At 35.2% G+C, this 144,179-nt stretch overlaps 8 protein-coding genes and 2 long non-coding RNA genes across 10 annotated transcripts; 5 read left to right on the forward strand and 5 right to left on the reverse strand.

Annotated features, from left to right (window-relative positions):
- Nucleotides 1-8,289: 8,289 nt before the first annotated feature.
- LOC145048694 (von willebrand factor A domain protein) lies at nucleotides 8,290-9,510 on the reverse strand. The gene has a single exon (XM_078997281.1). The coding sequence runs from the start codon at nucleotides 9,344-9,346 to the stop codon at nucleotides 8,495-8,497; it is 852 nt and encodes a 283-aa protein (XP_078853407.1). The 5' UTR covers nucleotides 9,347-9,510; the 3' UTR covers nucleotides 8,290-8,494.
- A 4,354-nt stretch (nucleotides 9,511-13,864) lies between these two features.
- LOC145048702 (uncharacterized) lies at nucleotides 13,865-15,347 on the forward strand. Its single transcript, XR_013683016.1, has 3 exons — nucleotides 13,865-14,580; nucleotides 14,693-14,978; nucleotides 15,089-15,347. It is a non-coding gene; the product is annotated as an uncharacterized LOC145048702 (long non-coding RNA).
- A 1,010-nt stretch (nucleotides 15,348-16,357) lies between these two features.
- LOC145048709 (uncharacterized) lies at nucleotides 16,358-17,137 on the forward strand. The gene is made up of 3 exons (XR_013683017.1): nucleotides 16,358-16,476; nucleotides 16,714-16,818; nucleotides 17,053-17,137. It is a non-coding gene; the product is annotated as an uncharacterized LOC145048709 (long non-coding RNA).
- Nucleotides 17,138-46,867: 29,730 nt separating this feature from the next.
- LOC145028696 (mitochondrial pyruvate carrier 1) lies at nucleotides 46,868-49,092 on the reverse strand. The gene is made up of 5 exons (XM_078977459.1): nucleotides 48,959-49,092; nucleotides 47,787-47,906; nucleotides 47,599-47,653; nucleotides 47,375-47,510; nucleotides 46,868-47,142 (listed from the first exon to the last, which is right to left on the reverse strand). Exons 2-5 carry the CDS (start codon nucleotides 47,877-47,879, stop codon nucleotides 47,103-47,105), a joined length of 324 nt encoding a protein of 107 aa, XP_078833585.1. The 5' UTR covers nucleotides 47,880-47,906; nucleotides 48,959-49,092; the 3' UTR covers nucleotides 46,868-47,102.
- A 2,358-nt stretch (nucleotides 49,093-51,450) lies between these two features.
- LOC145028692 (Zn-dependent exopeptidases superfamily protein) lies at nucleotides 51,451-54,181 on the forward strand. Its single transcript, XM_078977455.1, has 10 exons — nucleotides 51,451-51,650; nucleotides 51,855-51,990; nucleotides 52,059-52,137; nucleotides 52,218-52,490; nucleotides 52,571-52,672; nucleotides 52,742-52,897; nucleotides 52,987-53,160; nucleotides 53,248-53,322; nucleotides 53,432-53,572; nucleotides 53,748-54,181. Exons 1-10 carry the CDS (start codon nucleotides 51,572-51,574, stop codon nucleotides 53,967-53,969), a joined length of 1,437 nt encoding a protein of 478 aa, XP_078833581.1. The 5' UTR covers nucleotides 51,451-51,571; the 3' UTR covers nucleotides 53,970-54,181.
- A 25-nt stretch (nucleotides 54,182-54,206) lies between these two features.
- LOC145028686 (nucleolar protein 56-like) lies at nucleotides 54,207-56,912 on the reverse strand. Its single transcript, XM_078977443.1, has 8 exons — nucleotides 56,606-56,912; nucleotides 56,178-56,392; nucleotides 55,910-56,067; nucleotides 55,631-55,818; nucleotides 55,297-55,549; nucleotides 55,067-55,215; nucleotides 54,839-54,973; nucleotides 54,207-54,711 (listed from the first exon to the last, which is right to left on the reverse strand). Exons 1-8 carry the CDS (start codon nucleotides 56,808-56,810, stop codon nucleotides 54,413-54,415), a joined length of 1,602 nt encoding a protein of 533 aa, XP_078833569.1. The 5' UTR covers nucleotides 56,811-56,912; the 3' UTR covers nucleotides 54,207-54,412.
- Nucleotides 56,913-74,811: 17,899 nt separating this feature from the next.
- Nucleotides 74,812-76,680, forward strand: LOC145028704 (elongation factor 1-delta 1-like). Its single transcript, XM_078977469.1, has 8 exons — nucleotides 74,812-74,919; nucleotides 75,316-75,422; nucleotides 75,512-75,628; nucleotides 75,712-75,805; nucleotides 75,883-76,003; nucleotides 76,077-76,190; nucleotides 76,296-76,457; nucleotides 76,532-76,680. Coding segments are annotated over exons 2-8 (693 nt in total). The 5' UTR covers nucleotides 74,812-74,919; nucleotides 75,316-75,339; the 3' UTR covers nucleotides 76,534-76,680.
- Nucleotides 76,681-77,537: 857 nt separating this feature from the next.
- Nucleotides 77,538-78,910, reverse strand: LOC145028709 (large ribosomal subunit protein uL22y-like). Its single transcript, XM_078977473.1, has 7 exons — nucleotides 78,775-78,910; nucleotides 78,651-78,687; nucleotides 78,509-78,549; nucleotides 78,191-78,421; nucleotides 78,001-78,103; nucleotides 77,828-77,895; nucleotides 77,538-77,726 (listed from the first exon to the last, which is right to left on the reverse strand). The coding sequence occupies exons 1-7, from the start codon at nucleotides 78,775-78,777 to the stop codon at nucleotides 77,691-77,693; spliced, it is 519 nt and encodes a 172-aa protein (XP_078833599.1). The 5' UTR covers nucleotides 78,778-78,910; the 3' UTR covers nucleotides 77,538-77,690.
- A 54,365-nt stretch (nucleotides 78,911-133,275) lies between these two features.
- On the forward strand, nucleotides 133,276-136,329 carry LOC145028715 (SWI/SNF complex component SNF12 homolog). The gene is made up of 4 exons (XM_078977477.1): nucleotides 133,276-133,491; nucleotides 133,701-135,352; nucleotides 135,648-135,738; nucleotides 135,839-136,329. The coding sequence occupies exons 2-3, from the start codon at nucleotides 133,773-133,775 to the stop codon at nucleotides 135,709-135,711; spliced, it is 1,644 nt and encodes a 547-aa protein (XP_078833603.1). The 5' UTR covers nucleotides 133,276-133,491; nucleotides 133,701-133,772; the 3' UTR covers nucleotides 135,712-135,738; nucleotides 135,839-136,329.
- Nucleotides 136,330-137,433: 1,104 nt separating this feature from the next.
- On the reverse strand, nucleotides 137,434-142,759 carry LOC145028724 (DNA polymerase I A, chloroplastic/mitochondrial-like). The gene is made up of 11 exons (XM_078977486.1): nucleotides 142,159-142,759; nucleotides 140,777-141,629; nucleotides 140,496-140,687; nucleotides 139,694-140,370; nucleotides 139,154-139,598; nucleotides 138,960-139,055; nucleotides 138,785-138,877; nucleotides 138,500-138,694; nucleotides 138,119-138,424; nucleotides 137,931-138,020; nucleotides 137,434-137,842 (listed from the first exon to the last, which is right to left on the reverse strand). The coding sequence occupies exons 1-11, from the start codon at nucleotides 142,311-142,313 to the stop codon at nucleotides 137,681-137,683; spliced, it is 3,264 nt and encodes a 1,087-aa protein (XP_078833612.1). The 5' UTR covers nucleotides 142,314-142,759; the 3' UTR covers nucleotides 137,434-137,680.
- Nucleotides 142,760-144,179: the final 1,420 nt, after the last annotated feature.

Here is a 144,179-nt window from a genome sequence, read left to right on the forward strand (position 1 = left end):
TCACGTTTTGACGACACATTCATATGTATCAGAAGATCCAAGTTCCAATCACGTACTCAAGGTGTTCAAGTTTTCCACACGCATGCAGAAATCGATCTCGCCACTACTACCCTAGGGGAGTCTTTTCATTTTTCTCCCTTTTAATGCTTTTAAATTATTTTGTGTATACAATGAGGGTATTGTATGAAATAAGTGTGGGGTAGAGGGTCGAAAAAGGAAAATTAAAATTTTTAGAAAATTTATAAATTCAAATTAAAAAAAATTCTAATATATTTGAAATAATAATCTAAAAATTGGATCTAGTGATAATTAAAACTTAAGTTGCTAGTGTTGCGTGAGATGATCCAGTGCGAGCTCAAATGTTTAATTAAGCCAACATATGTTATAGTATATTTGTAGCTTCCCAACTTTTAGTGAAAAGTCATGAGATATGAAAGATAATCTCGTAGTTTGTATGGCATAAATTTTTTTGCAACCTGTACTTGAAATTTATACAGGAGAGCTTATGTAGCCATTGCACTTAGACTAATACCTATAATCAATAAATGTTGAAGTTAAGCTCCATTGTTTAAGCATGTAGGATTTAAGCGAAAAAAGTGAGATTTGTTAGAGAGAGAGAGAGAGAGAGAGAGAGAGAGAGAGAAAGAGAGATTACCAAAGAGTTGTAAGAATTTTGGAGCTTTCAAAGTATGAAGATCCAAAGATCAAAATTCTGAAGAATCAAAAAGTTGAAGATACCAAAAATTTAACAAAAGGTAGTGAATTCAAAGAAATCAAAGAGCAAATATTGAAGAAGTGAAGATTTTCAAAAGCTCCATTGTGGTATCAAACTTGTAATTTTTCTAGATTATGTATGCTTGGGTAGCTTAACCAAAAATACCTTGAAGTTAAGAAAGATTTCTGAGGATGGATTCGAAGGATTGCAGAAACGAGTGTCGTATAAGCTAAGGGTGAAGGTTCATAAGGATTGTGAGTATTTAGGATTGGAAAGTTTTTAGGAACCTTAGACAAAATATGCACATTGAGGTATTGGTATAATGGTTGAGTTCAAAATAGATTGTTTTATGTGATATTGGTGATGAAAGTTTAATTTAAAATTGATTAGTTTTGCTTGGGCACAAGCAAAAGATAAGTGTAGGGTATTTTGATATTGCCATATTTATACATATTTTTTGGCAATATCTTAATACATTTTAAGTAATGTTTTGGTTATTTGCAAATATATGTGGTACTTATTGAATTAAATTGTATTTTGTAGCCAAATGAAACACTCTTGAAAAGTTTGGACCATAATTGCCACAGAGTGGAACTTTGGATGATTGAAGATTAAAAGAAGAAAATTCCAGCGAAAAACCCAACTCATGGCGTGGAAATCAACCTCACAACGTGAGGAGGGTATTTTAGAAGATTAGCATGCGGGAAGTCAGAATCCTTGCCCGATATGGATAACTATTGAGCTCACGACGTGAGACACCAATTCTCACGACATAAGCAACGTCTTTTCCAAAACTATAAATATTCCTTCACTCTTACGATTTGGGGAGGCTTTTGGAGACTTTTGGGAGTAGAGGTATTGTTAGATATCTGATTTAGAGTTCAGAAAAGTTCACAAAACATTCCTTTGAATGAGGATTTTTTTGGAGATTAAGAGATTGAAGAACAATACATCACATCGGTTTGATTTACTTTAATCATGTTGATTTATGTTCAACTAGTGTTATTGTTTCTAGTCATGAGTAGTTGAACTTAATTGTTTTCGTTTAGGTAGATGATACTTTAACTCTATGGCTTAGTTTATTAAATTATGGATTTTATAAGTTAGTTTTGTGCTTGTGTTTGATTATCATTACCTATCATGTTAAACTTGTGGTTTTTTTTTTGCTTAAATTCAAGTTAAGTGTAACTTAGTGATCATTAAATTATATGAACTTGATTACCTAGTGATTTAGTGACCATTAAATTACTAGAGCTAGGATCGACCAAATTTTAAATAAGTGATAAAAGTAACAAATTTAACTGTGTTGGAGAACATAAATTATAATCATAATTGTGTTTGTTTAGATAAATCATACATAGCCCATCTATAATTAATAACTAATTTTGTGTTTTGCTTGTGTATGGCCATACGTAGTTCATGAATTAGTGAAAATATTAGTAAATTTGGACTTAAATTACTAATTACATAATAATTGGTAACCAACTGTAATAATCCATAATTAGTAACTAACCATAAAAAAGAAGTGGATTCGAACTAAACGAAAATGTTTTTAGTATATTGATTAAAATCGTTAGTTATGTGTGTAAGTCTCTCTGAACTTGAAAAATCAGATAAAACCTTTTTGTAACTTATGCTTGGTTTAGGTTAAATTTTAGTAATTATCTTAGTTAATTAAATTAGTTTCCTGAGTTTGAACCCAACTTATTTTTACTATACTATAAACCGAGTAGATACATTGTCTAAAGGTGCAATAGTAGATAAGTAGTTATGATATAAATTTAAAACAAAATATGTACAACAATATCACCCGTCTCTCTCTCTCTCTCTCTCTCTCTCACTCCATTGTTTTGAACAAATCCATATAAACCTCCCAAATCTAAGTACACATCCATCGACACCTTCTACAACCATAAACCACCTTATTTCTCCATTCACCAAAACCAAACACCATTTCCAGTTATACAACCTCCATTCCAGCCACCCCTTCACCAACTCCCTTACTAGCCTTCATCCACCATATCTTCACTCTACTACTTTATTCTCCCATCACAAAACCATCAATGTCCACTATAAACCAAACTTAGCTCCTTTCACAACCTTAGCCAAACACTACCCATACCCATCCTTATACATACTTTTTTTTATCGCCGCCATCATCCACTTGTTACAACCAAAACACCGATTGGTAACTTTCACCATCAACCTCCCAAATCATCCACCAATATATATTCGAAGATTACATGATGGGAGATGTATATTCGAGAGGTAGGTTGGTGAAAACATAGGTAACCCTTGTGTGAGGCAGTGTATCCGATGAAAATACAAGGTAGAGATCGAAAATCAATTTTATGTTTGTTGTAGGGACGTAAGAAAGGATAGCACAAACAACCAAAAGTTTTTAAAAAATTATAGTCTGGAATTTTGTGATATAACTTTTGGTATGGAGACTGATAATTTAGTAAAGGTGTGATGGTACGATTTTGTAAGTATGTGGAGGTTTTGAAAGCATGTTCCCAAAATAGTTGAGGTAAAGAGGATTGAGCTAGAAGAGTGAGGGCCTTTTTCAACGATGACACGATTTTTACGTTCTACAACACCATTTTGCTCTTGTGTATATGGACAAGAAACACAATGTATAATACCAATATTTTGAAGAAAGGTTGACACATTTCGATATTCACCACCCCAATCAGTTTGTAAGCTTTTAATATCACATGAAAATTGATTTTTAATCATTGTTCAGAATTGTAAGAATGTAGAGAAGACTTGAGATTTGTGAGATAAAAAATAAACCCATATAAACTTTGTGCAATCATCAATAAACAAAACAAAATATCGTGATCCATTTAATGAAAAAACAGGGGAAGGACCCCATACATCTGAGTACACAAGTTCAAAAGGTTGAGAAGAGGTGACATGAGATGGTGGTAAGTGAAAATGATGACTTTTACCCAATTGGCAGGAGTCACAGACATTGGGAAATTTATTGGAAGAAGTTGGAAGATGAAATGTTGAAACTAAACGACGTAACACAGGTTCATGTGGATGTGCAAGTCGTCTGTGCCATCCATGAAGAGATGTATGAACACCGGTGAATGCAACTTTATTACGAGGCAGAGGTAACCGATAGAGCCCTTCATTTACATCCCCTCTGAGAAGTATGTGCCCCTGAAACGTCTTAACATTACAATGGTTACGCCAGAATTCATCATAGACATCATTATCTTCATTTAACTTTGAAATACTTAGAAGATTTTTGGTTAGTTTAGGAACAATAAGTACAGTTGGCAATTTAAGATGAGGCAGATAAGATGAACCAACATGAGAAATAGATAACTGATTACTGTTTCCCACTTGGAGCTTGTCATCCCCCTTGTATTCTTCAGCAAGATTGAGTCTTTGAATATCAGGAGACACATGGTCTGTTGCCCCTGTATCAAAATACTAGGCAGGATCAATCAAAATGGAGGGACTATGGAATTGAGCGACATTGGCCTGTCTTTGTTGGTTGCGAGGGTTGGGACACTTGGATGGAAAATCTGTCTGATTTGCCCGCTGCCAACAATCAATGGCTTCGTGACCAGGTTTGGTACACAATTGACACACCGTCCGGCGACGTCTGGTATCGTTGTTTCTAGAAGAGCTTGAGTTTTGCCTTTGAGATGATGACCATTGATTTGATCGATTTACATAGAGAGTAGTAGATATGGGTTGGACTGAGAGAGCAGTAGATGTGGGTTGGATTGAGACTTGTTGAAGATGTTCTTGTTCGATGCGAGCTTCTTCTTGGGGCAGAAGACCAACGAGATCATCAAGTGATACATTTTCACTTTTCATCATAAACGCAGTGTTGAAAGCACCGTAAGATGCATCGAGACCAAAAAGTATAGATGCAATTAAGTCTTCATTATCAACTGGGTAATTATGTGCAACGAGAGAGTCGACAATTGACATTTTGCGGTCAATGTATTCAACCATGGACATGGACCCTTTTGACAGGGTTTGAAGTTGGGCCTTTAGCTGCATGCGAGATGCCCTAGTTTGGGCTTGAAAATTCTTTTCTCTGGCCTGCGAGGCCATTTGGGAGGAGTGACATCGGGTCACAATAGAGAGGGCTCCCTCATAGAGAGTAGATTGGAGCCATAGAAGAACAAAGCGGTCACGTTTCTTCCAGTTGATGAACTCCGGATTAGGAGCAGTGGTAGCAGGGGTAGCCGGAATTGCTGGAGTATCGGCAGTAGCAGGAGTTCCTATGGTGGTTGGAACTTCAAGTTTTTCCTAGGGTGGCTGTGGATCGAGGATAAAGTTAGCAAGGTAAAAGGTTTCAAGAGCAGCGATGATGGTGGTAAACCAAAGAGGATAGTTTTCTCGCTCTAGCTTGATTGCAATTGAGGGAATTTGAAGATTGAAAGTAGAAGCGGTGGTGGTCGCAAGAGTGAGAAGGTGGGGGGTACCGGTGGCCATTTGCTTACAATTTACGAGAGGGAGAAGAAAAAAAATAAGAACTTTATGAGGTACTGAGCTCTGATACCATATAGAGCTTTGATAAACTTATATATATCTGTTTACATTTACATTAGAGGTTATACACAGGAATCAACTGAAACTCAGAGATATACTCCTACTTCTATGGTTTGATTAAGCTGACTTTTGACTCTACTATGAACACGTTTTTAATATTTGCTAATAACCAATCACCACCATAATCACTCTTTCACCCTTTTTTTACCACGACATCAATCACCCATTACCACCATTGCTAATCGCCGTCAGCCTAGTTCACTGCATCTCAGTCCCGCCAAATCATCAGAAGAAACACACCCATGTTCTCGTATTATAGTTGACTTGAGGTCTTTATTCATAACAAAAAAGAAGAAAGGGGAGGGAGAGCTATAATCGAGAAGGAGACACTAGGTGGTGTCGATCGATTGTGAAAAAAATGGATATTATTGATCGATTTTGAGAAGAGAGGTTGCGATTCTTAGTATGGTTGTATATATGGTAGCAACAATAACTCCTTCAACCGAGGATCAATCCCATCCCCTTAGAGTTTGATTTTCTGTGTGGTGAACAAGGAGTATATATTGAAGAAACGATACCTCCAACCTTTATCTACTACATTAGTGAATAAGGAGACATGGGGTGAACTAGGGCAGTAAAGGGAAATAAAAAACCCATCTGTTCCCATCACCTTCTTCATCTTCAGAGTCAAAGATAATCTCCAAACCATCTTACCGATTTCCTTTCTCTGATTCAAAACCCCGACCATTCCCTTACCATCTTCTTTTGAATCAAGAATTGTAGAGATTTGGAGTTTTAGTTACAAGTGTTATCACAAATGTGATGGTAGATGTGATGGTGGCATGATAATCGTCAGAGAAGCAGATGTGAATGGTGACACAATGGTGGTTATCGGGGGTGCAAAGGAGAAACATAGGACAATGACGCTTGTAATGGATCTGGCAAAGAATGTTTGCTAGAAGGAGTTGAGGTTCTTTTTTATATGTAGGTGATTGAGAGAGAGGGAGAGAGAGAGAAAGAGTCCATATTTGTAATAAAAAAATTAAATTATATATAAAAAAACATAAAAACAATATAGAAAGGTATTTTAGTCTTTTTCAAATTTTCAATTAAAATCATATACAAATCCAAAAAAAAAAGTGATTTTAGCCAAATTTTAAAAAAAAAATACATAACAGAAACTATTTTTATAGTTTAGTTAAAATTAACAAATTCTTTTTTGATTGATTTGGAAGAAGGGTAATGGTGAAGGGAATTTAAATAGAATAAACTAGGTGTGAGACCTATGTATTACATGAGTTTAATTAAAAAATATATGAAATTTTAATAATAAGAAAAAATTTGAATTTATAAGAAAAATAAGAAAAATTTTGAATTATTAAAATTAATGAGGCTTTAATGTATTGAATACATTACATATATAAATCTTTTCTAATAAATATCTTACATATATATTACCTTACATATTAAATGTAAAATTTTAATTTAATAAAATAAAATATACAATAAGTGGAAAATAGAAAATCTAAAATTTTTAGAAAATATCATGTGTCCAAATGAAAGAAAAGAGGATATGTGGTAAAAAAAAGCTTCATTTATTAGAGTCTATATATATATATATATATATATATATATATATATATATATATATATATATATATATATATATATATATATATATATATATATATATATAGGTTCAGGTTAATTTGAGACCATTCTAATTTTGTGAGACCGTGAGACCAAATTTAAAAATAATTTTAAAATGCAAAATAAATAGAAAAATCCAAAAATTCTTTTTTTTTTTAAATATTATTTTCAGAACTTGAATTAACTAAAAAAAATATTAAAAAAAAATAAAAAAATTAAAAAAAATTAAAAAAATTCCATTTTTTTCTTTAAAAAATACGTGAAATATTCTAAATAGAATATTACACTGACATATTGTAAAAAATAATTTTAAAATGCAAAATAAATGGAAAAATCTAAAAATTCTTTTTTTAAATATTATTTTCGGAACTTGAATTAAGTAAAAAAAATAAAAAATTCTATTTTTTTTTTGAAAAATACGTGAAATATTCTAAATAGAATATTATACTGTATATATTCTAAAAATAATTTTAAAATGCAAAATAAATGGAAAAATCAAAAAATTCTTTTTTTAAATATTATTTTCGGAACATGAATTAACTAAAAAATATAAAAAAATATTAAAAAAATAAAAAAATGCGTCGTACAGTCTCACAAAATATAGGTGGTCTCAAATGAACCTAACCCTATATATATATATATATATATATATATATATATATATATATATATATATATATATATATATATATATATATATATATAGGGTTAGGTTCATTTGAGACCACCTATATTTTGTGAGACCGTGAGACACATTTTATTATTTTATTTATTTATTTTTTATTTTTTATAGTTAATTTAAGTTCCGAAAATAATATTTAAAAAAAGAATTTTTAGATTTTTCCATTTATTTTGCATTTTAAAATTATTTTTTAAAATATATCAGTGTAATATTCTATTTAGAATATTTCACGTATTTTTCAAAAAAAAAAACGGTTTTTTTTTATTATTTTTTATTTTTTTATATATATTTTTAGTTAATTCAAGTTTCGAATAATATTTAAATTTTTTTTTTTGGATTTTTCTATTTATATTGAATTTTAAAATTATTTTTAGATTTGGTTTCACGTCTCACAAAATTAAAATGATCTCAAATGAACCTGAACATATATATATATATATATATATATATATATATATATATATATATATATATATATATATATATATATATATATCAACAAATCAGTCTTTTTAATTTGAGTATGAAGCAGATCCTCAAGCCAAAGATCATTAATCCAATTTTTTCAAGTTTGGAACCAAAATATTTACAGTTTTATAAAAAAAATATATAACACATAACTTAAACATATGATGATATGATTACGGATCTGATTTTAGAAAAAGATAAAACTTTAGTAATTAACAAGGTGACTGATTTTGTTTCGCAAGGCATTTTTATGACCCAAAGTCTCGTTAAATATCAATATATAACATTCAAATATAAGACCTAAACTCAAAATCATGGCGACCCCATGGTGTTGTCAATTATGATACATAAGATCACTCAAACTTTCTTAATTGAGCGATCATACAAGCGTGACAACGTCCCAAAATCTCGTCGATTATCTAGTAACTATTTTAATTAACCGGACATGTTAATTTTTAACGACCCAAACAAAGTGCAGCTTTAACGTCTAATCTCCATGCATATCCACCACCCATCCTCCACGCGTCACACGGCACCGTTAGGGTTGAAGAATTCGTACCACTCCGGCACGTGACCCTCACACTGCATGTGAACGCCGCCGGGTAAGGGTAACCCATATCCTCCTTCCTTACCAGAACCACCGCCACTTCCTCCCCACCAGCCATCTCCCTATACGCCTTGTTCGTCCACACCACCTTGTCTTCCCCGTCCGATATGAACCCCGGACATGTGTCACTCTCCATCTCCGTCCACCTTACCCACCCCTTGTCTACAAACGTCTCCGCCACCCATTCCACCTTCACGTACGATAGTATCGTTTGCTGTCTCTCCGGCGGTTTTTGATTGCTGTTCTTGAAGCTTAACCAGATCGGGGATGATACCTTCTTGACGGGGAGAATATTATCGAGGTTTTCACTCGACGAAGAGTTGGCCGGCGAGTTCTCCTTCCGATCTGGCGTCTCCGGCATCAACGACAGCGTCACCACCGCGTCACCACCACTGGAAACTGTTTCCCTGGGCTGAAACGATGACGTTGACACCTTTCTTTGTTTAACTTCCTTATTCCTGTTGTTTCCCTTCACCCTAACGTACTTCCTCTTAACCCCGCCACCTTTACCACCGTTCTCCATCGTGGAGTCACCGGAACCCGACCCAGAAGCCACCGGTTTTGGTGCAATTGGTCTGAACTTGAGCATCATCCTGTCCACCATCGATATGTCATACAATCCACCACCAACGTACCTCTCAACACAACCACCACCACCACCACCGCCGAAACCGCCGTGTCTGGCGTACCTCATATCCATATCCACACGTTAATCCAAAATCCTTTCTTTTTGAATATAAATAATCTCGGTGTCGTTTTTTGCTTATAACATAATGAATGATTTTGCGGAGATGGGGGGTACAGTATATAAAGACAATCTCCGGTGACTCGGCCGCGTGTGTGACTGTGTGAGAAAAAGCAACACGTGGGACGACACTGGTTGGAACAGCACAGATAGGTGATTGGGATTTAGTCATTTAGTCATTTAGCCATTTAAATTTTAAGGGAAAGGGAAACGTAACATGAAGTATCTTGTGGGGTCAGTGATCGGATGCAACCAATGAGGAGCCGATACGTGCCTAACTCGGCCATTTGAAACAACCAATGAGGTTCAGGTACGTGCCCAGTTTGGCAATGGAGGAGGGGCACGTAGGGCACTGCTCCCTCGTTTTTCGTGTAGTAAGAACAGGGATTGTAGAGTGGGTGACATGGGTTTAAGTTGGACACGTGGACATCCCTCGACGTATTCAGTTCAAATGTTATTTCTTTTTTGTTTTTAAATTAAAAACATTTCGATTTCGCCGGATTATTGCGACTTTATCACATATTATATACGATTAATTTATATATGATCTACCTAAATCATTTGTTTCAAGTAATTGGTTAATATCTGGTTTAAAATCCTAACCTTCAATTCAACATGAGGTGGCCAGCTGAATTTTATCCCACAACATTAATTAATAGTAGAGTCATACATGTCATTGGATAAAATTCAACAACTCAAATTAATTAAGCATATCTTTCATAGGACAGATTATCGAATACCACAGGTTCAATTCCAAAACCCTTCTTCGAACCAAAATGTTAGGAAGTGTTTGGATTATCGAGACAAAAGTTTTTTTTGAAAAAATTGCAAAAAATCAGGTTTTTGATTTTTTCAGAAAGTGAGTTTTTCTTATATTTAAAATCCAAAAATAACTTCTAAAATGTTTTATCAAACATTTTTTACCTTTTATCTTTTCATAAAAAAAACTTTTGGCATTTCAAAAAATAAAACAAACACCCCCTTAATATTGTGAACCAAAAGGAATAATATTTAGAATTTCACTCAACTTCAAATCCAATCACGACGTGAGAAAGATGTTTGTTTTTTTGTAATGAAAAATATAATCACGCTCACAAATGTGATTAGTACAACAAAAAGAGTTTAAGGATATTTGATAGGAAAAATGGAGGATATCATCTGATAAATTGTTTTATTATTTATATTTGGTCTTTAAAACCTAATTAATTTGCTATTGATTATAGTACATTAAACATTTATTTTATGATTGGATATTTGTGTTAAAAATTTCTTAGTCTTTTTTATCATTCTTTTTATTTATACTATTTATCATAATTTTGAAATAGACACTACTAGAAAAAGGCTTCTTTTTGTCTGACGAATGACGACATACACACTTTTATAACATGCATAAAATTATGTCATAAATTTTATGTCATATATTGTAAAATATCAATGATTTACGACAGACAAAAATGTGTCTCGTAATTTAAAAAGCAAATTAAAATTTTTATCTGTTAATACTATAAGGAAAATTTAGTAATAGCAAACAATAATACAATAATGCTATGTCGACAAGTACATGAGCACTATATAGTATGAAAAAAAATTGAAGCAAGTTTAAAGGATGTGAATTAAATATTAAAATCAATAAACCACTTGGTTAGTGCAAAAAAAACTAACGACATAGTAGGGGAAGAAATCCAAAAAATCGAACTAATTTGAAAAAGTTCCACTTTGGTGTGAGGAAAAAAAACAAAACAACAGAGTGTTTGGAAAAAAAAACATATTTTGGTGAACACTTTAAAAAAAACCCTGAAGAATGACCTGTCTAAGAAAAAAGGTCTAATTATGTTGTTAATAGATATATCAACTATGCCATAAATGAGTATCAATTCCATACAACATCTCGAGATAAGACTAGAACAACTCAATGTGGTGGGGTATTTTTAGTTGCACATGCTATGCAAATTGCTAGTGCAAAAGACACCAATCATGTGTATAGAGTTGTTACTTACTATAGTCGCATAAAAGATTTATGGGATCTTGATTATCGCATGTTTAGGATTCTTGTTTTCATGTGTGATTATGTTGATAGTCATGGAATAAGAAAGGATTCATTTGGATTCACATTAGTTAACTTAGATAGGATTGGTCACCACTCTAGCAAAGCAAGTTTTTTATGAACAAGATCAAAAAGATAAGAATTTGTCTATTGTAGGCTTCACACCACATAGGATGTACAAGTATGGAGCTAATAATGAAAATGATGATATCTTAGAATTCGATGCTACACAAGATTCCTCTTTATTAGATATTGACGAATATTTTCTGTGTACACGGCTCGATGGTGAGGGCATTTTAAGTTAAATTATTTTGTGAAAAATAGTATTGCATAAATGGGCCTAGGCGGCTGATTAATCGACGCCTAGGCGCTAGGCAGACCTTGACTGAAGATGTTTAGAGGTAATCAGCTTGTGTAATCGAAGGGGTCAAATTCGATCAAAGTCGGAGATAATCGGATATAGGCGGAGCTAGACGCTCAACTTGGTCAACTCAGGTCAACGTAATTTAAAAACATTTTAAGGGCAAAATAGTCAAAATATAACAATTAATGCTAGGCATCGTTCCAAATTCTCATTCAATCTTATGTGCAGTTACACCCCGTTCCCAAGTTGTAGCAAAGAAAAGAAGAGAAGATAAAAGAAAGTAAGGAGAGTAAAGAAGAGAAAATAAAGGAAAAGAAATTTGTTTTTTGTGCTCCCGAGTTGGAGAGAAATTGAAGGAAAGTTAAGCATTTTGTTCTTTTTTTCCAAATCCTTCCAAATCAGAAGGAAAGTTAGAAGGGAAAGTGATCCTTCCATTTCCTTCCACTTCTTTCCTTTAATGAAACTCGGGAGCACCAGTTTCTTTTTCTTTCCTCTCACTTCCACCCATTTCCTTTCTTTTCTCTCCTTAAGTTGATCTCGGCCCTCAGGGTGATGGGGATGTCAAGCCCACCAAGCAAATTACACCATTTGATTGCTAAATAAACGTAATATAATGGTAAAAAGGGGTATCGATCCTCGGGGAAATGGTTGTATTCAATCACCAATGCAATTCAATAGAACTAGTGAAATTAAACTAACTAACTACAATTAAAATAAAAGAGGGGGTGTTCGATTACTTGAAAACTAAAATACTTGAATAACTAAAAACCTTGCAATTAAGCAAGTTGATGAGACGCTCAAAGGTTGGGAATAATTGGTTAACTAAGGCAATTCAACACAATGAACATTTGTGTGTTTATCATTAGGATCTAATACAAAGCTTATCCTTCATCCCAAATTGGTTATAGCAATCATGAAGCATGATATGCCAAGATTCCTCATAGGTAGTATGGAGGTTGGGGAAGCTCACAACACACCTTCTTAATTAAGATCAAGGGTCAATTGAAGCAATTAATCCCAAGAAATCAATTAGCCTTAAGAATGAAGGAATCCCTAATTCCTAGAGGATGTCAAATGCTTACACATCCATTAAGGAGATATGATTCATAAGCTAGAGATGATTTCTACCATCATAAAGCCTTTGTTCTAGATAAATTCAATGATCCAATGCAAAATCAATGAAATAAATCAACTATTGCTCAATCAAATACTAAGCTCATGATCAAAGTATCAAATAAGCATAAAAATTGCAAACTAGAATCATAAACATGAAATAAATTGATAATCAACATAAATCCTTCAAAACCCACAAACATTCATTGGTTTTCAGCCAAAGTCAACCAAATAAGAGTATTAGCCACTCATGGCAACAAAGTAACAAGAACAATAATCTAATTGCATAAAGAAACTACCTAAGATTTGGAAAGATGAAAGGAAATGGTTTCTAGCTCCCAAAATCGCCTCTTGCAGGTCTTCAATGGTGGAAAATCGTGAATGAGCTTCTAGATCTGATCCCCAAGGGTTATGGCAAACCAAATGACCAAAATGCCCAAACTGGGCAGTTGCGTGGGTACCCGCACGACGGAAATTCCACCCGCGCAAATGTTGTTGTAATGCTATTGGTCCACCAAGCCACTCCACCCTTCCACTACCAAAGATTCCTTTGGTCCCCCCTCCTTGTCCATGTAATTTGAAATGCACTAATCATCATTTAGCCACCAAATGGATGCTCCAAGCCCAAAATTTGAATTTTATGATCCATCTTCACAAGCCCAAATAATCCAAATCAATAACTTTCAAAGCCCAATTCTTCCTCTTTGATTCCGCCAAGCCCAATAATGCTTCGGGAGCCCACTAAGCCCGTCTCCAATCAACCCGCAACCGCAACAAGCACAGAAAAACCTACAAAATATCTTATGCAACATAACAAGCACCCGGTACGATCCATACTAAAGAAAAATAAATAAAATACAATGCATTAATGATAATAAAAATCTAAAAATCATTTCTTTTCTCTCTTTAAGTTGATCTCGGCCCTCAGGGACGGGGTGTTCAAGAAACATCGCATTCCCTTTCTCGACTTAACGAATGATGTGAACCGGCGACAGTTTCTCGTCGACCTTAGATTCTCTTCCGATCATCGCATCAACAGCTTCCGGTTCGTCGACGGCTTCCAATCTCTCCTTCAATCGACAACAACAACTTCTGGTTTGTTGACAGCTTCTGCAAATGTTAGCCTATTTGATCAATTATTCTGTTCGGTGTTTGTTATTAATATGTTCAGTGTTCTTCGACAGCTTCCAATCTTTCCTTCAATCTATCAATTTGTTCAATTATTATGTTATGATTTTGACTTTTGACATTAGATCGCTAATAGTATTCAGTTAAATTAAAAAATCGAAGAACTTATATAAATCGACATTAGATCACTGACTTTGACTTTCAGTATGCATCTTTTTTTATCAACAAACTTATTTTGACTTTCAATCTGATTTCAACGAGCTGAGTTGATTTCGACTCGCCATTATTTGGTTATGTTCTGATATATCTTTGAGCTGATTTTGAGTCACCATTATTTTGTGTGGTGTTTGTTATCAATATGTGAGCATAAGATTTGAAGTCAGCATCGTTTATTAACATGTGAGTTGTTAAGTTGATTTTATTTTCTCATGGATGGAGGACCCTTTGCTAACATGTGATGTTGGTTGGAATGAAAACGAACAGAACACCCTCTAAAATCGTTTGTTCTTTCTAAATCATTTGTTCTTTTTGCAACATCAGGTAAGCAATGATTTTTTAAAATTGTTTGTTCTTTCTTTAACTTTCTAAAATCATTTGTTGTTTCTTCATATTTTTCTTATTGTTCGTTGGATTTGTGTCTCGGTTGTAACAGGTAGGGTATAAGGGTATTTGGATTCAAGATGTAGGTGGTAATTTTAGGTATGAAACAATCTGCTCACCAATTGTTCGATCAATTTCCTGAGTGAAGGGTATTTGGATTCGGGTAATTTCTTGACCAAAATTATGGTCCGTTGATCATCTGTGAAGTTATCAAGAACCATAGATTAAAGATGTAGGTGGTTTGGTGGTGGTATTTGGTTGTATGTGTATGTAGGAATAGAGGAGGTGGTGGTATTTGGTTGTATGTGTATGTAAGCAAGAACACAGATTGGATTGCAGTTTAGTTCTTCATCCCTCAACTATTGGTTTTATGCGTGTATGTGTATGTAGCAAGAATACATATTGGTTTTGCATATATCTGAAATTGAATATGTTTTTCCATTTTCAGCTCTATTGATCTCTCAAGCATCATAACAGATGTTTTAAGCAGTGAGTTAGGGTTTCTTGCAGCTTGGGCTCCTTCAAGTCCCCAACCTCATGAACTTCCTTTTTAATCTTAGTTTCATGTTATAATGTTATGTTTATTAAAATTTTAATAGTTTTTTTAAATTTATAATGTTATATTTATTAATGCTATTCTTAGGATTGATGTTATACTTATTAAATTTTTAATATTTTTTAAATAATTAATGGGTCCCGATTAATCCATTCACCCCAGTCCACCGACTAGCATACGTCAAGCGATTTCTACAACCTTGGTGAAAAATAATAACACCAATTCCTGGTATGTTTTTATTTTAATTTTTGATTGTGTGATTATTTGTCTTGTATATATTCATTATTTTGTTGTACCTAATTGTTAATTAATCATGTTTACACAAGTTGTTTTTGGTGAACATGGAAGACAAACATTCAGATTTGTCTTCAAATAATGATGATACCTCCAAATTATCAAGAGGGCCTACAATAAAATCAAAATCTAATAAAGGAAAACGTTATTATTACTTACAATAAAAAAGGTGTACCTATTGGAGAGGAAGCAAAAAAATTAGTTACTTTTGAGGGGATGATGGCAAGAACAATGGTGCCTATAACTTATGAGACTTGGCGTCATGTTACCGAAAAAACAAAGGAAGATATATGACAATATGTTTTGGTTAGTTTAAAAAAAGGAAAAAAAATGTTAGTATTTTATGGGATAATATTGTTAAGTTTTCTCTGTTTATGTTTTAGATGAACTTTGTAGTTGACTTAAAGAGTCAGAAGAATACTCTCAAATCGATGGGGTCAAAGTGGAGAAATTTCAAACATTATTTGTTCAAGAATTTTGTAAAGAAACATAAAAATGACCCAAATGCGAAATTACATGATCCTCCATATATGTATAGATTCTTGAAGAAAGCTGACTGTAAACTATTTGTTGCACAAATACTTTCAAAAAAATGGCAGGTTTGTTGAAATATTGTAACACAATCAACAAAATTAATTTTGAAGTTTAAACTTATTCATTTTAATGTTTTTAATGAAAGGAAAATGTGATGGTGGTAAGAAAATCTATGCACATAAAAATTACAATCACCGTTTAAACAGAAAAGGATATGTAGACTCATTGTTGAGATTGTATGTAAAGTTAATTGCATAATTGATTTGTTTATTTCTTTTTTGTTACATTAATGAGAAAAATATTTAATTCACTTTTGTTTTTCTTGAATTTTTAGATGCAAGAAACGGGAAAGTCGTAAGAGGAGATTAATAGATCTTTGTTATGGAAGAGGGCAAGACAAACGAAAAAAAGGATGTTACAACTTAAATGTGCAAACTATTGTTGATAAAATTGTAAGATACATAATTTTGTTTTTTATTACAGAAGTATTTTTTTTGTCCCGAGTGCAGGAAATAACAATGTACTTTGCTATTTCTTGCATTTAAGTTTCCTTTACCATAAATAAGTAGAAAGTAAGCCTCAATTTCTTGTATTTAGGCTTCCTTTACCATAATGTACTTTATAATTTCTTCCATTTAAGCTTCTTTCACAATTATTGTCCTAATTTTATTTGGTTTTTGGGTTTACAGTGGTCACTGGCTGCTAGCAGTATTAGACATGCAAACAACATGTTATTACCTTGATTCGCTAAGGTGCCTTAATGTTGATCCAGACTTAAAGCAGATGATTGAAGCGTAAGTAATATAAATTATTGAAACTTTAAATTATTTTCTTCGATATATTTCATCCATTATTTTAGAGCATTGTCATTGCACACAAGACAAAGTGAATCAAAGAAAAGGTTAAAATCAACTAGATAAATGTTATGGTTAGCACAAACTGCAACTTTAATTTCAATTGGATTTGACTAATATATTATTGTTTTTTACTGATCAATTTATTATATAAGTGTACAATGTCCCTTTCAGCCTGGTTACACGGAATGCGGGTATTATGTTCTTAAGTTCATGAAAGCGGTTGTTGATGAAGGACTTGAAGTGTTAAATAACAATGTAAGTAAATCTATTAGTTACTTGACGGACTAGAAGTGTTGTAGAATATTTACATATATAATTATTTAATAGTTTTTTGCTAATATATTAGTTTTTGTCTTAGTTTTAAGGGAAGAATGAATATATAGACGTCGAGTTTGATAGGGTGCGTGAAGAATGGGCTACTTATGTCATAAATTTTATTTACTAGTGATATGAATTTGACAATTACTTTTTGATGAATTTGGACCATATTTTTGAATTTGACACTATAGTTCGTGTAAGCCTTTTTATATATGTATGATGTTTTATTTTGTGTTATTAGACATTAAATATGTAATTTAGTTTGATTAAGATTTCGTGTGTATATATATATATATATATATATGTGTGTGTGTGTGTGTGTGTGTGTGTGTGTGTTTGTGTGTATAACCACGACATACAAAGTATGTCGTAAAAATATGTCAAAAATTATATTGTACAAAACATATGTCGTAATTTGAAGTCGTAAATGTCTGGCATAATTACAAAAATTTTGCGAATTATGACATACAAAGTAAATCATAAATGTATGTCGAAAACGTATGTCGTGTGTGTATGTCTTAATTGTTGGTCATAAAAGTCTATCGTAAATTTTATGACAGACATTTGTTTGTCATGTATAGGCATTTATGACAGACATTGTATGTTAATGAAAACTTTTTTTTCTAGTAGTGAGAGCAACATGAATAAACGATAATGTCATAGTAATTAATTAATGATTAAGATTTTGTGTGTCGTGCATTGCAGTGAGTCATTATGTTTTGTAAGTTAAATTTTGACAATTGTATCAAGAAAATTTATGTATTGTTGTATTTGTTGGTAGATAAACATACAATATCGGTATAACTAACTAGCTCTAATATATAATCGGATAAACACGTATTATATGTGACTAAATTCATACATGAGAAACATACATAAAAATAAATTAACATGAAATTGTAAATAGCTGAAATTTATAAAGACTCATACATAAAAAGAAGTAAGATTTTTTTGTAAGTTAATGAACGAAAGTTTAAATAATTTAAAACACATTACATGTAACTCGACTCATACGTTGGAGCATAAATAATAGTCTTTTACACAATGTTATAGTCTAATAATAGTCATCATATAATGTTATAGTCTAACTATAGTCTTTTATATAATGTTATAGTCTAACTATAGTCTTTCAGCCACATTGGCATCATACCACGCAATGGACATCTAATGTTACACATAGCATAGTGAAAAGACTCACATGAATCTAAAAGTCTAAGTCTCCCACATAGACTCCTCAAAAGATCCAACTAGCATGAACCACCTAAGTTCACCATACGAAGCATATTAGTAACCATTACTAATAAGATGCCATAACTCACTCAAAAGTTTCAAATTTAACAAGGTTTGACCAAAAGTCAAAATGGTCAAAAAGTCAACATTTAATATATTGCAACCAGCTCCTGGTCGTTTTTCAACCACTAAAGACCAAAATAGTTGCGAAACTAGACCAACCTTCACACCACGACCAAGCATTGGTTGCGTCGCACATTCTGCGCAAAATCACTTATTCCATTAAGTGATAAATCCTTTAATTTAGCAACTATAACCTTCTACACACCATCTTAGGAGGTGTTTAATGGATAAAAATCTTAACTCGATGATCAAGCAAGCCCCTAACATCATTAATACACACCCTAAATCAAACAAAGCCAAAACGGTAAGGACTTTCGTGCATGGATCCAAGAGGGATTGAACATGCACTCTACTCACCTAAATGAGTCTATAAGGCCATCCAAAACAACTACTAAACCTATAGTTTTTCAAACTCTAAGTCATTCAAGCAAAAAGGGACCAAACGTGCTAAAAACATTAGATCTAGAAGCAATAAACATAAAGATCTAAACTTTATAACCTACAAAGGATTTTGAAGTGACAAGAATGTTGAAACTTCATTGGATCTAGCTCCTTATGCACCAACTATACTTGCTTCTTCTTTAAAACTCACCAAAAACACCATAAATGAATGACAGGAGGCTAGGGTTTGAGCTCTAGAGTTTTATGAAGGATAGAGCCTAAATGAATGAGGAAACCTTAGAAGTTAGAGCCTTTAAGTAACGTGCAAAATCTGAGACCTAGGATTTTGAGCTGTTGTGGCTATGCATTAGGACTTATTAAGTTGGCACACTCTACAACGAACACTTGGTCGCGTAGCGAAGACAACCAAAACCCCATTCTTATTCTAATAAAAATAAGTAAATATCATACTAGAAAACAATCATTACACCACTAAAATTACCTTTTAATATATAACTTGTAACTTGCCTTCCGCACATTGCAGTAAGGCCAATCCATTTGATAAGTTGAATTTTAACGATTGTATTTATAAAAGTTATGATGGCCTGGTCCATTCCAATCGTGAGTTCCAGGTTGGGTGCTTTGTGCTTTTTAAGGTGTCATGCTGTAAATGTGTCATCTGGTTTCAAAAGCGGGGGAAAGTTGGGCCCCATGTATATTGGGCCAAACAGAGTGATTGCTTGGGTGGGGAAGGTTGCCTACCATTTAGATCTTCTTGAGGAGTTTAGCCAGATCCACATCACCTTTCATTTTTCTCAATTGAGAAAATGTTTAGCGAATGAGTCTGATGTGGTGCCATAAGACGATATTCAGGTCGATGAGCGCCTAAATTATGTTGAGTGGCCAATTGTTGTCTTACATAAGAAAATAAAGACTTTGCACGACAAGTGAGTTAGTTTGGTTAAGGTGCAGTAGCAGCACCGAAAGGGTTTTGCGTGGACGTGGGAGTCTGAGGAGAAGATACTAGAGCATTATCTTGAGTTATTTACTGCAACGGATTCCGATGACAAAATCTGAGTCAAGTTGTAACAACCAGTTAATTTTGAAGTTAATAAAAGTCAAACTCTTTAAATAAAATTCGAGTTTTATTTATTTTGTTAAGATCATAAGGGTTAAATATGATTTAAATTATATAAACGATGTTTTTATATAAGTAATTTATTGTAAAGAAATAAAATGCACTTAAAAATCAAAACTTTTCTCTTTGGAACCGAAAACCTTCGGACTGCAAACCCCCACCGTAAACAGATTTCGGCCGAAAACTCCCTTCCGACCGAGAACCCTCTCGATATATATGATTTAACTAAAAAACGTAAGTCATTTCTCACTTTTTCAACCGAAAACACACCCATTTTTCTCTCAAGTATCATCCAAGAATTTTCAAATCTTCAAGCAAATTCATTCAAATCTTCATAATTTACACCAAGAACACCATAAACAATTTTCAAATTTTCAAGCTAACTGAAAACCATCTAGACTGAAAACTCACTCGGACTGAGAACCCTTTAAGACCGTGAACTTGGTTCTCGGTTGAGATTTCAGACCCGAAATCAAGGGATTTCGGTGAGGGATATATCGAAAACACTTATCATCACTCCAGAGAATCCTCGGTAATTTTTGTAAGTATTCCTTACATACGTTAAGTGTTGCCTAACACTATAATTAATTATTTGGCTAATTTAAATACAATTACGTGTTTAAATAGTATTAGGATACAGTTATTTCCACATATGCTAGCCCGAGGATCATCTCTGCAGTTTCGCTACCTGAAGACGAACACACACTAGAGGTGAGTTCATACCCCCTACATTTTCACTATTTTTCAATGTTTTTTATGGGGAATACAAATAAAACACAATGACTCTTATGTAAATATTCAAACTATTTCAAACCGTTTCAAACCATTTGCAATTGATTCAAACCAATTTATCGATGCATTTTATAAAAATATATTTATATATATTTTTAACCCCTTTGTAACATGTTGAACAAAAGTGTATTTTTCACAAATCTCTTACCACCATTTTATATACACAGTTAAATTGCAAATATTTTCAATACATTACAGAGCATACATTTAAACTATAATTGGTATAGTTTGTGACCCACTACGCTATTTTACTAAGGTCAATACACAAAACAAGAACATACATTTATACTATAATAGATATAGTTTGGGAAACACTATACTATTTTACAGGTTCAAGAACACTATTCAGAAACAAGAATATTAACTATAATAGGTATAGTTTATGGAATACTACTCTATTTCACTGATTCAAGGATACAATACTAAATAATTATTTAAGTATTAATTATTTTACATTACAAAGTACACTACTATGAGGTGATACATATGGTTTCAAGTACAAGAGAACACTATAACACTACACGTAAACTAGTTAATACATGGTTCTAAGACACTACTTCAATTTTATCCATTAGGGTACATGTCCAAGTCCTATAAATTATAACCAGAGTCTCCTGGAGGGAGAGCGTGACTTTGTGTATAGATCTATACGGGATTGAAAATCTCGCACTTAAACTGTTAGCTATAGTTAGGCCGGCAGGTCTGGGATCACAAATGTCATAACATTCCTACACATGAAGAACGTCATAGAGGCCACTAGTCAGTTTAGCATGGTTATATGAAACTCAGAATAGTATTAACTAAAACATTCGTTACGGGATTAACACTACTTCAAAGTTTTATTTTAAATAATAAAACTACAGTACACTATTTTACACTACAGGTGGTGGATTCCAGACACTTATACAAGAAGGTTTTCATACAAACACTACAACAATACACTACTTTTCTAGTACAAAGTACACTAATACAACATACAATTTCAAGAAACATTCATGATATAGTTTTATTTAATAATAAGACTACAATATACTACTTCAGGATACAGTAACTACATATAAATTGGTCTTAAGGCCTAAGACTACACTTCATTTACTAAAGAAAATATTGGATTTTCTGGAAGTACACTATAACATTTTCAAGGAACAAATACACATCACAAAAACATACTTATGAACTCACCAAATTAAATGTTGATACTCTTTCTAAGCCACTTGTATTCTCAGGGAACCAGTAGATAGATACACTCACAGGTTTGGAGAAGATGGAGCTTTGTAGAGTCACGTCTTTTATACTTTTGTCATACACTTTTGATGTCATACAAACTATGTATTGAACAGATGTAAATACTATACTTTATCAATGTAATGGTTGTGTTTGCTTAGATTACTATTATACAATTGTTGTGATACTCTACATGACGTCCTCCCCCCCCCCCCCCCCCCAAACGTTTCCGCCGTCTTGGTTTGGGGGTGTGACACAAGTGGGGGATAATTGTAACACCTTGGTTCGGGTATGTTTCTTCGTTAATTTTTTTAACTAAATAAAAATGGGTTTTAGGGTTTTTGCTCTACATCATGCATAGGATAAAATTACGACATACATATCTCTACGTTGCACGTAGGTATGTGTTACATCGTGTGTAGCCGCAACTGGCATAAACCCTATATCTTAGGCTTTGGTCCCTATATAAATGAACTAACCCTATAGGTTTGATATCCTTTTATCCTCCTTATCTGAAAACGAAACCCTAACCTCTCATCCCCTCCTCCTACCTTCTTTGTTGGTTTTGATGTCTTGGAAAGCATTTGGTGTGAATATCTAAGAGTTTTGGTGTTCTTAGCTCGAATCCAAGCTTCATCAACCTTCTTGACCCATTTTGGATCTTTTTAAGTCTTCAAGATTGTTACTTGGTGCTCTTAGTTTTGTAGATCTTGGATTTATGCATGTTTTGGTCCCTTTTATCGATTTCAGTTGGATTATGACAGCTACAAGATTAGAGGTTGGATCTTTGGATCTTCTAGACCCGTTATTGTACACAGAGCTAAACTTCATATTTCATTTAGAGCCATACATGGTTTTGGTTGTATTTTTTACCACTCTTGATGTAGCTTTGAGATCTTGTGTTTAGAGTCATGCAAATGAGTAAAGTTACAAACCCGATTCATTAAAATGTTATTTTAATGGTATTTGGAAGTTTAGAACGTTGGACTTAAGGTATTAAGCACTTAATGGAAAGTGTGATGTCAACAGTGCTACATCAAACATATGATTATTCTACGCCACGTGTATCAAGTGGGAATCGCAACCTGGAAACCTCTACGTCGCATGTAGGACAAACCTACATCACACGTAAAACTACACCACATGTAGATTTGTGCTACACCACACATAGCATTACACCACGCGTAGGAAGTTTGACCTAGATCGTTGGTTTTGACTTTTGACCAAGTTTGACTTTTGACCAAGTTTGACTTTTGGTCAAATTTGTTGGAATTAAGCTCTAAGATGAGTTAGAACCACTATATGATTTATAGGTGGTTTGTGGTAGCTGGTTAGACTTCTGGAATACTAAGATTATAATTGTTACTTTAGGTGAGTATTCTTACTATAGTATGTAGGACAGTAAGTGTCAATGTATGCTTACATTCTTGTTGGGATGGGTTCAGATGATTGAAACTAACTTGCTGGGATAGGCTCATTATTTATATTATAAGTGGTATCTTGGGGAACTCGTTAAGCTTTATGCTTACAATTTTAGTTTAAATGTCTCGGGTGCTTCTAGTTGCAAAGGCAGGGGTGCAACGTGATTGCATTACATTTGCTTTTATGTTGTAGAGGTTTCTGCACTCTCGATTTTATTATGACTATGAATCCGATTTTATGTTATTGAAACAATTTGATGCTACTCTTTCAGAATGAGATTTATATGGTTCCTAGTTTAAAAAAATGAATGAAAATTTTGGTTTGAAATTTGGGACGTTACATGCACACTAGATCTTAGAGACTCCCACTTGTGAAAGTGACAAAAAACCAAATATACAAATAATGTCAAACATTTAGCAACATGTCATTTCCCATGGCCACACATGAATGCTTTTCTCCACAAATAAATGACTTGTCAACGTAACCTCTTTTTTTATGATATCATTAAACATGAGTCATGATTAAAACCATTCTTATATAAGTTTAATATATATGTTTCTTGATTTATGGAATTAAGTAAGATCATCATACTTAATTAACCATAATGAACATATCATTTAAGTACGATACACATTCAAAAATATTCAATTCAATAAGGATGCGACTTATGTGATACTTTAAAGAAGTAGATGAACAAATATCTTCTTGACTATATGTATTCTTCATCAAGTCTCACATTACATATGGTATAACGACCTTATTTATAACATTGTTTACATATATCAAGACATAATGCCATAATTACATACACATAGTGAACACAATCTATAAGTAATGTTATTTGTCTCATCTACCTATAAGAATTCTATCAAATCCAAAAGTCTTGCAGCTTTTAGACATCCCATAGGAGATGAAGACAATCAATATTGCTTTGCACATCATTGTCATACATACTTATAAAGCTAGCATTTTTTCTTGAATATCATGCATTTGAAACCCTCATTCTTTTTTCCTTTCACCACATTCATTTGAAACTCCCATGACTTTTCAATTTCCTTATAATAATAATTATAATTTGGTAATTATGTTAAATAAATATCAAATCTAAAGTGTATTCATATATAAACTAAATTTCAAGATTAAAATAATATCTTTAATTCTACTTATAAAATTATGTTTTTAAATTTTAACATATTATACTTAATTTATTAGTTTTAATATATTGTTGGATGTAAACCATTATCATTTTAAAGGTATAATTTTTGAATAATTTGTATAAAATACTTAAATTATTAATTAAAATATAACATTATAGGCTCAACTTAAATATAAATTTTATTTAACTTAAACAACCCAAAAATTATTTTATAAATAGTTAAAAGTGATAAATTGTAGTGTCTTTATAATAATGATTGTAAGTTGGTTAATAAGGTTAAATAAATATCAAACCTAAAGTGTAATCATAAATAGACTAAATTTCAATATAAAAATAATATCTTTACTTCTATTTATAAAGTTATGTCTTTAAATTTTAACATATTATACTTAATTTATTAGATTTAAAATGTTGTTGCATGTAAACTATTATCAGTTTAAAGCTACAATTTTTGAACAATTTTGACAAAATACTTAAATTGTTAATTTAAATATAACATTACAGTGTCAACTTAAATATAAATTTCAGTTCCACTAAAAAAACCAAATAATATTTTGTAAATAGTTAAAAGTGATAAATGCAAAAACTAAATTGTAATATCAGTTTAACTAAAATATTTCCTAAATATATTTATATAATCGTTAAAAAATTTCAAATAAGTAGCTTAAAATAACTTATAATAACAATAGTTAAAATAACTCTATATAAATGATTATATTGTTACCTTTTAACTATTTATAAAACAATCTTTGAGTTGTTTAAGTTAAATAAAATTTATATTTAAGTTGAGTCTATAATGTTATATTTTAATTAATAATTTAACTATTTTATACAAATTATTCAAAAGTTATATCTTTAAAATGATAATGGTTTACATCCAACCATATATTAAAACTAATAAATTAAGTATAATATGTTAAAAGTTAAAAAACATAATTTTATAAGTAAAATTAAAGATATTATTTTAATATTGAAATTTAGTTTATATATGAATACACTTTAGATTTGATATTTATTTAACCTAATTATCAAATTATAATTATTATTATAAGGAAATTGAAAAATCATGGGAGTTTCAAATGAATGTGGTGAAAGGAAAAAAGAATGGGGGTTTCAAATGCATGAGATTCAAGAAAAAAATGCTAGCTTTATAAGTATGTATGATGATAGTTAAAAGTGATAAATTGTAGTGTATTTCTAATAATGATTGTAAGTTGGTTAATAAGGTTAAATAAATATCAAACCTAAAGTGTAATCATAAATAGACTAAATTTCAATTTTAAAATAATATATTTACTTCTATTTATAAAGTTATGTCTTTAAATTTTAACATATTATGCTTAATTTATTAGATTTAAAATGTTGTTGCATGTAAATCATTATCGGTTTAAATCTACAATTTTGGAACAGTTTTGACAAAATACTTAAATTGTTAATTTAAATATAACATTACAGTGTCAACTTAAATATAAATTTCAGCTACATTAAAAAAACCAAATAATATTTATAAATAGTTAAAAGTGATAAATTATACTGTTAAACGCAAAAACTAAATTGTAATATCAGTTTAACTAAAATATTTCCTAAATATATTTATATAATCGTTAAAAAATTTCAAATAAGTAGCTTAAAATAACTTATAATAACAATAGTTAAAAAATAACTTTATATAAATGATTATATTGTTACCTTTAAAATCAAAAAAATAATGTTCACTACTAGAAAACAGGGCTTTAAGGACACGCAATTTATGACACGCACTGATTTAAGATACGTAAAAGTGGGTATCGTTGAAAAAACATCATCTCTAATAAAATTTAAAGGATTTAGGTGATGCATTTTCGCGTGACCTAGAATTACGTGTCGTTTTATAATTTTTTAAGGTGAATGCGCGCCTCCTTTAGTAGCAACGAGCGAGAGATGAAAATTCTAAAAATTAGAAATGGCCGCCTTCCTTTTTCTCCCCGCCTTCCTTTTTGTCCCCCATTTTGTTTCCCTCTTTTCCCTTAAAGCCCTAAGAATGATTCTTTACGCCGCCTCCCTGAAACATCATCAGTGACTCAACCAACATCACCCTCACTTAAGTTTCTAAACCCACGATAGATTAATTTTCTTCCGACTTCTTTCTCCTTTACATTCACAGCCGTCTATTCAACTGAATCTCCATAAAACCCTTAAATACTCTATTAGTGGAAGACGAAGTACTCATTGATTCTTAATTGATCGAAGCAGAAATCAGTTTCTTGGATCTTCATTTTGGCTCAGAATATCTCAGAATCGGTTGTTGGGATCTTCCTCATCCTCTGGTTTCGGTCTCTTCGATTCGTGGTATGTAACTTTTGGTACTCCTTCTTCGATTCATCGTTAATGGTAAAAATCTAACGCCTTCTCAATTTGTGTGAGTTGTGCTGGAGAATGGAGATAAATCACTACTATCGATTCTCAGAATGTTCATAAACACCACGAAACCTAAAACGGCGGTCCCCGGTTTTGCTCGTTTGCCCATCCGTTCATCTGCTGCTACATTACTTCCCTGCTTCCACGCCGGCCACCGCCCGATGGTTTGCTCACTATCACGTACGTTATTTCTTAACTATTTATCATATTTGAAAACATTTTTTACCGTACAAATCAAGTCTGGATATTGAAGATATCATTTATTGTGTGTGCCCCTTCCATCCCGTTTCCATAAATGCAAAATTAAACCCTGTTATATGTGTTGTTGAAGAGTAATCTGGACAGTGAGAAAACCAAAAGACCTGGGATTACTAGCAACCGCTGTTGTCTTCATTGTATGTGCAAAACATGAACAGTCAAAGATTAACAGATGGTATAATATGTAAGTACATGAATAAAAAACAAGGATGGTTTTACAATTAAGGTTTCTGGTTGCTTGTTTCCAATATTCTTTTCAGTATTGTAAGACAACTCCTACTTGGGTTTGATAAACTGTTTTGATTTAAGATGCCATATAAACATGAATTTCATTGTAACAAGTGTTATTAATACAAGGAGCTCATAAGAAACTGATAAAAGATCAGCATGAGTTTGGAGATCCTTCTAAAAGGAGATATGTACTATGGTAATGTCAAGGGAATGATTCCTCATGGTAAGGGTAAATACACATGGTCCGATGGTACAGTTTATGAGGGTAGTTGGAAAAAAGGAAAAATTATTACTAACTTATAGAACTTAAGTCTCATCAAAATAATTTAAACCTCAAAAATGATATATTCTACATAATAAAAACTTTAAGTGTTTAAATAACAATACATATGCACCTACAAACTTTTCCATGTGAATTCAATAAACTTCATAAATAACCAGCATATATATAACTATGTATTGATATAGAATCATCATAATATTGAGATGGGAATTGTTTAAAAATTTCTTAATTACTCGGTTAATTAAATTGATTAACCTGTTATTTAATCACTAGAAGTTGAGCTAAAGCTTGCTCGACAACAGGTTTGCTGCTCACGACTCTTCTCTTTAGTCTTTTGTCATCAGTAGTTCGAATGCATCCTTAAAGCAAAAATACAAGTACAGTCTACATTGCATTGCACAACATAAAAATGTTAACATTTATAGTGTTACCCTTTTTTGGGTTTCAGATTGCTAAGCTGCAAGATGACAATAAAGCATTAGATCGATTGACTAAATCAAAAGAGGCTGCTCTACTTGACGCTGAGAGAACTGTGCAGGTTGCCTTGGGAAAGGCTTCAATGGTTGATGATCTTCAGAATAAGAATCAGGAGTTGATGAAGCAGATAGAAATTTGCCAGGTATGCTACCTCACTTAGGCCTTTAATTGCTCATCCTCATTTTTCCAATATGGCTAAATGCAAGAAATAACTACCAACTTTCAATATGGCTAAATGTAATTGATTAATATTGAGAATTTTATTTATGAACAAAAAGTAAATATTGTTTATATGATAATGTGATTTTCTATAGGTTTTACTCAAGATGCTTCCTAGCTATTACAAACATGTGCATGCGCATGATAACACCTTGATCACCAAATTCTATGGCCTCCATCAGATAACACTAAGAGTTGGCAAGAAGGTATGTCGTATTTATCTACACAAGGGTTGTTTCTTTTTCTTTTCCCCCCATTAAGTCTTGTATGTAAAGTGACTGAGTGAGTAATGATGTATGCCTGAATAAAATGGTGTATACATAAATATTGCTTGTTTTCTACATTGAATAAACATTTACCATTTTACCATTACATTCCAAAAAACAAATTCCACAATTTTCATTTATTTAACAAAAATCATCAATTTTAACGTGAAATGAGTTGGGAGGAAAAACAAAGAATGACAAGTAGGTAAGGGATTAGTGTCTTAATACATTAAGCCATATTTTTTTTGGCTTAACCATGTAAGTCATTAATTTCAAATTTAGTCAAAAAGAAAGAGCCATGTATATAGCTTTCTGGATCAAGTGTTTAGCTCATTAAGATGATTCGGTAAAAAAAAATAACCTCTTTGGTTTCTTAGATTATCGTAATCAATAGAAATCTTTTTTGTTTTAATCTCAAATTTAGGTACAATATAACTTTGTATCTTGAAGATGGAAGTACTGGAATTGGACAGGTAAATTTTATCTTTTCTATTTAAAGTTATTAATTATTTTATTTATTTATTATTCACAATGACAGGTTGTCCGAATGGCAACCTATATTCCCTTTAACTTTGTTACAAAGATGGGTGCGTGCTAATTTGCTATCAGATTTATGTCTTCTCTGGTATGCTATCCAACTTCAGGAAGATCACCTTATCAACCAAGTCTTTTCAAGATTTGGTGAAATACCTCAAGAACATTTTTCCTCTCTAACTTACTTTATTTCCTGCTGTTTTTCTAACGTTTTTAATGTTATGTGTCTGTGTTTGTGTAAAATAACAACACTAGTTGTATAGATTTTCAATAGTTATAGTCTATTATTACCTTATATGAAAATAGTTGTATAGATTATGTGTATGTGTTTGTGTAAAATAACAACACATTTGATGTATTATATTTGTCTAGTATTGGAATGATTATTTGTATGACATTAACTTTTGTGAAATGGATTGTATTTTTTGTATACGGTATTTTATTTTTCTATTATTTGACATGAAATGCAAATTTAATTTATAAATAAGTAAATCTATAAATAAATTTTTTTAAAATAAAAATAAAAATTACGATACGCAAAAATGTGTGTCATCTTCATTTATGACATGGCCTTTCTTGACAGTGACTTTAATCATACGCATTGCGTGTCATAAATGCGCGTCGTCTCTCGTTATGACAGGGCCTTCCTTGACGCGCATTTGCGCGTCGTCTGAGCGTTTTATGACGCACAATGAGCGTCGTAAAAGGCTGTTTTTCTAGTAGTGGTTTGATGTTATAAATAATTATAATGATAGAAATTAAAACATTAAGAAAATAAAATTTAAAAAAATAGTTAAAAATAACAACTAAAAGTAATATTAAACCATATATAATATTTAATTTTATTGATGTGTAACTCGCGAGTAGAAGTCATTCAAATGATTGAGATTATGACATTATAATGTTTATATATTATCATAAAATTCAAAATAAGCAATATATTATATCAAATTAATATACGAATTATTATATCAAATTTAACAACAACGTTAGTGTTATATTTTAAAAAATATATATTTGTAAAGACTTCAACTATATAGGTGTTTCTGTGCATTACAATATCAACTAAAATATAAATTTCAGTTCCATTTAAAAAAACTAAAGAATATTTTGTAAATCGTTAAAAGTGATAAATTGTAGTGATAAAAGCAAAAACTCAATTGTAATTTCAATTTAACTAAAATATTTTTTAAATATATTTTTGTAATCGTTAAAAGTTTCCAAATAAGTAGCTTAAAATAACTTACAATAGTTAAAAACAATAGTTAAAAACAACTATATATAACAATAGTTAAAAACAATGGTTAAAAACAACTCTATATAACAATAGTTAAAAATAAGTAGCTTAAAATAACAATAGTTAAAAACAACTCTATATAAATGATTATATTGTTAGCTTTAAAATAAAAAAACAATGTTTGATGTTTGAGTAAATTACACGAATGGTCCCTATGGTTTAGGGTAATTTACGCGTTTGGTCCCTAACTTATTTTTTTAACTTGGAAGGTCCCTACTGTTTGTTTTTGTTACGTGCTTGGTCCCTGTTTTGTCAAAAAAAAACTATTTTGCCCTTAATTTTTTAATCTATTTAAATAAACACACATCCCCTTCATTTTACCTTACCCACTCCATCATTTTTCTCTATTTAAATAATAGTATTTTTAGCTAATATAGGGACCAAACGTGTAACAAAAGCAAACCGTAGGGACCAAGCGTATAACAAAAACAAACAGTAGGGACTTTCCGAGTTAAAAAAATAAGTTAAGGACCAAATGCGCAAATTACCCTAAACCATAGGGACCATTCGTGTAATTTACTCTTGATGTTTTAAATAATTATAATGATAGAAATTAAAACATTAAGTAAATAAATTTAAAAAAATTAATTAAGAATAAAAACAACTATATATAACATCAAATCATATATTATATTTAATTTTATTCGTGTGTAACTCGCGGGTAGAAGACATTCAAATGATTGAGATTATGAAGTTATAATAAATGTATATATTATAATATAATTCAAAATAATCAATATATTATATCAATTTTGTATATACAAATTATTATATCAAATTTAACAACAACGTTATTGTTATATTTAAAAAATCATATATTTGTAAAGACTTCAACTATATAGGTGTTTCTGCGCAACGTACGGGCATTCGCCTAGTATACTTATAAAGGAAACATTTTTCCTTTCACCACATTCATTTGAAACTCCCATTCATTTTTCCTTTCACCACATTCATTTGAGACTCCCATGAGTTTTCAATTTCTTTCTAATGATGATTATAAGTTTGTTAATAATGTTATATAAATATAAAACCTAAAGTGTAATCATATATAAACTAAATTTCAATATTAAAATAATATATTTTCTTTTACTTATAGAGTTATGTTTTTAACTTTTAACATAGTATACTTAATTTATTAGGTCTAATATGTTAGTGTATGTAAATCATTATCATTTTAAGGCTATAACTTTTAAACAATTTGTATAAAATACTTAAATTGTTAATTTAAATATAACCTTACAGAATCAACTTAAATATAAATTTTGTTCAACTCAAACAACCTAAACAATATTTTGTAAATAGTCAGAAGTGATAAATTATAGTATCTTTCTAATAATGATTATAAGTTGCTTAATAAGGTTAAACATGTATCAAACCTAAAGTGTAATAATAAATAAACTAAAATTTTATATTAAAACAATATTGTTACTTATACTTATAAAGTTATGCTTTTAGCTTTTAACATATTATATTAAATTTATTATATTTAATATGTTGTTGTATGTAAACCATTATCAGTTTAAAACTACAAGTTTTGAACAGTTTGGATAAAATATTTAAATTATTAATTTAAATATAACATTATAGGGTCAACTTCAACATAAATTTTAGGTCCACTTAAAAAACCCAAAGAATATTCTATGAATAGTTAAAAGTGATAAATTGTAGTGCTAAATGCAAAAACTAAATCGTAATATCAATTTAACTAAAATATTTCCTAAAACTATTTTTATAATCATTAAAAGTTTTCAAATAAGTAGCTTAAAATATCTTATAATAACAATAGTTATAAAATAACTCTATATAAATAATTACATTGTTACCTTTAAAATAAATAAAAAAAATATTTGATGTTTTAATAGGTTACAATGATAGAAATTAAAAAGTTAACCAAATAAATTTTTTTAAAAAATTAATTAACAATAACAAAAACTATAAATAACATTAAACCGTACATTATATTTAATTTTATTCATGAGTAACCCGTGGGTAGAGGTCATTCGAAATATTGAGATTATACAGTTTTAATAGATATATATTATCATATAATTCAGAATAATCAATATATTATATCAACTTAGTATACACATTATTATATCAAATCTAACAACATTATTGTTATATTAAAAAAAAAAAAAAAAAAAAACATATATTTGTAAAGATTTCAGCTATACAGATGTTTATGCGCAACGCGTGAGCATTCGTCTAGTACTTCCTGATTGACCCCTTACTGAAGCGAACAATGTTGTAAAACTTGGCCAACTTGGTGATTAAAATGTATAATATAATTAATGATTTATTATTTAACACCCACATACGTGATTACTATATATATATATATATATATATATATATATATATATATATATATATATATATATATATATATATATATATTAAATTTTCAATAATTATTCACAAAGTGATACCATTATGTGTTTTTCAATTTTTATGTATTCACATGTATCTAATTTTATTATATATTTCAATCAACTTATGATTTTGACATATATAGTTTCCCTAAAAATATTTTACATGAATTATTGAATCCGAGTACTCCTCGAGTACTCCTGAATATGTGCTACTCGACGGTCGTCCGAACAGATATCGAGTAGCGAGTTCTACAACCTTAGCTCCTATGGATCATCACGTTCCTTAATACCCTTCCACAACCATCAAATCAGTAACCACGAAAAATGTAAACTACATATAACCTAAACCAAAAACAAGATCCATTAATACAGCGATGAAAAACAGCAACCCACAAAGGATTAATAAAATCACAGCTCACATGCAAGAAACCTCTTCCCCTTCCGATCACACATTTGTCGACAGCAACCAAATTGTACATGTTTTGTTCTCGGAGCATTTTACTTATTTGATTTGTCAACAAAGTAAGTGTAAAATATGATTTTTCTTACTTCATTGATTTATCAACTTATCACAATGGAAATAAATTTTCAAATTTTTAATCCCAAAGATGTAATTATTTAGAAAAACATTGTCAATTATAACTAAACCATGGAAAGTTTTACCTTTAAACCGTAGCGGATCACAACCACCAAAATATATGTATATGGTGTGTTCATACAAGTGAATCTAAATGATTGTTAAACCTTCAACCAGATCAAATAATTGCTCCTTTTTTCTTTCTTTGTTCTTGTCATCAAACTTTAATGAAAGGAAAGGAACCACCGTTTTGGTTTGGAAATGAGGGAGTAGGGTTTTGTCTAATTATTATTTGTATTCATAATCACCTTAACCCCATATTTAAATACTAGATCATTTTTAACGCTCATCCAATAATACAAGTCCAAAAACAAAAATGACATCAAGAAAACTCCTTTTATTAATATTAAATAATCTTTTATTTAAATATTTTGAACACACACATATATATATATATATATATATATATATATATATATAAACTTATTTATTTATTTTTATTTATTTTAAATGGTAAATAATAGAATTTATCTATTATATACTACTTATCATTAATTTTGGATATTTTATAGTTTTTAGTGTATAACCGCATAGTTTCATACATAATCAAGCGTGTAATGGTTTTTGGATAGGATTCATCCAATCCATGACTAGAAGATTTAACATTTTCATGTAAAAAATAAAAGTTATCTTTTTTTTCTTTTTTGTTTTGTGTCTACCGCTATTTGTTGAATGGTTTTTCATTACAATACAAGAATCTTATTTGAAAATGAGCATTGGATTTGACCACCCAATGAACTTGAACAGGGGACAAGCCAAAAATGACACCTCATTTGGGTTTGGAGTTTAAACTTTAAACCCTAAGTTGGCTTAATTATGATAGGTTGAGTAAATGACCTACAAATGACAAAAGATACATGTATATGTGCAAAATTCTCACACTCGCAATAATTACGCTATGATAATTAAATGATCTGAAATTTCAACTATTCTCAATTTGTCAACTAATCAACAAGAGATTTCATGAGTTCTTTATATGATGAATTTTGAAGACTGAGACAATTTAATAAAATGGTCAATCTCGAATAACAATAGTGTTGATCATCACTTACATTCATGTGACATGTGCTCTAAGATCAAGCAAGTCACTAATCAACAAGAGATTTCATGAGTTCTTGTAATGATCTTGATGAACGTTTGACGCAAATATGCCCTTTCTATTTAACAAATATTTAAATATTATAATATCTAATAAAATCTATGTATATAGACATATATAGATTCTCATATCATTATATTGTATGTTTTATCCAAAAAAAACACTGACGTGTATGAAGTTGCTAAAAGGATTACTAAATAAGTAAATATCATGTGCCTATAATCCAAAAGAATTTCTCAAAATCTGACAAGTGTGGTGTACTGGTAGTGTGGTACCACCAAATTCTACTTTTTCTCTCTCACACACATATATATATATATATATATATATATATATATATATATATATATATATATATATATATATATATATATATATATATATATATATATATATATATATATATATATATATATATATATATATATAAAATAAAAGACTATTAATTGTCACATATTAATTATCACATGACTTCTTATGATAGGTTTTTATTATATATATATATATATATATATATATATATATATATATATATATATAAAATAATAATAATAATAATAATAATAATAATAATAATAATAATAATAAAAAAGAGTATACATACCCTATCATAAGAAGAAGCCATGTCACAATTAATAGTCACTTGAACTTTTAAAACCTCCAAATTCTATTTACTCATTTGTTTATTCCCCAAATCACGTCTCCCTTAATCACGCCTCCATCAACTGCAAATTTATCTTTTTTGATTTTGAAAACCAGATGCCTATTTAAATTTAAAATAAACCTTCTATTCCCCTATAATTTTTTCTCCCAAAATCAAAGATAACGTATGATATGGATGTTGCCAAGATTTCAAACCATTTCAAGATTTCACCGTTTAATATGCAACAATTGGACACAACCATGTAGGTTTAATCACACACTCCCTCTTTCTCTTTCTGTACTACAAAATCGTGGTTTTTACTCTTTTTCAATTATTGTTCTTCCCTCACTGATGTCCCCTTTCTCCCTCTCCATGTTGCCCTATGCTTTAGGGTTGATTTGAATTCAGTTCTATGTTTTTTTCTTCTTCAATGATTCAGGTTTTTTATCATCCCTGACACCACCGTTCATCATCTGTTGGATGGTTTAACCGTCGATTTTAGTTTTGGGTGTTCAGAAGATTAACTCTCTTTTTTCATTTGTGATTCTTGCAGATTTATCTACTGTTTCTAGGCATGAGGAAGAAATTCAAGGACATGGCCTCAGGAAGAAAGTGATAGGCATGGATTTGAAAGAGTCTAAGCCTATATTAAGGTATTTTTCAGTCTCTTTTGGATTTTTGAAGATGGGTATATGTATAGAAAATTATTTATTGATTGGGATGAATGGCATTTTCGACTTTCTATCAAGACGAGAAGCAATGGTGTAAGCGTTGGTAATTAGGTTTATTTGGTTAGTTATATTAATAACTATCTGATATTTTTTTTAGAGATAGTGTAACACTCCGACTCTCAGGTATAAACTTTACAGTCTTATATTTTCATTTTGAAAGGTCTACTCGACGAGTTGGATGCCCTGACTCGTCGAGTAGGAACGGATTTGGCCGAGTGTCTTAAGTGACCAACTCGACGAGTTGGAGGATACGACTCGATGAGTTGGAGCTTGAGGATGAAACTCTAATTTTCGGGGTTTAGCATCCTATTTAAAGGGTCATTAGTCTCCCTTACTGCCCCCTTTGAGCTCAGAAACCCTAAATCGTAATTACTTTCCATATTTGTGTGTTATTAAGCTTGGAAGCAAGATCTTCGTGAGAGGAGCTTGAAGATCAAGAAGCTTGGAGCAAGGAAAAGTTGTGGATCCGAATTCTACTCCATTTTAGCATCACTTGAGGGTAACAAGTCATTACCTTGACCTCTTTCTAGCTAGATCTTTTTATGCTTGAGATTGTAACACTCCGAGTTCAGAAGTGCAAGTTCAGGATTCTTAGTGTAAATGAGGAAGGTCGACTCGGCGAGTCGAGTCGCGATTCTGGTCAGGTGTTAAGTGACCGACTCGGCGGATGGACTCGGCGAGTTGGTGCTGAAGGAAGAAAACCCTAATCTGGGGGTTGTGCCCTATATAAAGCACCTTATAACCCACCCCAGCCTCTTTAGCACTCCCCTTGACGTCTAAAAGCTTTCCCCATCGATTTCAAACCCTAATATGAGAGTGAGAAGGATCTAAGTGTGTTTTGGAGCTTGGAGAAGAAGGATACTTGAAGCAAGAGTTGGTGGGATCATAGAGGAGCGAAGTGGATCTGATTTCCTTGCTTGTTGGCATCAGATTGAAGGTAAAAAGATGTTGCCTTGACCTTGTTGTGCTTTAGATTGTTCATGGATGAAGTTTAGGGCCAAATTGTCATATATGAGTCTCTTTTCGAGTATTAGGCTCATATTTGTGGTTGCTACTACAGATCTAGATTGATCTTGACTCATGAACCTGGGAAGTGATATCTTTGGGGCTTGATTGAGAGTGTCCTTCCCTTAAACCTCCATTTAGTTTGATTAGAGCTTGTTGAGCCTTGCGTGCACGTAAAGTTGGAAACTTTACATGTGAATCTGGCGCTAGGAGTCCAGATCTGTGTATTGGAAGCAATGGAATGGTCTGTGATCATCTGAATGAAGATATTACGTATGGACTCGGTGAGTCAGGCTTGATATCAGTCTTGAGTAGCATAGTAACTCGACGAGTCACATGGGTAGACTCGGCGAGTTGTATGGAGATGGACAGGAACTCGACGAGTTGGAAGAATAACTCGGCAAGTCTGTTGAATATTGCTTTGGACTCGGCGAGTCTGGTCGTGGAGTCCTAACGTTTTCTGGTTGAACGGTGAATCGGCGAGTCGAGGGATGACTCGGTGAGTTTGAGCGTGAAGGGATTCAGAGTTGTTGGACTCGACGAGTCTTGGGGCGACTCGGCGAGTTGAGTCGCAATATGGGAGTTTCTGAGTATAGGGACTCGGCGAGTCGATGGGTTGACTCGGCGAGTAGGGTCAACCAGGAAGGTTGACTTTGACTGAGGACTTTGACTTGGACCAAGGGTTGACCAGTTTGACTTCCAAGGGTATGTTGGTAATTAATGGTGTTTATTGGTTTTGGTTATTTGGTAATAATCAGTGGTGGAGTTCGTGTTAGTGGTCGGAGGAGCATGGTCTTATTTCTTCAAGTCGGCAGTTGCAAGTGAGTTATCCTCACTATATTGACAGGGTCTAAGGCACCAAGGTTGGCCCTTTATCGGATGGAAATCCGGGTAGTTGTTATGTTATTAGTTTGCTATATGTTTGCATCTCGGTAGTTAGGATGTTATATGTTAGAGACCTGGTTAAGGTCGGAATCCTGGTATATAGGATGATGTTATGTTAGTGACCGGTTAGGTCGGTATCCTGGATAGAGTGTGCTATGTATGTGATCTGCTAGATCGGTGGATTAGTGAGGAATTGCTATATGATTATATGTTTATGTGCACATGTTTGACTGGGGTTGGGTTGAGGCGGGTCTTGCTTTGTGTTGTAGACCAACATACCCAGGGCGAACCGGATATCCCGAAGGCCTAGTGAGCAGTCCGGATAGACTGTAGGCCCCATGAGGGCGGACCAGACATGCCGAGGCTCGGAGAGTGGACCAGGTCGACTGAAGGTCCGGTGCGGGTGGACCAATCATATTGTAGACTCAGAGAGTGGACCAGGTGGGTTGAAGGCCCAGTGCGGGCAGACCAACCACACTATAGATTCGATGTATATGGCTAGACTCGGAGGGTGGACCAAGTGGACTGAAGGCCCGGTGCGGCGGACCAGTCACGCAGTAGACCCGAAGTGCATGGCTCTTCTGTGTATGATATGATATGTTATGTGTATGGTATTTATGGTTGGTATTTTGGGGGTAACTCACTAAGCTTTCGGGCTTACAGTTTTCAGTGTATGGTTTCAGGTACTTCAGGAGATCGTGGCAACGCGAAGGCGTGATCGTACCGCTCCTCGTGTTTTATGTATTTATGATGTGGTGCTAGGAAATACTCTGATAATAAATGAATTAAAAACCTTTTTGTAATGAATTAATGAATATGGGTTGTTTTTGAAAAGTTTAAATTGGTTGAAATTTTTTAGACGTTACAGAGATAAGGGCCATTTTAGCATGTTGGCGATTCATTTCGGGTATTGGGCCATGATCTGAAGTTGCAACTTCAGATCTCGGTTCATCTTGGTCCTTATAGTCATAAAGCTTCAGCCTTTAGCAAGATAATGCCTTTTCCTCACCTAGAACCTCTCTTTAGCTTGATTTTGGCCGTTAGCACCTTGCATGTACGTAAAGTTTGCAAATTTACGTAGGAAGTATGCCTTAGGAGCATAGATCTGCAATATGGAGCTTTGGGTGGCTTTAAACATCTGAATGGAGAAAGGACTAAAGGGACTCGACGAATTTGAATGGCCAACTCAACGAGTCCGATGAAGATTAGCCTTTGAAGATTTTGCATGAACTCGTCAAGTCAGCAAGACGGCTCGATGAGTTGTTCGGAAACTCGACGAGTCAACTGGGGGTTTCACGACTTCTCGAGTTCTGCAAGGACTCGAAGAGTCAATGGGCTACACTCGACGAGTTGGGTCAGCATGGACTATTGACCTTGGCCGTTGACTTTGACTTTAACCAAGGATTGACCAGTTTAACTTCTGGGGGTATTTTAGTAAATTGGAAATTTATGAAAGGGGTCTTATGGAAAATATAGGTGGTAGAGTTTGTGGATGTGATTCGAGATTTTGAGCATATCACTTTAGTTCGACATTTGCGAGGTGAGTTTTCCTCACTATTAAATCGGGTCATTGTTAGGCCTTAGGCCTTTATGTTGGATTAGTATCTAAGTACATAGCTATATTTGGTATGTACTATACCTGATTGTAGCATGGTTCTTTTGGGTTGCCTTCACCAAAGCAACTGGATTGGAAGATTAAAGGAGAAAGAGGTTATTATGGTTTATTAATATATTATAAGAATAATATATTAAAAGAGAAATCATATTAGTTAATTAATATTGGTCAAGAATTAATAAAGAAATTCATTTTGTGATCAGAAGATATTAATTGAACTAAGGGGACTGGAATTGCAGTTATAAGATAATTATGTTTTGGGTTGTGGATGATCTGGATAAAGGGTTGGACGAGATTAAGGTGGAAGCCCACCTTGAAATCATCCAATGCCTTATTCCAGAAGGTTCCATTAGATTGCTTAAGGCCTAAGCTATCCAATTAGGGTTTTGACTGAAACCCTAGCAGCACACCAATATAAGGACCCCTAGGGCATCCAAAATCGGCTACCACTTGAACCCTAGAGTCCTCAGAGCCGATTTTGAGCCTCCATCATCTCTCTCCAAGATTATCCTTTTTGGATTGGTGTTTGTGATCAATTAGAGGTATTACATTTGTGATACTAGGCTCTTAAAGCTTGAAGATTCTTGCAAAAATCAAAAGGTAATCATCTGAACTTCTTTAGTTATAGATTTCTATTTTTGATATGCTAGAATTAGGTTTTTTAAGCTTTGGATAATCTGCATGTACAATAGAGAAACCTATATCCAAAGCTTTAGGGTTTGCACGTGCACCATAGGATTGTTGTATTGCTCAAAACCCATCACTTTATGGATTTAGGCTACTTTTCGGCTTCGGGTGTTTTTAGGTTTGGGCCATAATTCATTGGGTCAATTAAGGGGAAGGGTAAAATGGTGTTTTACCCTAGGAGTCGGGGTTAGTAAATTAAAGTCCCGATTATGGTTTATGACCTAATTACTGGTTAAGGTTGTAATTTGATGGGTTAGCCTGGGGGTTCTCCATTTTAGTAGCCCGAGCATCTATTTATTTAACAGCGGATTAATTTGAGTTTGTTCACTATAATATAGAACACTAGGGATTATATGTGTTTGTAGTCTTTGTGACTACTGTTGTATGTATGTATGCATGTTGTTGGTTTTTTATATGTATATGGGGTGAAATAGATCCGTACGTTTGAAAAATACCGATTGAGTTGAAATAGACCCACAGGTGAAATAGACCCGGTACAGCCTTGTGCTGACAGTCTGGCATATGAGTTGAAATAGACTCGGGGTGAAATAGACCCGGTACAACCTTGATCTGATGTATATGTATGATATATGTTATTTTAGGGATCTCATTAAGCTTTGTGCTTACGGTTTTTTAATTTGTGTTTCAAGTACTTCCTGTTCAAATGGGAAGAGCTTGGGATTATCACATCGCACACACCTCCGCCTTATTTGACTCTGATGTATTTTGGATGATTGTTGAGATACTTTGATCTCCTTTTTGGATTTTTATAAACATTTTGGTTGATGGTTTTATTATTACAAAAATGAAATGTTTGGTTGTAAATTTTGGGACGTTACAACAGACCATTCAATGATAGAAATTCATCAATAATCATCAGGTTTTTCACAACCACATTGTTCTGGTAATAAAACATGCAAAAACTAGTTGTTCATTGATTTTTTTCATAATTTCTTATCTAAATCAATTGGTTTTTTCATCAATTTTGATTGGATTTGGTGTTATTTGTATTATTCTTGTTTAATTCTTCATGTTTTTCCATTATTAACGAACTTCAATTTTATGCATGCATATTGTTTGATAAAATGCTCCAAAGTGTTTTTTCATATTTTTTATCTTAATATTATGGTTTGTCATTGATTTTGATATGATTTGGTTTAATTTGCATTTGTTGTGTTCACTTCTTTTATTTTTCCACTGTTATTGAACAAGTGTTTGATGAAATGCCTCATAGAATGTTACTATAATCTTTATATGTTATTCAGATGTGAATGTATTTTTTTCTTTATATGGTATAATTACATGTGAATATTACAAAATATTTTTTGATAACATGGTATAAACACATATGAATATAATATGATATTTTTAACATGGTGTAATCACATGTGAATATTACATGATTATTCTCTTTGTATGGTATATGAATGTGTGAAGTTGTATTCACATATGGATATAACATTGTACATTGAGTTTATTTGGTATATTCACATATAAATATCATATTATATGTTTTGTTTATATGTTATATTCATATATAAGGGTGTATTCACATATGAATACCATATAAATTTTGTATCCACATGTCAATATTATATTATACATTGTGTTTATTTGGTATTTTCACATATGAATCTTATATTATATGTTTTGTTTATATGTTATATTCATATATGAAGTTATATTTACATATGAATACCATATAAAAGTTATATTCACAGATGAATATATCATGTAATATTCACATGTGAAAATATAATGTAATATTCACAAATAAATATACCATGTAACATTCACATATTAATATACATGTAATATTAGCATGTGAATATTTTATGGTATATTTCTATATAAATATACCATGTAATAATTCACATGTGAATAAATCACTATTATTATCATTGTGAAATAACAATATACGTCTATTAAGATTTTTATGTGTATTTACATGTTAATCAGGGGGATGGTTATACTTCAAAAAATTAATAACATTTCATCAATGGTTGGTTTATATCCCAAGGGTTAACATTTCATCACCTGTGATAACCGGTCAAGTTTGTTATGGTGAACACAAACAAGTTAAATGATATATTACGTACAAAAAAGGGAAAGTGACCAAATATGAACAAAATCAATAGTTAGTTACCCTTCGAGTCATTTTATCTTTTTTATGTTAATGATGTGAATTTTTCAATTTACTTGAATCTTTGTAAGCAAAGTTCTTTTGGTGATGTGATATATGTGTAAGGAATATTTCTTTAGTAAAATGGAGAAATATATTGACATCTAAAGAGGAAGCGGGACTTGGGGCTTTGGACTTGGGAGTTGGAAGATTTCTTCTGTATAATAGGGTGTTACTTTTACAATGGCATTACATGTTCATAAATGAACCAAGTGTCTTGTGGATGAAAGTTGCTAAGGCAATACATGGAGATAGAGGAGCTTTTTACTCAATTTCAAAATTAAGTTCAAGGTAAATCAAGTCCAAGTAAAGATTTAATTGTCTCATTAATCATGCAATTACAAAACCTTAAATAAATCCAAAGAAACAACCAAAGAAAAAACAACAGTTTAAATACATAAAATAGCTTTCCAAAAGCATCATAAGCATCATCATAGGTATTATAGGCAATAACTAAGCACTATTATCCTCACTTCGTGTATTATTTTAGATTATTTGCCATGTAATATTAATTAGGGAAAATAACTCAAGTATAGGTAGGAGCCAAGAGGGTAACAAACTGCTGATTTCTGTTCATATTTGGTAATTTATTTTTTGTACGCAATATACCATATAACTTGTTGTTTGTGTTCACCATAACATTTTTGACCGGCTATCACATATGAATAAAATCAACAGTTGGTTATCATCCTAAGTCATTTTTCCATTGAAAATACAACGAGTTATATATATATATATATATATATATATATATATATATATATATATATATATATATATATATATATATATATATAGAGAGAGAGAGAGAGAGAGAGAAACAATTAATAATTTATCCTCATGAACACAAATATATTATGTTTTTTTGGCCAAAATCCATAAAATGAAATGTAGTTTGATTTTCTTTGATTTAATCATTGAAAAAAAAATCCAGCTTTTATGCTGGATTTTTTAATAAAATACGGTATGAGAGAAAGGAGGAAAGTTTTTCCCACGCTCCTTTTTCTCATGTCAATCATGCTTCTATGCTGGCCTTTTATTTAATTATATAAGGGTCAAATTCATGGCAATGGTCGGGGCATTTCAACAACAAACTCCTCCGGCGTAATTTCCAATCAAATTTGATGTTTTAAGTTACAAATTTCAAGCATTTTTTTGTTAGTATATGATCTGAAGAAGTGGGGATTTATTTAATGTCTTGATTGCTTGCTTCAGTCTTCAAGATTGTATTTGGGCAAAAAAATTTAAGGCTTGGTGATGCAAACAAGGTGTTTCTTTTTCTGCCCGCCAAGTGTTTGATAAAATGCCTAAATGAGCTTTTCAAGTGTTGCAGCCAATTTTCGACTCAAGCAGATGTAGAGTTTCTATTCGGTGTGGGTTCCATTGTGCACACTCCAACCTTTTGTTGGAGTGTCGCCTTTTCATTTGGGTTAGTGCTTCTATTTTTGGGTCTCACCTTGAGACTTAAATAAACTTTATTTGTTTGTTTACGGCGTCCTCTCATTCCTTTGAGATTGGGGCTTGGTCGTGTCCTTTTCTGGGGTTTCACTGTTGCCCAAATGGTATTGTTGGAAGTAAAGGGATCTCCCGTATGATATCTCATCTTAAGAGCTTGCACCTCCATATAGATGAACGCATAGTTGTGTTACAAGAGGCTGTTACTCCTGACCATGGATTGTTTATGTTTGTGGTAGCAACTTTAAAGGAGTTTGGTCAATGGATATGTGGGAATTGCATGAAGATTCATGCCTTGAGTGGCTTGATTAAGTTTATTGACGGGTTTGATGACATGAGTAAGCATATTGTTGGCATTCCAAAGTCGCTACCCAATGAACCGGAAGCCGACCTCAATGATGGGTTGGTGATGGATGCTCAACTACTTGATCATGTTTTTAAACTACATATCACCACCGTCGAAAGCATCCTTCATAATTGCCGTATGGCTTTCTCCCATGCTTTGAAAGCAATCCTTTCCAAGGTGGTTGTTCATCTTGGATCCGTTGAAGTGTGTGTTGCTTTGTTAATTCTTCCTAGGTGTACTCTTCAGGTGTTCAAGCCCAAGAATAGGCAAGAAAGTAGGTTTGGCAACAAGAAGTCTTTGCAACATCATAATAACTTGAGTGCTTTAGCTACTTGAGGGACTGAAGATGGTATCGCTAAGCTAGTTAAAAACTTAGTTGAAAATGCAAGACTGGAGCAACAAGACAAAAAAGAAGAGTACATTCAGGAGAAAAGAACACCAGGTAACACCAATGTCATATAATGTCTTCGTAAGGTTGTCGATGGACATTTTACAACAGCAGTGAAAGTTTTATGTTCTTCGGGGGTTACTCCATTTGGGGTGATACCACGAAGGCATTGGAGGATAAGCATCCATAAAAGCCACCGCCTTCCATGCCCAACACCATATTTTCAAAACCTCCCCTTGTAGTGGATGATGACAATGTCCTTGGGGGAATTAAATCCTTCCTAAAATGTACCTCGTGTGGGAGGGGCAGGTTGAGAGCTCAACACATTTTAGATGCCCTTTGTGGAGAAGGTTAGGCTATAGCCAAATACCTCCTATGTGTTGTTACATCTGTGGTTAATCTATGGCTAGGGGGAAGATGCCTATCGAGTTTGGCAGAATTTGTTGCCTTTGCTTCTCTCACGCCGCTCTTAAAATTTGACAAGGGAATACAACCTATTATAGTAGGTACTATATAGAGATGTTTGGTTTCTAGGTTGGCTATGAAAGGTGTTTGTAAAGAAATGGCCAAGTATCTTAATGATTTTCAGTTCAGAGTCGAGGTGTTGGGTGGCGCTGAAACCGTATTACATAGCGCCAATAGGTTGTTAAGTGAGTGCCACGACGACGAATCTCTCTCCATGCTTACCATGGACTTCTCTAATGCCTTTAACCTGGTTGACAGATCCGCATTACTTCATGAGGTCAGATTGAGGTTCCCCTCTATATCCTTGTGGGTCGAATTCCTGTATGGCAAAACAGTAAGGTTGTATCTAGGCAACACATATATTCGGTCCACTACTGGGGTTTAGCAAGGAGACCCCTTGGGACCATTTCTCTTTGCCCTTGTATTGCACCCGCTCTTGCATAATATTAGAGACAATTACAAGCTCCTTCTCCAAGAATGGTACCTTGATGATGGCACACTTATCGGATATTCGGAGGAGGTGGCCAAAACATTGGACATCATTACGGTGATTGGCCCAAAATTAGGCTTTCAGCTGAATATCAAGAAAATCGAGCTCTTTTGGCCCTCATGTGATGGTAGGAAGTTACGTGAGGGGCTATTCCCGGCTGGCATCGAGAGGTCGCCTTTGGGGGTGAAACTTCTTGGGGGAGCTGTTAGTAGAGATGCTAGTTTTATTTGTAGCTTAGCCATAAAGAGAGCCAAAACTATTGTGAATTTGATGCACCTTCTTCCACAATTGTAAAGAACTTCTGGGGTTCAAATACAGTCACAATATAGTTAATGATGTTTTGTTTGACGTACTTAAGTGTGTCGGAGTTTTCGCTAAGAAAGAGGCACATGTTAATTTCTTGACTGACTCAACAGAAGGAAGGTCAACCCTCAGACCGGCTGACATTTTGATTTTTGGATAGGTCGGAGGGAAACACGCATGTGTGGACCTTACAGGGGTATCCCCTCTCGTAGGCTTAAGGGCTAGGGGTTTCACAACAGAACAGGCTGCTTTAAATGCAGCTACAGGCAAAGTCATTAAACATGAGAAATCATGCATGGAAAATTAACACATGTTCATACCATTTGCATTTGATACGTTTGGTTTCCTCGCATCGGATGCGGTAAAGCTGCTTAATAGAGTACAACGGATCATGCATAATAATGTTATATCCCTAGATCTTCGTATGTAGTCTTTAAAAAAATTAGTTTTATCATATAAAAAAGCTTAGCGATGCAGCTTGTTGCTCGTTTGACATCTGACTCATTGTACGATGATAATTAAATGAACAATGAACGTTCTATCCTAGCTTTCAAAAAAAAAGTTTAATATGAGTTTTTTTTTTCAAAAAAATGAGAGGTTATTATTCACCTAATGAATTGCAAAAAACAATCCAAAAAATATACTTTTAGTTAAACTTGTTTTTTTCTTAATTCAAAGTTCTAATGGTTAATTCATAAAAAACGTTTTTCTGGTGGCTAAACTAAACAAACTCTAAACTACGATTTCAATAGAATCCAATTTTCTTATAACATCTTATTTTAATTTTCATCATGGTTAAACATTGTCTTTTTAGAAATCTACCACTTAGAGTAAATACTATCGATCAGTGTTGCAATTCAGTGGATTTTCCATAACCGTAGCTTTAATAATTTGCCAAAATACAACCCTTCTTTTAGGAGGGTTTCAAAAACGATAATAAATCAAGAAAATATTGCTTTTTATTCAATCAAACACCCAAGAACAACATAAAGGTCTAAAACAAAAGGCAGTAACAACAATGGTCAAGAACAAGAACAAGGATTCAGATGTCAAGAAAGCTTCGTTTTGATTTAAACAATTACATGAAAGCTTCAAAGAAACAAGCTATATGTATTAAATCCAAAATTATCACACAAAGATAAAGTCCAAAGGATGAAGATAAGAACCGAGTCTCAAGATGATGCAACCTCGTCTTCCTTCTTTTGCAAATACCTTCAAAATTCAACACATAACAAGAAATAAAAGTTGTAAGCAAAAGTTTCACACGAAAAAGGTGTGCCCTGATTTTCTCATATATATATATATATATATATATATATATATATATATATATATATATATATATATATATATATATATATATATATATATATATATATATATATATATATATATATATATTTATTTAACAAAAAAAAAAAGTGTTGCATGGAAAGTATCATACCCTTGACTCTTTGCCCAACGTGAAAATTGATACAATTGAACCGATTCATTTGAGGCATGACATGCTAGAAGTAGATAGTTACGAGGCTGCACCATCCATGCAAACCTCATAAATAATGCAGAGTACACACACATTGCTGCACCAAAAAAATAAGTTGAGGGTGAAATTACCATCTTAACCTTCATAACCACATCTAATTAAATTTAAATGAAAAACCAACCAACCTGCAGTCATGTTGCCAGATATCATCTCTGGAGGTTTCTGCATGTCCACCAACCCCTGCAACATTACCAATCACAATATTCTTTTTATAAAATTATAGTAATATATCAACTTAAAGACAAGACAAATAGCTTTTGTATGACACTGACTGTGACTGTGACTTTGACTGATGTCAGGTAAAAAAGCATACCGCAGCAACAAAACCCCAGTTGGCTACAGGACCCCAGAAATGAGTAGTTTTGGGCCCAACAGGACTGTTTAAAAATGCTCGAAATGCAGCCATATGGTATCTTGTTGGTTAAAAAAATATCTGCAATGGTTGATTTAAAATAAATTATAACAAGTGTAACCCCATGTGATAAAACCAGATATGAGAAACGAACATTAATAACACCATGAAAAGGGAACTTATATCTCATAGGAGATGTAAAAAAGAGACCCAAAAAGCAGAGGATGCATAAAAGGGTATAATGGTCAAAAACAAAACATATGTGCAAACACAATTGTACTTTCTGAATTCATGCTATGATTGCTATCACCGTGACTAAAAATGCAAACATAATTGTTAAAATAGAAAATGGTATCATGTTGGACTCTTGATATACAATTCTTACTATGAGTCACACTATAGTCTACAGGGATGAATCTTCTACATATGTGATCACATATAACTAGTTCAAGTCTTCAAGAAAGAAAATGATGCAGGTATTAGTTTCAAGGTATTAGTTCAATCAGTGCATCTAGATTCCTTTGATCCTTTTTTAAATCTTAACATCTTCAATTGTGAAAAATCATTCTTAATACAATTTCACGGAGAACTTACAATTCATGGCAAGTTTAATTACAGTTTAAGCTTAATAAGACACCTATCCCTATAGCAAAAAAAGGCACATGCAAACTCAACAGTTCTGAGAACAAACATTTGTTAGATTAAAACAGACAACAGCCTCACAATCAGTCAATCTTACAGCATATTATCAGCAGCAACCTTAGAAAACACAAAACCTTACCATTCATATAATCAAGACCAACGATCTAGCCATTACCCACAAAAAAATTGTGTCAAAATAAAAGCACATAGCTAGGACATCTTACTCATCTACACATATTTTCACAGTAACACAACATAAGCCGAATAAAACAACAACTACAACTTAAATCCAACTCAAAAATTTAATATCGATGCATCGTATAGAACAGTATGTGAATGTATCGATAGAAGTAAAATAGCAATAAAGTTAATTATAGCTTGCCCTAATTTCCACAGCAATTGAAAATCGGATAAACAGAATGAAAAAGGAAGATGAATAAAAGCACATGGAGTATTCGATATAGAATGAACGGAGAATCGTAAACCCTTACCGTCGCCGTCGACTAGTGGCAGAATAACTCAACACCCTTTGGGCTTTGGTCGGGGGAGGAGGACTACCAACTCTGGAATATGATTGGGTGGAGCATTTACAACTTTTCTTCAACGGTTCCACCTTTATATGTATGTATACATAAAACCCCCATAAATATTATTTTCTACAAGACTAGTACCTGGGCATTTGGTCAAATACGGGTGGTACCTATAATTTACTCTTGTATTTTATAAAATTAATTTACGCTAGAAAATAACTATTTGCATAATAAATTTTGTTACGTTCGTAAATGTTTTAAAGTATTTTTTTTTAAATCTATTTAGAAAAAAAATTATTTACATAATAAACTTTGATGATTTTTTCTCTATATAAAAACATATTGTAAATGTTTTAAAGTTTTTTGATGTGTTTGTATTCATTTAAAACTATATTTTGTTTTGGTATTATAGTTTTTTTTTTTTTTTTATGTTTATGAATAGATTTAAAATACTAAAACTAATGGTTATGTGTTATTTTAATATATTTGGATTGATCTACAACTTATTTTTATGTGTATTTTTAATGTTTTAACTTGTAAACATTAGACTAATGATTTATATATGTATGTATATGTAATAAAATAGAAAAATAGATGAAAAATATAGAAATCGGTTGACCCAAAGGTCGAACCGGTTAAACCGGTGCCTGGTCACCATAAAGGTCCAACTAAAAAACCGATTTTTTAAAACATTGGTTATGACTTATGATATACAATATAAAGTGTACTTTGTCGCTATTATCTATTAAAAGTATATTGCTATTATAATTGAAAGTTAAAATATATAACCTTATAATCAAGATTTCGTGATGTTGAATGCCATTGCAAAGACTTGAACTTCAACGATTATCTTCTTGCATGCGAAAAGGAGGTTTTGCGGAGCAAAGTCGTAGCTACCTTGCATGAAGGTAGGTCCTACGACATACCTATGTTTTTTAATAATAATACAAGGTATATATGAAAAAAAAATGGGGAACTACCTTATTATTTTTAACCGGCCTACGTTATAATAGCCCAACAAGTCAATCCACTTAAAACTCATTTATAAGGCAATAGTTTAATCCATTTAAAACTAAAAGAAAAAATAATGAAAAAAGGCTCACCAAATGTCACCCAAAGATCGCGATCACTGATCGACATCAAAACACCACATGAATTATCGTTTTATCATGTTGTTGCCGCCCTAATTGATCAATCCCACCATATACCATTTGGCCATGCCACCGACCACTATCATATATTGAAAAAATATTATAGAAGCTAGAAAAGTATCAATAACGATATAACAATAAATATATTTTAAGATATAAGATTTTAAATATTATAGAAGCTAGAAAAGTATCATTAACGATATAACAATAAATATATTTTAAGATATAAGATTTTGTAGGTTTCGATTGTAAGAACTTTATTGTAATGTAACTATTGAACTTATGTTTAAATATTGTAAGGTGTATGATCCGACTTGCCATCACTAGTATTTTTTACTCTTTTATTTTTTTTAGTTTCATTTTCATAAGGAACCACGTGTTATTTGGTTCCGGATTCAACAGAAATACTCCGGGTGTGTTTAGGATTACTTTTTTAAGTTAGAAGTCATTTTGTAAAAAGAACTTTTTCTAGAAGAAAGTATTTAAAATATGTTTGGATTGACTTTTAAGATTTTTAAGAGATAAAAGCCAAAAGTCGCAAAAAGATGGGATTTTATAATTTTTTAAAATGCTTCTTTTTAGTCATGACTAAAAGTTAATTTAAAATGACTTTTCTATTTTGCCACATATCTTTTGGATTTTATTTAACTTTTTAAAAAAATTAAAAGTCCAAAAATTATTTTAAAAGCAAAACCAAACACCCCTTTCAAAACCCTTACCTTTAGCTCTCGGTATGTCACAAGAGAAATACTTCAAAACCCTTATTTTCACGTTTCACCTCTCGGTAAATGTCTTTGGTGACTAGCAACTTTGTTAACCGGCTAAGGAGCATTTAATGAGGTGTTACTAAACTTTTAATGACAAATAAGTAATAAAACAAATGTTGGGAACTAGGTGTTAAATTATGGAACTTTTATAGTTTTATAGCAAAAACTCTTTTAATAATGGGTGCTGCTAATAAGACATCCCTTAGACACCTTTTATAAAACGTCAACCTATAATCAACTACTTGTAATCAGTTTTTTCGGAAAACAATGTAATTTCAACCGATAAAAGTATTTCAAAAATTAAATAAAGTTGTCTAAATAGTAAAATAAAATATCTTTTTAACCAACCCCTTTAATAATATATATATATATATATATATATATATATATATATATATATATATATATATATATATATATATATATATATATATATATATATATATATATATATATATATATATATATATATATATACAACACCCTTGTTTTATACTTTTATTTACATTTTACGGCCTAAGATCAAAACCAAAATTTATCGGTCGAGTGAAAGAAACGTAGAAAACTGAGGTCCGAGTGTTTTGTCAGTTCTGCAAATTGCAAAGATTCCAATTCACCCAGACCGAGGCTCCCAGGAAGACCCTGCGATCAAATCAATGGCAAAGGCAGAAAGCTCAGTCGTCAACGATCTCATCGACTTCTTAAACGCTTCTCCGACAGCCTTCCACGCCGTCGGTAACTTCCTCTCTCTATTTCTTGTTTCATAAACGAGAAAAAAAAAGGGAAAAGAAAAGATAACCAATTGTAACCCCCAATAAAACCCGTATTTATCGATGATTTTCTCTATTTCGAAGTCAATCGTTATCGCTTGAGATGTAGTGAAACTAATTCGATCTTTTATATTGAGAACCGGTGTGTGTTTGTTGTGTTGATCTGTAGACGAAGCGAAGAGGCGACTGAAAGTTGCGGGATATGAGCAAATTTTTGAAAAAGGGGATTGGAATTTACAACCTGGAAAGAAGTATTTCTTCACAAGGAATTACTCCACTATTGTTGCGTTTGCCATTGGAAAGAAGTATGTGTTGATTTTTTTTCATATATGCTGACACTGTGATGGTTATTAATGTTCATCTTGTTGTTTAGATACATTGCTGGAAATGGGTTCCACATAGTTGGTGCTCATACTGACAGTCCTTGTCTTAAATTGAAGCCTGTTTCAAAGGTAACCTTTCTTTGATTTTTACAAAAGTTATGGATCTTCTATGGGGATTGAACTGATATTATCTGATATATCTTAATTAGGTATCAAAAGGTGGTTATTTGGAAATTGGTGTTCAGACTTATGGAGGTGGCTTATGGCATACATGGTTTGATCGTGACTTAACTATTGCTGGAAGAATGATTATCAAAGAAGGAAAAGGCGATTCTGCATCTTACTCACACAAACTTGTCAGAATTGAAGAGCCTATAATGCGAATTCCAACCCTAGCAATTCACTTGGATCGAGGTGTTAATGATGGATTTAAAGTGAATGCACAAACTCATCTTGCTCCTGTGTTAGCAACTGCAGTTAAGGTAATAATATCTTACTACTCTATTTAAATATAACATTAAAATTTCACCTTTCTACCACTAAATCTTGGAGCTTTTGTCAGGCTGAGCTCAATAAAACAGCTGCTGAAAATGGTCCTGATGGGAAGCCTAATGAAAGTCTAAACAGTTCCGGTATCCAGAAGCATCATTCTCTTCTTCTTCAGGTATTTATTTATTTAAATTTGTATCAATCTTTATATATATGTAGTGATTGTTGGTTTTTGTTTTGGTAGATTCTTGCAGATAAGGCAGGGTGTAAACCTGATGAGATTTGTGATTTTGAGTTGCAAGCATGTGACACTCAACCAAGTATAGTTGCTGGTGCAATGAAGGAGTTTGTATTCTCTGGAAGGCTTGACAATCTCTGTATGTCTTTCTGCTCTTTGAAGGTAAGACTAATAGGAGATGTTTCTTTCTGACTTAATCTGGACAGAATGGCTTAAAGGGTTTCTAATTCGGGTATTGGATTGATTTTCAGGCGTTAATAGATGCCACAGTGTCAGAAAAAAGCATTGAAGATGAATCTGGTGTAAGAATGGTGGCATTATTTGATCATGAAGAGGTTGGATCCAGCTCAGCACAAGGAGCTGGATCTCCAGTCATGTTTGATGCTCTCTCTCGCATCACAACCTTCTTTTCCTCAGATTCACAGGTTTCTTTTTAACTTAGTCTGGAAAGAATGACTGAAAGTTTTGTTAGGTTGATTTTTGATACATTGTTTGCATTAAATTTTGTGCAGTTGCTAGAAAAGGCGATTCAGAAAAGTTTCCTGGTTTCTGCAGACATGGCGCATGCCTTGCATCCAAATTATATGGTTAGTGTTTCATTGACTATTTAGTGGAAATTACAAAAGTCGTCCCTGTGGTATGGTGGAAATTACGGATATGGTCCCTAAGAAAATTTTGATTTATGTGGGTGTTCAGGACAAGCATGAAGAGAATCATCAACCTAAGTTGCATGGAGGGCTTGTGATTAAACACAATGCAAACCAACGATATGCAACTAATGCTGTTACTGCATTTATATTCCGGGAAATAGCAGCCAACAAAAACCTTCCTGTTCAGGTTGGTAATTTTTTATGCATTTGTGCTGTTATTATAATTATTGTTATAGTTGAGTGGCTAAATCAATAAAATGGTGAGAGTACAACTGTACAAGTGCTTGTTATGTATTTTGGGCTTTAATTTTGTATTGATAGTGAGCTAATGAAGTAAAGTTGTATGTGTGAATGTAATGCAGGATTTTGTTGTTAGAAATGACATGCCATGCGGGTCAACCATTGGACCCATTTTAGCAAGTGGGACTGGGATTCGTACAGTTGACATTGGGGCCCCACAATTGTCGATGCACAGTATAAGAGAGATGTGTGCAGTTGATGACGTCAACCATTCTTATCACCATTTGAAGGCTTTCTTTGAAGACTTCACTGCTCTTGATGCCAAGATTGCTGTTGACATTTAGGTCCATTTAATAACTGGTTTATGGTTTTAAAAAAAATAAAAAAATAAAAAACCTTGAAGTCTACTTTTTTCAATTCCTGATCTTATGTTACATGCATAAACGGTAGTTTGGTTTTGCACTAGTGTAACATTTGGTTTTAAAGTTGCATAGATTGTTAATGATGAAAACCTTGCTTCAAAGTAGTTATGTTAAGTCATTATTTTTGTAGTTTACTTGACAAAGCCAACCAAATATTCATTAGTAAGCATATAAATCGTTAAGAGATCAAGTCTATAGTATATGTTTACAAAAAGTTGATAGCATACCAAAGATTCACCATAAACCCAAAAATCTCACAAATATAAGTTTCAAAGTTGCAACAAAATTCGATGTGAAGTCACCTAGCTTGTTATTGGCTAGGAAACAACACAATTCAACCCTAAATTCAGATCTACACATCTTCTTCACTCTACAGATGATTTCTTCTTCTTCTTCTTGCCTTCACTAACAGCAGTAGGAGCATCAACTATCTCAACGACTTTGCTCTTCTTTTTCTTTTTCTTCTTTTCAGTTTCTTCACCATTTTCTTTGCCATTGGACTCTAATCTTTCTTCAAGTGATCGCTTCTTTTTCTTCTTTTCAGATTTAGATTCTCCATTTGCAGCAGTATTTTCTTTATCACCATCATCACTAGCCTCATTCTCTTTAGATTTCTTTTTGTTGCTTTTCTTTGATGAAACATTCTCCACCTCCATTTCTGTATCTGAAAACAAATACATCAAACAAAATGGAAATTCATTATAATAGCATAAAACCCTAACCAAAAAGTTTCGACCCCTTTGACTATAAAACCCTAATCAAATATATGAAGTAGTATTTTTCACACTAACCTTGATTTAAATCATTTTCCATAGCAGCTTTCATGACATCAATATTTTTACGAGGAGCAACACCCTTATCATAAAAATCAAGCCGCTCCTCAACTTGTTCACGAAGTTTATCACCAAATGATGTGCTACTTTTCTCTATCAACATCAAGAAAACAAAATTATTAGCCACAAACACATATAAACAAAACAAAACAAAAAAAAAATCTTCTAAAAGAATCCTAAACTCACCTGAAAAACAATCGATTCGAGAAGCAATAGAACACTTGTTTGCTAGATATCGAGCCATTCGACCCTTGTTTTTAGCAGATGCACGTCCAATAAAAGATGAATGAAAAATAAGCCCGTATTTTGGAGTGTTCCCTTTAGTTTTCAAAGCCCTGAAACATTCAAAACTTGATTTAGATTTTAGACTTCGTTTTTTTTGTAAGTAAATAAAAAAAGTGTTAAATAAAAATGACCTGAAAAGGGCCTTTTCAGCACCAAGGATTTGAAGGGTAGATGAAGGACACTTGGCGAGATTTGTGAGGCTACCAGCATGAGATATCAAACGAGCTCCAACAACTTCACCAATTAATGCAGCCAAATTAGGTGCTATATCACTCATTTTAGCAACAAGGTAATCATATAGCTTTTTTCTATACTCAGCAAGCTCCATTACCCTCTGAGCAAACATCTTGACATTGATCAAGTCAACAGGTGACAAATCCTGCCCTGAAAATAACATCAATTACATCAAGAATGAATCTTATTCTTTTGTTGCATAATTATATAATCCTATCCATAATTCCATACCCATTGATGCTTTGGCAGCTTCAACCACTTCCTTTGCTTTATCTTCATCACCAAGTATATCTACTAGACCTGATAATTTATCTTCTGATAACTCTGATTTGTCCTCTATAAATTTTGCAAGTTTAGCATACAGATAGTTGTCATTCACTATCTTGACTAGCTCAGGAAAATGCCATGAGTACCATTCTCTGCATAAAAACAAATGGCAATTACGATGACATTCTAACTTATAACTAAGGGCTAGGAAAAAAAGATTGGATTGGAGTGAGCTGAGCAAACCTGACTCTCATGGAAAACGAATTGACATCTTTATCAAGAGTATCTAGAAGGAAAATTGCTTGAATAACCATATTGTCAACACGGTTAACATTGAACTTGACTTTTGCCCTGCTATAGCTATGGCCGAGACCAAGTTGAGCTTTCTCCAAGTCACCAGGCTGTGTAAGTTTGAGAAAAGCATCAGTCTTTGTGATCATATCATATGTATTTGAAGAAAGCATAGTTAATTTGGACAACAGAAAACTATGTGATTTGATAACAAGCAAACCTTGAGATTGTCGATGAATCTATCAAAATGCAAACGGATGCCTCGAATGAGCTCGAGAACAAACTCGTTGCTTTGGCAGGGTATCTTGGTTTCTTCTTGTATGTGAGACCCAATTTTTGGATCGGCTACTCCTAAGCTGAACTTTGGTTTCTTACCTTCTTTGACTTTAGGAAGGCTGAGCTCCAAGAAGTTTCTCAGTTCTTCTGTCATTTGGCCTAAACAAAAACAAAGAAAAAAACTACTTAAAGAAGTGACCCTCAGATCTCAATGAAGGTGTTGTTATATATATCTCAGTGAAAATGGAAGGAACACGAGAAACTTGCAACTTTCGATTAAATGAAGAATCGCACAGAAATTTCATCAGCCTCCACATGTTAACCGAACGAAATCATTTCAAATAACGAATACCTATGCATTTATGCAAGTACCTTCAGAGACGGCATTGCACTGGTTGAGAGCATCAAGCGCTGATTCAAAAGGATTAAAAGCGGCAATCCTTACAACCTTTCCAAATCGATTAAGATCGACTACTGAATTACGAACAGCCTCTGTGTTTTGCCCAATTTCATCAATACCGTGGGCCAAAAACAGTCCGTATCCAGATGCAGATTCGTAGAGAAGATACAACGCCATTGGAGACGAGAAGCTCTACGTCCGTCAGTGGTAAGGGTTTACAATGAAAATAGGGTTTTTGCCAAGGGGAGCCGTTCGCTTTTTAGGGTTTAAGCCCCGATGTTTCAGGAAAATATTCAGGGATAATGACTATAATAAGGAATTTTCGACTTTTGTCACATTTAGTCACTAAATTTTTTTTCGTTATCTATTTGCCATTGAACTATTGAAACTGTTCATATGTTACCTTATGACCGGTTATTACCGGTCATAAGGGTGAACAAAATCGAAAGTTCGTTTCCCTCTAAAAAGTTCAATGACTGAATGTGAACAAACTTCCTATTGTATTATGTTTTAGCAAATTATTTATTTTTGTTTTATTGTAGCAACATTTGTTGATGAAGAAATCTATGAAATCAAAAAACAAAATGTAACATCCGGATTTCCAGGTATCATAATTTAAGTATTTTTCTTTTGAGTTGAGAAGAGAGACTCGACGAGTTGACGCCTCAACTCGTCGAGTAAGGTCGCGACTGATGACTCGGATTAATGAATGGACTCAACAAGTCGGTGAGGCGACTCGACGAGTCCGCATTGTTGGCAGAAACCCTAAATCTTTGGGCCCGAGCCATATTTAAAGGCACTTATGGCCTTCAATTGCGACTACCTTTCCCATAAGTGAAAACCCTATCGAGCTTGAGTGTGTAGAGTGAAAGGAAGAGCTAGGTTGAGCTTTTTGGTGTGATAGATCTGGACCCTTCTAGGTCCAGATAGTCAAGAATATGAAGCTTTAGTAGAGTAAACCTTGGGGTTCGAAGTTAGGAAGCATTTATGGTATTTTTATGGTATATATAGTTATTTTCATCTTACACGTAGATATGAAGTATTTTATATGAATTACGTGCTATGTGTGCATATTATTTGAATACTTGTTGTCTATGCTGGATGAACGATTTTATACATGTTTTAAAATATTTAAACGGTATATTTATTTTATATCTACAAATATGTTGCAGATGAAACATGGGTAGATGAAATAGTTGGTGTGTGATGAAATAAAATGATGAGAGATAGGTGATGATAGAAAGGTGATGATAATTAGGTAAATAAATGATGATGAATATGTGATATAGGATGAAAGGAGATACCATAACCTTAACCGACAATGTGGCGATGTAGTCATCTACCAGAGTATAGATGGCGACCACGAACTATTCTAGACAACCCAGTGGAAACACCAGCATGCCCATAACATGTAGGTGATGAATTACGAGTTCAGGAGATGTTGTAACTACGTATTCATGTGATGATACTCTAACCCCTTACTATGAATTACGAGTTCAGACGATGTTGTAACTACATATTCGTGGGATGTCACAAATTCCGCATGCCAAACTAATGGTCATAATTCACATCAGTGAGAATGGTTCATTTTTTTGTAAAACCAAAATCAGATTGGAAATTTTGATTTTTTATTTTGGAAAATGTCAAACCATTAGTTTTTTATTTCGGTTTTGGTTTTTTGTTTTTTTTTTTAAATATATTTTCAGGGTTCTGTTTTTTTTTTTTTTTCATAGATTTCTTCATCAACAAATGTTGCTACAATTTAACAAAAATAAATAATTTGCTAAAACATAATACAAGAGAAAGTTTATTCACATTTAGTCATTGAACTTTTTAGAGGGAAACGAACTTTCGATTTTGTTCATATTTAGTCACTAAACTTTTTTTCAATAGTTCAATGACAAATAGATAACGAAAAAAAGTTTAGTGACTAAATGTGACAAAAGTCGAAAGTTCGTTACCCTTTCAAGTCATTATCCCAAATATTTATTCATCCATATTTTATAGGGACTTTCAGATTGTCGAATTGTATTATTGAACGCATGGCCAATGATATAAAAACCATTTTTTAGGGTAAATTATACCAATTGTTTTTCGTGTATACGTCCAATCGCGTGTTTAGTTTCTATTTTCAAAAATTAATTCAAACCGTCTCTCGTTCGATTTAACATTGCACGTTTCATCACTGACAGATAATTTTGTTGCAAACTTAGTCATTGCCATAATTTAAATGACCATTATACCCTTGTGTTTTTATTTTCAATTAATTTTTTTATCTATATTATCATTTCAGTTAAATAATAATAATAAATACCCCATCACCTTCACTTTTCCCAACCCATCCACCTTTCACTGTTACCAATCGGAGAGAAACATAAACACGCACATACAATCACTGGCAATCCTCCGACGAACCTTCCCCGCCATTTCACTATGCTACTGATCGAGAAAAGAAAAAAAAAGACACTGACTCGATGAGGGTAAAGAGGAGACCTACAACTCATTGATGGTATTAGATGGGTGACGAAGTGTTTATCAATTGTGGGTTAACGACGATCGAAAAATAATGAGCAGGAGAAGGAAGAAGGAGTGGTGTCTTTGCCAGAGAAAGAAGAATGAGAAGGAGCACCAATGAGGAATTGAAGTGGAAAGCCTATGACGACTAGGGTTTTACATGGATTTCGGAGTGCATATTTTTCTTCGACCTCCTTCACATCCATGAACATAGGGTTTCACAAACATGATTATCTCCATCGATTAGGGTTTCAAATCGACTGAATATGTCGATCTTCTTCTTCATCTATATGTCGCCATCGATCTCAATCATCTAGGATATTGAGATCGATGATTTCTAACATATGTTTTGATCAATTTCCGATAGATGTGAAGATCGATCCCGTATGAGGGGTAGTTGTTTAAAAAATTTGGAGACGGGGGCGGGAGTGGGGGCAAAGTTAACCTCGTTTTGATGTTGGGGGCGGGGTGGGTAGTACCGTCCTGAAAAACCTATGGGGTCCCCGTTAATATGTTGTATATATTTATAATTCTATATGTATTAATTACATGTTTACACAAATATTGACTTAGGCGGTGTTTGTTTTTTATTAAAAACCTTTTTGTGCTGCGCGGCGCAGCACACACGCAGCACTTTCTATTCCGCAATTGTTTGTATTTTCGCAGACTTCGAAGTTAAAAACATCTTCCCGTCCTTTTCTTGGGACATAACTTGAAAATTACTTCTAACCTCTTCAAACCAACCTAAACCTAAAAAAAAAAAAAAAAAAAAAAAAAAAAAAAAAGCCGACACATTCGCACAGCTTCTCATTCCAAGAAGTCGATCACAACACCTTTCGTCGACCACACTCCTCCTCCTAGCACATCCACCACCAGCGCAGCCCCCTTATGGCAGTCCCTCATCGCAGGTATGGTTTTTTTCTTTTCTTTTCCTTTTTTTCGTTTTTTGCTGCTGAAGGCATCGCATCTGCTTGGGGTTATTCAACATTTCGATTTTGTTGGTGGAATTACTTCATTGTTCAGGCTTGACATTAATTTTTCGATTTTTGTTGTTGAATCTTTGTTCTTGCTTAATCTTGATACTAATATTATCAAATAGTTGATGATGTTGTTTCTATCTTGATAAATGCTAAGTTCTTGCTACAATGTCGTCAATTTGTGCTTAAAATTCACATATTGTTGCTTAATTGTCATGAAATATTGCTAAAATATCATAAAATTATTGTTGAATTGTCATAAATTGTTGCTGAATTGTCATAAATTGTTGTTTAATTGTTATAAATTGTTGTTGAAATGTCATGAAATATTGTTCAAATGTCATAAAATGTTGCTAAAGTGTCATAATTGTTGCTGAAATATGAATAATCTTTGCTGAAGTTGGTTATTTTAATCAATAGAAGTTGTTATGCTGAAAGTTGTTGGTATAAGGTTATATTTGCTAAAGTATGTATTTCATACATTTTTTTATTAGCAATGGCAGATAAACATACATGGATCAATGAGCAAACAAAATTCTTATTAAACACTTGTATTGAAGAATTACAGCTTGTGGGTAGAAAAGGTTTGAGTTTGCACAAACATTCATGGTACAAATTAGGAACAGGCATTAAGGAAAAGTTTGGTGTGGATTTGAGTTGAAGACAATTGAAAAACACCTATAATAACCTTAAAGCCAAATACACGGGATGATTATATTTGAAAAACAAAACCGACAACCTTTACGTCACTACTAGAAAAACAGCCTTTTACGACGCTCATTGCGCGTCGTAAAACGCTCAGACGACGCGCAAATGCGAGTCAAGGAAGGCCCTATCATAAAGAGAGGCGACGCGCTTTTGCGCGTCGTCTATAGACGATGCGCATTTATTACGCACAATTATGACACGCAATGCGTATCAAGGAAGGCCCTGTCATAAAGGAAGACGACGCGCATTTGCGTGTTGTAACCTTACGACACGCGTGTTTATGACACACAATGCGTATCAAGGAAGCCCCTATCAAGAAAGGCCATGTCATAAATGAAGATGACACACATTTTTGCGTATCATAATTTTAAATGTTTAAAAAAAATATTATTTGTAGATTTACTATTTTTCAAATTAAATTTGCTTTTAATATCTCATAACAAACAATAAAATCCCATATACAAAAAATACAATCCATTGCATAAAATTTAATGTCATACAAATAGTCGATCCATGGAAAGATAAAACAAATCAATAGCAATTGTTTTCTCCCTATACATGATTATCACATACTAAATAACCAACTTTATTTCATATTCATACATATGATTACATTATTCATTATATACCATAAGTACCCTCAAGTAATCAATATCTTACAATGTTACTAAAATACCCTTAAGTAATCAATGTCTTATAAACTCAATTATTAAAATCCCATTCAGTGCAATAACTTTATGTCTAGATTACCATTGTTCTTCACATTCAGTAACATCTTCCACACTCCCGGAGCTTTCTTACCAGTGTTGAAGTCTTTAAATGTCTATGTGGTGACAAAAATCAAAGATTAGTAAAATTTGAGTAGAGTTAGATGATAAGATAAAAATAAGTATTGTTGATAACAACCTGCATATGGGTTCTAGCAAGTTCTATAGGATAACAGGTAGTGCAAGCCAATGAGCGTGACAATGATCCAACCAACAAAGGGGCATATAATGTCATGCTTGGAGCATTTTCAGCTGCAAACTCTTCAAACCAATTTCGGAAGATGTCATAGCAAGGAAGATAGATTCCCATCTGTTCAAACAAAATATTAACATTAAGCATTCATTAATGGAAGAAAAAGAAAAAAAATCAGGGACTTACAGTTGTTATAGCCAATGAAAGGCCAGCATTGGTGCCTCACCATAATCTTCCAAATCTCTCCTGAAAAGACACTCACAAATCTTAAAATGATCAACAATTAGAAAAGTGTTGGACTACAGAATATATATATAAGAGGAAGAAGATGACCAACCTGCCAAATAATTTTGTAGAAAACATCAAGTGTTCCTTTGTACTCAAAGCAATCTGGCGGACAGATGGACACTGTACCAGGTACTCCAGCACGCGTACATGATGGAGAACATCTTAGATCCGCAAACATCTAAAACAAACAATTACATGATTATCAACATTGCACACCATTCTAACAAATATTACAAAGCAAACATACCATGTTTGGTCCAAAAACGGCCATTCGACTCATAAGATTAGTCATTGGATGCGAGTATGTTACACCAGCAGCCTGTGCTTGCAGCCTTGTCTGTCAAATCACAACCATACACAAAATGAAGAATCATTACCATGGTTATCAACACCCAATATGAAGTTAACGAGAATGAACAACAAGTTAGCAACATTAATAAGCAATACATAGTTTTCAAAGGAGAATGATATCTAAATTTGAGTTTGTATGTCAAAAACAGTTGCTTATCAACTTGAATATTTGGATACCCTTAATAAAAATTGATACAAAAGAATTATTTTTGGTGTATGTTTTGTAACAAAGCCCTTGTGCGAGACGTACAAAAAAGGGTACCAAAGAGGCTTGAAAAAAAAATGAAGAGAAAAGTAAAGGTGGTGCAGAGGAAAAGGGGGAAACAGAGAAATTACGTACTTTAGCCAAATCAAGAGGGTTAACAATAATGGCGGAGGGGAAGGCGGCGCCAGCGATGGAGGTTTAATGGGTTCTATCATTCTTGAGATGCCCACATATATTTCTCTTCTATCTTCATTTTCTCGTCTTTTATGGCATTCTTTTCCTACAAAAATTAATTCTTGCATTAATACCCTCATACATTAGATAAATTACAAAACAAAGATGGCTAAATGTTCATTACTAATGAGGAAATAGGTTGAATCTTGAAGAACAAAAACAATAAATAAATATTTATCATAGTTGCTGATAATACCAAAAAAAATGAAGAAATTTTAAGTAACTTACTTCTGTTGTCATTAGCTTATTCTTCTCTTTTTCAGCCTGATGTCACTCATATATTGGTTTGAAATCACAGTTTTCCAAATTCTAAATTGTGTGGTTTTTTCCGAATATCTTTCTCCAGTCACCCTAGAAATTGTCTTTGAACTGAAGTTTGGCCATGTAATCTGTGTCAAACATCACTGAAAACATTGTTGCAACCTGTAAATGTGTAAAATAAGAATATGATGATCATGCTTACATCCAACTAGTTTCTTTCTTCAAGGGACTAAACAGAAAACAAAAAAAGCAACACACTTTTATTTATTTGTTTAGTATAGCAATTTACTTTCATTTCATTCTATTACAGCATTGTAGTTTCAAGAAGACAATGTACTTCAAAGAATCTACATGATTACAACATTTTGCTTCAAAACTTTTTTTTATCAGAACATTGTACTTTGAAAGATCTACTCAAGGTACAATAATGTAATAGAAAGCAATGAAAGTATGAAGCTATAATAAACAAATAAATGAGAGCACATTAGTATTTCCTATTCATTTATTGTAAAGAAAAATATGATGTGGAATTAGAAGCTATAATAAAAAAAATAAATGAGAGCACATTACTGGTTTGTGGTTGATAGGGGTTACAAAATCAGAAAGCTTTGGCTTTTTAACAGAAGCAGATCTTTCCTCATATGTTGGTCTCTTATTCAACCCAATATTCCTCAGTTGATTATTATCCTTTGATGCAGAACCATTTTGATGAACTTTGGGAACCACTGGTTTATGATTATTAGATGATCCCACTTTGGACTTGGAAGTATATTTTGAAGACAATGGTTTCTCATCATCATAATCTTCACCCATCCAAAAGCAGCTAATGGAACAAGTCCTGTTGCAATTAGAATCAAGAACATTAATCCTATTATCATTATTATTAGAAATATAAAATAGTAATTATAAAAGATGATTTGTTATTCAGAGGAAAACCTGAAAAATTAAGATGTGTAGTGGCTCCTAAAGATTTCAGGCTCCTTGATTTTGCCACCTTACCCGCATAAAAGATGATTTGACTTCCCTTCACCTATGCAAACCGAGTAACAAGCAATCATTAGTCTATCTATCAGATGATCAGATCATATCACACATAGTAATGTTCTACATCTCCATAAAGAAGATCCTACACTAAACTAATCACCTACATGATACATCACATGCTAAATTTTCGTATTGTTTATTATTTTAGATATGAAGATGAAATAGTACTAACTACGCAACATATGATCATTGAAAATTCAAAATTATTCCTCATCAAGCACTCCCAAACTTTGAAGAAAAGAGAAAAAAGAGATTTTGGAACACAATTTGGTTTTTGTGATTGAAGAGACTTATTTTGAATGTGATAAATTATACTAAAAGCTATGAGAAATACTGCAAACATAAAATAATTGGTGCCATTGCATCAAAAAACTCCATTGCACGCTCCTGTGCACCTCCACCACGTGGGTCCCAACACTTCAAAGTTTTGTCCCAACTCCCTGTAATCACTTTCCCTAAAAACCACCAACAAGAAAAAGAATTGAAAACACAATGATGTAATAGAAGGAAACGAAAGTATGAATGTATGATGATATTAGCAAAATGAAAACAAATGATGAAATGAATGTGACACTAACCCGTTGCATAAGAGTACTCGATACAGCGAACAGGGGCATCATGGCATCCCAAAAGATCCTCCTTTTCGTGGTCAAAAACAAGCCTGAGAGATGTAAAAGGAATGTAGCTTGAAACTTAGTCAAGAAAAAGATAAGTCAATAATCCAAGAAAGTATATGCATCATTTAGTCATACCTTGTGACAGTGTTATCTGCACTAGCACTAAAACCAGATGTATAATCATGAAAGCAGCAATCAAGAACTGCACCTCCATGAAGGAACTCTCCTCTTAACAGGTTATGATCTTTATTCTTGAACGGACTTCACGTTTCCCTTGACGACCCCGCCAAAGTGAAGCGACTCCTCCTGCCAGCTAAGCTTTCCTGTAGTAACAATGATGGCAAGAAAATTGCCAAAACCGATGATTTCACCTAATCAAACATATTGTGTGTTTCTTTTTCATACCCTTTCCCGTTTCCATGTGTCTTTGTTCCTAGTTAACCCTAGTATATTATTTCACCTAATCACACATCATCGATTGTTAGTTTCACCAAATATCGGAAGTTTGTTCCTTGGATCGTAAATGAAATAGAGAGAAATTAAGCCGGAAAGAAAAAGAGATTTAGCAAGCTAGGGTTCTTATAGAAGAACGAAAACATTGAGAAGTTAGAATCAAGAAAAAAATACCTTATTAAGACATAGGGCTTGTAAATTTGAGCAATAGAAGCAGTGACCCTAAGGTCACCGGACCTAATGTTGCTAGCAAGGGAAGGCGAGGTAAGATTGATGGAGAGGAGGGGCTCCATCGGCTGGGTGTTGCTAGAAAGCGTAGGACGGTGGGGCGGGGCTAGACCAAGGTCAGAGGTGGGAGGTGCCAACACCAAGAGAAACGTCGGAGGTGGGAGAAGCTGTCGACGTCGAGAACTGAGAAAAAGAGAAAGGGTTTGTCGAACTGAGAAGGAGAGAAAGGGAAGTTGAAGAGAGAGCAGTACAGGAGGGCGATCAGGGCAAGTTCTTGAAAAAAAGCCCTAGCTACTAGGGAAACTAAAGTGGAGGGAGAAAAAAAAGGAAGGTGGGGATTTTAAGTTTTTGAGATTTCATTTTCCTGGGATGGAGCGCGCGTTCTATTAAAATTTATAAAGCGACGGTCTTAGACGATACGCAGGTGCCCTCCGTGTTTTTATTATTTTTGTTTAGACACTAATTTTAGGGCACGCAAAAATGCGCGTCTGAAATCCTTTAAATTTTGGAAGAGATAACATTATTTTTTGGACACTCACATTTACATATCATAAATCACTGCGTGTCATGGTTCGCGCGTCGTAAAAGGCTATTTTTCTAGTAGTTATACAATCCTCAAACAAACACTTTTAACTTAACAAATGAGGAATGAGACTTTAAATATATATATATATATATGCGTGTGTGTATGTGTATATATATATATACACACACACACACATGTTATTATGTATTTTGTTTATATAGTTGCCATTTATTCTTATACTACTTTTGTTACATTAATTGGGTTTAGGGACATCCGAAAGCCACTTCTTTGAAAATTTTCTCATTGTTGTTTCGAGAACTTTGTGCAAAACTCTTTGATGGAAATAGTGCCTCTGATAATCTCAGTTACGCCACATCCCAAACACCATCGAGACATGGATCATCTTCTTTCCATGTCGCACCACTACAACTTATGGACACCCCTTCTGTTAACATAGATGAGGATGATTTCTTTTCCAATCATACTACTCAGCCACCACCTTCTGCTGCTTCACCTTCTGGTAACCCCAACAAAAGAGCTAAACTCTCAAATCCTAGACCTCGAGTTGCTAGTGTCTCACTTAAGCAACCTTCTAGTGCCTCCCCTAAAGCTTCTATTACTGTTGATGATTTAGCATTGGAGATGCAGAAAGCTCTATGACATTTTACTCAAGGGCCAACAATTCCCCAATGTTTAGAGAAGCTAGAGTTACTCGAGTTAGGCCCAGTAGACCCTCTACGATTTGTTGCTTATCATATTTTTAGAGGGACCATGAATATGAGAGAGATGTGGATAAATTTGCCTAATGATCCACAAATATTAAGAGGATGGATCGAAATGACAACTACAAGTTTAGGAGTATTGAAGGATGGAAAGATTGTTTGTTAAGTTTACATATTATAATTGTTAAGGTTTTAATTGCATGTGTTAGAGTTATGTGGTTATGTTTTTTGGTTATTTGGTACTTGAATGTTATTTGCGGTATGTAGTTATTTGGTACTTGAATGTTATTTGCAGTATTTTGTACTTGAACTATGTGGTTATGTATTTTGGTTATTTGGTTATGTTATTTTGTACTTGAGTTTTATGTTTTTTTTATTTTGTACTTGTGTTGATTAATAGGTTCCTAATGGATCACGACAAAAAAAAAATACTTCTCATAATTCTAATGTACTTGTACATCCGCTGCTTTTGGAAGAGGGGTGTGAAACGAGTACGGGACAACGATTCGGAAATGACGGGACATAAATTTATGTTAGAGTTACTTCAGCGCAATCATCTACAATGTGTTGAAGTACTATGCATGTCTCAAAAAGACATGTCTCGCGAATCATTTGTCCGACTATATGCGCATTTTAGAGTAAATTGCGAGTTAGATGATAGCAAACATGTATCAGTTGAGGAAAAGATTGATATGTTTTTTATGATGATCTGTCATAACCAACGATATGTGATCATCACACGAAGATTTCAACACTCAAAGCAAACAATTCATAAATCTTTTCATGAAGTGTTAGACAAAATATTTTTTTAGCACATGCCATTATAGTACCAACTTCTTTTAATCTGAATCCAAACATTTCAGGACATAATATAAGGTTACGAAGGGTGTTCAAAGGAGCAGTTGGTGCACTTGATGGCACCTTGATACATGTTGTTGTCCTCGCAAACAAATGAGATTTATATAGAAGTAGGGGAAAAGGCAATTATTACCAAAACGCATTAGCAATATGTGACTTCAACATTATGTTTACGTTTGTTGTGGCCGGTTGGGAAAAGATAGCACATTATTCGAGAATTTTATCAAAAACATTAGCAAATCCATAGGCACCATTTCCGTTTCCACCATCAGGTAAATTTATGGTTATTTAAATAGTTTTATCTTAGTTTGAAAAATAAATGATTTTTTTTTGTTTTTTTACAGATAAATATTATATTTGTGATGTCATCTATGCAAACATTCAAGGTTTTATGACACCGTATCGTAATGTGAGATATTGGATTGGAGATTTTCGTCGAAGTTGTGCATTAAGAAATAAAGAAAAATTTAATCATGCACACGCAAAACTTCAGAAAGTCATTGAGCGTGCTTTTGGTGTCTTGGAAGCATGATTCCCTGTATTGAAGATGATGAAACCATTCTCGTTGGTAACACAACAAAACATTACTCTTACATGCTTCACGCTTCATAATTTTATAAGAAGAGAGGGATTACGTGATGAGTATTTTGCACAATATGATGAACCAAATGTCTCGGTTCGGAATAACAATGTAGTCATTGATAATGAAGAATATTATATTCCAACACACGGTACTGCAGCGGACCGTGAATATATGCCCAATTATGGGATGAAATTGTCGAACAATGGATGCAATATATGGAATGAGAATTATTAAAGTTTGGTTGTATGAATTTTATTTTAAAATGTTATTTTAAGACTAATTTGGTTGTTTGAATTTTATTTCAACGTTTTATGACAACAATTATTAAATTTTTTGTCTTAAAAAACTATTTTCGGTTTATTAAATCATTTTATTTTAAATTTTTTAATATCTGCAGCAGTCTACAGATGTTAAAAAAACAAACACGCTTCTCATTATAGTCTGCAGTCGTTTGGTCCACCTATTCTGTTGCAAATGTTTGTAGAAGTGGTTCGCAGACTTCAGACAGTTTCACTTTGGAAAAAACAAACAAGACCTTATTGTATTGTAGTTGTCAATCCGTTTAGGGTAAATCATGTAATGAATAGATGACGCTTCAATCTATTTTCTTTGTTGATCGATCCTTCTGAGTGGCCAATTCCCACTTCTGACTCCGTCACTCTACATCTTATTCTCTCAAGACTCCAAGCGACGGTGGACCTTCAATCCTTCATCATCGCTTCAGTACTTCACTTTCACGCCGTCGCTGGTCGCCGTAAGCCCACCAATCGTCGCCGGATCTTTAGGCGTCGACTCGTTAGCCATCGATCCTTTCATTAGTGATTCCTTAGCATGCAATCCATTTCTCATCTCACTAAAGTCAGGTTTGTATAACATCTTCTAATCTTATCTAATCAGTTCATCTCACCAATTGTTATTTACTTCAGTATACATGAAACATCGATTATTTGTGATTGAATATAACATCTTCTGAAAAGTTGTTATTTTAAAATTAGTTGCTTGATATAAGATTCATATGTTCACCAAATCATTTATTTCATTGAATATAAACATTACTTTCTTTTTAATTCTTGAAATTTGTTGGTGTTAGTATGTTCCTGGTCATCTCTTTGATTCAAATACAGTTACTAATTTGTTAGTGTTAGTGTGTTCCTGTAATTTGTTCTTGAACTTTGTTAGTGTTAGTGTTAGTAGTGGTTAATTTGTTAATGTTTAATTATGTGTTAGTATGTTCCATTAATTTGTTCATTTTTCTAATTCAAATACAATTAATTTAATAGTGTTAGTGTTCATATGTTCTTGAAGTTTCTTAGTGTTAGTTGTGTTTAATTTGTTAAATGTTTTATGATGTTTTGAAATCAATTACATGCTTCAAATATCATGTGTTGAGCTGATCAAACTCAACCATATGATTCAAATACGATTCATGGTACCGCTAATGCTACAAATCAGGCTGCAGAAAATGATTTAAAAAAAAAAAAGACTAAGATCCTTGGCACGGGCTCATTACGAATTGAAAAAAAAATTAAAGGAGTCGAAAAGGCGGTATGTATTTATTGCAAAAAAGCATTAACTTACAGTAGCAACACTGGAACAAAAGGTTTGTTGGGTGACCAAAACACATGTAAAGCATGGAAATCTCAAAAAAAGAATTGACGATTTTCAAAGTCGTTTAGTTGGAAAAAAGTCTAAGACGAACGAAAGTGACGCATTAGTTTTAGTAACCCATTGTTTTAATTATGAGGGCTCACGAATGGATCTTGCTAGGATGATAGTGCAACATGACTACCCACTTCGTATTGTTGAACAAGAAGGCTTTAGAGCTTTTTGTCAAGGGCTTCAACCATTATTTAAGTTTATTACTAGAAACACAGCTAAGCGTAACATCTTGAAATTATACGATGAGGAAAACGAGAAGCTAATGCAATTCTTGGGGAGTATTCAAGGTCGTATTACAATAATATCTAATATGTGGACTTGCAATAACCAAAGAAAATGATACATGATCGTGACATCCCATTTCATTGGTGATTCATGGAAATTGCAAAGCCGACTTTTGAGGTAATTACTAATCTATAGCTATATATGCTTAATATAATATGTTTTTATTACTAAATTGAATTTAATTTGTTGATTGGTAGGTTTATATATGTGCCTTATCCTCACACTGCAGAGAAGCTATCAAAGGCGTTGCTACATTGTTTGATGGAGTGGAACTGAGATAGAAAATTATCAACTTTAACTGTTGATAATTGTTCAACAACTAATTGCATGATTGAACTGATGGCAGAAAAAATGCCTTCTAATGGATTATTTTAGGTCAAGGGTTGTTTCATATGCGATGTTTGACGCATATTATAAACTTAATTGTGAGAAGTGGGTTGGATTCCTATAAGGGGATTGAGAAAGTCCGCGAGAGTGATTCTTTTTGGATAACAACACCAAAAAAAAAAATGGAGACATTTGAACAAAATGCAAAACAAGCAGGTGTTATTTGTGGGAAAAAATAGCCCTTGACTGCAAAACACGCTGGAATTGTACATACCTGCTGCTTGCTATTGCTGTGAAATATAAAAAACCTTCTCTAGGTTAAAAAATTATGATTCCCAATATAAGAGTTTACCTGATGAAAGTGATTGAGATTTGGCTAATGAACTTTGTGACAGACTGAAGATCTTTTATAGTTTCATAGAATTGTTTTCGGTAACAAAAGATCCTACCACTAATATTTTTTTCCCTAAGATTTGCGAAATAAATTTAGCTTCAAAGAAATGGGATGACCCCAAGTTCATTGAAGTTCGTACAATGGTATCAATTATGGTTATAAAATTTGATAAGTATTGAAAATACAATTATGGGGTGATGTCTATGGCTACCATCTTGGATCCTAGGTTTAAGTTGAAGATCCTAGAGTACCTTTTCCCTCTTATCTATGTATATGATAAAGCAAAAGTTCATCTTTTGAATGTCAAAGCAATTTGTGAGGGTTTATACCAACAATATGATTCAAGATGTGTAAGCTAAACAAGTAGTTATGATATTGTCCCCACTTCTAGTATAGAAAATGCAACTCACATAGTTGAGACAAAATCATTAGATGTGTTTTTCATGGAATTCTTCTAGTAGTGTTATTTGTGGAAAAATAGAGCTAGAATTATACTTAGAGTGAAAAACTTTACTGAGGAGTTATGATTTTGATATTTTAGCTTAGTGGAAGCTAAATGTTATTAAATATCCTACTTTAAGTGTAATTGCAATAGACATATCAGCTATTCCCATCTTTATTGTTGCTTCAGAGTCTTCCTTTTCTACTAGTGGTAGAATTGTTGGTCCACATCGTAGTAAACTTCTTCCAAAAACAATTTAAGCTATCATATGCACCCAAAACCGATTATCTGGCGAGAAAAAGGTATGCATTTTGTTGCTATTTGTTGTTTGTTATATCATTTACGTATTAATTGTTGCTTGTTATAACATTTTATAAGTAGTCTTGTGGATAGTTGTGATGACTTAAATGTTGATGAAGATGAAGAGAAAGATGGAAAGTATAATGATTTTGTGCTATAGTAATCGTTGATGTTTCTTTGAACTTATCATAATCATACATTACTTTTTGGTTTGTAACTTTGGATTTATTGTGCTTTTTTGGAACTCTAAACAGATGATAGATTTGGATATATTATGGTTTTTTGGAACTTTATCGTAATCATTCATGTTCCTTTGAATTTTTCTTACTTTGTAACTTTGAATTTATATTGTTTTTTGTTCCAGGGGCGGGGGAACGGGGCAGGGGCAATCAATGAATTTGGGGGCGGTGGCGTGGATGACGATATTGAAAAAAAAACATTCAATATTATTTTTCTTAATAGTTTTGTCATTGTCAGAAGTACTGGGGTGAATACAAAAATCTCAACAAAAAATGCATACATCGATCTTAGCTTGTTAATTTAACGGAAAAAATAAATGGTCACAAGTTAACCTTGATCATCCTTATTAAGTATGTCTAGACATAACACAATATAGTATGTAACAAAGGTTTCCCCAATAGTGTCTGAAGTTTGATATCATGTTCTCCCTTGATGATGTTCTTTAAATGGTCATCACAATTACGAAGTTTTTTGGTTTATTCAACTTGTAATCACATGTACAGAACATTGGAAAACTAGTTTTACTAACTTCAAAAAATGAGATTTTTTCTATTTCTGAGCATGAATTTCAAGCTCTAAATGTAATAAAAATGGAAAAATGATTTTACTTTCATGTTCTCCATGATACATTCGTTTTGATGTATCACACATCAATAATGTATAAAGTTCATACATTTACATTACATAGGTTGTTTGTAATGTGATTAAGTACTTTTTGGCTTTTGGAAATAAATCATTGGAGTTTGAAGCAATTCATGTACACTGGATAAGATTTATGTTAGTTTTTGGACCTTATGGTCCCATAAAGTTTGTATCTTGATCACAAATCAACCATGCATGAGCTTTCTATGTCATATGGTCTGTTTTGGAGTTAAGGTTTTAGATATAGGCTTGTAGAGGATATAGAAGGGATAAAGTTGGAAACTTTATCCATACATGCCCTTAATCGATCAAGATCTGAGCTTAAGGATTAAGAGTTTAATGGATAAACCTGAATAGGACGTAACCACAAAGTGACAAGGTAACTCTCGCGACGTAGCAGAAAGGGTTTTCGCGACTATTTTGGCATATAGCCACCATGACATAGCCATGGTGTTGGCCACGACATAGTGACTCGACTGTTGACTTCTGACCAAGTTTTACTTAAGGTCAAACTTTAGGGTTAAAGTCTTATATTAAGGATTTATCCTTATTTGTCTAAGTGGGTGTGATACCGTTTACTACGTGCGACGAGTTGTAGGTATTGTTGCTTTCGTCTGTGAGGTGAGTTTTTTTCACTATACTTTGTATTATAGTATGTATCATTTGTATGTTAGGATATTGAATGTTAGGATGTCATGATTACATGTGTTTTGCTGTTATTGTGATTTGCATATATCGACATATTATGGTTATATTAAGGCGGTCCTGCTTTATGTCATAGGCCAAGAGACCCATCGATCCAATTTATATTATAGGCCCAAAAGGAGCGACACAACTTGGATGGTGTATGTTGTGGATGGTAGTCCAGCCTTATGCTGCAAACCTTCTGTATATGCACTATATGTGTATTGTTGTGTGATGTATTTTGGGAAACCCACTAAGCTTTAACTTACAGTTGTGGATTTAAATGTTTTAGGTAATTCTAAAGGCCGGGGCAAGGCGAAGACATGATTATACATATCATCCAACAGTTTTATGATTTAAGAGACATTATGTTTTGATATTGGCCACGACATGGTGACTCGACTATTGACTTCTGACCAAGTTTGACTTAAGGTCAAACTTTAGGGTTAAATTCTTAGATTAAGGATTTATCCTTATTTGTCTAGGTGGACGTGATATCATTTACTAGGTGCGACGAGTTGTATGTATTGTTGCTTTTGTCTGTGAGGTGAGTTTTTTCACTATACTTTGTATTATAGTATCTATCCTTTGTATGTTAGGATATTCCTTTGTATGTTAGGATATTGAATGTTAGGATGTCATGATTACATGTGTTTTGCTGTTATTGTGATTTGCATATATCGACATATTATGGTTGGGTTAAGACGATCCTGCTTTATGTCATAGGCCAAGAGACCCGTCGATCCAGTTTATATTATAGGCCCAAAAGGAGCGACACGGTTTGGATGGTGTAGGCTGTGGATGGCAGTCCAGCCTCATGTTGCAAACCTTCTGTATATGCACTCTATGTGTATTGTTGTGTGATGTATTTTGAGAAACCCACTAAGCTTTGACTTACAGTTGTGGATTTAAATGTTTTAGGTAATTCTGAAGGCCGAGGCAAAGCGAAGACATGATTATACATATCATCCAATAGTTTTATGATATGTTGGGAGACAATGTTTTTTATGACTCATGGTTATTTGGAACTATTTTTATTTCTATAAAAATGAAAAAAAAAATACTATGATTTTTGGGACCTTAGCTTTTGGAGTATATATTCAAGGTAAAATCAAAGGAAGAGATAACCATAAATTTATGTGTTATATATTAAAATCAAGAAGCACTAATAGTGAAGGGGTAGGATTTATTTACAACCATTATTGTTTGGCAAGAATGAATAACTTCTAAGAAAGTGCATACTTCCAGTTGAATAGTTGTTAAATGGTAGAAAAGAAAAGGATATTATAGTTGATAATTGTGATCGATGAGTATTAATTTGATATTGGGGAAGAAATAAAAAGATGAAAATGAAGTGGAGAAAACGATCGAATGGTGGGGGTAAATATTATGTTTAATGGGGATTAAGTTACATAAATTGTCCATAAATATATAGTATTTTTCTTGTTTGGTTAAGGATAAACTTGTCATTTTTGAAAAAGTAATGACTTTGTGGTTAGATTTAACGGTAGAAGGAGGATCTCTGCAATATCGACAAAACATAAGGACAAATTTTGTCTATTTGTTCTGAAGTTGAACCGGAAGTGACTACTTTCCCATGGCATAGGGACCATTTATGTAATTTTGACTAAAATAAATGATTGAAATTGTAATAAAATGACAAGTTTACCCTCCCTCGTGATCCGGTTATAACTTAAAGCAAGGCTAGGGTTTCAGCTCATCATAGCCGATTACTTTACTCAACTCAGTCACAACAGAGACCAGCAACCTGATCTCCCCTCTAGGTATGTAATCCTTAATCGACGATTTAGAGCTCGTTAGTAGTTGTTGTTCGATTTTGAATCTAGAGCAACCGTTGCGCAATTTGAATTACTGCATGTGATTATCTTATGCGCATTTTGTGACGAACCCTTTGAGGTTTATGAGGACAATGTTTCTAGGAAATTCATGCTCGAATAATTGCTCGTCAGTTGCAGTTTTGGTATATTGATGTGTGTGCTTGAATTGTAGTCGTTGTTGTTTAATTCGAAAGAGATTTTGCTAGATTAGAGTATTAGGCTATAAACGGATGAACATCGATGCACACATAGTGAATTTTCCGATCAGATGAAATAAATCCGATTATTGAAAGCTATGTTCGGATTTGTAATTCATATATTTCACTTTTTGCTTACCTGCAGACGAGATTAGGCAACTAGATAGCAATGGCGCCCACGTTTTATGTTGGTTCGGAGGCTGGGCTCAAGAAGCTTGATGAATATCTATTGTCTCGCAGTTACATCACAGGGTAAGTTTCTTAACACTTTTTCTTTCAAATGGATTGATTCAATCCTTATTTACATCATGCAGATTTAAAATAATGTTAATTTTCCTCAGGTATCAAGCTTCAAAGGATGATCTCACTGTCCATGCAGCTTTCACAAAACCCCCATCACCCCAGTATGTGAATGTATGTCGTTGGTTCACTCATATCGATGCCCTTTTGAGGATTTCGTATGTTCTTAAAACCTTTTATCTTTTTATTACCATTATTCCTTATCCACTTCTTGTATTTGATGATTAATTTCCTTTTTCAGTGGTGTGTCTGCTGAAGGCAGTGGTGTTGTTGTTGAGGGATCCGCTTCTTTCCCAGAAGAAGCCATTGCAACTCCTCCAGTTGCTGATACAAAGGCATGTTTATCAACTCGTTTATATAAAATTTCAATTCTTTTTTGCAAAATATGTGACACGAAATATATGAATTTCAGGCTGCAGCTGATGAAGATGAGGATAGTGATGTGGATCTTTTTGGTGAAGAGACCGAGGAGGAAAAGAAGGCTGCTGAAGAACGTGCAGCTGCAGTGAAAGCATCTGGGAAAAAGAAAGAATGTAAGGCTAAACTTGTCATTTCAATATTATGTTTCAAATGCAAAATTGACAGTGTTCTTGATTGCTTAATCAGCTGGGAAGTCTTCGGTGTTGTTGGATGTGAAGCCTTGGGATGATGAAACTGACATGCAAAAGCTTGAGGAAGCTGTTAGAAGTGTTCAAATGGAGGGCTTGCTGTGGGGTGCATGTATGTTGAATCTTTTTCTTTTCTCTTAAAATCAACTTATGCCATGTTTTTAAATTTCTGTAATTGGATAAATGATAAGTTTAAAAAAAATGTGTGAAAATGCAGCAAAGTTGGTGCCAGTTGGATATGGTATTAAGAAGCTCCAGATTATGATGACAATTGTGGATGACCTGGTGTCTGTTGATACAATCATTGAAGAAAGGCTTACTGAAGAGCCAATTAATGAATATGTTCAGAGCTGTGATATTGTGGCCTTCAATAAGATATGTAAGTTCATTCATGGTAAAAAAAAATTAATTATTGTTATTATTATTATTATTTTATTTTTTTGCTTATTGCAGAATTCCTGCTTGATTTGGTGGGACAGAAGAAAGATGCAGGAGGATGGTTTTGTGGAGTTGTTATTTATGTAGTTTGCAGTTGTGTTGATCATGAGGGATTCTATCAGTGTTGACGTTTTGCTATATATATGGTTATGTTTGTGTTGATCTTTGATTGTCTCCTAACATCATTTGCAAATCAAAAACGAAAATCACAACAAATTATAAATTGAAATCCTTTTAAAAACTGTAACATTCCTTAATTATATTTACGGCAGCCCCAATTTGTTGCAAGATTCATAGAAAATAGAAAGTAAATATTACTTGATTTTGGCACCAATATTAAGGTGTTTGATATTGGAGGAGATGATTAGGAAAATTAGATAGTTGTTGGGAATACATGAAAGTGAAAAATGTCTTCAAAATTATTTATTACATATAAAACAATGGAAGATCGCATATTTTTATCTAATAAGCTAATTAAAGTGTTTGGATTGTACAAAATAATTTATGTTAATTGTGGTTCGGTGCAACTAATAAACGATTTTGAATAAGTGGTTTCAATTTTAACTTTTTATCTATTTGAAGTTTCATACCATTAACAATAAGCATTTTTTATATGTAGTGCACAAAACAATAACTTGATTGTGTTTTGGTACGACATAAACGGAGTACATAAAATAACTTTATTTTAAAACAACTTATAACTTTATTGTGTTTTGATATGGCATAAACTTGATAGTTAATCACTTGATACAAATACTTTTTTTTCTCAAACTTCGTTGTGATAACACGTAAACTTAATTCAAACCCTTTTGTTTCAACTGCAAACCACAAATTAATAAAACACTTTTATGTAAAAGAAAAAAAAAAAAAAAACATAAAATGTTATAAATTAGCACAAACACTCTAAGATTTGCATAATGAAGTGTAGATTTGTTGACTTACACTGATTAAATCAAGGCCCCAAAATCAAAAACAAAAACTTCAAAAGTAACTATTCCACCAAAAACAAAAACTTCAAAAGTAAAAAAGCAAGTAAATCACATTTAGCTTTATAATTTCATAACTGAACATTAGACAAAAATCTTCCAATATCAAAGTACAATCTCTTCAAGGTAAAAACGACACTCTTTCTATCTAGCATACCAAACTAGACTTCCAAAACTGATGCGGCACTTTACTTGGTCTTCTTTGCAGCCAATTGAGTCTCAGGCTGCAAGATACAAAGGATTTAAGAATTGATAACAGGAAGCTTCGATAGGATTATAGTATCAATTAGATTATGTAAAGATAATGGTGGAATCAGCAACTAACCTCCTTCTTAACAGCTTCTTCCTTCTCTGACAAAGTCAGCTCAATATGACATGGAGAAGACATGTAGGCTGCAACATTATTTTCAACACGTCCAATGAGTATTATCACAACTTTTACAACTTTACTTTTAAAATGCCAACAGAAAATAGTAGCAGTAGTAGAAGGAGACTCACGGTTGATTCTTCCATGAGCACGATATGTCCTCCGCCTCTGTTTCTGTGCTTGATTCACCTGAATGTGGGAGATGTGAAGGGAATCCACATCCAACCCTTTCACCTATTAAACACAAAGAAGAAGAAGAAGAATTTTTTAGTAGAATAGAATTATAACTTATAAACAGAAGAGGGAAGAATAGATTATTACTTCCGCGTTACTCTCGGCGTTCTTGAGCAAATCCAGAATGAATTTTGCAGATTTAGCAGGCCAACGTCCTTGTCCATTTGAATGGCGATTTTTAGCCTGTGCAGTACGCCCAACTCCACGACAGAAACGTGTGAATGGGATTGCTTGTTTGTGGACAAGAACATCCTCCAAGTATCTTTTAGCTTTGATCAATGGCAACTTACGAATAGCATGTGCAGTTTCTCTAGTGTTCTGTAAGGGAAAAGTTGAAATTATATCAGCAAAAGAAAAGGAACCACGGTATCTCAAACAGTAAGATGGTATATATTCAATGCGCACCTTAAAATGACACCTGAGATCTGATCCCCTTGCTTTGCAAGCTGAAGAAGATCAACAACAAACACAAACATTAATCTAAACCCTAGAAATCAAACAGCTAATCGGTACTAAAAAAAAACAAACAGAGAATCAAACAACTAACATTTGGTAGGGTTGTCCGGTTCCTTTGAGTACTTCACCTGCGATTATGATTATGAATAAGAATGTTAACTTCATATATCAACATAGTAGTGATTTTCAAGGTGAAATTAATGGTGAAAACTGACCATGACAATATTTCGTTCGCCGGTGCAAATGCCGCTGAATTGTAATTCGTATGTGCTTCAGAGTTCAGAGAGACCAAATTGGAGAACCTAGGGTTTCTATTTTCTGTTATAACATTAACAACCACCGGCAGTGGCCAATGGGGTTTGAATATGGGTTGGGCTTTTATTACGATAACAGCATTTTGCAACGAGACTACGACAGTATGAGACTATTTACTTCAGTTCTGATGGGCCGCTAAGTGGCTCTTATGTTATGTCATATCACTAGAAGCCCAATACTTTCTTATGAAACTGAACTGGATCGGTCCATATCAGACTCAACAACAATTTCAATGCGAACAAAATCACTAAAGAATAAAATGTTTAATTTTTCTTTCACTTATCTCCAACTTGAGAACACAAAAGAGAACTTTGTTTCCTTTCTTCTTTTTTTTTTCTTCTTACTTTCTTTCTCTTCTTTTTTTTTCTTTGCTACAACTCGGGAACGGGGTGTAAGCGCGGTACTTTCAAGTTCAATTGCAGTTATCGATTTCAACCACACCATCGTCTTCAACCTCCCAGTACATCATTAACCTCCCACTTCTCCATGTATCCATCTAGGAAGTCCTCTTCTCCTTGTTGCTCCCATGTAAAGCGATAACTGATTATCCACGATGCTCAATCTTCTCTATATAAGTGTTAGCGTTCTCACTAATTCATTCCATGTTCCTGACAATTGATTCCGTCTTTTGAACAAATATGTATGTAAAATCGTCTAAAATCTCTTCACCCAAGGTAATAATCGTTTAACCTAAGTATCTTTGAAGTTTGCAAATTTGTTGCTCTTTAATATTTGAATTTAATTGTAACTTATTGCATGATGAAGAAAACTGTAGCTATTCATGAAAAGGCCAACCTTGATACCTCAATAGCAAAATCCACATCTGATTATGAAAGTGACAGTGTGGAGATAATCAAATTTTCTGTTCACTTCAGTCCTTATAAATCAGATATGGAAATGATTATTTTTTAGGAGGTAAAATTGATCGACTTTTAATAAATGGTTAATAGTTTTATGATGTTTTGTTTAATGTTACAGACTGCTTTAACTACTGAAGAAGAAAAGAAATTGAGATGAAAAAAATGGATTTTAGCTCTTTCACATTGGAATTAGGGTGAAGTTGTTGATCTTTGTTGAGATGATGATTTAAAGGAGGATGTACCCATCATTCAAGCAAAAAAGAAAAGTCAAGGTTTTTATTCACAGTCAAATTCGACCCATTAAACTTCTTGATGAGTCAGACATTGATGATTGATGCTTCTATAAGTTTCTTTTAATCCGTTTTTCTGAAGTTTATTTTATGTTCAATTTTATGTTTTGTTGTTGTACTTAATCATTGTTAGCAAGTTTATGAATTACAATAACATTGTTTTACTTTTTTTTTTTTTTTTGTGTTTATTGTGGGAAATATGAAATTACTTGTCAAATGATATTGGTGTTTGTTGTTATTGTTGCTATTTTGGATTTTGTTTAGATGGTCAAAGTCTGGATGATTACTTGTTACTGATTTGACTTTTCGTGCTTGGTTTGAGTTCATTAGACAACATATATGTTTTCTTGAGTTCCTTAATTCTGTCCATTTTTTAATGTCAATTCCATAATCCTTACATATTTTTTGTAAAGATGTGTATCATCTTAGTATTTGTTATTTTTGAGGGACTGTGTTCCTTCTTTGTGCTTGCAGTGACATAACTTGTCTTTAGGCTTTAAAAGTGGCATCTTGAAGGAGCATTTTGGTGTATTTCATATAGAAACTAGGTGAATACAAGTGTGTTATACAGAATCAAGGTTGTAAAAATCGCTTGACGGTAGCTCAACGGTCGACTAGTGCTAAGGGATTAATCGGTCTTCGCAGGGATTAATCGAGGATTAATGGGGACCATAGATTATTAATAAAATATTAAAATTAATTAAATATTAATATATCTTAAGAAAAACAAGTACTTCAAAATTAGAAAATAAGAGAAATTGTAATTTGGAAATTTGGAAATACGAAAATATGAACATTTTGGTATAATATTTGAAAATTTGAAAATTTGAAAATTTTGGATTAAAAAAAGAAAGTTGGTTTTTTGAATTTTTTTTAAAATTTTTTTGACTTTTTTGACTTTTTTCGATTTTTTGACTTTTGTTGACCGATTAATCCCGCCAAGACCGATTAATCCCGTCAAACCCGATTAATCATAAATTCCCGATTGATGCCCTAATCCTCGACGGTTGGAGAACGCCAAACGATTAATTCACGATTAATCGCTGATTAATCCCGATTTCTACAACCATGTACAGAATATAATAATATATTTAAAATATTTACAAATATATGTTTTTTAAATATATCAATCACGTTGTTGTTAGCTCTTATATAATAAATTTTATAATAAGTTTCTATAAACATTGTTTGTTTTGAATTATATGATAATATAAATATCTTTAAAATTCTATAATCATAATTGTATCAATGGCCTTTACCTGCAGGTTACCCAGGAATAAAACTAAACATAATATATGGTTTAGTGATATTTATAGTTATTGTTATAATTAATTAATTTTAATAATTTTATCTGCTTAAGATTTTAATTTCTATCATTATAACTACAAAGGTTACCCCCGCTACACGAGGGCCAAAAGCTTTCAATGTTGTTTCCGAATCGATAAATATGCCAGACGTAGAAAATGCAAGGATGAAAAGCCCAGGCTTTATCCCGAACCGTTTTTTTTCATGTTTTCATGAAAAAATATAACAGTTTTGACTGCAATGACCAAAAGTGTCAAAATGACTAAAGAATTAAAGGGGTAGGTAGGAACTTTTAGAAAATGGATCAAAGTTGTCAAACTGTTAAATTTTTGTGGACAAACTTTAAATATTAAAAGGTTCTTAAAAAGTGTAAAAATATTGATTGCAATGACCAAAAGTATCAAAATGATTAAAAAATGATGAGCAAAGTTGCCAAAAAACATCTAAATTTATTATTCCTAACTTTGAAACCCAACAATAATACAAAGACCAATTCTATTAAAAAAATGACAAGTTTACTATTCCTAAGATTTATTTCTTTTATTTATATATATATATATATATATATATATATATATATATATATATATATATATATATATATATATAGAGAGAGAGAGAGAGAGAGAGAAATTAAAGTGTCAAACATTGTTTTTCATTTTTTAAAGGTAACAATATAATTTTTGTATATAATCTTACTTTTAACTATTATTATTGTAAGTTATTTAAAATAACGTATTTAATAACTTTTAAATATTTTCGTTTTATTTCGGAAATGTAACTTCTTTTAACATTTATTTGATGAATATTGGTAGTTATTTTTTTATTGTAATTATTTAAAACTACAAACATTACTTTTGTTTTTAAAGATAACATTATAATTTTTTATATAATATTAATTTTAATTATTCTTATTGTAAGTTGTTTTTAAGATATTTATTTAAAAATTCTTAATGATTATAAAAAAATAATTTCATGGTTTTCGTTAACTTAGGATTACAATTTTGGTTTAACACTATAATTTATAACTTTTATCAATTTATAAAATAGTCTCTCGATTTTTTTCTAGTTAACTAAAATTTTGATTTAAGTTAATCGTTTAACATAATATTAAAATTAATAATTTAACTATTTTGCATAAAATCATAAATTATACAAAAGTTGTGAGTTTAAAATGACAATTGATCATATACGACAATATATTTAAATTAGTAAGTTAACTATAATATGTTAAAAAATTAAAGTCATAATTTTATAAATAGAAGTAAATTATGATATTTTAATATTGTAGTTTAGTTAATTTATTATTAGAATTTAGTTTTTATATAAATTTAATAATATTGATCAATTTATAACTTTTATTTTATTCTTTTAATCTTCTGGGTTGTTGATCAGACTGCTTTTCCATTGTTTCAAGGAACACCATAGGTTCTAATTCCTCACCTTCTTTTGTGGATATAGCCATGACGTAAGAATTTGGAATGGGCTCGATTTTGCTTGAAATTGTATGTGATAATCTTTCTTGCACAAGCTTTGTTAATTATCTAACTTGTGATTGGGTTCTTGAAATAGATGCTCGTGTTGCATCTGCAGCATCATGTCGTTTCTTGCTAGCTTTTTCATGAATCTAATCACATTGACTCAATAGTGATTATCTTTTCAGACTAGGCTTGTTCTTTTTGGTAGAAGTCAATATTTTGTTGTCGATATTCATGTGGTGTCCATCTTGGCTTCTTCCAATCTTCTTTAAATGTATATCTAAATGAATAACCCCTTGAGCCCTCATGTATTCCAATTCAAAACCCCTTGTAGGATGGGGTCCGCCACAAGTTTTGCATCTAACTTGTACTATATGAATTGGTTCTCCCATCATTGTGATCATATTGTCCATGGCATCGAATTTTGCAATTATGGAGGCAATATGATATTAACCTTAATCAATACTTGATTTCCCTCTAGTGATATCCTTCATTGGGCGTGAAACTCTCTTAAATGCTTGGTGAATTCTTCGATTAAAGCCTTGTTAGTTGTCGGATCCTTGTTTGTCAAGGGCCCTTGAGAATCTAGAAGTTGGCAAGCGCACATGTTGATTCCATCATAGAAATTGAAAATTCTTGTTGCATATTGAAATTATGTTGAGAATAATTTCATAATAATCTTTTATAGCGCTCCCAAGCTTCATGTAGCAACTCCCCGTCCAACGGTTGGAAGTTTTGGATATCTTTCTTAAGTTTCTCTATTTTAGAATGATGTGACATCCCCATTTTCACGGCCAGAAAAGACCGATTTTGTTTATGCTTTATGAAAATCAGAGTACTTCATTTTATAAAAAGGTTGCGGAATTTGTTCCCAGAAAAACACGATAAATACGTTATTAAAACATTTTCGAAGAAACGTATTTTTATTCATCTTAAAACGTTTGGGATGTCATCGTTAATACAGAAACATAAGCATAAACAGAACTTACAATTATTTACACTAGTGATCTACATCTCTTTAAATCTCTCAGTGTAATGTCACTTCATTTCGTCACCTGTGGTATACATAAACTGAGTGGGTCAGGTTGGGAAACCTGGTGAGTACATAGGGTTTTCAACCCACAATAATATAATTATTATGTTTAATCAAACAATCAACCCAATTACCCATCCCCATTATCTTCTTTACTCTTTAAGGATTTAACCTAAGAGTCATCTATCCTTCATTCGTTTATTCCGAAGTCCCTTACTTCCAAGGTTCTAGGACTGGCACTAAATCCATAGCTGCCAATGTTCGTTCATAAAGCACTAATTCCATAGCTGCTATAGTCTATTCATCGGGTACTAAATCCATAGCTACCAGTCTTTATCTAATAGGTACTAAGTCCATAGCTACCAATGTTCAACAGGTACTAAATCCTTAGCTACCAGCATCTAACTAATAGGTACTAAGTCCATAGCTACCAATTCCCAACAGGTACTAAATCCATAGCTACCAGCGTCTAACAGGTACTAAGTCCATAGCTACCGGTGTTTGTCCCATAGGCACTAAGTCTATAGCTGCCAATGTATACTCACGTCATCTTCTATCTCTCATCATTTATCTACCCATCATCATACCCAACATATTCGTATATATAAAATGCGTATACAATTTAAATCCTTTAAAACATGTATAAAACGTTCATCCAGCATAGACAGCAAGTATTCAGATAATATGCACACATAGCACGCAGTTTATATAAAATACTTCATATCTATGTGTAAGATGAAATGGACTATGCACTCACCTGATTAGGTGGTGATGCTGAACTCAGACAGCACTTCATTATCTCAAAACAATTTTCCTCGACAAAACCTAGTATCAATACCACTAAGGTTTAGTTTTTAACGTTAACCACGACTAATTAATAGTCTAGTTATTATTACTATTATATAAGCGTTAAATAACACTCAATATATCTCATAATAATAGCCCAAATAATTATTTTAAGGTCCTAATAATGTTACTATAATTAAATAAAATCTATATTAAATATAGTATGGGCGTAGCTTACTTACAACGAGTTTTTATTAAAAACCGGGCTTCGTTGGAGCAGCGTTTCCAAGCCGAAAGCTTTTCTTCTCGGAGCCGTCGGGCGCTCCGGGGCTTTCTACTCGTCCTAGGGAGGTTTCGTAGACTTGGGAGGGGTTTAGGGAGGCTAGAGAGAAGTTAGAGAGAGAAAGAGAGGCTTATGGTGTGAAGAAAATATGAGGAGTTCACCCTTGTATTTATAGGAGTTTTATAGTAAAGTAGTCTCTAAGCTTCGTCCGTAACTTTTGCATACGAGCTCCGTTTTTGTCTGTCTTTTTACCATTGAGATCCTATTAATGAGATCTTCAACTTTCATTTAGACCTCGTTAGCTAATTCTCATTCTATCTCAGATTTACAAAACTGTATCGAATTCGCCGCGCTCGAAAAGTAAGGACTAAGCTTCGTCCATAACTTTCGCATACAAGTTCCGTTTTTGTTTGTCTTTTTACCGTTGAGTTCCTATTAATGAGATCTTCAACTCTCATTTAGACCTCGTTGGCTAATTCTCATTCTATCTCGGATTTACAAAACTGTATCGAATTCGCCGCGCTCGAAAAGTAGGGACTAAGCTTCGTCCGTATCTTTCGCATACGAGATCTATTATCGACGTTCTTTATATCTACGCGTTGGTATTTACGAGTACTACAACATTCATTTAGATCCCGTCGGCTAAAAATCGACCGATCTAAAATTCAGATTTCGGGCTGTGCACTGCTATGCTAAATCTTAGAAAAATCATAACTTCTTCATACGAAGTCAGATTTGGGCGTTCTTTTTATCGATGTTCTTAGTTTAACATATTCTACGACTTTCGTTTAGAGCGCTAAGGCTAAATTTTGCTCTATCGTAAATTCACTTTTTACGCTTCCCGGTGCCGTGCCGGTTTTGCCGTAAAACTTCGACGGGCAATAACTTCTTTGTTATAACTCAGATTTCGGCGGTCTTTATATGTACAGAAACCTTGTGACATATACTATAACTTGGTTAAAATTATTTATTCTAAATAATCTTTTGCCCAAAATTCCTTTTCGACCCATATTGCCTCTAAATTGACTAGCCCGGATCTACGGGCGTTACAAATGAGGGGTGGTTTTTTGGATGAATTCAGTTCTAAGATCAATCCATGTCGTGATTGATCTAAAAGGAATTGATTTCAACCAATATTTGGTTACACCCTTGAGTGTGACTGGTAGAAGTCGTAACATCACTGCATCTTTTATCACATTGGGAGCATTAAATATATTGTCCGGTTCCTGGTATGTATTTTAATTAATAATTATTCATTTTTTCAAAGGGACTTGACGAGTTGGAGGCCCCAAACTCATTGAGTAGGAATAACATTTTTGGATGCGGGACTTGAAGCCTACACGACGAGTCGAGAAGCCTCGACTCGACGAGTAGGGCTACTAGAGTGAAACCCTAATTTCCAGGATTTGTACCCTATTTAAAGACTGTAGCACCCCCCATTGTGGCCTCCCTCATCTCCTCCCATAGTCCAACAAACCCTAATTCGTGATCTTAAGCTTTGTGAATTACCTTCCAGTAGAAGTAGGTCGAAGGCACCAATGTCGGCCCACTAGTAGTAGATTTTAGTTAAGATAATTGTTTGTGTGATAATTATCTCGTATGCCAATATATGTTATGAGTTATGTGATAGTATGCTATGTTTTTATATGATAGTGATAGGAGGGTAGGACATACCCCAATATCGGTTGTAAGGACCGACAGGGTAGGTCGGACACCCAGATATATCTGACAATATGTTATGCTATGTTAGTATGTGGTAGGGGTAGGGGTGAACCAGTCCCTGTAATCGGTTGAAATAAACTGGAGGGTAGGTTGAGCACCTAGATATGCCTGGCAGGGTAGGTTGAGTACCCATATATGCTTGACAAGGGGTAGGTCGGGCACCTCGGTATACCTGACAAGGGTAGGTTGAGCACCCAGATATGCTCAGCATGGTAGGTCGGGAACCCATATATGCATGCCAATATGTTTATTGTATGGTATATGGTATGATGGGGAGTTCACTAAGCTTTGTGCTTACGGTTTTCAGTTTTGGTTTCAGGTACTTCTTCCTCGAAGGGAAAGGAGACGGCACGGTAGCAACACATCACACACATGATTTATGCATATGCGATTCTTGGGATTTGTGCTCTGACATTATTACTATGTTGTGACATGATTTTGAAACTTAGGATCTATGAATTTTTATGAAATGAAATAACTTAATGATGTTTTCTATAAATTGTTTTATGAATTGCTATATCAAAAATGAAATTTTTGGTCTGTATTTTTGGGATGTTACAAGTTGGTATCAGAGCCTTGGTTTGAGGGCTTCGGACACACCTTCGGGGGTGTCCGGACTCAAATTGAGGGTTTGAATGGCTTTTACAAGAAAATAGTTTTCTAAAATATAAAGAGTTTCGAGAAAGAACAAGGTGTGTGATGTGATAGGTTTTGAGCATTCTAACACTCCTATGGTGTAAATGCAACCCTAGAAACCTTGGATCTATGTTTTCTCTAATATTCATGCAAGTTTGATTTTTCCAAGGTTTACATCCTAACTAGCATGGCATGGGGAACTTGTAATATAAAACTATTAGAATGACATACCTTTCTTGTAGAGTGGATTCCTTAAGACCTTGTGAGCCTATCACCCCAAATGTGATGCCTCAAATGTTTCACACAACACCACAACTCGTGGAATAACTTGAGAAGATAACACTTTCACTCAAAAATCGGCTAGCCCTCCTTGTCTTGCATTAGTGTCCGATTTTGCTAGCTATGGGGCTCCTTATATAGTGTGCCACATGTAGGGTTACACCATGTAAACCCTAATGTGCATGGATTTTCATTTCCCCCATGATTTCTAGGTTTTAACCTCCATGGAGCACCCAATGGGTCCTAGCCCAATCTAGTGAATCATGAACCATTAGCCCACTATATAAGAATGAATGATTTACAAATCAATCCCCATAGATTTAATTAGTCTCTTTTTTATCATAAAATTAATTTCAAATTAATTCTTGATCAATACTAATTAAATAATATTATTAATATATTAGAACTTATAATATATTAATAAACCATAAGTATCCTTTTTCTCATTTTGTCTATCCAATTGTTGTAATGCCATGCAATCCAAATGGACCATGCCAAATCAGGTCAAGTACATACCAAGTATAGTTATGGACTTAGACACCTTATCCAACAGTCTCCTACTTGGATAAGTCTAATAACTATAGTTACAGGTATGACTTCAGGAACCGAACAACAATCGTAGCTCTTTCAAAGTCTCGTAGAACTGAGATGATGAAGATACACCATTTAAGACAAGTGATCATATAATCCTATTTTCTAGATATCAGCTAGACAAATACATGGAACAATGTCATACTTATTATCGATTAGTTTGTTTCCCGTTTTCCGATTTGTTTGACATAGAACTAAACTGAACACATCAATTTGGTTCTGATCGGGCCCGATATATAGGTCAAAATGAAATCATCGAGGGGCCCAGATGTCGCTTCTAATCCTTCAATGACTAGAAGGACCATATAAACTTCGACTCATATGCTTGTACTAACTACTTGTTGAATCATACACAAAAGCACGTTTTATAACATTGAGTTACTGATGCGCTTTCGTACAATCAATGCACAACTAACTCATAATCAACAACTCATATCTCTAGGTTTGAAGACTTATATGATATTACCGTCTCACGATCACTCGAGATAAATTCCATGAAGTGATACAAGTGAGCGTGGGTTGAATCCAATACTCAAAACTTATGATCACTCATGAATGTTTAAGAAACTTTTACTATGTCTAACATCTTAGACATCTACAAGCCAACTTCATGACAGTCTTGATTCATATCTACTTCTAACATATGACTGATTGTGGAGAGTTTGAATAAAGAAATTATTCTGGAAGTCAAAACATGCAAAATTGAAACAATAGTAATTAATAGACTCAAGATAGCAACATTTTACTTATAAATAAACAACTTTTATTTAATAATCAAATGTCAATTTACATTTTACAAGTTTCAGAAATAACTATCTAATCTGTAAAACTAATATCATCATTCAGCCTGATACACCTCGCATGCTGCAAATGCTTGACCCTACACAGTCCCTTCGTGAGGGGATCTGTTGGGTTCTCGTCCGATGATACCCTCTTTACCACGAGGAGTCCTTGTATCCGATGTCTAATGAAGTGATATTTTCTGTCGATGTGCCTGGATTTGTCGCGATCCCTTGGTTCCTTAGCTAAGGCAACAACACCCTCATTGTCACATAAAATCTCCATAGGCTCCTTAATAGTTGGTACAACTCCAAGGTCTCCAATGAAGTTCTTTAGCCATATAGCTTCCTTTGTCGCCCCGCTTGCTGCTATGTACTATGATTCATAAGTTGAATCAACTATTGTTTATTGTTTGGAACTTTTCCAACTAATTTCTCATCCATTTAGGGTAAATACCCAGCACGACTGAGAGCGGAAATTATCCATATCAGTCTAGAAGCCAACATCACTATACCCCACAACTCTCAAGTCACCACTCCCACCAAGGGTAAGGACCCAGTCCCTAGTCCTTCGTAAGTATTTGAGAATAGTCTTTATCGCAGTCCAGTAAGCCTTGCCCGGATTCCCTTGATATTTGTTGACCATGCTCAAAGCAAAGGCCACATTAGGGCAAGTGCAAGTCATAGCATATATAATCGAGCCTACAACGGAAGCATATGGTACTCAAATCATCTCAGCTATCTCGGCCTCTGTACTCGGGCTCTGATTCTTACTCAGTTTGGCGTTACACTGGATTGGTAAGTCAGCTTTCTTGGAATCCTGCATGCTGAACCTTTTCAGCACCTTATCCAAGTAGGTACCTTTACTAAGTCCAATTAGTCTTTTACTCCCGTCTCTCAATATCCTTATCCCTATGATATAAGCAGCTTCTCCAAGGTCCTTCATAGCGAAACACTTCCCAAGCCAGGATTTAACCTCCTGCAAGGTTGGTATGTCATTTCCTATGAGTAGTATGTCATCCACATACAATACCAAAAAGCTAACTATACTCCCACTAGACTTACCATATACACAAGACTCATCTTCACTCCTCGAAAAACCAAACTCTTTGACTTTCTCATCGAAACAAAGATTCCATTTGCGAGATGCTTGTTTCAATCCATAGATGAATTTCTCAATATTACATACTCTATTAGGGTGCTTTGCATCGACAAAACCCTCTGGATGACTCATGTAAACATCCTCAGCCAATTTCCCATTAAGGAAAGCGGTTATGACATCCATTTGCCATAATTCATAATCATGAAATGTAGCTACGGCTAGCAAAACCCTAATAGACATAATCTTCGCTACTGGTGAGAAGGTCTCATCATAGTTAACTCCGAGAGTTTGAGTAAAGCCTTTCGTAACCAGTCGTGATTTATAAGTGTGTACATTACCATCCATTCCGGTCTTCTTCTTGAAGATCCATTTGCACCCGACCGTCTTACGACCCGGTACATTGTCAACCAAGTTCTGAACTTGATTGTCATACATGAACTGTATTTCGCTGTCCATAGCCTCTTTCCATTTGGCAGATTCAGGGCCTGCCATGGCTTTCGCAGAGCTATTAGGCTCATCCAAATTTACCAGTGTACTATCACTGATAAATGCATCACCTTCTGTAGTAATATGAAAACCATAGTAATGCTCAGGTGGATTCCTAACTCTTGTGGAATGCCTCAGAGGTACGGACTCATCAACATGAGTTTCCTCCTCAGGTTGATTGCTAGGGTTTGAGGTTCCTTCACTGCTTGACTCTTGAAGTTCTTCAAGTTCAATTTTCCTCCCACTTTTCCTTGGCTTATAAACTCTCTCTCTCTCTCTCTCTCTCTCTCTCTCTCTCTCCCTCTCTCTCTCGCTCGCGAAAGACCCCTCTCCTTGCCACAAATACCACATTCTCATTGGGTCTGTAGAAGAGGTAACCAAAAGAATTTTGTGGGTAGCTAATGAAAATATACTGCTCACTATGAGGTTCGAGCTTATCCTTAGTCTCACGCCTCACAAAAGCCTCGCAAACCTAAATCTTGATGTGGTCTAAATTGGGAACTTTCCCAATCCACATCTCACGAGGTTTTTTGGAAACCTTCTTGGTAAGGACTAGGTTAAGGATATGGGCAGAAGTCTCTAAAGCATACCCCCAGAATGAGATTGGTAACGAATCTCGGCTCATCATGTAACGAACCATGTCTAACAAGGTTCGATTGCGCCTCTCAGCCACAACATTAATTTGTGGTGTTATGGGAGGTATCAATTGTGAAACAATTCCACATTCCTTAGGATAGTCAAGGAAATATGTATTAAGACCTATATTTACACCTCACCCTAACCCTAACACCTATATTTACACTCCTTAGGATAGTCAAGGAAATATGTACTAAGACCTATATTTACACCTCTAGCCGTAAACCCTGTAGGGTTCATCAATCTATACTCCTCACCCTAACACCTATATTTACACTTGGAGAATATGGGCTTGGTGGACATGGGTTGTAAATGGGTTTACGGCTGTAAGGTGTTTACGGCCGTAAACTCAACCGTAAACATGACCGTAAACTCCAGAAATATTATAGAAAAATATAATTGCCCGGAAAAGCACAGTATAAACCATATTTTTGACCCAACAATCTCCCCCTTGGTTTATAGCTTTCTTTTCTTAATTGACCCAACAAGCTCCCCCTAAAAAGTAGTTGGCTCTTCTTGTCAATCTTCAATGAGAGCTTGGCTTCAGCATTTATCTTCAATGAATGACTTCATCTTGAGCAATTGGGCAATTCTTCAAGATTTGGAATTGAACGCACATTGGGTGAGGATGCTTGATGTACTGATTCTTGAAAGATGACGCTTTTAGCTTGAGAATCTTCAGAGAGAACATCAGAGAGAACAAATCTTCTAGATCACTTCAGCAGGTACAACAATAGCAGCACACTGGTTGAGGAGGCTTCAATGCAATCCGTCACATATTTTTCAAGTCAGCTTGACCTTTCTTCTGGGGTTGAAGGATTTAATGTCGAAAGAATAATCTTCATTTCTTGCTCCTTCGAATGCGAATTCTTCGATGTTCACAGACGAGGCTTTGGCTCATAAGTCTTCAACACAAACTCCATGAGTCTTATCTATACCTGAAATCACTTTTCAAGACAAAACAAAACTAAAAGAAAACTTAGCACACAAATGAAAACAGAAACAAAAATATTTTTGGATTTTTGATTTTTCTGAACAAGAAATAAAACAGAAATAACACTATTTTTGAATTTTAATTTTTCTGATTTTTCTTTGATTTTATTTTTTTGATTTTTTTTTTAATTTTTTTAATTTTTAATTCTCCCCTAATATTTAAATTAGAAGAAACTATGACAAATTTAACAAAAAAAAATGATATCTAACTTTAAGAGTGATTTGGGATCAAAGTTTTTAGACAACCTTTATCCACTTGTCGGTGCCTTCTATCTTTACGTCTTTGTCTGGTCGATCGTCGGTATTGTTGTCCACTTAAACACGAAAAATTATGACAATTTTAGGACATACTAATAATTGTAAGACAAAGTGATCCTAAGTTCCTAGATATTATATATTATCCTAAGTTCTTAGATATTATATCTTAAGGACCATTCATCTGACGACGACCATGGATATTGTTGTCCACCTAAATTGAGCAACGAGATCTACAGACAATCTGTATGTGTTCAATTTTAAGTGTACTGGAATGTGTTTCCCGCTTCCTGATATGCCCCAGCCATCAAGAACTTCCAGAGTACTCCTTACATCGGGTGAGCAGACAACCATTCAGAGAGAGGATAGATTCATAATTCTATTACTTATTACTTCAGAGGGATTGAGAAGAAGAAAGTTGCATATGTTGTGTACCAGGTCATATTAGAAGTCACGCAAAGGAGACATCATATGGCTAACAGATAAGAAAAATTTCATATATATAACTTGTAGAGAAATAGAGTTGCATATGTTGTGTACCAGGTCGGATTTGAGGTCACACAAAGGAGACAACATATGACTAACAGACGGAAAGAAAGAAAATGATATTCTACAGACCTAATTTATCGGAATTTACCAGTCGCCCCATCCAACCGGAATTAAGGATAGAATCCGCACATCGAGGAAAAGTTAAACCACGGTTCCAAGTACGGGTTCAATTAATGTGACGAGTAGATTCCCATATATATCTCACTACTCAACCTATCCGAGCATCGTATTGTCAGGTTGAACGTATCTAACTAGGTCAAGATTTGTCAAGTCTATAAATTTCCTAAGTTCAAATCTGCCTAGTCATGTCCATTTAAAATTTTTCGTGCCTACCGACGCATCAAACCAGAGCATAGACCCTTCAACTTCGGATACGTTACATAGACTCAGGTTGCCTGTTATCACTTAATAATATCACTTCCCAAAACATCTCCTGCAAGCACATTCCATTAACACCACATTTTTGATTTTCTGATTTTCTAATGTTTTGGGATTTTTTTATTTTCTAATTTTTGTTTTGTTTTTATTTATCCCCCTCAATTTGTGCATAGGAGAGAAACGAAAGTAAATGCGCAAATTTAAACTATCCTAAAACAAAAATTAGTCTTTAAAGTGAATCAGCTTAAGAAAAACTCAGGAGTATAGAGAAGAAAATGCAAACCGTAATTCACCGATTGAATCTGCATCCAGAAGGTCTAAGAACAGCACGCATAATCTCAGAACAGATCTAAACAGTTGAGAGATGTCCCCTATTATGTGCCTGAAACAGCCACTACCAACAAACCGAAGTCTGATGATATGCCTCCATAGCTACTCCGACCCAGAGCGAGATTAGTTGGTCTTTGGAACCCAATCCATTTTGAAACTGGGTCGACCTTTGTCATCAACGCACAATACTCTCTCCCATGACATATCCAACTTAACACAAATAGAAGATGTAGAAACGTTAGAAGCATTAGGAGATTTGGGAGATTTCACCTTTGGTACCCATCTATATTCAGGTTTAACCCATTTCTTGTTCGATCCGATGGGTTCCTCGGCACTTTCTTTGGAACTTGAAGCCGATCTTCGAGATGACTTTGCTTAGCCGGTCTTTGTTTCACTGGAGCATCTCTTGGATTGGGCTTCTTGGCTGGCACTCCCTTCTTGCCTTTGGGATTCAGATTCTTAGCCTTCTGCGCGTTCCAGTCACCATTATCTAAACGTGACCTTGAGGGATTTCTTTTGAAAAATCTCCCTCTTGGTGCGTTCTGCCAGCCTTGTGCATAGTAGGGAACATATGCGCGATTAGGACAATTTCTGGCAATGTGTCCAGGTGTTCCACAATGAAAACAAGTTTTTTTCTTCACTGTGAATTTATTTATTCCTGCCCTTGGTGGCGTATCCTTGCATTGTCTCTTATTGTTCCCAGATGCACGCTTGCAATAGGCACTCTGTTTCGCTAGAATTGGTGGCCTGTATTTACCAATGGCAGGTTGATTAGAAGCAACAGATTCAGAGTTCAAGGGGTCGTTTGTTTGTTCAGAAGAACTCTCCTTGTTCTCATCCTCTGTTACTTTGCCTGCACAAGAAGTAGCAACATTAGTATCTTCAACATTAATAACTCCTCCTGACGCAAATCCAGCTCGTTTTCCATATCGAAGATATGGCTCCCTGTCAGTTTCGTCCTGTGTCATAGGGATGGATGTGTAGTTATGATTATAAGGAGGAGGTACACTATCATACCCTAGACCCTTGTTTTGATTTTCTTTGAATTTTAATTGGGTTTCATATAAGGACTCGACTGTCTGACTTGACGCAATATAATTTTTGAAACTGACATCAATTTTTCCACACTTAATTTTTACAGCGTCAAGTTCTTCAGTTACAGCAGCAAGATGTCTCTTAACATAATCATAATTTTCACACTTGTTGCTATACTGTGACATCCCTAAAATCACGGCCAGAAAAGACCGATTTTGTTTATGCTTTATGAAAATCAGAGTACTTTATTTTATAAAAAGGTTGCGGAATTTGTTCCCAGAAAAACATGGTAAATACGTTATTAAAACATTTTCGAAGAAACGTATTTATTTCATTTTAAAACGTTTGGGATGTCATCGTTAATACAGGAACATAAGCATAAACAAAACTTACAATTATTCACACTAGTGGTCTACATCTCTTTAAATATCTTAGTGTAATGTCACTTCATATCAACACTTGTGATATAAATAAACTAAGTGGGTCAGGTTGGGAAACCTGGTGAGCACATAGGGATTTCAATCCCACAATGTTATACCATATATATAGTTTAAAATTCACAAAATATACAATTTCACCATATATATATATATATATATATATATATATATATATATATATATATATATATATATATATATATAACAACTCTTATCCCACCCCGTCGATCCTCGCAACGAGGCTATCCATACTCTCGGACTAGGGACGAATGACTAATCCATACTCTCGGATTAAAGATGAATGATTATGCCTAATCCATACTCTCGGACTAGGGACAATAGCTAATCCATACTCTCGGATTAACGACGAATGATTATGCCTAATCCGTATTCTCGGACTAGGGACAATGACTATGTCTAATCCATACTCCCGGATAAGTGACATATACTAACTTCTATTCTCTGAGTTTAACTCACTTGTACTCGTAAGAATATACTACCCAATATTCCTCATATTTAATTTAGGTCTACTCTTTATCCTAAATTATCAAATATAATCAGGTATGTTCTTTAACACGAATTTCAAGCAACATCAATTAACTCGCACATAAACATATAATTAATACTTCAATCAATACTTGTATTAAAATCATGTTCATGAAAGAGACTATGCACTCACCTGAGAAGGTGGTGACTCGGTACTCGGACAGCGCTTCGTTTACTTTAAAATAATTTCCTTCGACGAAACCTAGTATTATCACCAATAGATTTTAGTCTATTATTCGCCGAGACTAATTAATAGTCTAGCTATTATTACTATTATATAAGCGTTAAAAAAAATACTTATATAACCCATAATAATAGCCCAAGTATTTATTATATGTTCTTAATAACGTTAATATAATTAAATAAAAACTATATTAAAAACAGCGTAGGCGTAGCTCACTTACAGCGGGTTTTATAGAAAACCAGGCTTTTCTTGGAGCAGCGTTTCCGAGCCGAAAAGCTCTTCTTCTCGGAGCCGTCGAGCACTCCGGGGCTTCCGCCTCGTGCTAGGCAGGTTCCCTAGGCTTTTCGGGGGATTTCGGGGCTAGAGAGAGGTTCTAGAGAGAGAGTAAAGAGAAGAAAGAATGGGAAAGGTGTGAAGAAAATGAGGGTGGGAGAGGTGGTATTTATAGGGTGAAAATGGCTGAACTTGGTGCCACATGTCACCATCTAGTGGCAAGACTTGGGAAGAAAGCAATGGCCAAGATTGTGCCACATCACCCATTTTCGCACAACACACTTCCGACTTCTAAAATCCGTAACTTTCACATACGACCTTCGTTTTTGACGTTCTTTATATCCACGCGTAGGTAAAAATAATATCTACAACTTTCATTTTGACTCCGTCGGCTAATTCTCGACCGATCTTAAATTTAACAGTACGAGGCGTTTAGACTGTTAAATGACCACGAAGAATTCGTAACTCCTTCATACGGACTCCATTTTCGTCTGTCTTTTTACCGTTGAGTTTCTATTAATGAGATCTTCAACTCTCATTTATTTCACGTAAGCCAAAAACCGCTCGAACTAAAATTCGAGTTTCGGGCTGTACACTGCTAAGCCGAATCTTAGAAAAATCATAACTTCCTCATACGAAGTCAGATTTGGGCGTTCTTTTTATCGACGCTCTTAGTTTAACATATTCTACGACTTTTGTTCAGATTGCTAAGGCTAAAAAGTCTTCTATCATAAATTCACTATTTACGTCTTCCGGTGCCGTGCCGGTTTTGCCGTAAAACTTCGGCGGGCCATAACTTCTTCGTTATAACTCGGATTTCGGCGTTCTTTATATGTACGGAAACCTTGTGACATATTCTAAAACTTGGTTAAGACTATTCATTCTAAATAATCTTTTGTAGAAAAGTCATTTTTGACCCCTATTGCCTCTAAATTGACTAGCCCGGATCTGCGGGCGTTACAATTATCTCCCCCTTAGGATGATTACGTCCCGGAATCATCAACGAAACAAGGATCATATAATGACTCCATACGTCATCTCTTCATCCTAGGTAATTGTAACGACCTGTTTCCGGTATGTTAATTCCTTGGTATTTGTTTTGAAGTTTTGCAAGAGGGACTCGGCGAGTTCATAGCCTGACTCACCGAGTAGGGTCGGGGTTTCGAGCACGTGTTAGCTGGAGACTCGGAGAGTCCATATTCCGGACTCGGCGAGTCTGTCCGTCTGGGTGAAACCCTAAATCCCCGGGTTGCCCACTATTTAAGCCACCTTATGGCCCTCATTCTCGCCTCCTTCACCCTCAGAAGCTGTGAGAAAAACCCTAATTCGTCCTTGAGTGGTTGTAAGTGATTTTGTGTGCATTTGTGAAGGTTTGAAGAAGGAGAAGAAGAAAGGAGCAAGAAGAAGGATTGTAGAGCAGAGATTCAAGGGAAAGCAAGAGCTCTTTGAGGTATTCTTCTAGTTTCTTTCCCTTTTTATGCTTAAAAGCCCTTTTTAGATCTAGTTGATGCCTTTTTCAAGCTTTGTGTTGATATGGAAGCCTTCTTATGCCGAGATATCTTTAGATCTGTATATTTGGGAGTTGTAGAGCCCAGATCTATTGCCTTTTTGGAGCTATTTTGCATATTAGCCCTAGATCTACCTCCTTTAGGCATCTTTTAGCCTTTTTTCCCTTGTTCATGTGTTTGTGCATGTAAAGTTGGAAACTTTACGTGGTAAACCAGCTTATTGGACTCAGATCTATCATTTGTATGTTTTGGATTCGAGCATAATCGAGTGTACAATAGTTGCATGGCGGTGACTCGGCGAGTCGGAAGAACGACTCGGCGAGTCGAGTCGCGAGTCCCCGATTCCTTCCTTTTGAGCGGTGTCTGTCGTGTGGGACCAGTGAGTAGTAGGGTGGACTCAACGAGTTGAGGGTAGACTCAGTAATGGAGGGACTCGGCGAGTTGTTCATACAACTCGGCGAGTCCAAGGAAATCTTCTTAAGTTCAAGAACAACTCGTCGAGTCGGATGAAGATTGTCTGAGTTCTTGGATCGAGAGGGTACTCGTCGAGTCGATGCCATACTCGACGAGTAGCAGCGAGTAGGGTTGAGGTGTGAGAGTAGAGACTCGGCGAGTTGGCGGCCCAACTCGGCGTGTCAGGTCAAATGAGAATTGACTGTGACCAAGGGTAAAAGATTCATTTTACCCAAGTGCAATGTTTAGTATTTGATTGAGTGTGTTTATGGACTTGTAGCCAGGGAGATACCGGAGCAGCAACAGTTAGATTCCAGAGTCATACACTCAGCAGCCAGTTTACAAGGTGAGTTTCCTTCCAGTAGGAACAGGTCTAAGGCCACAATGCCGGCCCGTTTAGTAGCAGTAGTTTCCGGACTTTGGTCCGATGCAGTTGTTAGTTTGTTTGATGCCTTCGTGGCTCAGACAGGATTTATGTGTTAAGTGTTATGGGCTACGGCCTGACGTAGTATGCAGTATATGAGTTTATGATCATGTGTGTTATGATATTTGGAATATGTTTTTGCTATGCTATGCTATGCCCAGTCAGTTCCGGACTTCGGTCCGATGCAGTTAGTTCCGGACTTCGGTCCGATGCAGTTAGTCCCGGACTTCGGTCCGATGCAGGGGACAAGGTCCCAGTCAGTTCCGGACTTCGGTCCGATGCAGGGGACAAGGTCCCAGTCAGTTCCGGACTTCGGTCCGATGCAGCTAGTTCCAGACTTCGGTCTGATGCAGTGGGCAAGGCCCAGTATGTGCTTATTTATATATTGTATGGTATGTGGTAGCTTGGGGGAGCTCACTAAGCTTCGTTCTTACAGTTTCAGTTTTGGTTTCAGGTACTTCCGCAAGCAAAGGGAAGAGCTCGGGGTGATAGCATCGCACACACCACAGCTTTAGCTTTTATCCTGGGAATTGATTTAGTTTGTTTTGATTTGACATAGTATGATACAGTTTTCCGCACAGTGTTTTTATTATGTTTGGGATACATCACGTATGGTTTTATGATATGACACTCAGATTATGGTTTTGGTTATATTGAAAAACGAAATTTTTGGGTCGTTTCAAGTTGGTATCAGAGCCCTGGTTTGAGGGATTCGGATACACTTCCGGGTGTATTTGAACTCAAACTAAGGGGAAATAAAAAGATTTTTATTTTTAAAAGAAAACGTCTTCTAAAAAGAATTTTGAAAGCACTTAGAAAGAAAGAAATTTTTAACGAGATAGAGGTGTGTGCATGCGATCAGCCGAGCTCAAGTAAGTACTCCCAAATTACCCATACAAGTTATTTGTTCAGTTTCAGTTTCAGTAGAACAGCATGCTAGTATAGGACTAAGGATCTAGGAGAATGCCTTATGTGCCTGCTTTATGTGTTACAACTTTATGAGTAATGCATGCTAGTATGGAGTAGACAGCAGTAGGATAGCCTGTTTAGGTTATGCCTGATAGTATGAGCTTAGCATCCTATGCTAGTACAGTTTCTTGTTATGAGAATAGTTTTGCCTGAGTCTGTTTCCCTTATCCGAATGTTGCTTGCTTCGTGCTTTGTGGGGTTCTGAGTGATGGGAGTTAGCCATTAGGTGAACACGTCACACCACATGTGATCAGGGTTGAATAATCCCAGAGTGCTGGAACTGGCCCCATTGCGCAGCTCTTGTTTGAGTCCAACCGTTATAGGGACGGGTCTTTTACTTGAAAGATTATCTGATCCTCATCACATGTGATGGTGTTTAGGTGGTGGCTAATTGGCATTATAAGGAAAACTTCAGCAGCTGAGGACCAGTTGTGTTGAGCCTGAGGTTTCCCTAGGGCAATCCTAGGATGAGAGTAGCAGAGAGCAGCAGTAGTAGAAGTGACTTGGTGGAGTCAAGGCAGTTCTTGAGGAAAGTACGGATAGATGTGGAAGGTAGTATGGGCCCGTACTATTGAAAGCAGAGGATCCGTACTCGAATCAAGGAAGGCCAAGACAAGACCAGGAATCTAGTAGTAGTATCATGATCCCTTGAGATATTTCAGTGTTCTGATGTTGTTATGATATGTTTCAGAATAGTAGTTTTGCGTCCGAGACCAGCAGTCGGCAACTCAGATGCCGGAGGGGGATCAGGATCAGGATTAGGCCCGGAGGTCGGGCAGATGGATGAGCAGACCAGAGAGTTCCTTTCTTCTGAGGTTACCCGCATCATACTGGAGCAGACTCCTGTGATCTTCGGTTCGATCAAGGAGGGTATTTTAGAGCTGATGGATGAGAGATTGGGTATTTTCCGTGCCGAGATGGCGGACATGATGGGGTCGTGCACACTTACGTTCAGGGAGTTCAGGGCATGCGGAGCTCCAGACTATCATGGGGCGCGGGACCCCATAGCGAGTACCAGATGGTTGGAGGATGTGGCCAATGCTTTTCGCTCTAGCAGGTGTCCCGAGGGGGACAAGGTCAGATTGGCATCCTGTCTTCTGAAGGACAGGGTACGGGATTGGTGGGAGGAGGTCGGACATGCCATCGGGGATGATGCAACATTGGACGCCATGACCTGGACTGATTTCTCTACCAGGTTCAGGGCGGAGTTTGCACCGGTCATTGAGGTGCAGCAGTTAGCTAGGGAGTTTCAGGACCTTACCCATACTACAGAGACAGTGGCGGAAATCACCACCAAGTTCAGGGAGAGGGCTCTTCTTGTTCCTCAGTATGCAGCCGATGAGGAGATGAAGAAGGCTCGTTATCATGAGATGTTGTGGAGTGATATCCGCATGTTTGTGAGCCGGTCCAGCTGTAAAACGTTGGATGACATGATTGCTAGAGCTCGGGAGAGGGAGATTGATCTCGAGATGGAGAAGAAGAGGAAACCGGAGGCGGTTTCAGGTTCAGGCAATTCGGGCAAAAAGCCCAAGGTATCTGATCACAGGTCCAGGAGTCAGCAGAGCCATGGTCGATGTGGCAAGTGTGGGAGATTGCACGAGGGAACGTGCAAGGTAGGGAGTTCCAGCTGCTATAAGTGCGGTCGAACTGGGCATTTGAGCAAGGATTGTACGGCCCCTGCTACTGCTGTTGTAGCATCAGATCTGATTTGCTTTCAGTGCAATCAGAGGGGACATAAAAAGTCCCAGTGTCCAAGTTTAGCTGCAGCAGGGAAGGTGGTTGCACCTGCCCCTGCCACCTTGAGGATTACAGATGGCCGGCAGGGCCGAGCTGATGCGCCAGTGGCGAAGAGTAGGGCGTTTCAGATGACAGCGGAGGAGGCGCGAGCGACTCCTGATGTGGTGACGGGTATGTATCTTCCCTTCATCTCTTATTTACTATTTATTATCGTTTGAGTATTACTTATGTGGGTATGTTTTATTTAGGGTCGTTCTCTGTGAACGACATTTCTGCTTTGGTATTGTTCAATTCGGGGGCTACCCGATCATTCGTGTCGCTTGCGCTTAGCAAGAGATTTAGTAGAGCTCCTGGGGAGCTGGATTGTCCATTAGAGGTTGAGATAGCAGATGATAGGACCGTGAGGGTCGGCAGAGTGCATAAAGGGTGTTCCCTTCAGATATTTGATGAGCAGTTTTCAGTGGATCTGGTACCTATTCCCCTACGTGGTAATAAGGTTATTGTGGGCATGGATTGGCTAAGCCCCAATGGGGTGCTGATTGATTGTGAGCTTCAGCTAGTGAGGGTTCGCACTCCCAGTGGGGGAGAGTTAGTAATTCAGGGCGAGAGGCCACAGCGAGGACCGACCTTTTGTTCTGCCGCGAGGGCGAGGCGCTATGTTCAGCAGGGTTGCGCCGGTTTTGTAGCTTACGTCTTGGATGCCCGGGAGAAGGGCAAGACGACAGTTGATGATGTTCCTATTGTTCGAGACTACCCGGATATGTTTCTTGAGGATTTGCCGGGGATACCTCCTGAGAGACAGGTTGAGTTCAGGATCGACCTAATTCCTGGTGCGGCTCCGATAGCCAAAGCACCGTATCGACTAGCTCCCCCTGAGATGCAGGAGTTGTCTACACAACTGCAGGAGCTGTTAGACAAGGGTTTCATTCGGCCGAGCAGTTCGCCTTGGGGAGCGCCGATCCTGTTTGTGAGGAAGAAGGATGGGTCGCATCGTATGTGCATTGATTATCGGGAGTTGAATAAGGTAACGGTGAAGAAGCGTTACCCACTTCCGAGGATAGATGATTTGTTTGATCAGCTTCAGGGAGCGTCTTGGTTCTCCAAGATCGATCTACGCTCCGGTTATCATCAAATGCGGGTTAGAGATGAGGATGTACAGAAGACTGCTTTCAGGACCCGGTATGGTCATTATGAGTTCGTGGTGATGCCATTTGGGCTCACCAATGCCCCAGCCGCGTTCATGGATCTCATGAACCGCGTGTGCAGGCCGATGCTGGATCGGTCAGTGATAGTATTCATAGATGATATCTTGGTATATTCCAAGACACAGGGGCAGCACGAGGAGCACCTGCGGGAGGTGTTGGAGGCTTTGAGGAGGGAGAGACTTTTCGCAAAGTTCTCCAAGTGTGAGTTCTGGTTGCGCAAGGTGCAGTTTCTTGGTCATCTCGTCAACCAAAAGGGTATTTTGGTAGATCCGGCCAAGATAGAGGCCGTGATGCAGTGGGAGGTCCCGAAGTCTCCATCTGAGATTCAAAGCTTCCTAGGGTTGGCAGGGTATTATCGGAGATTTATTCAGGACTTCTCCAAGATAGCAGTGCCGCTCACTCGACTAACCAAGAAGTCGGTGGTATTTCGTTGGGGGCTGAGCAGTAGGCGGCGTTCGAGACTCTCAGACAGAAATTGTGCGAGGCTCCGATCCTTACCTTTCCAGAGGGAGTAGAGGACTTCGTAGTCTATTGTGATGCTTCGATCATAGGTATGGGGGCAGTATTGATGCAGCGAGGCCATGTGGTAGCTTATGCCTCGAGACAGTTGAAGCCTCACGAGGCTAATTATCCTACCCATGATTTGGAGATGGGGGCAGTTGTGTTTGCCCTCAAGATTTGGAGACATTACCTTTATGGGGTCCGTTGTACTATTTACACGGATCACAAGAGTTTGCGGTATCTTATGGATCAGCCGAGTCTGAACATGAGGCAGAGGAGGTGGTTAGACGTGCTGAAGGATTATGATTGTGAGATCCTTTATCATCCAGGGAAGGCCAACGTAGTGGCCGACGCCCTAAGCCGCAAAGTGTCGGCGGCCCCTATCAGAGATCTGTGTATGAGGATGACAGTGATCACTCCGTTGTTGGAGCGGATCAAGGAGGCTCAGATGGAGGGTCTCAAGGAGGAGAGGCAGAAGTGTGAGAGGATAGTGGGCCGAGTAGCTTCGTTTGATTATGACAGTCGGGGTTTGATGACGCTTCATGGGAGGGTGTGGGTACCGTACTGGGGTGGAGTACGGCAGGTATTGATGGACGAGGCTCATAAGTCTCGGTTTTCTATCCACCCAGGGGCGACGAAAATGTATCGAGATCTTCGACCGGATTATTGGTGGCCCTGCATGAAGCGGGATGTCGCTTGGTATGTTGAGAGATGCTTGACCTGCCGGAAGGTCAAGGTGGAGCACCAGAGACCTCACGGCAAGATGCAGCCGTTAGACATTCCCGTATGGAAGTGGGAGGACATCACCATGGATTTTGTCACCAAGCTCCCCAGAACCGCACGTGGAGTGGATTCGATATGGGTAGTAGTGGATCGGTTGACGAAGAGTGCCCATTTTATTCCGATTCAGGAGAGTATATCGGTGGAAAAGTTAGCCGATATCTATGTGCGAGAGATTGTGGCACGTCATGGAGTGCCGGTATCGGTGGTGTCAGACCGAGATGTCCATTTCACATCTAGATTCTGGAAGCGGTTCCACGATGAGATGGGTACTCGTCTCCATTTCAGCACCGCTTTCCACCCTCAGACTGACGGGCAGAGCGAGAGGACGATTCAAACTCTTGAGGACATGCTTAGGGCATGTGTTCTAGATTTCGGTGGCAGTTGGGATACGTATCTTCCGTTAGCGGAATTCTCATATAACAACAGTTATCATGCGAGCATTGATCGAACTCCTTTTGAGATGCTGTATGGGAGGAAGTGTAGGACCCCGATTTGATTGGGCGAGGTCGGTCAGCGAGTTATCGGGAGCACAGAAGTGGTGCTGAAGACGACTGAGTTGATCCAGCAGGTCCGTAGTAGGCTGCAGACTGCGCAGAGTCGACAGAAGAGCTACGCTGACAGGAGGCGTTCGGACTTGGAGTTCCAGGTGGGAGATATGGTCCTTCTGAAGGTATCACCTTGGAAGGGTGTCATCAGGTTCCGGAAGAGGGGCAAGTTGGGCCCCAGATTTATTGGTCCTTTCAGGGTTTTGGTCCGGGTGGGTCGGGTTGCTTATCAGTTAGATCTTCCTGAGGAGCTTAGTCAGATCCACAACACCTTCCATGTGTCTCAGTTGAGGAAGTGTTTGGTGGATGAGTCAGCAGTCGTTCCCCTAGAGGATATTCAGGTTGATAGCAGCCTAAATTATATTGAGAGGCCGGTCGCGATTCTGGACCGGAAGACCAAGACCTTGAGGAAAAAGGTAATTCAGTTAGTGAAGGTGCAGTGGCAGCACCGGAAGGGGTCTGAATGGACGTGGGAGGCTGAGGAGGAGATGAGAGTGCACTACCCGGAGATATTTGCAGATTCAACCGTAGCAGACTTCGAGGACGAAGTCTGAGATAAGTGGGGGAGAATTGTAACGACCCGTTTCCGGTATGTTAATTCCTTGGTATTTGTTTTGAAGTTTTGCAAGAGGGACTCGGCGATTTCATAGCCTGACTCGCCGAGTAGGGTCGGGGTTTCGAGCACGTGTTAGCTGGAGACTCGGCGAGTCCATATTCCGGACTCGGCGAGTCTGTCCGTCTAGGTGAAACCCTAAATCCCCGGGTTGCCCACTATTTAAGCCACCTTATGGCCCTCATTCTCGCCTCCTTCACCCTCAGAAGCTGTGAGAAAAACCCTAATTCGTCCTTGAGTGGTTGTAAGTGATTTTGTGTGCATTTGTGAAGGTTTGAAGAAGGAGAAGAAGAAAGGAGCAAGAAGAAGGATTGTAGAGCAGAGATTCAAGGGAAAGCAAGAGCTCTTTGAGGTATTCTTCTAGTTTCTTTCCCTTTTTATGCTTAAAAGCCCTTTTTAGATCTAGTTGATGCCTTTTTCAAGCTTTGTGTTGATATGGAAGCCTTCTTATGCCGATATATCTTTAGATCTGTATATTTGGGAGTTGTAGAGCCCAAATCTATTGCCTTTTTGGAGCTATTTTGCATATTAGCCCTAGATCTACCTCCTTTAGGCATCTTTTAGCCTTTTTTCCCTTGTTCATGTGTTTGTGCACGTAAAGTTGGAAACTTTACGTGGTAAACCAGCTTATTGGACTCAGATCTATCATTTGTATGTTTTGGATTCGAGCAGAATCGAGTGTAGAATAGTTGCATGGCGGTGACTCGGCGAGTCGGAAGAACGACTCGGCGAGTCGAGTCGCGAGTCCCCGATTCCTTCCTTTTGAGCGGTGTCTGTCGTGTGGGACCAGTGAGTAGTAGGGTGGACTCAGCGAGTTGAGGGTAGACTCAGTAATGGAGGGACTCGGCGAGTTGTTCATACAACTCGGCGAGTCCAAGGAAATCTTCTTAAGTTCAAGAACAACTCGGCGAGTCGGATGAAGATTGTCTGAGTTCTTGGATCGAGAGGGTACTCGTCGAGTCGATGCCATACTCGACGAGTAGCAGCGAGTAGGGTTGAGGTGTGAGAGTAGAGACTCGGCGAGTTGGCGGCCCAACTCGGCGAGTCAGGTCAAATGAGAATTGACTGTGACCAAGGGTAAAAGAGTCATTTTACCCAAGTGCAATGTTTTGTATTTGATTGAGTGTGTTTATGGACTTGTAGCCAGGGAGATACCGGAGCAGCAGCAGTTAGATTCCAGAGTCATACACTCAGCAGCCAGTTTACGAGGTGAGTTTCCTTCCAGTAGGAACAGGTCTAAGGCCACAATGCCGGCCCGTTTAGTAGCAGTAGTTTCCGGACTTTGGTCCGATGCAGTTGTTAGTTTGTTTGATGCCTTCGTGGCTCAGACAGGATTTATGTATTAAGTGTTATGGGCTACGGCCTGACGTAGTATGCAGTATATGAGTTTATGATCATGTGTGTTATGCTATTTGGAATATGTTTTTGCTATGCTATGCTATGCCCAGTCAGTTTCGGACTTCGGTCCGATGCAGTTAGTTCCAGACTTCGGTCCGATGCAGTTAGTCCCGGACTTCGATCCGATGCAGGGGACAAGGTCCCAGTCAGTTCCGGACTTCGGTCCGATGCAGTTAGTTCCAGACTTTGGTCCGATGCAGGGGACAAGGTCCCAGTCAGTTCCGGACTTCGGTCCGATGCAGCTAGTTCCAGACTTCGGTCTGATGCAGTGGGAAAGGCCCAGTATGTGCTTATTTATATATTGTATGGTATGTGGTAGCTTGGGGGAGCTCACTAAGCTTCGTGCTTACTGATATGTGCTTATTTAGTGTGTATTAAGTGTAGTTTATTTATTCATATATTAGCTAAATTGTAGCATATTATGGACAAAAGGTACTTAAAAGTGTTAAATTATGTTTTTCAGTCCAAAGATGAAGCTCGGAAGCGAAAGGAAGCAAGAGAAGCGGTTAGGAGCTCAAGAGTGGAATGAAGAAAGAAAACACCCATAAAAAGGCTTCTACTCGTCGAGTCGACCCTTGACTCGACGAGTCCGGTCGCGGAATCAGAAAGATAATCATTCGGAAGTCAAGATAGTTATCGGATTACGAAGAATGTGAGAGGGACTCGACGAGTCACCATATGACTCGACGAGTCGGAACGCATATATAAAGATAACTCCACAAATCGAGAAGAGGGAATTCGGGGAAGTTTCAGAAGTGCTTAGCTGCAAATAAGAAGCCAGAAGAACCCTAGAAGTCGACCAAGGAAGCTAGAATCCAATCCCGGGAGTAATTAAGGCATAATTTCACCATTCTACTTAATTCTTTTGTTTTGTCAACATGATTAAGCAACTTGAACTTATTTGTTTGCTGTTATTTACCTTAGTTATGAACTAAATTCTTTAGAATTCTGTTTGGGAATACAAAGTTGACAATATGGTTTGATTGATTGGTAGGATTAATTCCAAATTGGTGATTAATTGTTATTTTAGCTTGCTAAAGAACCTTGTGTATGAATGATAATTAACTTTCTGTTAATAGGAAGATAATTGATTAGCATGAACATCTATTGATTATCAACCTCATATGATATGTGACTACTATACCATATGTCTAGGATTAATGAACATGAAACTAGGATTAATAAGGAAATTGAGTAAACTCATGTGCAAGCTTGTAAGATGACCATCAAACAAGAGGTTAATTAAGAATAACGAATTAATTAGCTATTGCAAGTCTAACTTAACCCGAATAATTAACATAGTAAATATAATTAAATTAAGCAATTGGCCACTGTTTGAATTAGTTAATTTGCTAAGGATTAGGGTAGTGAACACAAACCTAATCACTTGAATCGGTAACCAACGAAAGAATTAATCCATTGCACTATTACCCTAAAATCAACCATAAAGTTAACCGAGTTGAACTAAACAGAAGTTTCTTTCCCATTATTGAATCTAGTTAATTTGTTCTTTTCTAGTCTTGCATTAGTTTTAGTTAGTAAGTTTCTAGTCTTGTAAAACTAGAGAAAAAACCCTTATTTGCTTAATCAACTTAGATAGAATTAGTTTTTAATTTAATTTGCCGTTCCCTGTGTTCGATACCCTACTTATTTAGCTATACCACAATTGATAGGTTCACTGCCTTTTGTGTGTTATTTGATAATTAAAGTAGGATTAAAACTAAGTGAGTTTTACACATATCAAGTTTTTGGCGCCGTTGCCGGGGAACGGTTCTAAAATTAGCATTAAAATTCTAATTCAATCGATCCTTTGTGTAAGATTTATCTTATACAAAGTTAATTTCTGTTTCATTTTTGTTTAAGTTTTTAGTTAAAAAAAAAAAAAAAAATCGTTGATTTTAACTTGAACTCGCCGAGTGCATTCGCCCCGACTCGGCGAGTACAACGCTGAATCAGATTTAAATTTTTGTTCTTTTTTACGCGTTTTGTTTTGTTTTTGTTTGCAGTTGGTTCATGACCCGAGGATCTGCTACGCCTCTAGTTCCCCCTCTTGAAGATCCGAAAACCACATTAAGAAGAAACAAGGGCAAAACCGTTGGAGAAACCGCTTCTTCAAAGAACTCACCACTCAAAAACCTCAAATCCGTTTTTAGCAAGAAAAGGAGCAGCAAATCAGGAGCATCCAGTGCATCATTGACAACCGAAGATCCGATCCTAAAAGACACCGACTACGAGACCGAAGAAGAAAGCGAGCACACATCCGAGTTTGAAGAAGACTTAGCCACCGCTATGGCTAATATTGACGAAATCCCCATGGGGGAGTGGAAGAAAAGGATGCGTGATGACACCGGCCCGGGACTTGTGCAACCCGCAATCCCCGCTACCGCTACGTTTGAACTAAAGGGCCATATTCTCGCTCAACTCAAGGAGATACCTTTTCACGGGAGAGATCATGAAGACGCCTATAAGCACTTAGATGAAGTAAATGATGTGGCGGATTACTTCAATGTACCTAATGTGCCCCGCGAGATCCAGCTACTACGCATGCTTCCTGTCACATTTAAAGGAGCTGCAAAGGATTGGTTGAAGTCACTCCCTCCCGGATCAGTTACTACATGGGCCAAAATGAAAGAAGAGTTCATAGATCACTTCTGCCCACCTTCCAAGATAGCCAAGCTAAAGAAAGCCATTGCCAACTTCGAGCAACAACCCGGCGAATCCCTTTATGAAGCTTGGGAAAGATACAAGAGCCTACTTCGAAATTGCCCCCACCATGATCTTAATAGCCAACAAGAGGTCTCTATCTTTTATGATGGAGTCAATGTCACCACAAGGCAACTACTCGATTCACAAGGCCCACTCACCCGAAAGCCACCTCCGGAAATAAAGGAGTTAATGAAGAATTCTCCAAGCACTCTAGAGAATACCACAACCCGAGGAATGAAGTGAGTCGTGGAGCAGTAAACTCGGTAAACGATGGCATGGCGGTGGTGATAGCTAAACTCGATAGCCTAGACAGAAGAATGACGAAAATGGATCAAACGATCCATGCTATTAGAGTTGGATGCGAAAATTGTGGCGGTCCCCATCTTACCAAGGATTGTGATCGAGACGAGAATGGAAATAAAAAGGCTCAAGTATTCTATTCCAGTGGCGATAGATACGATGAAGACTGGAGGAAACAGAAGAAGGAATGGCTCCCATACGACGAGTACAAAAAGGCTAAAGAGGAGAAATACAAACAGAGGGAGAGGGGATATTATCAAAAGGAAGAACCGGTGACGGACAAGAAGGCGAATTTAGAAGATATACTTACAAGATTCATAACCGCGTCCGAGAAAAGACATAATGATCATGATGTGGCAATGCAAGAAACCAGAAACATGTTGAGGAATCAGCAAGCTTCCATTCTCAACATTGAGAAACAGCTGGGCCAACTTGCACATCAAGTAAACGAAAGAAGACCGGGCCAACTTCCGAGCGACACCGAGCCCAATCCAAGAAATGAGAACGTGAGCGTAATAACCTCCAGCGGTGAAGAAAAATTTACAGAAACACTAAGAGTCTCCAAGAAGAAGGCAGAAAAGGAAGAAAAACCAGAACCAGAAAAACTCGATCAGACTCGCCGAGTCACCATAATGGACTCGACGAGTCCAGTCGGGAATGAAGATACTGCCAGTGTTCTAAAGCCATACAATCCTCCTTTGCCATACCCAACCAGAGCCATGCCTGCAGAAACAGTTCAAGCCTATAGAACCTTCATGGAGCATGTTAAAGCTTTACAAGTCAATATGCCATTTGTGGAAACAATGCTCCAAACTCCTAAATACTTTAACTTGCTTAAAGGCCTTTTTGCTGCTAGGAAAGATCTGGCTGAAGTAGCGGAGATATTGATGAGTGAGCTGCCTGAGAAGAAGGGTGATCCGGGTAACATAGTAATTCTGTGCCAATTTGGTAATGAAGTTTCTACACGAGCATTGGCTGATTCAGGTGCAAGCATTAATTTGATGCCCTATTCATTCTTTAAGAAGCTGAATTTACCAGCACCAATGCCGGTAAATATGAGAATCCATTTGGCAAACAAAACAATAATTCATCCACAAGGCATATGTGAAAATCTCCTTATCAAGGTGGACAAGTTTATTTTTCCAGTAGACTTCGTGGTGGTGGAGATGAAAGAAGACCCCGAAATACCAATTATTTTGGGAAGATCATTCTTAAACACCGCATGTGCCCTAATTGACATATGTGAGTCTACATTGACATTAAGAGTGGGTGATGATTCGGTGATGTTTAAAGCTAATCCAGAGGTCAAGCAAGAAGAAGAAAAGAGAGAAGAAATCTCAATTATCCAATTGGATGATGAGGTATTACAAAAAGAGCTTGAAATTTTACTAAAAGAAGACCCAAGTAAGTTCACGCTACACTCAGAAGAAGTTGAAGATGCTAACAAAGACTTGGAGGAGCTAGAAAAGCTACTGGAAGGAGCCAACTCAGACAACACTCCAGAATTGATGGAACTCGATCAGACTCGCCGAGTCGCCATAATGGACTCGACAAGTCCAATCGATTTGGATAAAAACTTGACCAAAGCTGATTTATTTGTTGACAGTTCTTCACATACCCTGGGTTCAGTTACTGTTATTGATTCTTTGGAAGAACAATCGGCAGAAGAAGTAAAAAGAATGGAGGTCCAACACGCCGATGTGGCATGCCTTGATACGATGCCATATGGAGAAGAGTTGAGCACAAACGAGGATGAGGAAATAAATGGAAGCAGAGCGGAAGCTGATCACCAATTCACTAATAAACCTAGAGCACGGACCATTATGAAATATGAAGTTATTAAATTTAAAGAAAAGGAGGTTCAAGAGTTGGTGAAAAAGCATGGGTTGAAAAAGAAGAAGAGGAAAAGAGAAGCCCAAACAGCTGAGGATGATACTGAGAAAAGGAGAAGAGACGAATTGAAAAGGGCTTACAAGAAAAAGATTCACGCCTACAAGACCAAGTATAAACCACAAAAAGTGAGGCGTACATTCCCGATGTTTATAAACCATAGACAATTAAACAAAATTTAATAATTAAACCATAGGAGTTCTTTGGTATTCCCCAAACAGAAACAAAAACGAGTTTAGCTCATAGTTGCAGTAGAAACAAGCATAAAAACAAAGTTTATGAAAGCAAACATGTTTAATTCCTAAGTCTAAGTGGTAGAATTAACCTAATTGCTTGAATTCTTCCAACTCTTGAAGATTAGGGTTCCTCAGCGCCTATTTAGTGTGTATTTAGTGTGTATTAAGGGTAGTTTATTTTAGCTTGATGTGTGTTCACTACCCTAATCCTTAGCAAATTAACTAATTCAAACAGTGGCCAATTGCTTAATTTAATTATAACACATTTTCAATTTTTATTTTGTTTTTTTTGGTGTGTATGCTTTGAGATTTTATTATGTTTAATGGTTGTTTGCTTTAGTTATTTTTCAGGATTGAATTATGATTGCTTAGGATGGTATAGATATGTAAAGCATGGATGTTTTTTGCGAGTGAGAGCGAGTCAAGGAAGCGGGTTTTTAACGTCAAAGTGTCGAGTCCAGTCCTAGGGGTATGAGCAATTGAGTCCGCATGTGAGGAAGGGTTAAAGAAGTTTTTAGAGGCTAAAACAGTTGCCACATACCAAGATTTTTCGTTCAGTGGCCTACTCGCCGAGTGCACTAATCTGACTCGACGAGTCGCCTTGTATTTCCGCAGATTTTGAGAAGGCGCGCTGCTACTCGACGAGTCCATCATAAGACTCGACGAGTCGTTCATTTTTTATGCCGAACGACTGCTGATTTGATGCTAATACTTATACCACTTGCTTCCTTCTAATTCCATATCCATTCTTGAAGATCTTACACCGATTTTCGCATATTTGGAGCGACCCACACGAGACATGGATGGGATGTTCCCATGTATAAAGTTTATTGAAGTTGGAGCTTAAATGAGAGTGATCAACCTATCCACTGCTATCCCAGGGGAGTTTGTTCCAATTCCCTCTTTATTTTTCTGTTTTTATGCATAATATGCAATGAGGGCATTGCATCACATAAGTGTGGGGTAGGGGGTTGGTTACATAATAGTCAATTTTAAAAAAAATTGCATACCAAAAGAATTATTTAAGATATTAATTTAGAAAATTTTGGTAAAAATTAGGATTCCATATTAGAATTGTGTTAATAATTGCATGAAAACCCAAATGTTTAGTTGAGCCTATATACGTTCTAGTGCATTTGTGGCTTCCTTATTTCAGTGAAATCATGAGACAAAAAACACGACCTTGCTCAGCCTGAGGGATGCAATATGTTTAGCAGCCTAAACCTGAAATGTATCCAGGAAATTTTTTATCATTAGCCAATAAAGGTTGAGATTGAGCTCCCCTGCTTAAGCATGTCACGGTTTCGATCCCCAGCACATCCAAAGTCCTGTACGATTTTTTGAAAATGCGAAGCAAAGGTGGATCATGCGAGGCGGCGCTTGCGAGGCCGAGGTTCGAGGCCGAGAACTCAGAAGCCGGAAATGTGCGAGTCCGAGCCGCAAACTGCTGAGCCGTATACTCCGAGCCGAGGCCACAAACTCCGAGCCGCAAACCTCGGGCCGTGAACTTCTCGGAAACCCTAGCTGCTGGCCGCCACCCCCTCGCAGGTTACGACCAAAAACAGTGATTTTTGACCTTTTTTGCTCCAAAACTCGATCAAAAACCTTTTTTTATGAAAAACACGAAGAACAAACCCCCCTTAATTTTCAGAGATCTATCCAAAAACGCAAGAATATTTCGAAAATAAGATCAAATAATGCCCCAAATCTGACAAAATTGACTGATACAACTTGGCTCTGATACCAATTGTAAGTCCCTAATTTGCCTGTGTATCAATCAAATCCGTTTAATGGTGCGGAATCCCAATCAAACGGATGATGTCAGATCAAATAGAAGAGAAGGAGAACAAGAATAATATGAATCTTGAATGTATTGATAATATGAATTAAATTCCTTACACAAGATTCACCCACACAAACGTTCCTTTCTCTCTGGCGGTAAACTCTTTCGTGTTCATCAATCTATACTCCTCACCCTAACACCTACACTTATACTTGGAGAATATGGGCTTGGTAGACATGGGTCGTAAATGGGTTTACGGCCGTAAACTCAACCGTAAACATGATCGTAAACTCCATAAATATTACAGAAAAATATAATTGCCCAGAAAAGCAAAGTATAAACCATATTTTTGACCCAACAGCGATGCAGTCATCTCGAGCTCTTCTCCTTGGAACCGGAAGTACCTGAAACATAAACTAAAAACCGTAAGCACAAAGCTTAGTGAGTTCCCCCAAAATATCTCGTAGCAAACATACAATAATTATATTGTAACGCCCCATTTCTGGTATGAGATTTAAATAAAAGTAATTTTCATTTCTTAAGGGGTACTTGACGAGTCAGTAGCCTGACTCGTCGAGTAGAGACGGGATTTCCATGCGGTTTAAGTTGGCTACTCGATGAGTCCATATTCTGGGACTCGGTGAGTCTGCCTGTCTGGATGAAACCCTAATTTCAAGGGTTTGCACCGTATTTAAACTTCATTATCGCCCCAAGCCAGCCCCCTTCACTCCCCAGAGACCTATTCCCGAAACCCTAGCCTTCTTGAAGTGTGTGTGAGTAATCATGCCTTGTGAAGGAACTTTTGGTGCAATCTAGAGCAAGAAGAAGAAGAAAAAGGTTGAAGAGCTCAAGGAAGAAGAAGTAGATCGAGAATATACTCCTCTTTGGTCATCCCTTATAGTAATAAAGTTTCCATCTTGCTTATTGTGCTAATAGATCTAGTTTGTCCTTAAATTATTGGTTATAAGCTCAAAAACCCCAAATCCTTTGTGATAAAGCCTTATGACCGAGTCATATCTCAGATCCAGCCTCTCTTGAGCTCCAAAAGCTCAAGGAGATCACCTTTTTGGCAGCTATGGATTTGTTTTGGCTTATTAACCCCATAATATTAAAGTTTGAGTGTTATTGCTTCGTTGCGTCTTGGTTACACATAAAGTTAGCAACTTTACGTGTTCAGATAGTCCCAGTAGCTTAGATCTATGGGTTAGATGCACTGGAATGGATTAGAATCGACTGTATAGAATCTGCATGCTTGGGACTCGACGAGTTGTTCTTCAGACTCGACGAGTCGAGTCGTGAGTCCCCGATTTTTCCCCGATTTGAGTTTAGGGTGAATCAGTGAGTGAGAATGGACTCGGTGAGTTAGAGTTCCGATCTAGTGATGGAGGGACTCGGTGAGTCTACCCCCTGACTCGGCGAGTCCGGTCAACTGAAAGTTGACTTTGACTAAGGGTAACATAGTCATTTTACCCTGAGGACAGTTATCAGTGCCTGATCTAATGTTTTTGGGATTTGTAGCTGGAGAATTCCAGAGTAGCAGTCAGCCAGTTTCAGACTTATCATCTCAGCAGCCAGCATTTCGAGGTGAGTCCTCTTCTAGTAGGAACGGGTTTACGACCACAATGTTGGCCCGTTTATATAGTAGTAATATGTATGCTTGATGTCTTCATGATTCAAGCATGTGTTGTTATGTGTAGTATGTCGGGCAAGCCGATGCAGTATGTGATTATGCTAAATGATCTTTATATGTTATATCCATTACATTTCGGACTTCGGTCCGATGATGGGCGGGGCCCGATGTAGTGGGCGGGGCCCAAGTTACTCCGAACTTCGGTCCGATGCCAGGCGGGACCCGATGTAGTGGGCGGGCCCCAAGTTATTCCGGACTTCGGTTTGATGCGGGGCGAGGCCCAGTAATTGTTGTATGTGTTTATTATGTTGATGTATGGTATGTGGTAGTATGGGGTAGCTCACTAAGCTTTGTGCTTACAGTTTTAGTTTTGGTTTCAGGCACTTCCACTAGCAAGGGGAAGAGCTCGAGTTGATGGCATGACACACACCACAGCTGCAGTTTTATCTTGGGAGTTTTATTCAGATATTTTGATATGATATTGACTTCAGTTTTGAATTGATACATTTACTATGACATTTTGAGACATATGATTCCTGGTTTTTATTATATAACATTTGATATTATGGTTTTTAGTATTATTAAAACAAAAAAAATTTGGGTTGTAAATTCTGGATGTTACATATATAATGGGTCCCACCCGGTCATTGAGCTGAGCTCGGAAGACATATAAAGACAGGCACATGCAAGAGTCACAAAGACAACTAACATACTAACATAATATAAACATGGGCCGCCTTGGTGCCTTCGACCCGCTTAACCTGGTAAGGAAGCTCACCTCGAATACAAAAAGGTAGTTGAACAGATCCTGACTCCGAATATCGACTCAAATCAACCCCTAAACATAAAAGATTTCCTTAAGTTCAGAAAAAGATGCCTAGAAGCCCTTAAAGTTCAAACTTAGTCAAAGTCAATGTTCCGAGTTGACTCAACTCACCAAGTTGTCCTTCAACTCGCCGAGTTTCCCTATTAATCAATAGAATGTCAAAAAGTCGATCCAGTTCGCCGAGTTCACCCATGAACTCATCGAGTTTCCCCTTTAGTCAGTAGAATCGGGAAAAGTCGATCCAACTCGCCGATTTCACCCATGAACTCTCCGAGTTCTTCAGGAAACACACCTCTTAATCTATTAAGTTACCATTCTTGAAACTAACAGGTCCACCACTCAGATCTTAACTAAAATAGCATCTAGAAGGGTAAAGTTTCTAACTTTACCCTTAAGAACCATCCTAATGATGGGTTTTATACAAACAATCCTAAGTGTGCATGCAACCCTAGTTCGGATCTATGTTTTCACTATTAGGTACACAACATTATGAACACAAGCATAAAACCCTAATGTGCATTGCTATTTTCGAAATTAACATACAAAGGTTGGTTTACATACCTCTTGTTGTTATATTGCAATAACAACTTAAATCTTCAAATCCTAAGTCTTGAAAGCAAGCACCACAAGTGTAGTGCCTCTAATGGCTCACAAACACCACAAGCAATTGGAGAGGCTTAAGATAGAGGAGGGAAGAGTTGGAATTCATCCTTGGGACCTCTTAGGAGCATGTACACGAATTCACAAGGCCTAGGGGTCTTTATATAGGGTTTAGATTAGGGTTTAAGTCCTTATCCTTATCTAGTTACTTGCCCACCAAGCAACCACAAGATAAGCCTTGAAAAACCCTTATCCTCTTATCCTTTGATGATTTTAAGGATATCCTTATCCTTAAATTCGTTCATCCTTTAACAAGGATAAATATTGCCCTATCTTGCAACTATCTTATAATTACAATTCAACCCCTCTAGTTTAATTAATTACACTTGATCACAAAATTAATTCCTAATTAATTATTGACCAATATTAATTAAACAAATATTATTTTCCTTTAATATATTATTCTTATAAAATATTAATAAATCACAATAACCTCTCTCTATTTAATTTCTCCAGTCAAGTTGCTTTGGTGAAGACAACCCAAAAGGACCATGCACAACCGGGTCAAGTACTTACCAAATATGGTTACGGGCTTAGACACTAATCCAACACCTAATGGGTATAGTTTTGGATTAGTGTCTAAGTCCATAACTATTTTGGTATGTACTTGACCCGATGGTGCATGGTCCTTTTGGGTTGCCTTCACCAAAGCAACTTGATAGGATGAATTATGGAGAGAAAGGATTAAATATGATTTATTAATGTATTATGAGAATAATATATTAAAGGAGAAATTATATTGTTTAATTAATATTAGTCAATAATTAATTGGTAATTAGTTTTTATGACTGAAAGAGATTAATTAAACTTAAGGGACTGGAATTGTAATTATAAGATAATTATAATTTGGGTCATGGATTGCCTTATATGATAAGGTGGACGAATTCTATGGGGAAGCCCATATGAAATCATCCAAGGCCTTGAGGAAAGGGCTCCATGGGTTGCTTAGGGCTTAAGCATCCAAATTAGGGTTTCCTTGTTAGATAACCCTAATAGTCTTACTATATATAAGACCCTTATGACCCAAAAACGTGGCTAATGATCTTTCTAGGGTTTCAACCATTTTTTGGGCAGCCTCCAACCTCTCTCCTCTTCATCCTCTTGCTTATGGTGTCTGTGAACCATTAGAGGAGTGACACTTGTGACTCTAAGCCTTCCAAAGTCAATTCAAGGAGATTTGGGATTGTTATTGCTACATAACAATCAAGGTAACATTATAAACTTATTCTTATGGCTAATATGATTATTTGAATGCTAGAATTAGGGTTTATAGTCTTGGATAACATGCATGTACAATAGAGAAACCTAGATCCAAGCATTAGGGTTTGTATGAGCACATAGGATGTCTTATGCCCAAAACCCATCAGTGGTATCAGAGCCAGGTTTGGTTTCTATTGTATTGATGCATTACATGTTCAAAAAAATTCGATTTTTGGTGTTTTGGAGGCTGGACTGGCCGAGTCCATAGCTGAACTCGCCGAGTCCATGCAGACTCGACGAGTCCAAGCCTGACTCGACGAGTCAACTCGTTAGATGGAGGGTATCTCGGGTTTTCTTGCTGTTTTTGCTTATGGATAGTTACCTTATCATGTTAGATCAATATTAATCCGATTATATGATATATTTGACTATAATTTTGATCTAATTGAAGATATTTATCAATTAATAAGATAATTGTTTCCTTATATGATAATTGATTAATTATTTTGAGTAAATTGATAAATTGTTTTGCAAGAAATCATTAAATAAATCAAATATGAATAATTATGTGATTAAATATTAATTTGAATTATTTGTTATTTGATCCTTGTTGTTATGCAAAGTTTCATATTTTTCCCTTTAGGTTTTATAGTTTAAATTTGAACCCAAAAGTTTTGTAGTTTTGAAATTTAAATAGTTTAAACCCTAATGTTTTGAAAAAGGTTTCAAAACTTGCCCTCAAGTTTTGGAATTTAAATTTTGATTAATAGTTTAATTTTGATGTATATTTAAATTCTAACCCTAATGTTTTGAAATGTTTCAAAACTTGCCCTCAAGTTTTGGAATTTAAAAGTTGATTAAAAGTTTAATTAGGAATGTTAAATTCTAAAACCCGAGTAATGTTTTGAAAAGTTCAATTCACACCCTTATGGGTTTATTAATTAATTAAGGTGTATAATTAAAAGTGGTTTAATAAATCCATAAAAGTTTAGGTATACAATTTAATTGAATTAAAGGTATAATTATTAAATTTGACCACCTAGTATTTTCAAAGTGTAAAATACACCCTATACTATATATATATATATATATATATATATATATATATATATATATATATATATAACATTAAAAGTCTAACATTATATATATGTATGAGTAAAAGTCAGTCTTACTGTTAGTAGGCTTCATTCACGAAGCTGGTCTATAAGGGGTGTTTAAGGAAATTGCCTATAAAATGGCGATTGACTGGGTATCCACTCTTACCCACCGTACTCTTGACTAGTGGAGGGTCGTTAGCCGAACGGGTAGGATAGGATGAAACCTTCCATTATAAGTATAATGAAATACAAAGTAACTAAATGTTATTCAAATTCCCAATCTTAGTTACTTAGGCAAAGTGAATTGATGCAATTCCATTAAATTACACTTTGTACCCTTGCGAAGACGTTAGTGGAGCATGTGTGGTTTACCGACACACTAAATGGTTCTAAGAAAAGGTAGCAAAGGGTGACTCAATGGTTTTCATAGTTCGGTGGAGCGTGTGTGGTTTACCGGCACATCGAATAGGTGACTGTAACATGTGATGGCACCATGTAAGTTTGCATGGTTATTCACACCCGCTTTGTGATCCTCGGAATCCCAGTCACAAACAAGAGGGGCATATCGAGATTTAAACATGTCATTGAAATGTTCAATGAATCTCAAAGGATCTAGGAGTTTTCATAAATTTAAAACTTAAATTTCTTTTTCGTTTTTCATGGTGGAAATTAGTGAATCGTCATTCACTTACCTTCAAATATTCTGCAACTAGATTACAGCATCCCTTTTCTAGGTTGTAGCATATTGTGTTGGGTCGTAGCCTTAGTATCTCATTTGGGTGATTTACTAAGGACTCAATCAATCAATCAACTAACTTGAATTTGTTTTCTCCCGTTTTGTAGATGTCAAAGTTCGACAACTATGGTCTTCTCAAATCCCGTGGAACAAGCATTCCACATGAAGATGATATTCCACTATTCGATCGAGGAACAATAAATCATGCTTCACTTCCTCCTCCTCCTCCAATTGTTCTCCCTAACCCACAAGATCGAAGAATTGAAAGGTTCAATATCACTAAAGCCCTATTGGAAATGAAACCTGAAGATGGTAAGCCTGTGTGTGCCCACGTTCTAGGAATGAAATCACACATTGATAGGTTGATAATGTTGGGTGTGTCATTCTCGAATGAGTTGGCTGTAAATTGGGTTTTGCAGTCATTTCCTGAATCATATAATGAGTTCAAAAGAAAGTATTATATGATGGATCATGACAACAACCTCATTGACCTAACTTACATGCTCATTGCTGCTGAATCAGAAATGATTTGGCGAAGCAATGGAGCATATTTGTTGGGAGAGTTAACCGACCATGCTTCCGAAGACGTTCTAAGAGAAGCGACATGCGTTTGCTGCCAAGAGAAAGGGCATTAGATAGAAGTCTGCCCCAAGAGCCTGGAAATCCCAAAGATGGGAGAGTCAAAGAGTATGATTGCGCTTCAGGTAAAATCCACTATCTAACTTCGTTAAGTTCCTATTCATTGATTGCATTTAAATGTTTTTGTAGGATCGGTGAAAAGAAAGGAAGCTTGGTGAAAGAGCAAGATGAATCTAATCACAAGAAATGGATCTTGATCGCATGGACTTGAAGATTAGATTTTGAGCTTAGATAGTTATGATAGAGTTGTTAGAAATTTTCCTTTTGAAATACATAGTTTTCAATGGATTTTGCATTGTAAGGACAAATGTTTTCCGCTGCTTTTATAAATAAAATAAATTTTGTTTGACTTATTTATTTATTTGTTCAATTCCTTGCAATGAAATCGTTGTGAAAATTGATGTTTGCAAATTTCTACAACAAATGGATATGATTCTTATTTATGGTGATTATGGAAAAGTCGAGAATTTACCAAATAGGGAGAGTTTCTCATCACCCAAGTTTCAATTGGATAGAAATTTGGAATCATGCAACTTGGTTGCACGAAGAATGAGAAATTTCATATTTGGAAATTAGACTAATTCATTGACAAAGTGTTAAGTGAGGGACTAGGAGATCGAGTACACAAAGTTGTGTGTTGTTCAATGTCCACCATAAGAGTAACAAGATATTCGTCATGGTTTACTAAAAGTTTAGTAAATATGATTATACTCATAAGATTAAGAGTAATTCTGAATTGATTGAAAAAGTTTAAATCAATAGCAAAACGAATAAGAAGAATCAAGTAGGCAGAAAGATAAAAATTTATCCATTCTAAGAAGAAGAAGGGAGAGTACCTTTTATGCTTTATGATAGGTCTTAATGATTAAGAACCATGTCTTAATTGATCCTCTTACTGAGTATTAGCACAATTGTATGTCTAAGAAAAGGAATCAAGAACTGAAGAAATGGTTAAATCAAAAGGTCAATCGTACTTCGTTCCAAAACAAGTCTTAGAGTTAAGATTGTGAAAACGAGTGACAAGTATTAAAAGGTTTATAACGTTCATCAAATGTGGATAGGTGTGATGTCTTGGATAAGATAAAGACCAACTAGGACAAATTTATGAAGTGTTTTGATAAAAACTACACTAACTCTTGAATATTTGTTTGTCAAGAAATGTTTATTGACAAGAGAATCTTATATGTCAAGGAGTCAGTGGGAGTCTTAATGGTCTTGAAAGGGTTCAAGAACAAATCAAATAAACCTTATCGATCATCACTAGCACACGAGTTGAGGTTTACAACCTATCGTATTGACATTATTTTGTTTCTGTGCTGTTTCCAATGAGTTAATTATGCATGAGAGTTCTATGAGTTCTCATTTTGAACGCATAAACTGCAAAGCACTTTAATCAATGAAAGATACATTGATAGGAAAAGGTGAGCTGCTTAACTACTTGGAAGACGTGGTGGGCAGCTATGCTACCATAAGGCAAGAAATCAAGATTAAGAAAGTTCGGTCCATATGAGTTTGAATTTGTCATAAACTTTGTTTTTAACAAATTCACATGGATAAGAACAAATACACCGTTTAAATCTAAGTGTCATAAGATTTCCTCCTTCATGAAAATGATTGTGAGGAAATGCTTTCACTAAGAAAGATTTTAAGAAGATAGTGATTGTAAAGTTGCATTCTCGAATTCAATTATGGTTACGGTATCCCTTTCCATGATTTGAATTGTGAGGTTTGGCAATTAGTCTTAATTGTTTAGACACACATATGAACTATCTAAGGCAAAGGTGTATAAGTTCGAGAAGCCTTTATAAAAGATTATCAAAGCATTAAGTATTAGAAACATGGACTTAAGAAATTCAATAAGTATTGTTTTTCTGGAAGTTAAGATGTTTTGAATACATGTCGAAGCTAATGGGAGCATAAGTGTTATGTTTTTATAGTAATCATCATGATAGTGGGAGCATAAAAGTTATGATTGTATGATTATTAAGGAAAGTATTGCAAGTTGACAATATTAATTATAGAAAACAAGAGTCATTCTTTGCAAAGTTGTAAGGATGGAATAGTTGTTTTGCTATAATTAAGGGAGAGAATATTATGCTTCATTTCAAATCTAAAGGCTTAGGTTGAGAAATGTTAATAAATTTAGTCAAAGGTACATAGTGTGTTCTTAAAATTTCGATTATGATTACGACATTCCTCTTCACAATTCGAATTTTGAGAACATAGCAAATAAAACATTATGCGTCGTGTCCCATACGCTTCGGGTATAGGATCGATTGCAAATGCTTTAATATTTGACCATTCTAGAATTTTCCAAATGTCTAGCGCATTTAGAGGAAACAGGGACTAGAATTGGGTTTGACTAAAATAGTTAAACAACTATCAAAGGACAATCCAAAGTTCGAAGAGGATTGGTTGTTTGTGAGTAGTTGGAAGCATGGTATTGAATGGACCATATCGACATTATTATGAATAGATAAGATTCTATTAAGAATAAGTTGTCATATGGAAAATATGGAAGCGTGTCCATATTGGAAATTGAATATTGAAAAATCTATGACTAGATTAGAAACCTTTATGCAAAAAGATGTTCAAAGGAATGTACTTTGAGTGAGAGACATCGTATCTAAGGAATTGTCTTGTAACAATCTCCGATAGAGGACTTTGTAATATCATTGGCAATAGTCTTTGTGACTTTGGTGCAGTGACATTACGAAAGAATCATTGCATAGAATGTTAGAATCTAGCATATTCTATAAGTAGTAAGAATTTGATATTCTTTCACTTATGAAAAAGGATTTGGAGTTGTGAAATGAGAATGATTGGAAATGTGTTCAATATGATCTATTTCACAAAGTAAGAACCATAGGTGAACATTGTGTGCATGCTAGGAGCATGGGATAAGTGTTGTAATTCAAGTAAGAAGTTGATTACCCGAAACGACAAATAATGAGTAATCGATATGGTGATAAATAAATGGAGTTTTATTTATACTCAAAGGGTTGAGGCCATATGGGATTAGTATTATTCTTGTGTTTCACTTTGCATGTTTTGACTTCCAGAATAATTGAGTTTATTAAGAATAATCAAATTATTCAAACGGGCCACAGTCGTTCATATGTTGGAAGTAGATATGAATGAAGACTGTCGTGAATTGGTGTGTGGATTGTCTAAAAGAGTATTAGACATAAGCAAATGTTTGTTGCAGCGTTCATGAGTGCTTATGAATATGAATTTGAGCATTGGATTAAACCCACGCTCACTTGGATCACTCCATGAATTGCATCACGAGTGATTGGTGAGACGATAACATCTTATATTCTTGAAACTGAGATGTGTGAGTTGTATCTTGCTAATCGGTTGCACATTGATAATATGAAAACGCACTAGTAATTTGGTGTTATAAAACATATTGTTGTGTGTGATTCAGTGAGTGAGTTCAAGCAAGCATTGTATCAAAGTTTATCCGTTCCTTTTATCCAAAGAAGGATAAAAGCGATATCATTGGGCCCCTCGATGATTTAGTGATGACAAACGTAAATGCTCGGCCGGGCTAGGGCTAATTTGATTTGTTCAATTAGTCAGTCGTCATAAATCGGGAATCGAGAAATAGTACAAAGAAAATGATTAGAAATCATGTCTTACGATATCTAGAATGGAGGAATATATGATCCCTTATCTAAGGACACGCGTATCTGATAGGATCAGAGTTGACAGCGGCTTTGGAAAGCTACGATTGCAGATCAGGATCTGAAGTCATACGCATAATAGTTATTAGACTTATCCAAGTGGGAGACTGTTGGATTAGTGTCTAAGTCCATAACTATTTTGGTATGTACTTGACCCGATGGTGCATGGTCCTTTTGGGTTGCCTTCACCAAAGCAACATGATAGGATGAATTATGGAGAGAAAGGATTAAATATGATTTATTAATGTATTATGAGAATAATATATTAAAGGAGAAATCATATTGTTTAATTAATATTAGTCAATAATTAATTGGTAATTAGATTTTATGACTGAAAGAGATTAATTAAACTTAAGGGACTGGAATTGTAATTATAAGATAATTATAATTTGGGCCATGGATTGCCTTATATGATAAGGTGGACGAATTCTATGGGGAAGCCCATATGAAATCGTCCAAGGCCTTGAGGAAAGGGCTCCATGGGTTGCTTAGGGCTTAAGCATCCAAATTAGGGTTTCCTTGTTAGATAACCCTAATAGTCTTACTATATATAAGACCCTTATGACCCAAAAACGTGGCTAATGATCTTTCTAGGGTTTCACACGTTTTTGGGCAGCCTCCAACCTCTCTCCTCTTCATCCTCTTGCTTATGGTGTTTGTGAACCATTAGAGGAGTGACACTTGTGACTCTAAGCCTTCCGAAGTCAATTCAAGGAGATTTGGGATTGTTATTGCTACATAACAATCAAGGTAACATTATAAACTTATTCTTATGGCTAATATGATTATTTGAATGCTAGAATTAGGGTTTATAGTCTTGGATAACATGCATGTACAATAGAGAAACCTAGATCCAAGCATTAGGGTTTGTATGAGCACATAGGATGTCTTATGCCCAAAACCCATCATATAGAACCCAAAACCTAAGCTTAAAAGACTAAGGCTTAAATAATAAACACTTATTCATCAAGATAAAGCCCCAAAATACAGATCTGGTCCTTAAAGACGACAAAGTCACGTAATGTTTCCAACTTACTCTCATGCATGGCTAGGAGAAGCTCAAATGCTTAAAAGAAGCCATAATATGGACTTAATGGATACATGGAGCTCTTAAGACCATAAAGTTGGCACCTTTATGCGAAAAGAGCTCATGAAGATTATGGATCTAAAAGAATAACCCCTTTGGGATGACCTACACTCCAATAATCACTCAAACTTGGCTAAATCATGCAAATTATCCCCCAAAAAGAGATATAAAGGAAGATTAAGCAAGGTTATGACCCGAAATATGATGGAAATGGAGCATGGAATTGAGATTTGAATGCTCCTACTTGAATCACCACATTGCACCAAGCTCCTATTCCTTTAATGAGCTTCAAACACACCAAAAAACACTCACAATAAATTCACAACACTCAATGAGGCTCTAGGGTTTCGAGATTAGGTTAAGGGACTATGGAGGCTGGAAATGAGGCCAATACTTGGGACTTAAGGTATTTAAATAGGGTACAAAACACTGAAATTAAGTTTTCTTCCCCTGCCCCCAACTCGTCGAGTTGAGGCATCCCAACTCGTTGAGTTGGTTCATTAAACCATGCAGCCAAGCACACTTCAACACAACGAGTTGAGGCTTCCAAATCGTCGAGTTTTACAAAGAATTTCAATAATTTGAAGGTTAAATACATACCAGAAACCAGTCGTTACACAAGACCCGACCCATTGTTATCTCAAATACATCGATTGTACTCTTCCAATGTTAGGGTTGTAATGTCCCCTATATTTTCTATTGAAACAAAACTAAGGAATACACGTAAAACAAATAAAAATAAAATGGAAAACTGAAAACTACCAGTTTCCACGTCGTGGGAACTAAGGAAACAAAACACTAACTAAAGCAGAAAAATATCTTTTTGCAGGTTTACCCCCCACAAAAAGTATCGATTAATTAAAAATAATTATCTTCAACTTAAATAATCGTTCCTCGACAATGACGCCAAAAACTTGATGTATTTTATATATCCACTTAAAAAGCTTTAAATTTATATCCTAATTATTTAACTAAGTTAAAACACAATATACGGTATACCTAGTCGCATGGTAGTAAAGTAAAGTAAGTAAGAGTCGAACACTAGGGTTGTGCATGGGTCGGTTTTAGACCCAAACCCAACCCAACCCGTAAATGGTTGGTTTCTGGTTTTCAGAACCCAATGGGATCGGTTTTTGGTTGGTTCGGTTTTTCGGGTTCTAAGATCAGTTTGGGTGGTTTTTTGGTTTCTTGGGTTCAACCCATGCACTCAACAGTTTCTACATTTACTTGAGACATTTATATCTACATAGAAAAAAATGCAATCAACATCAACAGTTTCTGGAATTACTAAAAAAATTTGTCTTTAGATCATACAGGAACAAAATTTCTGAATTTTAGCATCAAAACTGGTAGCGTCAGCAGTTTGGGAATGGGGTTGTTGGAGTCGGAACTTGTCGGAGCTCCTGCTGCTGCTGGTTGCGTCGTCGATTTCGATTGGAGAAGGGGAGACGAGAAAATACGAATGACGATAATGAGAATGGAAGACTGAAGTGAGAAACTGAGACCCCGATTTCGATTTAGTGATTTAGGGTTGTTATATTTTCTTTTTCTTTTTTAATATATATATATATATATATATATATATATATATATATATATATATATATATATATATATGGGTCGGTTTCTTGGGTCAGTTTGTCGGTTTTAGGTATGGGTCGGTTTCTCGGGTTAGATGAGTCGGTTTCTGGGTAAAAACCGAAACCGAAACCGGTTTTTCGGTTTAAAAAAATCTAAACCCCAACCGTCAATTTTGCTTCGGTTTCGGTTTTTTCGGTTTTAGTTTCGTCGGTTTTAATCGGTTTCTTGGTTTGGGTTTGCTCACCCCTATCGAACACAATGAACATAATTCTAATTAAGAAAATAATACTAATAATCTAACCTAATAAATGAAAATCATTGTTGTCAAATGTCATGTTCTCATTGAATTTGACACATGACATTTTCTAAGATTTCTTTAATTATTTTGTCCACTTATCATTTTCTTAAGTTTTTCATTTACTTAAATTTGAAATCCACATTTTACTAAGGGTTTATATATGTAAGGTAAATCATTCTATTAAATATTAGAATAAATGCTCTACACCCGTTTCTTTTTTTCCTGGTTCAAATATCCTAGAATTAAAGCTTAAATCATGCATGCATCTAGCTGATTATGTCATTCCAACTTTATATTAAACTTTATTTTTAATAATCTCGTGTAGTAATGAGTCTCACACCTAGTTAACCTAAAGAAACAAACTTTAAAGGAGTTTTTATCTTATTTTACAAGTTTAGAAAAACTTAAATTAAAATACTTAATTAATTGCTAAAAACAAAAGCAAACAACTAGAAAACGATTTTTAACCAAGAATAAAAGATACTTCCGTTTAGCTTCGAATCCCTCATTTTTCTTATGGTTGATTTCAAGATAATTGATTAATTTAGTTAGTTACCAAATATAAGGTTACTAGTCATCATTATCAAACTAACTAGCATAAGTCAATTCATGAACTTTAACCCTAATGATCATGTGAGTTAATGACACTAAATTGATTTTAAAGATAATCTGGATTGTGAATGATAAAATCTATAGGCTACTATTATATGGTCAAGTCAAATAATCAAGCAAATAGTATGGTCAAATACTGCTCTCTAACACAATTAAATAACTAACTTATCACCTGCACTAGAATATAGTCAATCTCTAGCTCTAACAATTTAATGGTCATAAACAACTAGGTAAATCAAGTTCATGTAATTAACTACAGTTTAACTACACAACATTGAGGCAAGGCAATAAAGAAAGAAACTTTAACAAGCTAGGTTAAGATTTATCAAACATTTTTTAAAAGAAAAACTAACTTCATAGATCCATCATTTATGAAATCAACACATAATATTAGGAGTTCATCTAATCTAAACGAAAATGAGGATTATTAGCCCATGATTACAACAGAAAAACTCATAATCAAGTAGCAAACTAGATTAAACATAATTAATTTAAGCAGACCGAATGATTAGTGATGATTCTTCACTTAAATCTCTCTTAGCCTTGTTCTTGAGCTGAATTCTACCTCCCAAGGGTTCTTGGAAGAGGATTGTCACATTCTAATTGTAGGTCTCTAGAATCATCCCTAAAATTTGAACTAAAATAATCCTTTTATAATAACCATAAATCGGTTGCAACAACGTGGCATAATGCCCACCATGTCATTGTAAGCTTTTAATTTCTATATACAATAAGGATTCTCTGCAGACGACAATTCGAGAATATCCTAGTTACCACATTGTGGCTTAGTGGATTGCTAGGACGTGACATTCATAAAAATGCACGCTTTATTCTTCTTATCTTATTCTTATATCATAATCCAACATCCAACTTCGTAGTTTTGTCCGATTTTCATTCATTTCCTTGAGAATGTCATCTTTTTTACTACAAAATGGAATTTGCTAATAAATATCAAATATCTTTGTATTAACCAAATTTTAGCTAAAATGTATTGAAATACTACATAAATAAATGTATAAATATGACAATATCACTTATTTAAAAAAAAAAATAACACAATCACTATGAGATACGTTTAAATTATAAAAGGGTATAGATAAATGAAGCTTTATTTGATGCACAAACAAAAACTATGTGACAACTCCCTTATTTGATGCACAAACAAAAACCATACGACAACTCTTAACACTATACAATATCATCTTCTCGTGATTAAAGTCACACCGTTATCGCATCTCATTGTCTAATCCCACATGCAACAATTACCGTTTATTTTAGTTCTATTGGTTTTTCCATATATAGCCATTACCCCTTTTGTTTGGCTCTTGGTATTCCTGGAGGGGATAGTCGCCATCTAAACGAAAATAAGGATTATTAGCCCATGATTACAACAGAAAAACTCATAATCAAGTAGCAAACTAGATTACACATAATTAATTTAAGCAGACCGAATGATTAGTTGTCACACCCCAAAACCAAGAACGACAGAAACGTTCCGGGGTGGAGGACGTCATGTGAAGTATCATAACAGTGTAAAGTGGTAAACAAGCAACAACATCATCCATTGCATTAAAAGTAAAGTTTTAATACATGTGTGTTCTTTCATAATGTACAACAACAAAATAAATAATCAAAATAAGATGAGTCTTGACTGTGCTCCGTCTTCTCAAAAACCTGGCCATCGCAACTGTCTAACTGATGACCTGAGAATACAAGTTATTTTGAAAGCGAGTATCAGCTTTAAAGCTGGTGAATTCATAAGTATTTAGGTGTTATTGTCCTGTTTTGGAATGCTGTTAAAAATGTCGTATAAATCTTTAAATAGAATAGTTGATATAAGTATGAAATGTGGTCTTCTACCAAGACCCGAATGTTTTGTAAGTAAAATGATGGCTTTTTCCTTTCTATTGACTAGTACTAAAAGTACTTAGTCTAACTCTTTGTTTATGTGAATGTATCACAAAATAAAGTAAAATAGGAAAATGATATGATAGTCTTCTACCAAGACCTAAATGTTCTGTAAGTAAAATGATAGTTTTTCTTTTCTATTAACTAGTACTAAAAATACGTAGTCTAATTCATCGTGTATGTGAATATATCACAAAATAAAGTAAAATAGGAAAATAATATGATAGTCTTCTACCAAGATCTAAATGTTCTGTAAGTAAAATGATAGTTTTTCCTTTCTATTGACTAGTACTAAAAGTACGTAGTCTAACTCATCGTTTATGTGAATATATCACAAAATAAAGTAAATAGGAAAAATATAATCATATAAGTGTTATCCCTGGTTACTAGGACTAACACACCATCACAGTAAGCGGTATGTATAACCTAATGAACATCCAAAGATTGTCCAATTGTCCTCTGTAGCAGCAGCAGGTTGGAGGAAGGGTTAGTCCCGTGGCCGACTCCTAATATAAGCGTTAACCTAATAATCATCCGAAGATTTTCATCTCATCCTCTGTTGCAACAGTAGGATGGAGGAATGGTTAGTTCATCACACAGTGTTGCTAACAGCTGGGTTCCGGAATGGTTAGTCCCGTCTATACATCCCATCGAGCAGGGATAGGCAGGAAAATTTACACAGAAGGTATGAATAAATCTTCCTAATAACTCTAGGTACAAGTATCCAGGTAAGTGAATACAGGATAATGTATCTAAGTAACAGTACTCATGTATGGTATTCATGTAAGCGTATTCAGATAAATGTAGCTATGTAAACGTACTCATGTATCATGTAATCCTAGGTATTTGTACTCATGTATCATGTAAGGTACTGGTATAGACTCATGAATGAACTGACTCTTGTGTGATTCCTTGTAATAGGAATAATGTTTTGTTTCTTCTAACTATCCCTATGATAATTAACTGGAAAGTAATTAGTTGTTCAAGTAGATTTATGCACCCTCGATACACCAGGGTGTGGGAAACTGAACGAAGGATGGAAACTATAACATCAATACATATATAAGATCATATGCGTATAAGTGTAGTTTTGCTTAAGAAGGTAAAAATAATGGTTTTGCAAGATATCTAGGAGTTTTGAACAATAATTAAGAGTGACTTGATGTCGTTTTAATAAACATTTCAAAACTAATACTTTTGTTATCAAGGTATTTTAAGATAGAAAACCATTTCATGTGTCACCTTTTGAAGTATGTGAAATCTACTGAGTGAAAACACAGTTATAAAATACATAAGATTGATTTAATAACATATTGTTTTCTACTTGTATCCCCCCCTCCCCATTAAAGCATTTAAAATCATTTAAAACATTGATTAAGGGGTATGAACTCACCTGTTGTGGGTGATACGGATGAACTGATGAGGTAGGATTGTTAGGTGTCAAGTGAAGACTTTAGACACACACAATGATCCTAATTACATATGAAGACATAGGTATATAAACAATTAGTGATTATAACACTAATTAAACATGTATAAACATTCTAACATGAGGAAAACACTTTTGGTCAAGTGCTAGGAGGCTAATAGGTTGCAACAAAGGAGTGCAAGACCTCTAATGGGAGTTTATGGTCCAATGACCACATGCTTTGGAGTTTACGGCCCAGGGGAGTAAACTCCTGGCCGTAAACTCTCTCTTAGGTCACAAAATGAAGTTTAACATTAATACAAATTAAGTGGTGAAGGGCTTCTAGGTTTAAACAAGTGTTTGGGTGTCATTTGTCCCCTTTATAGGGGTTTACGGACCAAGAATTTGTCTTGGCCGTAAACTCCTTAATACTTGTGACTCCTTATGTTTTCTAGGCTATAAACACTTCAGGGGACATGTCTAAATTCAAGCCTAAGCCTTAGGAAGTGTTTGTGGCATCAAAACACTCCTAACTTGAGTTTACGGCCCATGGACCATTTGGTCATGTGTTTGCGGCTGTAAACACACATGGGTATTGATATTTTCATTGCTTTGGGTCCTAGACACATCAAGGTAAAGTGTTATGTTTGTCTCTTGGCTTAACGAAGGTATTTAGGGCACTTTGGCACCCAAATATGGAGTTCACGGCCCAAGAACTTCCTTGGCCGTGAACTAACTTTCAACCCTTGATTCTATTTGTTTTGGATGTCTAAACATGTAATGGTAGTCCTTAGTTTGAGTTCCAAGGCTTTGAGGGACATTGGGACACTTTTGGCCCTTAAAATGGAGTTTACTCCCCAAGATGTTCTTGGGCGGTAAACTCTCAAATCTTGTTATTTCGAGGTTGTTTTCTGTTCCTAAACTCATTTGTGTACAAGTCCAAACTAGTTTCATGGCTTAAGGAAGGACTAGGCATCATTTGGCTTTTGAAAAGGAGTTTACACTCCAAGATGTTCTTGGGGAGTAAACTCACAGATCTTGCTGTTCTGTCGTTATTTTGATGTTATTAAGCACAATCTAAGCTATATAATACAACTAGATTGAAGTACTCACGATTTGGGATAAAAACACGAAGATCCGTGAGAGAGAATTTGGCTTTTCTCTAATTGGAAATGTAACTAATGAATTATTTGGTTCAGATTTCTATATATAGTCCTGAGATTTTTGGCAGAAAATATTTTTATTCCCGGAATGAACTCTAATATAATAGAGTGTTGGAATAACAGAGTTGCACAAAACCTTAGTGCATCCACTCTCCTGATATCTCCTGAAGTGTAAACCCTGAATTATTCAAACTTATACGGAAAAGTCTGAAAATTTGTTGTGACTGCTATAACTTCTATTGAAGTGATATTGTTTGTTCAGAATGGAAATTTCAGATTGTCACATTAGTGATGATTCTTCACTTAAATCTCTCTTAGCCTTGTTCTTGAGCTGAATTCTACCTCCCAAGGGTTCTTGGAAGAGGATTGTCACATTCTAATTGTAGGTCTCTAGAATCATCCCCAAAATTTGAACTAAAATAATCCTTTTATAATAACCATAAATCGGTTGCAACGATGTGGCATAATGCCCACCATGTCGTTGTAAGCTTTTAATTTCTATATACAATAAGGATTCTCTGCAGACGACAATTCGAGAATATTCTAGTTACCACGTTGTGGCTTAGTGGATTGCTAGGACGTGACATTCATAAAAATGCACGCTTTATTCTTCTTATCTTATTCTTATATCATAATCCAACATCCAACTTCGTAGTTTTGTCCGATTTTCATTCATTTCCTTGAGAATGTCATCTTTTTTACTACAAAATGGAATTTGCTAATAAATATCAAATATCTTTGTATTAACCAAATTTTAGCTAAAATGTATTGAAATACTACATAAATAAATGTATAAATATGACAATATCACTTATTTAAAAAAAAAAATAACACAATCACTATGAGATACGTTTAAATTATAAAAGGGTATAGATAAATGAAGCTTTATTTGATGCACAAACAAAAACTATGTGACAACTCCCTTATTTGATGCACAAACAAAAACCATACGACAACTCTTAACACTATACAATATCATCTTCTCGTGATTAAAGTCACACCGTTATCGCATCTCATTGTCTAATCCCACATGCAACAATTACCGTTTATTTTAGTTCTATTGGTTTTTCCATATATAGCCATTACCCCTTTTGTTTGGCTCTTGGTATTCCTGGAGGGGATAGTCGCCAATAGGGTTGACAAAAGTGGTATTACAAGAGATAAAAACCTCTTTTATCCTACATAAATCTCATGTTCCATCTTTTATCAAATAGTTATCATCAGTATATATATTCATGATCTTTTCTATTTCAAAATAGAAACATCACCATGTACAAAAGATATTTTACAGACCTAGTGTCCTATATAGCCATATAACAATACCATAATAGTAAAAACTTCTTTCACAAAGCAAAAAAAAAACAATAAACTTCATGTTTATCCGTAAACGGAAGTTTACATTCAAACCGGATGATCAATTAAAATAAATAAAAAATAAAAAAGTATAGGTTTTTATTTTTGGAAAAATTATTTAAACCGAAAATCATAAAATATATAGGTATTTTTTTTTTAATAAATTAACTAGAAAAGAAAGTATAGAGAAGAAAAATCTCTTCTGTAAGTTTTTGGGTTTGAACGAGGGCACTTTGGTAACTTCGAGAGCTTATTGAAACCCACAACAAGAACGCCACGAACGGCGAACAGGCGAGCGGAAAAGAGATTCCGGAGAAGAGGGAAAACAATCAAGTAAAAGAAGCACAGGTCATCGAAAGCAATTTAGCTCACAACTTGGAACCCTCATCCCCCAAAAGGAAACCCCAAATCCCTTTCAACATTCGGTGTAAGTCCCAAATTCTCCCATTTTCTCTCGATCCAACAAAATCTAGGGTTTCAAATTCGTATCTACCAGTGTCTTGAACTCTCACAATTTGCAATTACACTGATCCGTGTGTTATTTTTGTTGTTTCTTTTAATCTTTGTATACCCATGTACGTAATTTGCGATTTGAATGCAAAAGGTTGGGGATTTTGACTTGAATTAGTGTTTCAGGAAGGGCTCTGTTTGATAGAATCGTGGGAAGTAACGAAGATAGTGATTACGGTTTGTTAGATTGAGATAATAATGGCGGGGGGTGGTAATAATATGAACAATTCAATGAAAAACGTTGGGGGCGTGAGTGTTCCAACTGGGTTTGGTAATTCAAGCGCAACAGCTCCTCAATCTATGGCACCACCGATGAACCATTCGCACCACCCACAACCTCAAAGTCATGACGGCGGTGAAGCCCATTTTTCCGGTCACTTTCAGCTGTCTGAGCCGCAGGCTCAGGCGCTAGCTCAAGCACAATACGTTCAAGCTCAAGCTCAGGCTCAAGCTCGAGCTGCCCATGCTCGATTTCAAGCTCAGTTACAAGCTCAAGCTCAAGCCCAATCGCTTTCCCAGAAGCCAAATCCAATGGTAGGGATTAATAGCAACAGTAACATCGGTGTCTCATCTCCATCACTCGTAACACCCATGAATGCAAAAAGATCCGGTCAAAAACCATCTTCTAGACCTCCAAGTTCCTCTGGTGCTGCTAGTGGTTCACCTTTAAAAACCATGGAACTCACCCCTGCAGCCCGGAGAAGAAAAAGAGGTCCACCGGAAAAGCAGATTCCGGACAAAGTAGCCGCCCTTTTACCGGAATCCGCTCTTTACACTCAATTGTTGGAATTCGAGGGTCGTGTGGATTCCGCTCTTGCAAGAAAAAAAGTCGACATTCAAGAATCCATCAAGAACCCTCCTCGCATCCAAAAAATGCTCAGAATTTACATTTTCAACACATTCACAAACCAAACAAACTCCGGAATCCATAAAGAAAACACAGAGCCTCCTTCATGGTCTCTCAAGATTCTCGGGAGGTTACTAGAAAACGGAACAGAAACCTCAAACAATCCAAAGTTTTCATCTTTTTTCAAGAAAATCACTATTTACTTAGACCAAAATCTCTACCCGGATAACCATGTAATCTTGTGGGAAAGTTCTAGATCTTTGGCACTTAATGAGGGTTTTGAGGTGAAAAGAAAAGGGGATAAAGAGTTCACTGCAATAATTCGATTAGAAATGAATTACACCCCTGAAAAATTCAAACTTTCACCTGCTTTAAGTGAAGTTCTTGGACTCGAGGTGGAGACCCGCCCTCGAATTATAGCTGCCATCTGGCAATATGTGAAAACAAAAAAACTTCAAATCCCAACTGATACTTCCTTCTTTACATGTGATCCACCTCTTAGAAAACTATTTGGAGAAGATAAAGTGAAGTTTGCATTGGTTTCTCAAAAGATTTCACAGCATTTATCCCCACCACAGCCTATACATCTGGAGCATAAAATCAAGCTTTCTGGGGTGAATCCGGTTGGAAATACGTGTTATGATGTTCTTGTGGATGTCCCATTTTCATTGGATAAAGATATGTCTAATTTCTTGGAGAATTTGGAGAAACATAGGGAGATTGATGCTTGTGATGAAGCGATTTGTTCTGCAATTAAGAAAATTCATGAACATAGGCGTAGAAGGGCTTTCTTTTTAGGGTTTAGTCAGTCACCAAGTGAGTTCATTAATGCATTTATTGCATCACAGAGTAAGGATTTGAAAACTGCTGCTGGTGATGCTACTCGAATTGCTGAGAAAGAGCATCGTTCTGAGTTTTATAATCAACCATGGTGAGTTCTTTGTTTTCTTTTTTTATTGTTTCTAATTCAAGTTTGGCTTTGATACTATGTAGATATTAGAAATATAATATATCTAGGGATAGGGAGGTAATTTTTACATTTATCTCAATAATCAGTTTTCTTATAGAAGCTTCTTTTTTGCATCAAGTCAAAAAGAAACACCGATACATTGTTCTGAATATATGTATACCCTAGTCGAAATAAATGGAAATCACCTCTTGTAAATTCATATACAATAATAATTGTACTTTTTTTTTGACTTATTTTGTGTATGTATGGTTGATAGGGTGGAAGATGCTGTAATTCGTTACTTGAACAGAAAACCTACTGCAGGAAGTGATGCACCCTGAACCACATATTGCAAATTATTTCCATGGGTATCATATGCATACCTTATTTTATTTATGTACCAATATATATTCAGATAATTAACTAATGTTATCACATTTGTTTGATCTTTTTTCTTTTTTGGAGCAGTGGGGTTGAGGGCAATCTTGGGTTTATGGTAAAATATGCTGTCAATGAAAAGCAGGCGTTTTTATGAGTTCCCATCTGTTGGTTTCTTTCAACATATGCCCCCCTTTGATGATATGATATAAGAGAAAGACATAAATAGCCTTCAATTACAGAACCCGAAAATGCCCCAAATTGATGAGTTTCTTGATCGATTGAAGGGTAGCATGTGCCCCCTTGTAGCAGACTTGTAGTCAATAATTCATGTTGTGGTTTCTGGTAGTTTTGATTAGGGTTCATCATGTTTTGTTTATGTTTTTGTTAATTTGCTATGAGGACTCTCACAATAGTGTGTAACTTCCCTCCTCTTTAGCGACAGACAGTTGTTTTAGTTGGGATTAGTAGTATAGAATGTTGTAGTATGAAAATTTAGTTATCATGCGACTTCTAGTTTCACGTTAGTTCAATTGTATGATCCATATGGGTTTCAAGCAACAACTGTTTTTCTTTTTTTACATTTTTGGTCCATAATCAGAATACTTAAACTACAAGCTGGATCCTATAAAGATCTCATACATATCACTTATAAAGTTAACTAAAGGAAAGTTTACGCAAAGTTGAATGGTTTGCCAGATTATGTTTAAATCCCAGTTATTAGATATAAGAAACTAAAACAAAGGTCGTCATTCCTTATGAATGACTACTTTTAAAACTAAGATTTTGTCAAAAACAATGTGTTTAGATGGAACAAAACAGGTATTAAAATTAAGAGGATATAAATCATTCAATTAATTTATTTTTTACTATCGGTTTCATGAATTGGTTTTTACTATTGGAATACAGGATACAATGGTTAAGTAAATAAGATACGATGACAAAACAATAAGTCAATAATAATAGGGATGAAAAAAACTATGGTTTCATCAAAACACAAATAATGTTTGTATGGTTTAAGTTGTAACATTTATTAAAAGTATTTCAAAAAGTTTTTTAAATATAGCGTCTGATATTGAGCTGGGTAACAAAGTTAAAGAAGGAACGTGTAGGGACGAAAAAAATTATGGAAGCTTTTCTCTGTTATCAGAGCCAGGTTTCGATCCTGGGACCTGTGGGTTATGGGCCCACCACGCTTCCGCTGCGCCACTCTGATTTGATGATATAGTATGCATAAAATATTTATATATATATTATTATTCTGTTTACTAGCATATTCCAAACCCTTATTTGATGACTTGGAAAACGCAAACTCCTTATCATACAATTGGGACACCGACCACCACATGGGTCTCATATCAGTCTAAACTGTCATGTTTAGCCCAATTGTAGCGAGTGAATTCTTTGATCCATTTTCCATTTGCTTTATTGGTTTGATAATGAGGTCACAGTAAAAGGCTCTACACCCTACAAGACGTTATGAGCTCAATTGGGTACTAATTCAAGGTTTGATTTACAGTATTTGTAACCACTAACCAACACTCACTTCAAGTTTAATTGGTTAACTGTCTATAAGTTGGTGATATAGATAGCTAATTAGCGTTGACTTACTTCTAGCAAAAAGAAATGGTGATAAAAAACAGTAAGATTTCTATGAAAAAGGTAAAAAAAAAAAAAACACCAAGTGGCTTCAACATCTTTTTTACACTTACTTAGAATGCAAGTTACATATAAATAATACCAGAAGCTAAACACCTAAGAAAACTATATACAAAGCAAATACACATGAATCAATCTTTTGCAAAGTCACTCAAAAACTACTACTTCTACTTTACAAGGAAGCAGGACCTAAAATCATTATTCAAGATCCAGACTCATACAAAATTAACACACAGGCAGACAAAACTTCCATCACCAATCAATGACTCTAGTCTATTTGGCAGAGTACCAGTTCTTGGCAAACTTAGCATCAACTGATAGCCCAACTTTGAGAATGTTCTTCCCATCAAAAGGCTTTGACATGCAATCCACCACTATCTTCTTTGCAATCTCTGCCGACTCTGTTGGCCCTTCCAATATCACTTCATCATGAACCTGTGTGTGTTGTGTTCCAAATCTCATTTATTTCTTTATTTCTGTTTTTATATTAGATTTATCTTTAAAATATTAAAACAAACCTAACCTGTAAAAGCAGCTTCCACCCAAGTTCTCTCAAACGAGCATTCTTAGATATTTCCAACATGGCACACATAGCAACATCAGCAGCACTTCCCTGTTCATAATATTTTTTTTATATCAAACTTTTACTCCCTCCCCTAGCTTGTTTTTAATTTTTTTTTTTTTAAATAAAAAAATTAGGGTGTTATGAACCTGGACGGGGGTATTAATGGCAGCACGTTCAATGTGACCTCTGTGAGATGCAGGGGCATTTTTGGTAGATGGAAAAGTGCGTGCACGTCCTAACAATGTATACACACATCCGATTCTGCGAGCTTCCTTTTTACGCGCTTCTTGCCACCTCAGCACTTCTTCTCTACCTCCATACCACCGAGCAACCGTTTCTCTTGCTTCATTAACCGAAACCTTCCAGTCACGTGACAGCCCAACAGCAGTTTTCCCATATGCAATGGAAAAATTAAGCATCTTCGCTTTTCTCCTTTCAGAAGCAAACATATCCTAATCATAAACAAAACACTATTAATACAGAAAACCACCCACTGATAATGACAAAAAATATAACTCTTGCCTTACCTTTAGAAGAGGAACAGGTGGAGTTTCTTGACCAGGTTCAGGATGCCATTCTAGAAGAACTTGTTTACTTTCAATGGCTTCACGGATGTAAGGATACATGTTCATGGCAGTTCTTGAATGAAAATCTCCACCAGCTTCAAACGCATCCAACATGCTCTTACAGTTTGCAAGATGTGCAAGAATCCGAAGCTCCAACTATAAACCATAAATATATCAGTTAACTTTTATACAACCACTTGATCTTTTTTTTTTTTAAATAAATAAAATAAAGTTTAACCACTTTACCTGTCCATAATCAGCAACGATAAGAGAGTTCCCAGGTGCTGCTATAAACGCCTGACGAATCTTGTATCTATCCTTCTCTAAAGCAGGTTGATTCTGAAAGTCAAAGATAAGATAACATACATGACACATGTCAACATCATATTTTTATTTATGTTATTATTCAAATAAAAGTAACCTGCAGATTTGGTCTCCTAGCAGATAGGCGTCCTGTTTCCGTGTTGATATTCAACGAACAATGAATACGCCCGTTTCTACCAGATATATGACTACCCTGTGAACATAACAATAAAACCAATACATTTATTAATTTTTCTAAATTCGAAACAATAGATTACAAGTTACAACTAACTAAAAACTAATTATTCTAACCTGTAAAGGAAGAATGAAGTTGGAAATCAACGAGTCGATAGAGCAAACTTCACATAACGCAGCAATTGCATGACAAGCCTCCTGTCCTTCAGACCCCCCACCAAACGCCTCATAAGCCGTGCCATAAGAATTTTCAGAAATTTTAGAGAAATTTCCGGGTTTTTTATCAATAAAATCATCACTTGTGTTTTCATCCAGCTCTTCATTGTCATCATCTATAAAATCATAATCCATGGATATCTTTCCAGCAAGGGTTTTCAAAGCATCCCCACAAACAGAAGGCCATCCGGATGCAGTGTATGTCTCTGTTTGTAGACCAGAACAAATCGCATGCAGTTTGATTTTACGGAATTTAGTCGCGGTTTTTTTGCCTTCTTCAATAATGTTGTCAACATTTGGAACTTTAAACTCTTTCTCCATTGGAAGAGATTGACTTTGATCTTTGCTGCATAACAAAAATAAATTATGCAAACAATCAAAATCAAAGGCTAAAATTTTTTCAACATTGAACAAAAAGCTAAAGATTCATAAAAATTCTACCTGTTTTCAATGCCACCAAAAAAGAGCTGTCGTAACTGTGTATCACTTCCAACATTCATAAACTTTGCATCTGCACACAGCTTTGATGCCCAGTTTCTAAATCTATCAGCAGCAATCTGTTGCTCCACTTTTGCTACTTTCTCAATTTCCATTAGATAATCACGATCAACCAGCATCCCTTCGGTTTCCATTTTCACCAAAAGCTCCCCAAAAGGACGCCAATATTGTTCATAAAAATCAAACAATGTCCCCTTTGTAACCCCATTAAACTTCCACTCCCTATTCGATAGTTTACTTTTCAATCTCTCGTAAAGCTTGAGAGTACTTATCGAATCCAAAGCAGAGTAACAAACCCATGGTTCCCGTTCTACCCTTTGAAGCTCTTCAACGGGAGGAATAATGACAACTTTACCCTCCTTACCATCTTTCTTCAGCTTTTTCCTCCCAAAAATGGTTTTCATTGATACTTTCCCGATTAACTCTTCGTTAGGACCTAAATTAGCTCCTGACATGATTCCCTTTGAATCACTAGTAAGTGCTTCTAGAGAATACCCACCCGACATTCTTCTAGAAGAATCCCATAATCGTGCCATATGCATTGTGTCCGCATGAAAACCACCAAGGGTAAGACCGTAATTCTCTATAACATGGTTATCAAAGCTATAGTTATGCCAAACCTACACAACAACATAACATAACAACACCTGTTAAGGGTGTAAATATGCCAAATAAACTACATTGCTTTTATATTCTTACCCAAATAAAGACATAAAGAATGTGTCTACTGTATACTAGTACTAACCTTTTTAATAAATGGGTCTTCGAAAAAAGGTGAGAATATATCCAACATACTTTTTCCACCACCATCAAGAACATCAACCCAGATACAAGATTTTCCATTTCCAAAATCAGCTTCATGCCCTGAATAAATGCTGAAGCATATAACCTCTCCATGATCAACAGGTGTCTCCTGCTTCACATCAATTGCAGCCACCTGAAAATTACAACCAAAAGTGTGTTATGACTTATGAGTGTTTCTTTTTGACTTTTAATACAGAAAGAAACAAGATTTTTTATACATGCCTCTGTGTCACATGCATGGACTAGATGACGATACTGAGTTGTAAGCTTTTCAACCACTTGTTTGGCTATGGAGATGTTATCAACTACAAGAACCTTGTCATAAATGCTTGTAAGCTTCTTCTGTAAATGAGAATACTCCTTAAAATCTAATGGAACAATATACGTTTCATTCAAATCCTCCAACTTAGGTTTCTCCAATTTCAATTCATTTTTCTGGACACCATTAACAGGCGTGTCTTCTGAAAACTTTTGCTTCAACTCCGGACGTTTTTGCCCTTGAGGTGGTGACATGGTTTGCTCCAACTTAGGTTTCTCCAATTTTAAGTCCTTTTTTGGGACAACATTAACATGTGGTGACAAGGTTTGAGACTTTCTTAAAGATTCTTGTATATCCTCATGTTTACAGGGCTCAGTTATGACAGATCCTGCATACTGAGCACTGGGTACATTAGGTACATTAGGAACAGCAAGGGTGACTTTATTAGAAAAATATGTGTTTTCTTTAGTGGCTTTTAATACTTCTCTTGCTTGACTCCATGTTTGTGGTTTCTCATCTTTTTTTCTGAATAGGTTTTGTGGATGAGTGTCCAAGACAGGTGTGATGCAAGTGTTTTCCTGGATTCCATCTTTATTGCCACGTGGCACCATTCGAGCATATGAATTACCACTTTTTGATTCTACATGAAGCCTGAAATCAGCATATGATTGATTATTTCTTGTGTAGGCATATCTTCGGCTTTCATCAAAGGACATGGTACTAACATTTGACCATGAGCTGAATCCAAAGGGAGTAAGGGCCATGGACGTACTGCAAAAACGATCTTTTGTAGTATGGAGATTTTGAACTTGCCACCTGCAAAATTAGAATGAGATCATGAAATGTTATAGCAATTTCATCTTCATGATGAACAAATACTGATATATGTAACTTGTTTTGAATTTTCTGAAGTAATCTAAGAAATATGTATGGATATAGATGCAAAATAAAAAAACAGGTATACTGATGATGTTTAGGTTAAACTCAACTAAAACCACACTTAGAAGAATCCAATAACTATCATCCTGAAGAGGTACAAGAGTCCAACCTACTGCATTATTAACCAACATATTATATGGCTATGATTATAATTCTTCAAGCCTAATTACTTCGAAACTGTCAAAATACATACAATAGCTTTAATCATCTAATCTTACTATCTTATTCTGATTTGTCGACTCAGAAGTCAAATCATTGCCTAACATCCAAAAACCCCGTTATAACTACATTAATAAATAAATAAATAAGAGGCAACAAGAAAAATTGAACCTATGAAATAAAGCCATAACATTAAAAACCAAATGAACGCTGCAAAGCTTGGAAGAAGATGATAAGGAACGCAAACCTGTAAAGGGACTTGTTAGAATCAGAACTCCGCATAGACCGACAAGAAGAAGATGTCACTATGGAAGTAGTTGAACGAGGGCATGGATGACAAAACCAGAAATAAGACGGGGGTTTCTTGAAAGTGTTGGTTGGTGTAGCGAACGCCATTGCCATTCTTGTTTCTGGAAAACTAAACCCGGTGAGCCGCAGCTTCTTGTTGAGTATAATAGCAGCCGTCTTGATTCAGGGGGTGTTCTGTTTTTTTGCCAAAATTATCCAGGTAGTAAGTATAAAATCCGAAACCTACCCAACCAAATACCAAATTAGAAAACCCGACGCCGTTGCCTCCCCGTTTTCTCCTCGTCGCCGTCGCTTTATCGTCGACCTCTTACGTGCACAGACACAGTTATAGACGTATCTTCGCCGTCCCCAGTCGTCTCCTTCTCCCTAGCCATCACCGTCGCCGATTTCAACCGTCAACTTCATTCGAGTTTATCTGTAACGAACTCTTTTGCTAGTTTAGGGAGAGAGAGAGAGAGAGAGAGAGAGACCTTCGGCTAAGGTTTTTCTGTCCTGAGAGTTTTCTTTGTAGATAGAGATGAACAGGCTAGGGTTTTGTGGGACGAGGGTTTTGTTTTTATTTCATTTACGTTTTCTTTTTCACTTTCGCCTTTAAAATATTTCTCATCTTATGTACAAATTAACCATTAGCCTAGTGAAAAAAAAAAAAATGAAAACTACTCAAATATTTTAAAAAGATAAAATTGTAAATTTGCTTTGTAAAATTTGGTCCAAAATGTTATGTAGTTGCATCATTAGTCTAAAATAATTTTTTTTTATTTCATAATTAAATGTATTTGAAATGTATCTACAGAAAAGTTCCAAACTTTTTTAAAAAGCTTCAGTAAAGTCCTAAATGTTTCTTTTAACATAAAAGTTTCAATATTTTGAAAAAATCATATAATTTATCATTTGTTGTTCAAATATAAAAAATGATTTTTTCGTTAATTTAGGCAAAACATCAAAATATTGGGACTTTTCTGTTAAAAAAAACTTTTAAGACTTTATTGAAACTTTTGAAAAAAAATTGGGATTTTTGTGTAGATAACCCTTATTTATATTTGTTTTTTCATTTTCTTTTATTTATTTTACCAAAACATAATATAAACCCTACACACCTCTCTTATATATATATATATATATATATATATATATATATATATATATATATATATATATATATATATAAGACATCACCATGGATTTTGTGACTGAACTATCCAAGACAAAAGAGTGGTCACAATATGATTTGGGTAATCGTGGATAGATTCACAAAGAGTGCACACTTCATAGTGGTCAACGAGAGATGGTCTATGGATAAGTTTGCAAATGTTTACATGAAAGGGATAGTGAAGCTTCACGATGTTCCATTGACAATTGTATCAGACCGTGACAGTCATTTTACTTAAAGGTTTTATAAGAACTTACAGGAAGAGATTGGTACAAAGTTGTGTTTAAGTACAACCTACCATCCGCAGACTAATGGTTAGGGTGAAAGGACAATTCAAATACTAGAGGATATGTTGAGACCTTGTACTCTGGAATTTATCGGTAATTGGGATAAGCATCTACCTTTGGTATAGTTTCCCTACAATAATAGTTACCATTTGAACATTAAGATGGCCCCTTATCATGCGTTGTATAGTCATAAATGTTGTACGCCATCGTGTTGGCTTGAAGCTAGAGATAAGCAATTTATGGGTCCCGAGATTGTCTATCAAACTATAGAAAAATTGAAAGTGATCGGGGAAAGGATGTTAGTAAAAGGATGTTAGTAGCTCATAGTCAACAAAAGAGATATGCTGGCAATAAGTGACAACCAATGACTTTAGAGATTGGAGATTTGATGTTGCTCAGAGTCTCTACTTGGAAGGGACTTATTAGGTTTGGAAAGCGAGGAAAATTGAGTCTATGATTCATTGGACCATTCAAAGTTCTTCAAAGAATTAAGAACCAAGCTTACAAGCTATAATCACCATA

Source organism: Lactuca saligna, chromosome 1, assembly GCF_052625555.1.
Source record: "Lactuca saligna cultivar CGN05327 chromosome 1, ASM5262555v1, whole genome shotgun sequence".
Lineage (NCBI taxonomy): Eukaryota > Viridiplantae > Streptophyta > Magnoliopsida > Asterales > Asteraceae > Lactuca > Lactuca saligna.

Bases quoted from the DNA above. Each gene is read 5' to 3' on its own strand.
- LOC145028696 (XM_078977459.1), bottom strand. From the start codon at position 47,879: ATGGCTGCATTTCGAGCATTTTTAAACAGTCCTGTTGGGCCCAAAACT. The intron at 47,511-47,598 runs GTTGGTTGGTTT...TTTTTGGTGCAG, and splicing joins ATCTGGCAACATGACTGCAG to CAATGTGTGTGTACTCTGCA. The intron at 47,143-47,374 runs GTATGATACTTT...TGAATTTTGAAG, and splicing joins CGTTGGGCAAAGAGTCAAGG to GTATTTGCAAAAGAAGGAAG.
- LOC145028715 (XM_078977477.1), top strand. From the start codon at position 133,773: ATGGCGGGGGGTGGTAATAATATGAACAATTCAATGAAAAACGTTGGG. The intron at 135,353-135,647 runs GTGAGTTCTTTG...TATGGTTGATAG, and splicing joins GAGTTTTATAATCAACCATG to GGTGGAAGATGCTGTAATTC.
- LOC145028686 (XM_078977443.1), bottom strand. From the start codon at position 56,810: ATGGCGTTGTATCTTCTCTACGAATCTGCATCTGGATACGGACTGTTT. The intron at 56,068-56,177 runs GTTTGCTTGTTA...AAACTTACACAG, and splicing joins GATTCATCGACAATCTCAAG to CCTGGTGACTTGGAGAAAGC. The intron at 55,216-55,296 runs GTCATTTTTATT...TGAATGTTTCAG, and splicing joins GCTGAAAAGGCCCTTTTCAG to GGCTTTGAAAACTAAAGGGA.
- LOC145028692 (XM_078977455.1), top strand. From the start codon at position 51,572: ATGGCAAAGGCAGAAAGCTCAGTCGTCAACGATCTCATCGACTTCTTA. The intron at 53,323-53,431 runs GTTAGTGTTTCA...GTGGGTGTTCAG, and splicing joins CCTTGCATCCAAATTATATG to GACAAGCATGAAGAGAATCA. The intron at 53,573-53,747 runs GTTGGTAATTTT...AATGTAATGCAG, and splicing joins ACAAAAACCTTCCTGTTCAG to GATTTTGTTGTTAGAAATGA.
- LOC145028724 (XM_078977486.1), bottom strand. From the start codon at position 142,313: ATGGCAATGGCGTTCGCTACACCAACCAACACTTTCAAGAAACCCCCG. The intron at 139,599-139,693 runs GTAGAATTTTTA...TTTGTTATGCAG, and splicing joins TTTGGTGGCATTGAAAACAG to CAAAGATCAAAGTCAATCTC. The intron at 138,878-138,959 runs GTTACTTTTATT...TTTGACTTTCAG, and splicing joins CTAGGAGACCAAATCTGCAG to AATCAACCTGCTTTAGAGAA.
- LOC145028709 (XM_078977473.1), bottom strand. The intron at 77,896-78,000 runs GTGAGTCTCCTT...ATAATGTTGCAG, and splicing joins TGCTCATGGAAGAATCAACC to CCTACATGTCTTCTCCATGT. The intron at 77,727-77,827 runs GTTAGTTGCTGA...TGTATCTTGCAG, and splicing joins AAGAAGCTGTTAAGAAGGAG to CCTGAGACTCAATTGGCTGC.
- LOC145048694 (XM_078997281.1), bottom strand. From the start codon at position 9,346: ATGGATATGAGGTACGCCAGACACGGCGGTTTCGGCGGTGGTGGTGGT.
- LOC145028704 (XM_078977469.1), top strand. From the start codon at position 75,340: ATGGCGCCCACGTTTTATGTTGGTTCGGAGGCTGGGCTCAAGAAGCTT. The intron at 75,423-75,511 runs GTAAGTTTCTTA...AATTTTCCTCAG, and splicing joins TCTCGCAGTTACATCACAGG to GTATCAAGCTTCAAAGGATG. The intron at 76,004-76,076 runs GTAAGGCTAAAC...TTGCTTAATCAG, and splicing joins ATCTGGGAAAAAGAAAGAAT to CTGGGAAGTCTTCGGTGTTG.